The sequence below is a fragment of the Chiloscyllium plagiosum genome, unplaced genomic scaffold (assembly GCF_037043375.1).
Source record: "Chiloscyllium plagiosum isolate Xiang-an unplaced genomic scaffold, Cpla_swu_hap1 HiC_scaffold_46, whole genome shotgun sequence".
In the NCBI taxonomy this organism is placed as follows: domain Eukaryota; kingdom Metazoa; phylum Chordata; class Chondrichthyes; order Orectolobiformes; family Hemiscylliidae; genus Chiloscyllium; species Chiloscyllium plagiosum.
The window spans coordinates 43,981,531-44,125,709 of NW_028270184.1; positions in this window are offsets into that span (position 1 = coordinate 43,981,531).

The following is a 144,179-nucleotide window of genomic DNA, read 5'->3' on the forward strand; positions in this document are numbered from 1 at the left end:
CACATTCTCAATTCACCTCAAAGAACCAGCCCAGACACCATAAACCCAGAGGAGATATCTGTTCACCGTGGAACACTGTGCAGACCAGGCCAGTGTACTGCTCAGTACAGCCCAGCAATCTGTCCAGAGTGGAACATTGCACAGATCATGTCAAGGCACTTATCTTCAAACGCAGACTAGACATCTGTGCACTATGGAAAGCTGGAATAGATGCTGGAATCCAAAGTAAAGAGGCAGGAAGCCGAGAGAACACAGCAAGCCAGGCAGCATCAGGATGTGGAGAAGTCGACGATTCGGGTGTAACCCTTCTGCAAGAGTCCTGAAGGAGGGCTACATCCGAAACATCAAATTCTACACCTCCTGATGCTGCCTGGATTGCTGTGTTCCTCCAGCAAGTATTCAGCATTGGAAGTAGTGCAGACCACAGCTGTGAATTGATCTATAAACCCGGACTAGATATCTGTCCAGCATGGGCAGCTGTACAGAACACAGCAGAGCACTATTGTGTGAACCTGAAACAAATATCCATCCAGGATGGGAGCTGCACAAACTACATCAACCAGATAGTCTGACCAGCACAGCAAACTCTGCAGTGATCACCCATGAATTAAACTGTAAACGAGGGGCAGTTACCCTCCCAAAATGTCGGACTGTGCACACCTCCCCAGTGCATTGATCTGTAAACCAGGAGCAGTTACCCTTCCTACATGGAAGACTGTATACACCACCCTTGTTCATTGATCTGCAAACCAGGTGCAGTTACTCTCCCAGCATGTAGGACTGTGTACAACTCCATGTCTCCATTGTGCCATGACAAGGGCGTGCTGTGGGTGTGAACATCACTGCCAGAGAGAGATGTTGAGGGAATCAGTTTAAATATCACCACATGGGAGCGTTTGGGAAGTTGACAGAGAGGGGGAGACTGAGAGGCAGTGTCATGTCTGGATGCTGAGAGGTGTTAACAGGTTTCAGAATGCTGAAATGTGGACACTTCGATAGCATCCTGTAACATAAGCCAATCTTTCCAGGAAAGATGGGGAAAAAGGGATAATAGTGTGAAGTCAGGTGAGCATTTGTTCTGCAGCTTTGTCACTGGAAGTGGTTTCAACAGAATCTATGACTCATTGGGCAGATTCTGACAATAATTTCTCTCAGTGCCATTTTAATTTAGTACGACAGAGGGTTCATCCGCACGAGGCTGAGCTAGTCTCCCGGTGCTATCTTATCAAACTCACCTCATTAACTAGCCACACCCCCCATGGTGTCTCTCTCATTCAATGCCAGCCCGATTCTCCCACATATCACGGCTGGAGGTACTCACCATGACCCGGATGTTCCTGGATATTCCGTTACATTACATTACATTACAGTGTGGAAACAGGCCCTTCGGCCCAACAAGTCCACACCGCCCCGCCGAAGCGCAACCCACCCATACCTCTACATTTGCCTCTTACCTAAGACTACGGGCAATTTAGCATGGCCAATTCACCTGACCTGCACATCTTTGGACTGTGGGAGGAAACCGGAGCACCCGGAGGAAACCCACGCAGACACGGGGAGAACGTGCAAACTCCAAACAGTCAGTCGCCTGAGTCGGGAATTGAACCCGGTTCTCAGGCGCTGTGAGGCAGCAGTACTAACCACTGTGCCACCGTGCCGCCCTATTCCGTGATCCCTTACACTGGTGTCATCTTTAAAAGGCCAATGGGCACACGGTTGAGCTTTCTTAGTTTGGAGTTGCCCTGCACAGTTTACCCCGAACATGGCAAATGAGGGCCAATTACACCACGGTGCGTCAACGGGGCACGGAGGTCCTGGTGGATAGGTTAGTACAGAGGGTAACCACTCTCTTTCCAGAGTGGGCCTCACCACCAGACACACCAAGCGTGGTCTGACCTCCCCACCCAGCTCAGTGCAGTATCTGAAGAAATGTCCAGCAATACAGGACAAGCACCAATAACCTTCCCGTCTCTGTCAGGATAAGGCTCACTGTATTCTCTCTGCTCCCTCACACTCACTGTATATCTATTATAGCACCGACCACTGAACAAGGCGCATGCATCACCACCCTCACTACTGCATGCAACACCTTCCCCCAATCTCCTCTCTCTCTATCTCTCTCGGCTCCACTTTACCCCTTACACAAATAACTCTGCATGGATACAACATTGTGGACTGACTCCCTCCGGATACTTCACCATTTGCCCCCTCCCCACCTGCACTAACACTGACAGAAAGGACACTGCCTCCCACCCTCCCTTTCTCCCATTCCAGAAGAAACAGCCTGGAATAGGACAGAAAGGGCGAAACCGAGTGGTGGAGTGCCCGATATCCGTTACCTCCCTCCGGCCACGAGGGGAGGACCCTGGTACGAGCCGGAGAGGACCGGGGCGCCTCGTGTGGAAATTCTGAAACATCCACTCCCCAACGACCGAGTAAGGAGCACTGTTCAGTGAAGGGCAATTCTCATTTTAAACCCACTGGCAGCTCCGTTTCCCCCCGGCACAATTTAGAAGGCGTGGCCCTGATGCCATCTCCCTTTTGTGTCGAGCTGGTACAAATGGAATCCCCACGGTCTAAATGGGCAGGAGGGTGGGCTCACAACACATAGGCTCCATCACCTCCCAGAAAAGGAGCACAGAGGCTCCCTCCTACACCACCTCCAGTAAAAGCTCAGATACTGAAAGTAATCTGTGATATTTACTGCTCTCCCCACTTGTCCTGACATCTTCAATAATCTGTGCTCATATACACCCAGCGCTCTCTGTTCCTGCAGCCCCTTTGTAATGGTACAGCCTTTTTTAAACTGATTTTCGATGTCCTTCCTACCAAATTGCATTACCTCACATTGCTCCGCATTGCTCCCTATCTGCACGAAGATTACACCAACGCTTCATTGTCCTGTTAAAGTTCCACCCTGTCTTCCATAGACTTCACATTTCTTCCAGGTTTGGTGCCATTTCCAAGCATTGATATTATCATAGCGTCACAGTCCCCACGAAACAATTGCAATCCTGCCGCATGCACGAGTGTGAGCAAGTGAAATACTGCTATATTCCCACGGACGGAGTCGAATAATGAGATTTTGTCAACAGAGCAACAAAAATCCTAACACACACACAGGGAATGAAAAATGACAAACCATGGAACAAGAGAAATCTGGATAGGCTTTGCTTATCTTCATTGACATCATGGTATTAATGTGATGAAGTTGAAAATGTGTACTGTACATTTAAGAGAGAATGAATGCTGTTCTGAATTCAGAGCTTGCAGGCTCCTGAGTATATGAGAAGATGGCAGATCCAGAGTGTCAAGGACAACTGAACATATGTCACATTTGTCTGTGAAATAGATCCCTGAGTTGGTTGCTGTTTGGACAATTCGAATTTTACCAATCAGCTTAAATTATACCCCAGGATGCCAAAACCAAACCAAGTTTGACTTTATTGTTTTTCAAAAATCGAACCAATGAGATAATCCGATGTTGCAGATATTAAACATGCTGGCACTTTGAAAATTGCAGACAGAGCAAATGCCATCAACACACATCCAAGAGATTAGGAAACACTCTCTATCAAAGTTACCTTTTCACATGAAACATATCCGCAGTAAACAGAAAGAAAATGAACCAGAGAGATCGACAGACAGAAGAAGACACAAAAACAACAGCTGCTATGTGGTTTTTAAATTACATTGATGTGATTTTAATAAAGTGTCTTATTGAAAGCTATATTGTTATAGTTGGAGTCGGGTAATAAGCAATTGTGTTCACAGCACCATCCAAACTGATGTCTTATCCATGTAGTGATCTAAATGTCCGTTAAACATTGTAACTGTCCCTGCTTTCACCACTTCCTCTGGAAGTTCATTCCACACCCAAGCCAGATTCTGTCTAACAGAATTACCTCTCATGACGTTTGTAAATCTTTTTTCCACGCACATTAAAATATCCCTTAGTTTTGAATCCCCAATTCTAGGGAAAAGACATCAGCCCTTCAATTTATCTGCACCCCTCATGATTTTATAAACGTCTGTAAAGTTACCTCTAAGTCTCTTACTCTCCAATGAAAAACGTCCCAGCCTATCCAGCCCCTCCTTATCGCTCAATCCCTCGATTCCCAACAACATCCAGGTTAATCTGTTCTCAATCCTCCCCAGCTGAATAATGTCAAGGTCAATAATATCAAAGTGAATAGTCAAAGTATATTCTAAGGGTATGGGGAAACCAAAACTAGATGGTACAGGTTAAAGGTGAGAGGGGAAAAATTTAAAAGCGACCTAAGGGGCAGCTTTTTCACCCAGAGGGTGGTGTGCCAATGGAATGAGAGGGCAGGGTGACCAGACTGGACACAGTATTCCAGAAGGGGCCTCACCAATGTCCTGTACAAACTCAACATAACGTCCCAATTCCGATACTCAAATGTCTGACCTATGAAGACAAGTGCATTAAACACCTTCTTAACCGCACTATTTATATGAGATGCAAATTTTAAAGAATTATACCTGACAGCATATGTCTCTGTTCTGCAACACTGTCAAAGGCCCTGCTTTTAAGTCTTGTTTGATTTACCAAATCCAATACCTCGCATTAATCCAAGCTAAACTCCATCTGCCACCCCTCAGACCAGTGTGATATTGCCACCTCCACTCTCTCCCCCTTCAAAATATCCTCCCCCTCTCCAGGAGGCATGCACACTTCGGCCTTGATTTTCACAAAGACCCTGAGTTTGGTTTACCTTGTGTGGTTGGGGGGAGGAGGGGCAGATTGCAGACACAGCCAGTAGGGAGGAGACTCTGGTATCATTTCATGGTTTTAGGAAGAGGGCAGCCACACGTGAGAGTTGGGTAATACTGATTGGTGTTTTGGGGCCAGAAATTTTGGGGCGGCACGGTGGCACAGTGGTTAACACTGCTGCGGCACAGTGGTTAATACTGCTCCCTCACAGCGCCTGAGACCCTGGTTCAATTCACGCCTCAGACGACTGACTGTGTGGAGTTTGCACATTTTCCCCGTGTCTGCGTGGGTTTCCTCCGGGTGCTCCGGTTTCCTCCCACAATCCAAAGATGTGCAGGTCAGGTGAGTTGACCATGTTAAATTGCCCGTTGTGTTAGGTGATGGGTAGATGTAGGGGTATTGGGTGGGTTGCGCTTCGGCGGGTCGGTGTGGACTTGTTGGGCCGAAGGGCCTGTTTCCACACTGTAATGTAATGTAATCTAAAAAAAATATGCTTTTTCTTCGTCTGTGGTGTTCAGTGATAATAATCTATAAGAGACCCTTCATTGGGCAGACTGTGACTGCAGGATTTCTTTCCTTAATATTGTAGATTAAAGTTAATAGCGATTAAAGCCGTTCATAGTTAATTTCGATGGCGCAGCACGTGCAGTCAACTTCCTACAGTTGAGACAAATATCTTGCATTTGTTTAACAATACAAAGTGTTGTTTGTAATTCAGTAATGGTAACCTGATTATAATAAATCCACATCGAGCTGAAAGTGGACACTAAAATATGACTCAAAACCTGGGTATGGTAGTGTTGTGGGTAGTGTCCCTGCCTCTGAGCCACAACTCTGGATTTGATTCCAATTCCTGAACTTGTGTGGTAGTGTTCCTAGCTCTGGACTAGTAGGACTGGATTCAAGTCCTGCCTGTTGCAGAGGTATGTCACATCATGTCAGAACAGGCTGATGAACAAACACACAGGAGAATACTGTTACAGATTTATGGGTATTGCTGAGTGATGCTAGTGTCACTACCTCCAGGCACAAAGGTCTAGGTGTAAATCCCACAGAAGTGTCTCATGATACATCTGAACAAACTGATTAAAATGGATTTAGAATTGTGACTTGATAGATCAGGGACAGGTGTCAGTATTGAATTTCAAAATTTAGGACCAGGATGACTGAAAGTACAGCTATTTGTGTTGATTGGAGTCACATGTCGCAGCAGTAGAGGTTTATAAAATCCGAATGGTCATGGATAGGGTGAGTAGTCAGGGTTTTTCCCATGTTAGAGGCGTCCATAACCAGAGGGCTATTGGTTCAACATGAGAGGGGAAAGATTTTCAAGAGGCCTAAAGGGCATCATTTCACACAGATGGTGGTGTGTGTATGTAATGAGCTGACAGAGGAAGTGGTGGAGACTGACACAAATATAGCATGTAAAAGGCATGCTGGGTACTGATAGGCCTGCTGAGAGTTTCCAGCAATTTCTGTATTTCTTTAAAAATGCATTCAGTTTAACACAGGTATTCTGAATAAATTATTTTTTTGTATTTTTTAATGACGCAGGGCCATGTACACATAATTCAAATCGATCGAGACCATTTTCTGCTAAGGGTATGGCTCTGTGTATGACAGCAGCAATGATGCACCTACATGGAACAGGGAATGTGATGGAGACATAGTTTGGACAATGTACAAGGGACCTCACATGGTCCAGTTTGGGAGAGGATGACATTACTGTGTGATTCAGCTCAGAGAGGGAGAAAATGTCATCTACCCGAGAAGGAATGGTTTATTACAGTCTCTCTCCTTCATTGTTCCTCGTCACAGCAATGTGTGCCAGCTAAAAAAAAACTCTACAGTCGTCGTTACCATTCTTATTTTTATAGAATCCCTGCAGTATTGAAACATGCCCTTCGGCCCAACAAGTCCATACTAACTTTCACAAAAACTTGTCTTATATTTATCCCTGTCTAATGCATCTAACCGAGAAATCCCTGAACACTACGACAATTTAGCATCACCAATCCACCTAACCTACACACTTTGAGCTGTAAGAAACTGGTTCACCCATTTAGAAGCTCGCACAGACACGGGGAGAATGTGCAAACTCCACACAGACAGTCACCCAAGGTTGGAACCGAACATAAGCCCCGTGTGCTGTGAGGCAGCAGTGCTTACCACCGTGCTACCCTTTGGGTGATCACTGACCAGAATTCATTGAAATCTACTCACTGCCGAAAGCAAAGGGAATTCAGCCAAATCCAGCGCTCCCAGGATGAAATCCCATTGCTAGCAGCTGTGTGAGTACAATATCTTCAGAAGCAGAACAACGTTTTGGACAATCTCGCAATTTTTCCTTTTGTCATGAGTTCCAATAATATCTGTACAAAATTCTTTCAAGTAAAAATTGCAGAGATTTTGTTTATGTATGTGTGTGTTGTTTTTGAAAGGGAAATATTGATTATATAGTTTGCCATTCATCTTTCCATCATAGTTTGAGGAACATTACTCTGGATCATAAACGTGTTGTTTTAGCAGATTAAAGAAACTAGCCTGAATTGTTCCTAAAACTGACCCTGACCCAGTCTGTGACCGATATCATCGGCCATATCACCGACATGGTTACATTTAACATTTGTTGTGAGCAGTGGAGGAGTGGGACTAGAAAAGGAAACAGTGACCCAAAAAGCCGGGGAACTATAGACCGGTGAGCCTGATGTCAGTGGTGGGTAAGTTGTTGGAGGGCATTCTGAGGGATAGCATTTACATATATTTGGGAAGGTAAGGGCTGCTGGGTGTAGACAACGTGGCTTTCTGCATGGGAAATCATGTCTCATTAATTTGGTTAAGTTTTATGAAGAGGTGACAAAGAAGATTGATGCAGGCAGTTTGGTAGCTATGTGTACTTCAGCAAGGTGTTCATTTAAACAACAAAGAACAAAGAAAATTTACAGCCCAGGAACAGGCCCTTCGCCTTCCAAGCCCGAGCCGATCCAATTGCACTGTCTAAATCTGTCAGTCAATTCCGAAGCATCTGTATCCCTCTGCTCCCCATCTACTCATGCAACTGTCCAGACGCAACTTAAATGAAACTGCCGTGCATGCCTCTACCACCTCTGCTGGCAACGCGTTCCAAATGCCCACCACCCTCTGTGTGAAGTACTTACCGCGTGTCTCCCCGGTAAAACTTCCACCTCTCACTTCGAAAGCACGACCTTTCGTTATTGAATCATTCACCCTGGGAAAAAACTTGTCTCTATCCACCCTGTCTATACCCTTCATGATTTTGCAAGCCTCAATCAGGTTCCTCCCAATCTCCTTTTTCTCGTGAAAATGAGCCTAACCTAGTCAGCCTATCTTCATAGCTAGTATTTCATTCCGATTGGTAGACAGATTAGTCAGTTTCAGACACATGGGATACAGAAGAAGCTAGTCACAATTAGCTTGAAGGAAGAGGGATATATTTCAGTCTGGAGGCTTGTGAGCAGCAGTGTGCTACAAGAATCAGTACTGAGTTCACTGCATTTCATCATTTATGTAAAGGATTCAGATGTGAACATTGGGGCTATAGTTAGTAAGTTTACAGATTACATCAGAAAGGTGGTGTAGTAGATTATCTCAGAGTACAACGAGACCACAATTAGATGGGACAAAGGGTCAAGGAGTGACAGATGAAGTTTAAATTAGATAAATACGAGGTTTTGCATTTTGAGAAGGCAAATCAGGGCAGAAATTATACAGTTAATGGAACAAAGAGACCTCGGGCTGCAGGTATATTGTGCCTTGAAAGTGATGTCGCAGGTAGACAGAGTGGTGCAGAACACATTTAGCACATTTGCCTTAATCAGTCAGAGCATTGAGTATAGGGGTTGTGGTGGCATGTTGTATCTGTGTAGGATGTTGGTGAGGCCACTTTAAGAATACTGCGTACAAGTCAGTTTTCTGCAGAAATGATTTACACGGATGTTCCAGGACTGGAGGTTTGATCTTTAGGGAGAGGTTAATTAGGTTGAGGTGTTACCCCCTGGAGTGTCAGAGGTTGAGGGGTGACATTATAGAGGTTTATAAAATCATCAGGGGCATGGATATTCTGAACAGCCACGCTCTGCTCCCAAAGATAGGGGAGTCCAGAACAAGAGGGCATAGGTTGAAGGCGAGAAGGCGAATGATTGAGAAGGGACCTGAAAGTAAATGTTTCACACAGAGAGTGGTGTGTGTACAGAAAGTGCTGTCAGAGGAAGTGCTGAAGGCGGTTAATATCACATATTTAAGAAGTATCTGAAAGAGGAGTGATATTCGCCAAATGTTGGCAAATGGGACTGGATCAGATTTGATATCTGATCGGAGTGAACAGATTGGACTAACGGGTCTGCTTCCGTTCTGCATGACTCTCTGATTCGACAAGAGGGATGACGAAAAATTCTGAAGGTACCTTTCAAGTCGGAATTCTCTTCACTGGATGTTTTTCGTGACTCTATGTTCACATTGATTGAAAGCTGCATTAGTTAAACATTTGACAGAGAATTGAGTCACGGATAATGGGACACAGGCAGGAAAGTGGGGCTGAGACAACAACCTGATCAGCCACAATTTTAGTGCCTGGTGGAGACGGCTCAAAGTATCTAATTACCCGCTCCTGCTCCTCAGTCCCATGTTCCTGTGTTCCATTCAGCCCCTCAAACCTGCTAGATAGGAACTATTGCAGATCACTTACTCGTATAACCTGGTGCACAGAAATAGAGGAGACCATTCGGCACTTCAAGACTGTCCCACACGCTTTGACGTGATTTGGGAAATGTAATTGGAAAGCCCAGGCTGGGTATGAAAGAGACCCCTCATCTCTCTTTACAGAGCTTCCCCTCTCTGCAACTTGTGCTTCATTTGTTGGTCATGTTGTAGACCCAGATTCACTGTGAATAGAGCCCACATACCTCGCCAAGAAATGGCTCACAAACGCCTCTGGTCTCCTTGACTGCAATATACAATAACAGAACATCCATTAAAATAACACCCACTAACTTTCCAATAACAGAATGTGAGAACATCAGAAACAGGGGCAAGTCTTTCACTCCCCAAGCCTGCCTTACCCTTCACTGAGATCGTGGTTAATCTGCTCTTGGTCTCAAATTTTCTTTCGTAACCAATTCTTCATTGCCCTCAACTCTTTGACAGATCAATATCCATCTACCTCCTCTTCAAATACTTTCAGTCATCTAGCTCCCCGAACACTCTTGAGAAGAGAAATCCTGACATTCAATACCACCTGTTTGAAGAAAACACTTGCTGCTCCTATATCATGGGCTATTGAGATGAACAAAAGAGGTTGGCTCAAGGGTTCAGGTAAAAATGACTGGCCCTGATATCAAGGCAGTGGTTAACTTCTGTTGACATCAAGGAGCTTAACAAAACTGGACTTAATGGGAATCTGAGTAAACTGTCCAGTGTTTTGAGTCAAACATGGCACAAAGGAAGATGTTCATCATCTCAGTCCTGGGTCACCTTTGTGGGAGACCTTCAGGGTAGCTTCCTCTTCAGAAACATCTTCAGCTGCTTCATCAATGTCTCCACGCCCTCACCCTTCCCAACAAAAGACAAGAGTGTGGGGATGGTCACTGAAGATTTCACAATGTTCCGAGCGTTTTGTCCCCCGTCAGCTCCTGAACTGGTTCTGTGTCCATGTGCAGCAAGATCCAGACACACTCAGGTTTGTTCTGTTAAAGTGTTTGTAACATTCATGTAACAGCACTGCCTAACACTGCACATTGCCACAGTGAAACAAGAGTTCATTCAGTACCTCACACTGGTTTAACAGGAATATGAGGAAGTCATTCAGCCCAAAGATATTATTGGAGAAGAACAAGGACAGCCCATTCAGTGCCTCCAGCCTCTCACTCAGGAAGATAAGAAGTCTAGTGTGATGGACCACATTAAAGCCCCTGGAAAATATTTGAAGGAGGTAACCAAAACTCTAATCTGTTTTTTTTTATTTTAAAAGAAATGTAAAGTGTCTATTCCAGATGCAATGTGACAGGTCAAACAGGTCAATGGTGTGAAGCATAACACCATTTACTTAAACACGAAAGATGCAATGAAACCAAAGAAAGGGGAATTTAGAATAACATAATTCTATTGGCCAAGTTAACAGAATAATAGACCTAGGAACTATTACTAATGAACTGTTCCAAAATAGGAAAATCCCATAAACACAGCCCCTGGCAAAAAGGAATATTCAGACACAGATCGTCACTAACATTACTCCAATCCAGGAATTAAAAACAGCATCAAGAGAAAATTCAGCGAGAGTAGCAGCCAGGAGACATCCACTGAAGTTTCCAACTCTGTGTAGACCCCAATAGTTTCTGATGTTACTGAAAAAACAAAGCCCAGAGATCCTAATCTGTGAGAGCTGGCCATACACATTCAGGCTGCATTAAAATAAATCCAAGGCCTCGCTAGCTGTTTACTCAAATGGTCTGAGTAGCCAGCTTTGTAACAATCGTTCAATCTCGATCTTAAAAGAATCCAGGAGAAAATAACTTCTTAAAGCTACAGCATCATCACACTTGTCAGCACATCGAACTGTTAAACAGGAAACAGGGGTAACCCAATCAGGCCCTTGGCCCTGTCCAATTGGACGAGGAAGAAGCCAGTCAGTCCGTTGAGCCACTGACACAGCATGAGGATGAGGCCATTCAGCCCCTTAAGTCACTTCCACAGGAACAAGGGAAGACCATTCAGCCCCTTGAACCACTTATACAAGAACAGTTGGAGGCCATTCCCCCGCAACGCACTTACACAGGGACAGAATGAGATAATTGATGCTGTATTCCTCATAACCAGCTTAAGCCCGAAAGATCAATTCTCCTGCTCCTCGGATACTGCCTGACCTGCTGTGCTTCTCCAGCAATCCATTCTCTACGCTGATCCCCAGAATCGGCAGTTCTCACTGTCTCCTAACTGATGCTCTTACATGATGAACAAGTGGAGCAACGGGTACACAGATTGCTCCACGTTGTTCCTCGTGGCTACGTTGCTCATGACACAGACGTGGTACTTTAACGTGGTTTTCCCGCGGTAAGGAGAGAAGATATATATCTTGTGTGAATTCTCAAGAAGGCATCTTTCATCTCCGAGAAGACAGCCTGCTGTTCTCTGTGTAGGGCAGAAGTTGATGTAAATGGCTACCTGTTTCAGTTGGAAGGTATTGTGGCTGCTGTTGGGGATTTTGAACAACATGGCATTCAGTACGGTCGAGTTACTTAACGCATATAACCTATTAGCAAAGCCTCGTTAGACTGATGAATGGATTCTCTAAGTTCATAAAATGCTGACCTTGTTCATGTTAATCTTGTCTAGTGCACTTACTGTGCAGTGTAACTTGTATGCCTTACTCTGCCCAAGTCTACTTCTACCTTATGATTTGTCTGGCCATGCTTACTATGATCTACCTCCACTGCTTATTAATAAAGATTTTTCCCTGTACTGAGGTACACGTGCCAATAAATCAAACTAATCAATCCTGCGTAAAGTATGGAACTTCTCACCCTGTCAATGTCTCTTTTGGAAATAAATGATCGCTGCCACGCCTCTTGTTTCAGCATCACCATTTCATCATCTCTCACAGATCTACAGATTAAACACTCAGCTTCTTTACTCTATCCTCATGTTACCATCACCCGTGTCTGTGGTAAGTAGATCATTCCTTACAAAGGAGATAAACTCTGTACAGAGTGCCCCTAATGCTCTCTCAGCAAGGCTTTGCAACTGCACGAAGATGGCTTTACTTATGTACTCGAATCATCTTACAATGAAGGACATCATACCATTGTCTGCACCCATTACTTACACAGGGTTTGTTTTGGAGCAGTCAGCATAAAATTGTGAGTGGGAGATCATGCTTCCCTAATTTGTTAGAGTTCTTTGATGAAGTGACCAAGAAGTTTGATGAGGGCAGAGCGGTAGACGTAGTCTCTATGGATTTCAGTAAGGCCTTTGATAAAGTTCCACAAGGCAGGCTTCTCTGGAAGATGACATCGAGTGGAATGCTGGGGGGACTGGCCAATTGGATACACAGTTGGCTTGATGGTAGGAAGCAGAGGGTTTAGTGGAAGGATGCTTGTCAGACTGGGGGCTGGGTCCAATGCTCTTTGTTATCTATGATTTGGTTGAGAATGTACAAGGCATGATTAGTATGTTTGCAGATGACATTAAAATAAGTGGTAGCGTGATCAGTGAGGAAGTTAATCAGAAATTGCAGCAGGACCTTCATCAGGTGGCAAGTAGGCCAGGAAATGGCAAATGGAATTTAATATAGATGTGTGGGGTCTTGCATTTCGGAAACTCAAATCAAGGGATGAGTTTCATGGTGAATGGGAGTGCCTTACAGGGTGTATTGGCCTGGGAGATCTTGGTGTGCAGGTGCACGGTTCTCTGAGAGTGGAATCATAGGTAGACAGGGCAGTGAAGAAGGCTTTTGGCACACTGGCCTTCATCAATCAGGGCATTGAGTAAAGAAATTGGGAAGTTATGTTGCAGTTACACAGGACTTTGGTAAGGCCGCACTTGGAGTATTGTGTTCAGGTTTTGTCACCATAATAGAGAGAGGATGTAATGAAATTAGAAAGAGTGCAGAAGAAATTTACAAGGACGTTGCCAGGACTCAATGGTCTGAGTTATAGTGAGAGGTAGGTCATTTAGCGTGTAGGAGACTGAGGGAGTCCTTATAGAGCTGTATAAGATCATGAGGGGTATGGATAGGGTTAATGCTTTCAATCTTTTTCCAAGGTGTAGAGAATCGAGGACTAGAGGGGATTAGTTTAAGGTTAAAGGGGAAGGAATAAAAAGGGAACCTGAGGGGTCACTTCTTTACACAGAGGGCTGGTACGTGGATGAGCTGCCAGGAGAATATGGTTGAGGTGGTACATTAACAACATTTCAAACGCATTTGGACAAATATGTGGATAGGAAAGGACTGGCAGGATATGGGCCAGCTGCAGGGAAATGCGGATAGCGTGGAAGACATTTACAAGGTGGAGTCGAACCCCTCTGTTAATTAAAACCAAACACCCAGAAAAACTCGCCTCACCTCATAATCTTCGAGCAGAAAGTGAGGACTGCAGATGCTGGAGATCAGAGCTGAAAATGTGTTGCTGGAGAAGCGCAGCAGGTCAGGCAGCATCCAAGGAACAGGACAATCGACGTTTCGGGCAAAACGTCGTTTCGGGACGTTTCGGGAAGAAGGGCTTATGCCCGAAAAATCGCTTCTTCTGTTCCTTGGAAGCTGCCTGACCTGCTGCGCTTCTCCAGCAACACATTTTCAGCTCTGATCTCCAGCATCTGCAGTCCTCACTTTCTGCTCGAAGATTATGAGGTGAGGCGAGTTTTTCTGGGTGTTTGGTTTTAACACATGTTCAGCTCACCTCATAATCTGTTAAAATATGAGTGACACAGATCTCCGAAATTCCACTACTTAAACAAAAATTAACAGGTTAATTTCTTAACTTTAACAGTGAACACTAAACAACAACTATTCACAAATGCAAGCATCTCTTTTCTTAACTACTTACTATCTGACTCCAACTCTGTAAAACTATGCTGTTCCAACAACCCACATAATAAAAATTACAATCTCAAGCCGACACAGTCCCTATCTTCCCCGCTGTGTTCACTCTTCCAGCTGCTGATCTCCCTGGGTCATATTTTGACTACTGCAAGGAGGTTTGACATGAACATGTATCTTTGATTCATTCACGTGAATTCTTACCGTCTGTAGAAGTGAGTCTTTAAACTCCTCCAGCAGAATAGTCTCCCTTCGAGCCTCACAGGAATTATCCATTTTTAAGACCAGCACCCATCTATCAAAATTACTGTGGTTAACTCTTTCAAATGCACCATAAGCCTGACCTGGTTTCCTCTCTATATTTCTGAACCTCTGTCTATATTGTTCTGGTACCAATGCATAACCACACAAAATAGCCAGTTTGACATCTGCATAAGCTCTTGATCCTTCATCTGACAGCGCTGCACATACCTCACTAGCTGTGCCCACCCGCTTAGTCTGAACGAGCATTTCCCACAAGTTCACTGGACACGCCATCTGCCGAGCCACTTTTTCTTTCAAATGAAATAAAAACAGATTTTAACATTTATTCTCACCGAAGTATGGCAATGTATTAACATAGCTGTATACATCCCGACGTTCTCCCTGCATTTCTCTCCTGTTAATTTAACTTTCCTTTCTAATTCCCAACTTCTGAATTTCAAAATTTCTCTCTCTCTTTGCCCTATTTCCCTTTCTCTTTGTTCTCTCTCTGTTTCCGTCCATTTTTTCATCTTCTAACTCCAGTTGCCATATTTGCAATTTAAGTTTTTCTAACTCTACTGCACTTGTCTGTTTCTCTGACACACCAACGTGCTTAACCAACTCCAATACAATTTCAGCTTTCATTTTGTCCCTGGTTAAACCCCATTCCAACCTGTTTGCTAATTCTAAAAATATTCCTTCTTCTGTCTTTATAAACTTCCTTGGCAAACATGGGAACCTCTTTAGTAAAATAAAAAACCATTTCTCTCACTTTTAATTTAACCAACCACAAGTTAACAAAATTAATGAATTTTCCCACCGGTTTTATTTGAGTATTTAGGTCACTAATTGCTGCGTGTTAGAATCTGCTGGGACCTTTTGTACCCCAAATCTGTTCAGGTCTCTCCAAATCCCATACGGCCAGGCCCCAAACTGTAATGACATCAACGTCGAACCCCCAGAAATTAAAACTATACACCCAGAAAAGCTCACCTCACATCAAAATCTGTTAAAACGTGGGTGACAGAGAACTCCTAAATTCCACTAATTAACGAAAAATAACAATTTATATGTATGCAAGTTAGCTCACTGAGCATAAATGTTTGTTTTCAGACGTTTTGTCACCATGACTAGGTGACATCATCAGTGACAATCTCCGCTGAAGCGCTGGTGGTATGTGCCGTCTCTCTATTTATAGGTTTTGGTATCTTAAGGTGGGTGTTGTCATTCCCGGACTTTTGTATTACAAGAGAAGGTAGATAAGATCAAAATTGATGTGTTTATAGATGAACTTCTGGTTAGAATGCCATTCCTCTAAGAACGTCCTTGCGTGGCTTGGTATGTGTGTGTGTTGTTCCAGTCAAAGTAGTGCCCTTCTTTGTCTGTATGTATGGAACATAGTGATAGTGGGTCATGTCTTTTGGTGGTCAGTTGGTTTTCGTGTATCCTGGTAACAGGACAACAGGACCATTTCAATGGCGGAAAAATGATTTTGTATACATTGTTTAATCAATGTGTGTGTGCGGATATTTTTCATATGTGCACAACACATTATAAATGAACAACAGAGACACAGTTATCGAAAAATGATGCACATGATGTATACAATTTATAAAACATTATTTGATGCTCATCTAATGTGCTATGTTCCCCTTTTCTCAATGTTGCCTCCTTTTCTGGAATTCTCTACTCTAATCTCTCATTCTTATAAGGATGTGTATTATAAATTCTTGCTTCTGGTGTCCCAACTTATTTCAGTTAATCCCCTTTCTCCAGGAAATTCAATATATTGGCTTGCTGGGATCTTTCCAAAGCTAGCATCTGTTGGAGATTAAAAGTTTGGTATCAGACCCAGCATTTGAACACATTACTCTGTTGTCCTTACACTGTACAAAGGACCACAGCACACAGGAGTTGCCAAAACATTGAGGGATGTGCATCTACTTCTTTCAATAATCTAGTTTTCTCATTTTTCACATGTCCTCATCTATATCCTCTCATTCATTCTCTCTTTGTATCTCGTTAAGAAATTTGCCAATTATTCTTTATGTCCCATCTCTCAAAACACCCTCTTTCGGTTTATATCTATTGCTCTCTTCTTGATGCAATGTGATTATCATTGAGCAATGTCACTACAAAGATGTGAGGGAGGAGCTGGCCAGACTTAATTGGAAGGGAAGCCGAGCAGGGAAGACCACGGAGCAACAAAGGCAGGAATTTGTGTTGGATAATTCGGAGGATATCAGAAATTCTCCCAAAAAAGATGAAACATACTCATGGGAGGACAAGGCAGCCATGAATGATAAGGCATCAAACCAAAAGAGAAAACATACAATGTGGTGAAGATGATTGGGAATCCAGCAAATTCGTTGGCTCTGAAATTACGTAAGGCTGGCATCACTGACACTATAGTGCTCTTAATCATGGTCGGGGAGTAAAACAGAGGGAAACACATTCTATTTAAACACAGAAGATGGTATTACTCAAGGAAAAACATTCAGATGAAATTACACAATTGAACTAATATCAGTTATTTTTTTATGGAATGTGTCAGATTGGAAGCATGACCTCAGCAGAATGAGAATATGAAAATGAAAGTGCTACCACATCAGAAACCAGAGTAGGTCACTGAGTACAGGGTTGACGGGTGAAAGAGTCTCGATGTGAACTAGGGGACAGACAGCAGAATTGCATTTCAGATAGTGCAGCTGAAAACTGCGTATTCATGTCGTGCTGTACACCACAGCAGCAGGAGAAGCAGAACACCATTCAACCACCACCTGTAACATTTTGACCAGGGATAATCTCCTTAGTCTGCCATTACAATCAACACAATCTATGTTTCAGTAATGACTGTATGTGAACATGTCAGGGTCAGAACCATGTGAACCTAAACCTAATGCTAACCCATTAATGTTACCGCACTTGACCAACAGATTTGAACGAAGCTCTGCAGTCCTGCCACATTCAGTCATAAATGGTGATGGACGATTAAACAAATGACTGGAGGAAAGGGATCCACAACCATCACCATCCTAGATAATAGAACAGACGTACACATCAGTGTAAAAGAAAAGAATGTAGTATCTGCGTGATCCTCAGCCAGAAGTGCTGAGTCGATGATCCAGTTCACTGTCGCCATAGTGCCCACAGAATCACAGATGCCAGTCTTTAATCAATACTATTCGATGCACGTGAGATGAAGAAACAGCTGAACACAGTAGATACGACAAAGGCAATGGGCCCTGACACGATTCCTGCTATAGGACTGAAGACTTGTGCTGCACAACAAGCCGTTTCCCTGGGGAAGCTGTTTCAATGCAGCTCCAACTCTGACATCTCTCTGGCAATGTGGAAAATTATTCAGCTATGTCCGGTCCCTTAAAAGGAGAATAATTACAATCTGACCAATTACCACTCCCCCAGTACAGTCACGATAGTCAAATTGGTGGAGTTATTTTTGACAGAGATGTCACGCAGCACAGAAATAACCTGCTCAGTGTGGCTTCTGATAGGTCTCCATGTGGAGATGGTACTGTTGTGGAGGTGTCACTGGATTACTAATCCAGACTAGACTAATGCTGTGGCAGATTGTGGAAGTTAAAAATAATTTTAAAAATATTAAGATGCAAAATCTGGTGTCAGTAACAGTGACATTAAAGTCAATGTCGATTGTAAAACACCAATTTGCTTTTCCGATGTACTTTCAGGAAGTGAATCTCGTGCTTTCCTGGTCTGGCCTAATAGTGACTCCAGACACACAGACATGTGATAAACTCCTCAATGCTCTCTGAAACGGCCAAGCAAGATAATCAATTGTTTCAAACTGTTCCGAGGTCTTAAAGGATAAAACCAGACAGAACACCCGGCACCAGCTTCGGTATCGGAACGGTAAACAAAATCCTGTCGCCCCTGCAGAGACCTCCTTCCTACCATCTGAGAGTTTGTGACAATTTTCCCACAGACTACACAGAAACACCGGTAAAGAAGGAGGTCATACAACACATTGAGCCTCCCCCATTCTAGTTCATGTTCAAACATCCCCTCAATGCACTTATCGCACAAAATGAATATATCCGTTGATGTGAGTAACCTTGGAAAACTATAAATAGGATTGACAGTAGTCCCTTTGGTCCATCGAGTTTGCAACCAATTCAATGTAATGATGGCTGGCCTTTTATTTCCACACCGTACTCCTGCTCTCCCACCATCCCTTTAGTGCCTCTAAATCCTTATTCATATTCAGGGGATGGGAGGGTGGGTTGTAGGGGGGCATGGACCTGACCAGGTAGTCACGGAGGAAACGGTCTTCGCGGAAGGCGGGAAGAGGTGGGGAGGGAAATATATCCCTGGTGGTGGGGTCATTTTGGAGGTGGCGGAAATGTCAGTGGATGATTTGGTTTATGCGGAGGTTTGTAGGGTGGACGTTGAGCACCAGGGGCGTTCTGTCCTTGTTACGGTTGGAGGGGTGGAGTCTGAGGGCGGAGGTGCGGGACGTGGACGAGATGCGTTGGAGGGCATCTTTAACCACGTGGGAAGGGAAATTGCGGTCTCTAAAGATGGAGGCCATCTAGTGTGTTCTGTGGTGGAACTGGTCCTCCTGGGAGCAGATGCGGCGGAGGCGAAGAAATTGGGAATACGGAATGGCATTTTTGCAAGAGGTAGGTTGGGAAGAGGTGTAATCCAGGTAGCTGTGGGAATCGGTGGGTTTGTAAAAATGTCAGTGTCAAGTTGTGGTCGTTAATAGAGATAGAGAGGTCCAGGAAGGGGAGGAGGTGTCAGAGATGGTCCAGGTAAATTTACGGTCAGGGTGGAATGTGTTGGTACAGTTGATGAATTGCTCAACCTCCTCGTGGGAGCACGAGGTGGCGCCAATGCAGTCATCAATGTAGCGGAGGAAGAGGTGGGGAGTGGTGCCGGTGTAATTACGGAAGATCAACTGCTCTACGTAGCCAACAAAGAGACAGGCATAGCTGGGGCCCATACGTGTGCCCATGGCTACCCCTTTGGTCTGGAGGAAGTGGGAGGATTCGAAGGAGAATTTATTAAGGGTGAGGACCAGTCCGGCCAAACGAATGAGAGTGTCGGTGGAAGGGTAATATTGGGGACGTCTGGACAGGAAAAAACGGAGGGCTTGGAGGCCCTGGTCATGGCGGATGGAGGTGTAGAGGGATTGGATATCCATGGTGAAGATGAGGCGTTGGGGCCGGGGAAACGGAAGTCTTGGAGGAGGTGGAGGGTGTGGGTGGTGTCTCGAACGTATGTGGGGAGTTCCTGGACTCGGGGGAATAGGACAGTGTCGATGTAGGTAGAGACGAATTCATTGGTGCAGGAGCATGTTGAGACAATGGGTCAGCCAGTGTGGTCAGGCTTGTGGATTTTGGGAAGGAGGTAGAATCGGGCAAGGCGGGGTTCCCAGACTATGAGTTTGGAAGCTGTGGGCGGGAGATCCCCTGAGGTGGTGAGGTTCTGTATGGTCTGGGAGATGATGGTTTGGTGATGGGGGTGGGGTCATGGTCAAGGGGGCAGTAGAAAGAGGTGTCCTCGAGTTGGCGTTTGGTTTCAGCGGTGTCGAGGTCAGTGCGCCAGACTACCACTGCGCACCCTTTATCCGCGAGCTTGATGGTGAGGTTGGATTTGGAGCAGAGGGATTGGAGGGCTGCGCGTTGTGAGGGTGAGAGTGGGGGAGGGGGTCGACAGGTTGAGGCGGATAATGTCCCGGCGGCAGTTGGAAATGAAGACGTCGACGGCAGGTCAGAGGCCAGCGCGGGGTGTCCAGATGGATGCAATGTGTTGGAGGTGGACGAAGGAGTCCTCGGAAGGTGGGCGGGAATCCTGATTGTGAAAGTAAGCTCGGAGTTGGAGGCGACTGAAGAATTGTCAAACATAGGCTGCCAATCTCTTGTTCCCACCAAAGGGCAGACCGTCCCCTCTACCCACCTTGCTCTCCATCTGCCACGTGTTTGCCCATTCACTCCACTTGTCTCAGTCACGTTGTAGTTTTTTTACATCCTCCTCACCCACTCACAATTCCACATCCTTGAGTGCTGTCAGCAGGCTGGGAAGTGATTCCCGCAACCAAATGTTTAATTGGTATTGTGAACAGCTGGGGTCTGAGCACCTATCCCTGTGATACCTCAGCAACCTTCCTGTTAATTTTCTTTTACCAATTTATTTATTTCGTGAATCTGGGTGTCACTGGCTGGGCCAGCATTTATTGCTTGTACCTAGTTCCATTTGAGAAAATGGCGATGAGCTGTCTTGTTGAATTACAGCAGTTGACTTGCTGTGGTTGACGCACAATGCCATTAGGGAGGGAATCCCAGGATTCTGACCTAGTAAAAGTGAAGGAACTGTGATATATTTCCAAGTCAGGATGGTGAATGGCTTGGAGGGGAACTTGAAGATGGTGGTGTTCCCATACATCTGCTGGCCTTGTCCGTCTGAAGAGACAAGGTCGTGAGTTGGGAAGATGGTCTCTGAGGGTCTTTGGTGAATCATTTCAGTGCAGCTTGCAGATAGTAAAACACTGCTGCTGCTGCTGAGCGTTGATGGTGGAGTATCGTGGATGAAACGACACTCAAACTGACTGCAATGTCCAGGATAGTATCAAGCTTCGTGTGTTGTTGGAGCTTCAATCATCCAGGAAAATGGGGAGTACTCTATCACACTTCTGACTTATGCACTGTCGATGATGGACAGACTTTTGGAAGTCAGGGTGTGAGTTACTCGACGCAGTATTCCTAGTCTCTGACCTGCTCTTGTCGTTACTGTGTTTATGTGGCGAGTCCAGTGAGTTTCCGAGCAATGATTACCACCCAGGATTTTGATACTGGGGGATTAAGTGGTGGTAACACCATTGAATGCCAAAGGGCAGTGATTAGATTGTATTTTAGTGGTGATGGTCACGGTCTGGCATTTGTGTGGCGTCAATATTTCTTGCCACATGTCAGCCTGGATACTGTCCAGAAATTGTCCCATTTGGATATGGACTGTTTCAGTATCTGAGGAGCCACAAATGTTGCTGAACATTGTGAAAGCATTGGCGAACATCTCCACTTCTAATCGTAGAATAGAAGGAAGGTCATTGATAAAGCAGCCCTGAAAACGTTTGGGCCTAGGCAACTGCCCGAGGGATTCCTACAGACTTGTCCTGGAGCTAAGTTGACGGACCTTCATCAACCATGACCATCTTCCTACGTGTCAGGCATGGTTCTGACCATTTGGGAGTTTGTCACTGATACCCATTGATTCCAGTTTTGATAAGGCGGCTTGATGCCGCACTTGGTCGAAGGCAGTCTTGTTTTAAAGAGCTGTCACTCTCACCCCACCTCTGGAATGCCGCTCTTTTGTCCATTTTTGAACCAAGGTAATGAGGTCAGGAACTGAGTGGCTGGTGGAGTCCAAACTGTCGTCATTGACCAGGCTATTACTGAGCAGGTGCTGCTTGAAAGCACTGACACCTTCCATCACTTTACTGATAATAGAGAGTAGACTGATGGGTTGGTAATTGGCCGGATTGAATTTGTTCTGCTTTTTATGTATAGGAGATACTTGGGTAATTTTCCACTTAATCCGGGAAATGTCGTTGTCATAACGGTATTGGAACAGCTTTGCTAGGGCAATGACAAGCTCTGGAGCAAACGTTTTCAGTACTATTGCCATAATGTTGTCAGCGTGTGTACCCTTTGGAGTATCCAGTGTTTCCAACTGAATCTGGACATCACGTGGAGTGAATCAAATTGGTTGATGACTGATAACTGAATTGCTGAGGACCACTGGAGGAGGCTGAGATGGATCATCCACTCAGCATTTCTGACTGAAGATTGGTGCGAATGCATCAGCCTAACCTTATACACTGAAGTGCTGGGTTCTTCCATCATGGAGGAAGGGGTTATTTGTGGAATCTCTTCCTCCAGTGAATTATTTAATTGCCCCCAGCGTTTCTCGATGAGAAGTGGAAGGACTGCAGAGATTAGATCTGATCCGTTGCTCGTGGGATCACTTAGCTCTGTCTATCACTTACTGCTTCTGCTGTTTGGCACACATGTAGACCTGTTTCGTGCTTCACCAGGCTGACATCTCAATGTCAAGTGAGCCCGGTGCTGCTCCTGCCCTCCTGCACACTCCATTGAACCAAGGTTGATCCTCTGGCTTGATGGTAATTGTTGTGAAGGGGATATACCAGGCCATGACGTTGTGTGGGAGTACAATTCTGCTGATATTGATGACCCACAACACCTTATGGAAACTCAGACTTGAGCTGCTAGATCTGTTCCAAGTCTGACTTATTTAGCACGTGGATAGTACCACTCAAAATGATGGAGATTATTCTCAATGTGAAGTTGTGACTTGTCTCCACAATGACTATGCGGTAGTCACTCTTACCAATATGTATTACCAAAGTACCAAGTATGTATTTTCCTCTACTTGGTTCTTTCATCGCCTGCCACAGACCCAGTTATATCCTTTAGGACCCGGCCAGCTCGATCAGTAATGCTGTAGCTGAGATACTCTTGGAGGTGGACATTGAAATCCCCTAGCAGAGTACATTTTGCGTCCTTTCCAGCGTCAGTGTTTCCTCCAAGTGTTATTCAGCATGGAGGAGTACTGATTCATCAGTTGAGAGAGGCTGGTACATGGTAATCAGCAGGAGGTTTCCTTTCCCATGTCTAAACTAACACCATGAGACTTCATGGGATACAGAGTCACTATTGAGGACTCCCAGATTAATTCCCTTCCAACTGTATCCCACTGTGCCGTCACATCTCCTCTGTCTGTCCTGCTAGTGAGACAGCAGATATCCGGGGAAGGTGATGGGATGTCTGGGACACAATCATACTCACAGAATCATACTTTACAGACAATGTCAGGCTGTTGCTTGACGAGTCTGTTTATTTCTATTCACTGTTTCCTGCCAGCTATCCCATTCTAGAAACATGGCCATATATTAACCCCAATCCACTAAGATTTGATTTTGCAATCTAGGCTTGGCGTTTTACCAAAGTTTTTTTGTGAAAATCTAAATGTATTACATCCATTGTTTCTTTCATTTGTCTCCCAGTCTGTTTCTCAATCATAATTCCAATTTCTTAAATATATGTTAATGTTGTCTATGACCGTTATTTTCAGTCCCAATAATTTCTTCTGAACCATTTACTTACTATGTTCTATGTTCCGTGTACTATGGTATTTTCCCACACCAGACTTGGTTTTCCTAGTATTGTTAGAAAGTTCTGTGAAGACAGAACTGAAGTAGGGACTGCCATTTCCCTGTTTCCCACTGCCCATTCTCTGGTTTCAGATTGTAAGGAAGCTGCACTTACTTTCTCATACCTCTCACATTGACATGATTTAACAAGCTATTACAGTTCACTTTTCAGAAACCGATCAATTCGTGCATTCAGCTGCTCAATAATTGACCTTCCACACCATACACTCACAGTAGTACAGACTATGTGCCATCAGAAATACAGCACGATCTATCTTAGTCCCACTTTCCAACACCAGGCCCATAGCCAGGAATGCTAGGACACTTCCAAGTGCTCGTCCAAGCACGTTTGAACGGTTGTGAGGTTACCAATGATAACTCCCCTCTTAGCAAGTGCACTCCAGACCCCAGCACCCTCTGGGTGAAAAAGAAAATTAAATCATCTCTGTACCTCAAACTCTTCACTGTAAAATTATGCTCCCTTGTTCTTGACCCTCTGACTAAAAGGAACAGCTGTTGTCTATTCACCCTGTCCATGTCCCTCATTATCTTATCCTTCTGAATCACATCCCCCTCAGCCGTCTCTGCTCCAAAGTAAGCAACCCGAGCTATTCCAGCCTCTCTCCATAGCTGATATGCTCCATCCCAGGGAACATCCGGGTGAATCTCCTCTGCACCCCCTCCAATACAATCGCATCCTTCCTGTAATGTGGCTCCCAGAACTCCACACAGTATTCCATCTTGGTCTAACCAAAGTCCTGCATAGCTCTTTTAATCTACACACTGATTAACAAACGCTGTACCCAAGGTCCAATTCTTACTAGCCCATTACTATGTCCCGTCACATTCAGGGATGTGTGGAGGAGCACAGTCTAAGCTTCTCGTGTGCTGCCATTCATTGAGTACTCTCCTGTCTCGTTACTTCTTCCTAAGTGCATCACCTCATATTTATCAGGTTTACATTCCATCTGCCATTGATTCAACCGTCTGACCATTCCTTCTGTATCTTCCTGCAACATAAGGCCTTCCTCCTCACTGCCAACCACCCGGTCAATCATTGTATCAAACGCAAACTTACGTATCACAACTCCCACCTCCTCAACCCACCTCCCTGCACATTCACATCTACACAATTTATGAATACCACAAACAATAAGGGACACAGTACTGATCCCTGTGGTACACCAGGGATCACTAGTCTCCAGTCACATAAGCAGCCTTCTCCCACCACCCTCTGTCTCCTGACGCTAAGACAACTTTTGTTATAACTTGTCATGTTATTTTGATACTGTGAGAATGCTTTATTTTTAAGTTTCCCATGTGGAACTTTGTCAAAGGCCTTGCTGCAAAACTAAATAAGGGACTTCTTCAAACTAATTAAATCAAATTCATTAAATGTGACTTCCCTCTGATAAAGTCATGATGATTATCTCTGATCAAACCTTGCCACACTGATTGGAGTTCAATTTTTTCCTTCCCTGTTGTCTCCAGTAGCTTCCCTAACAATGATCTAACACTCGCTTGTCTATAGTTCCCTGCTCTATCTCTACCACCCTTTCTGTGAAGTGGAATCATATTAGCTTATCTCCAGTCCTCTGGTACCTCCCCTATGGTCGGATTCTAATTAAAATTTTCAGTTAGGGTCTTTCCTCCTTTGACCCTGACAGCAGCCTGTGATACAACTCATCCAGACCGGGGATTGGTCCAATTTTATACCGGACAAAGCCTCAAATTCCTGCTCGTACTTTACGCCAATCTGTCCGACAGCTTTCCAATCCATCAGGGTCAACACGGTTTTACGAAGGATAAACCAAGTATGAATTATTTGCTTGAATTACTTAAGGATGTTAAAAACAAGTTGGATAGTAGGATTCCTGCAGATGGAATGTATCTGGTCTTCCTGAAGGCATCAGATATGTCGCTTCTCCAAAGAGTAAGTGGTAAGATGAGAGAACATGGGTTTAGGAGTAATTTATTAGCTTGGATGGAGGATTGATTAACCAACAAAATGCAGTCAGATGGAATAAATGTGTCATTTTCTTTTGGAAAATACAATTTGTGTTGTACCATACATTTCAGTACTTATGCCTCAACTATTTGTGTTCGATATTATTACTTGGTTGACAAGATAGAAAATATCATTTTCAGATGGCACTAAGTTTGTGAGAAGATTTGTAGCTCGGGTGCTCGTTGTTGTGGTTCTGTTCGCCGAGCTGGGAATTTGGGTTGCTTATGTTTCGTCCTCTGTCGAGGTGACGTCCTCAGTGCTTGGGAGCCTCCTGTGAAGCGCTTCAGTGATGTTTCCTCCGGCATTTATAGGGTTTGTTTCTGCTGCTTCCGGTTGTCAGTTCCAGCTGTCCGCTGCAGTGATCGATATATTGGGTCCAGGTCGATGTGATTAATGATTGAATCTCTGGATGAGTGCCATGCCTCTAATGATTCCCCGGCTGTTCTCTGTTTGGCTTGTCCTATAATAGTAGTGCTGCCCCAGTCGAACACCAACTAGCCACGAAACGACACGACCAGCTATCCTTAATAGCCACACACGCAGATGACAAGCAACATAAGTTCGCTGGGACAAGAGATTCAGTCATTAAGCACATCACAGAAGCGCTTCACAGGGGGCTCCCAAGCACTGAGGATGTCACCTAGACAGGGGACAAAACGTCTGCAACACAAATTCCCAGCTCGGCGAACAGAACCACAACAGAGGACACTAACGTTGGTGGGAAATTACTTCGAAATGAAGACGGAAAAGATATCAAAATAAATATGGATAGGTTGGTTGAATTGGCCATAATTTGGCAATGAAAATTAAATTGGATAAGTATGGGCTATTCAAGTTGGCCAGAATAATAGAAAGGCAAATTATTATCTAAATGTAGAGAAACTTCAAAGTGTTTAGGAGCAGAGGGATATGGTGTCCACTTGCATATCACAGAAAACCTGCATGCGGGTACTGCAAGTAATGAGAAATGCAAGCAAATTGTCAGTGTTTATTTGGAAAATGACAGAGTATAAAGGTAGTGTGTGTTGTTGTAGCTATGCAAGGCATTTGCGAGTCTGCAACTGGAGTACAGTTTAGATGCCCTGTCTTGTGGAATGATCCACTTGCATTGGAGGTAATTCAGAAGAGTTTCATTAGATTGATTCCAGAGATGAAATGGTTGTCTAATGAAGAGAAATTGAGCAGTTAAGGACGATATTCTCAAGTTTATAAGAATGAAAGGAGATCTCGTTGAGATCTGCAAAATGTTAAGAGTAATTGAAAGTGTAGATGTGGAATGGATATTTTTTTTCATGTGGCGCAATCCACAGCAAGAGCCCAGCGTTTTAGGATTGAGAGATGGCAGGAAAGTGGAACAGAGGCCGCAATGACAAAAGCCATGCTTGTATTCAATGGTGGAGCAGAGATGACATCAGCCATGATTGTATTCCATGGTGGAGCAGAGATTACATCAACCATGATTGTATTCAATAGCGGAGCAGGCTCGAGGGGCTGAATAGACGACTGATGCTCCTCGTTCTTATTCAGCCCTTCGAATGTGTTATACAGGAATGGGGGAGGACTGGCTATCAAACAGGAAACAGTCTTAATCAGTTGGACTGGTCGTAAAATGTTGAGTCATATCGCGACCACTGTTGGGTCCTCAACTATTTACAATCCATATCAACGATCAGTGGGATGGAATAGATGTACTGATACTGAGTTTGGTGATGTCGCGGTGATAAGGAAGAGATTACATTATCAAGAGAGGGTGGAGAGTCTGCAAATAGATACAGAGTGGTAAAAGCAATGGATAATCGTTTGGCAGGTGGAATATAACATGATATAACCTGTCATTTCATTTACAGGAATAATGGAAGGCAGTATGTTACTGAAATGGGGAGGGATTGCAGACTTAATGATACTCTGTACTGCGGGGTTCACTCAAATCCGTTCAGACATGGGAGGTTTTGCTCCATCCCTGATCGTCTGCTCCTTGACGCGCTCCAAGTGACGCCATTGCTCTGCGTACACATGGAATATTTTGTTGTGGTTGGTTAGTGGTGGGATGATGTTTTGAAATGTGTATAAAGGGGACGGCCTTTATCCAAGATAAATTCATTCCTTTCTACATGGAGGCGAGAAGACGATGGGAATGGCTGACTGCTTCTGAATGAAGGAACTGTCGCTGCCGGCAGGACATGGGTATTCACCAACATGATGTACTGTGCATGGACACACGGTAACATTAATAGAGAGAGAGCTCCTTCAGTTCCTGTATATCTCCACATTGACATGGGTATTCTGAAGATGCCATGTACAGCATCGGGAATCCCACTATACTGGGAAAATAAGGATACACCCGATAGCTCCCTGCTGTGGGAGAAACAATATATTTACCTCGTCCACCATATACATCCTCTGTCACCGAATGGTGACATTGATATTGAAATACTGGGGAATGATGGATATGTCACCAGCTCATGCCTGGAAAGTTCCGTATCATAGAAGCTGGATGAAACTGTAACCCAAACAGCCACTGGCAGGACTGTCCTCCCCCTGGTATGAAGCTGCAGGTCGTGTTCAAGGAGGTGACACCGCTCTGTGACCAGCTCTTTGTTCAGTCAGGATCCCCTCACACTCTGCTCCTACCATTAATGGAGCTTGGAAAGCTGTTCCTGGAAAACCCGGGGTGGATACAATAGATCCCTTTCACCACATACACTCACTGTGTGGTTTCAGAGCTTCCTCTCTCTGCAGCCTCTGCTTCATTTGTTGTTCATGTTGAAGGCTCAGATGCTGTAGCTACAGTCCCCATGCTCCATCCAGAGTTGGTAACCAAATTCTCAGGTCTCCCTGAATGTCTGAGGTAGCTTACAGCACAACCTCCAGCAAACCATCCCCAGCCCCTCCACTAAATTTTCAATTACAGGAGTCAGTCAGAAACCCCTCGGTACAAGTGTTGTGGACCAGACCAGATCCCCGCAAAATATTTCAAGAAGACTGCTTAGACCCAAACCTTTCCTTATTTTTAATATAGTTGTGAAGTGTGCATTCCAGATGTGTTGTGACTGGTCAAACCACTCGACGTTAAGCAAAATATAATCTATTCAGATACTTTAGTTAAAACACAATCAAAGAAAATTATATTTTGCGATAGCTTATATGTTGGAACACTTTCACAAACAATGGATACCGTACCTTCTTGGTTTACACCGCTTAGCACAAGGATATATTCAAATACAGATCCTTACAGCAGTTTTCCGATCCAGGAGGAAACAACGTCAACAGAGATCTCGGAGAGAAAAGCAGCTGGGGATCATGTATTGAAACTTCCAACCCTTTTGGGATCCCCAGCAGCTTCTGAATGCTGCAGCTAAAAACAAAACGCGGAAACCTGGTCTGGGAGAGCTGGCCACTGCCCTTCCATTGTTACCACCGTTTCAATGAAGCCTAAAGGTTTTCTCAGTTATTTACTTAAACTGTTTTCAGACAGCAGTTCTGCACCTCTGTCTTTAAAACCTCTCTTCAAAAAAAAAACCCAAGAGAAAATAACCTATTTACAGTGATAGTATCCTCACCACTCTACCATTAATAAAATAATCCATCAATATATAAAGGTGTGTTAATTTTAGACCTCCTAATCTTTTGTGGCCTGATATGCATATCTATTACTTTGACTCTGAGCATACAAATGTTCACAACTAGTTTCGATTTCAGTCATTTTACTCCTGCCACAGAATGCTTTGTCTTTCTTCATCCAAGTCTCAACAACGTGTCAAAACGTAGGTTTTCTCGCCCTGTCACCTGTGTAGTTTCAAACTGAATGGCAGCAATAATAAGCTCAAGCGAAACAGACTGGTATTTCTCTCCCTAAACTTCTCCAAAAACTTTAAGGGGTCACAATCAGTGATAAAGATTTGTCTCATGTATGTTATTCGCAATTTCAATGCTGAAATGTTGTAACGCCAACACCAAGCTCAAGGTCTCCTTCCCCATTGTGAAATAAATCTGTTGATGTTTCCACTGGACACTCCAATCTTATGTTACATAATGGAGCACTCCTCATCTCTCCAATAGTCGTTCTGAAAGACCTAGCTCCTCATGTCTCAGCATAAAAGAATTACATACCTCTTAATGCTGTAACCTCTTTACCTGGTACTCCTGGTCTATGCCAGTAAACCTTACTTTCACAGGTATATGTTTTAAGAAAATCTCGCGCATTCTTCTCAATCTCTCACAAAAACCAAACTTTTATTTCTGAACCCAATCATCATCAGCCATTTTAGCTTCGAAGCTTGTCATTGTTACTCTCTGCTCTTCCACACGAGTTCTCATGACTGCAGGAAGTGAATTGTTGAACTTCTCCAAAATAAGAATCTCTCTAAGAGCGCCATAGGTTTGCTCTGTTTTTAATACCCTTACCCACTTCTCAAAATTACTTCGTTTGATTCTTTCAAACCCAATGTGCCTTTAAACCGGGACACTTTTTTAGATTACTGAAATGCTCTCTGTTGGCTTCTGGAACAAGCTCACATGCACTTCAGAATGGCGTTATTCACCTCCTCACACTCCCCAGATACCTCCTGATAGTGATGTAAATACCTACCAGCTTTGTTTGGATCAACTAAATACACATGGTCATTGGCCACTGCATTTGTTTAGCCTCTTTCTCAAATGAAATTCAAAAGGCATCCCCATCCTTCTCATCAAATTTAGATAATGCCTGAATGTATTGAAACAGAATCCCATCAGACTTTTGGCTATTACAGGGTTGATCAAACTCACTATCCTCCTCATTCAGCTGACGGTCAATCTTCATCTCTGCCTTCTATGTCAACTTTCCTCTCTAATTATTAATTTTTGAATTTGAAACTCTCTGCTCATCTTCTCTCATTTTCTTTCTTCTTCATTTCCTTTTCTTTTATTTCTACTTGTCATCATAATTCAAACTGTTTCATTCCTTCTCATATTCAAAGTGTCTAATTTGAAATTGAATTCTAGCCATTTCCAAAGAGTCTGATGGCTGTTCCACCAAATGTAATTGCCGAACTATAGCTGTAATTATCTTTCATTTTCTCATAGACAAACCCAACCCCAACTCCAGCTTGTCTGTCAATTCCTAGAGCTTTGCCTTCATTACCTTTTGTAAAACCCCCAACTTCACTTCTTCCACACCCAGAGAACTCTTAGTGACTGAAAGAATATTTATACACAAAACACTGCTTAAACCAACCGAATTCAACATCCGGAACAAAAGACACTAACAAGTACCATATGCGACCTTTGAACCCAATACTCTCCCAATGCATACTCTCCAGTGTTTGCATGGATTTATTCTGGATGCTCTGGTTTCCTCCCACAATCCAAAGATGTGCATGTCAGGTGAATTGGCCATACTAAATTGTTCATAGTTTTCAAGGATGTGTGGGTTAGGTGCCTTAGTCGGGATAAATGTGTAATAATAGGGTAGAGGAATGGCTCTGGGTAGGTTACTCCTCCGAGAGTTAGTGTGGACTTGTTGGGTCGAATGGCCTCTTCGCACACTGTAGGGATTGTAATTCTAAACCCAATTTGGTATTATCGATTTAGAACCGGACAAGATTCGTCAGTTTGCTATGGACTAACTAGACTGCCTCAAACTATTTTAAGAAGTTAGCTTGGATGCCAACTTTTTATTATGTTAAAGGTAGATGTGAAGTGGGTGTTCTCGATATAATGCTACGAGTCAAAAAATCACCATTAAGCAAAACACAATATATTTAAACAATCTAATGAAAATCCAAACAAAATGAAGAGGAATTTAGAATAACTTAACTATTGGAAACCTTAACCGAATAATGGATACAAACCTTCTGCAAATGAACTGTTCCAATATACTAACATCCCATAAACACACCCCTTGGCAAAAAGGAACATTCTGACATACATTCTTGCATACAGTTCTCCAATCCAGGAGGAAAGAGCATTACGTGAGGTTTCAGAGACAATAGCAGTAAGAGATAATTTACTAAAACTTTCAACCCATCTGGGACACCAAGCACCTGGTGACTGTTACAGCTACAAGGAAAACATTAGAAAGCCTTGTCTGTGCGAGCTGGCCATTATTCCTAATGTTCATTAAGACACCCCAAAACCTCGTAAGTTGTTTACTTGAGCAGTTTTCAGTAGGCAGTGTGGCCTTTCATACATCTTGCTTTTTTTTAAAAAAAGGGAGCAAATAATCATTTTTGGAAAAAAAAAAGTGACAGCATTGTCACACAATTTTGATGCCTGATGCGTTACTCAAGTGGCTTTCTCCTGTTACTGATCGCAAGGTCACCTGAGCGGGGAAAACACAGGTACAGACCAATTTACAAGGATATGTCTCATAACCCCTGTCCATGGACCATCGGATAGGACATACCAGGAAGTGAACAACAGCCTGACGCACACCATTTCATTATTTCTGAGCTACACTCTATACACTAGGGAGCCAAAACCCAAGGCCAGAGAGAGATTTACATTAAAGGTAGAAGCAGATCGTGAATTAACTGAGAAGCTGTTGTCGAAATATGGGGAAAAAGAAAGAGCAATGGAACAAACTGGCTAAGTGAGATCTTCAAGAGTAAAATTACAAGAATGAGAACATTGAATAAAGGTATTGTCAGATCAGCTGAAATGGTTTGTTCCATCAAATTCTCAATCTGCTTCACCGAGCACCACAAACAACATAAACTGGGACAAGATGACAGCCCAGCATGGAGAGCTGTGCAGACCTTGCTAGTGTGTTGCTCAGTAAACTGCACAATCTGCCCAGCATGGCGAGTAATGCAAACTACTATCATATGCTAACTATGCTCGCATCAGATTACTGTCTACAATGGGAAGATTTGTTGTGAATGTGTGACTGAGAGAGACTGAAAGAAAGTGTGTGTGTGTGTGTGTGTGCGCGATAGGCGTGGTTGAATGTGAAACTCATTGATTGAGAAGGAACACACGTGGAGGAAATTATTTTAAATATGTACAACTGACAGGGTTTTTGTGAATCGACAGAGAGAACGAGAGATGTTTCATGGGCAGATGAGATAAAGTGTTTGAGAATGTTAAAATAAAGGGATTGCCAGACACAATAGCAATTTATATCTGCGTGTACATGAATGACAGATGGATGGGAGTTTGGCGTGAGTTCGAATCAGATTTGCTTCAACAGATTTGAAGCTAGGAGTGTCAGCAGCAGATTATTGGCTTCCTTAAGACTGTATTTTATAGCTCAAGATCCAAACAGCAGATGGAATAAGCCAGTGAGATACATTCTGGAGTAGTGAGCATGTCAAGTTAGAAATGGGCAGGGCATGGTATCAGGAATCAGCTCATGGTCAAAGGGATTTCCCACAGTTATGGCCAGGGATGGTTTGGAAACAGTGGAAGGAAGGGGAGTTTGTAACCAGAACAGTAGACAGTGACCTCCATGCTGTCAATATTTAAATAACAAAGGCAATGATACAATACATTGTGGTTCTCCGCTGAAACTGAGTCAGTCAACATAGAGACCCGTTGTAACACTGCCAGAACAGAGAGGGAGACAGTAACCGAACACGTTCATTGATGTAGTGAGTAGTGGTCTGCAGAGTAAATATCTGGGTTCAGACTTTCAACAGGAGCAATAATAGTGGCAAGAAGTGTAGACTATATGAAAGAACAGTAATACAGTCATAACTAGTTTATAGAAAACAAAATCTGGACAGTGACACTTATCAGGAACACCAACGATAGCCAGGAAAGGATAATAAAAGTATTGAATAATGAGAAGGGCATGATAGATCTGCAATTATAAGGACAACCAATGAAATGCAGAAAGATACCAAACATAATTGGATATACCCCTGTCTATTGTTGGGATATTCCAGTCTAATGTTCTCAGATTCTGATCCATTCTTGGAACATTTCATTCTAATATTCTCAGATTCTGATCTCTCCTCTCCCTCTCTCTGGAGCTACTGATCCCTATCAGTGCTGTCGGTGATGCTCCCACTCATGTTATGGGATAACACATTGAACGGCGCCCAATTATCGTTAAAAGATGGAAACCCTCCACTGGGATAATTAGAATCCATGCAGACTGGTATTAATCATAGTCACTGAACAAATAGGCTTAGTAACCAGTTCCATGCATCACTTTTCATAACACTATAAAAGGGAACATTTACTGGTTTTGGATGGCGTGGATGAGGGTTGCTGAGGGATCGACCATAAATCTTTCAATCTTTTTACTCTATTTTTCCTTGTATATGAGGGTATTAAAATAACACTGCAGGGGTCTACATATGTTCCGCTCTGTTTATGAATGGAGGCAGTTATCAAATAACAGATCGTGTGGTAAGTTTCTAGATACCTGAACCCAAAGTACGGGACTTATTGACCAGTATGAGGCTACTGCTGGTTTTAATGTCCTGTTATCAAATCCTTTCATAACCTTGAAACACAGCATTGAGATTGCTGCTCAGCAACAGACCGGAGCAATTCTGTCCCTATGGGCCTCATACAGACTGATAGGAGAAGACCATTCAGCCCATATGAGCTTATTGCTACTTGAAAAGGTGGAAAGCTGAAATATTGGTACATTTTGTCAACAGAATCATTCAGAACAAAGAGATGTGTCGCTGCAGCTGTATGAGGTGTTACTGAGAGGGCACCTGGAGTACATTGTGTTGTTTGTCTTTCTGTAACTAAGAAAGAATATACCTCCATCAGATACAGTTTACCGGCTGCTCGTAATCCACGGGTTGCTATGTCTCGGATCTGTTACACAGGGACAGGAGGAGTCCATGCAGCCTCTCGAGTTTGTTATAGAGGAAATGTAGGAGGCCATTATGCCTCTTGAGTCTATTACAGAGCGAGAGGAGGAGCCCATTCAGCATTTCCAGTGTATTACAGAGGGACAGGACGAGCCTATTCAGCCTCTCGAGCCCGTTACAGAGGGGCAGGAAGTGTGTATTTAACTTTCAAGTCTGTTACGTAAAAAAAATTAGTTTTAAATTAATTATGGAATAGGAAATGATGTCAGCCTTAAAGTTTAACTTCGTATGTGGCCAATTTTGAAAATGTTAGGCGAGCCCTGTGAAATGCTGATTGGGATAAATATTCAAAGATAAAGCGATTGCTGGAAAATTCAAGGCCATCAAAACTTGGATTCAGAGAGTCCTGAGCCAACGTGTTCCTGTTAGTGAGATGGGCAAGGCTGGTGTGGGCAGGGAATGAAGAATGGCTAGATATATTGATGCTCCGGTCGAGCTAATGAAGGAGGCATATGTCAGGTAAACAGAGCTGAGATCAAGTGAATCCAGAGAGGAGTATAAGGGCAGTAAGTGTATAGTCAACGGGGAAATCGGGCCAGAAAAATGTGGACATGAGGTGGCTTCAGAAATAGTGTTAATTAGGCATTGAAGAAATTCTACAAATCCTTTAATAGCAAAAGATTAACTAGGGATAGAATACGGCCCCTTAAAATCAGTAAAGCTACCCATGTGTGGAACCACAGGAGATGTGAGAGATACTAAATAAGTATTTCTCCTCAGTATTTAATGCGGCGGAGGTTACAAGAGCGAGATAATGAAGAAATATATAGTGACACCGGCACCACTTCCCGCCTTTTCCTCCGCTACATTAATGACTGCATTGGCACCACCTCGTGCTCCCACGAGGAGGTCGAGCAATTCATCAACTTAACCAACACTTTCCACCTTGATCTTAAATTTACCTGTACCACCTCTGATACCTCCCTCCCCTTCCTGGACCTCTCCATCTCCATTAATGACGACTGACTTGACACCGACATTTTTTACAAACTCACCGACTCCCACAGCTACCTGGATTAAACCTCTTCACACCTTACCTCCTGCAAAAATGTCACCCCATATTCGCAATTCTTCCGCCTCTGCCGTATCTGCTCCAAGGAGGACCATTCCCACCACAGAACTCACTAGATGGCCTCCTTCTTTAGAGACCGCAATTTCCCTTCCCACGTGGTTAAAGATGCGCTGCAATGCATCTTGCCCACATCCCGCAACTCCGCCCTCAGACCGCACCCTTCCAATTGTAACAAGGACAGAACCCCCCTGGTGCTCACAATCTACTCTACCAACCTTCGCATAACCAAATCATCCACCTGACATTTCCACCACCTCCAAACTAACCCCACCACCAGGGATATATTTCCTTCCCCACCTCTTTCCGCCTTCCGCAAAGACCATTCCCTCCGTGACTACCTGGTCAGGTCGACGCCCCCCTACAACCCACCCTCCCGTCCTGTCACCTTCCCCTGGCACCGCAGGAATTGCAAAACCTGCTTCCACACCTCCTCCCTCACCTCCATCTAGGGCCCGAATGGAGCCTTCCACATCCAAAGTTTTACCTGCACATCCACCAATATAATTTATTGTATCCGTTGCTCCCGATGCCAGTCTCCTCTACATTGCGGAGACTGGACGCCTCCTAGCAGAGCGCTTTAGGGAACATCTCTGGGACACCCACACCAACCAACCACACCGCCCTGTGGCCCAACATTTCAACTCCCCCTCCCACTCTGCCGAGGACATGGAGGTCCTGAGCCTCCTTCACCGCCGCTCCCTCACCACCCGACGCCTGGAAGAAGAACGCCTCATCTTCCGCCTCGGAACACTTCAACCCCAGGGCATCAATGTGGACCTCAACAGTTTGCCCATTTCCCCTTCCCCCACCTCACCCCAGTTCCAAACTTCCAGGCCAGCACTGTCCGCATAACTTGCTCTCCCTGCCTATCTTCTTTTTCACTTATCCACTCCACCCTCCTCCCTGACCTATCACCTTCATCCCCTCCCTCACTCACCTATTGTAGTCTATGCTACTTTCTCTCCACCCCCACCCTCCTCTCACTTATCTCTCCACCCTTCAGGCACTCTGCCGGTATTCCTGATGAAGGGCTTTTGCCGGAAGCGTCGATTTTACTGCTCCTCGGATGTTGCCTGAACAGCTGTGGTCTTCCAGCACCACTGTAATCTAGACTCTGGTTTCCAGCATCTGCAGTAATTGTTTTATCATATATCATGAAAAGTGTCTATATTACAAAGAAGTGTTCGACATTTTAAAACACATAAAGGTGAACAAATCCCTGGAACCTGATCAGTTGTATCCCAGAAGTTTGTTGGAAGCTAGGAAAGAAATTGCTCAGCATTTTCCTGATATATTTGTATCATTGATGTCTACAAGTGAGGTGTCAAAGGACTGGAGGGCTGCTAACATAGTGTCATTATTTAAGAATGTAAGGAAAAACCAGGTAACTACAGACTGTGGAGCCTGACGTCCCTGGTAAATAAATTGTTGGAGGGGATTTTGAGGGAAAGGATGTATATGCATTTGAAAAGATAAGGAACGAAGCGGGCTTTGTACATTGGAGATCACGTCTCACTGACTCTGTGGAATCTTTTGAGGAAGTGATGAAGATGATTGATGAAGGCAGGGCAGTGGATGTTGTCTTTCTGGAATTCAGTAAGAAAACAAAAATGTTCTACATGGTAGACTGGTTAGCAAGGTTAGACTGCCTGGGATCCAGGGAGAGCTCGCCTGTTAGATCCAAAATTTTCTTGAATATTGGAGACAGGGCGTGGCTGTGGACATTTTCTATTGAACCTGGAGACCTGTGACCAGTGCCGTGCCGCAAAGATCAACAGCAGGTCCGCTGCCTATTGTCACTTATACAAATGATTTTCATTTGAATATATGAAGTATCGTCATTTAGTTTGTAGATAATTCCAAATTTGCTGGTGTAATCGACAGTGAAGAATGATCTCTCAGAGTATAATGGGAACTTGAATAGGTGAGCCGTGGAGTGACCGATGGAGGTTAATTGAGATAAATGCGAGGTGTTGCATTTTGGCAAGGCAAATCAGGCCAAGACTTGTACGTAGGGTCCTATCGAACGTCGCCAATCAAAGAGAACTCCATAGACATTGTAGAATCCCTACAGTGAGAAAACAGGCTTTTCCGCCCATCGAATCCACACCGAACCTCTAAATAGTATCCCACTGGACAAACCCCGACCCTATCCCTCTCAGCGTGCATTTCCCATGGCTAATCCACCTCGCCTTCACTTGCCTGGGTACAGTGCGCAATTTAGGATGGCCAATCTACCCATACCTGTATATCTTTATACTGTGGCAGGAAAACATAGCACCCAGAGGAAACCCACGCAGACACGGAGAGAATGTGCAAACTCCACACAACCAGTCATTCAAGGATGGAATTAAACCTGATTCGCTACGGTGTGAGGCAGAAAAGCTAGCCTGGTGGTGCAGGTTCTCCTTTCCTTGAAAGTGCCGTCACTGGTAGGCAGCGCAGTGAAGAAGGCACTTGATGATCTTCCCTTTATTGGTGCGTGCTTTGAGTCTAAGCGTTTACATGACATGTTGCATCTGTACAGGACATTGGTTTGGTCACTTTTGTAATACTGCCTTTAATTCTGGTGCCCCTGCTGTCGGAAAGATGTTGTCAAACTTGAAAGGGTGCAGAAGAGATTTAAAACAACTTTGCAGGTGTTGAAGAGTTTGAGTCACAGGGAGAATTTGAACTGGCTGGACTATTTTCAAGTGGTGAGGCTGAGGGGTGACCTTAAAGAGGTTTATAAAGTCATGAGGGGCAAAGATAAGGTAAACAATCAACGTATTTTCTGCAGGATAGATGAGTCCAAAATTAGAAGACAAAGGTTTAAGGTGAGTGGGGAAAGATTTAAAAAGGGACATGAGGGACAACATTTTCACACAGAGACTGCTGTGTGTATGGATTGAACAGCCAAAAGAGCTGGTGGAGGCAGGTACAGTTACACCATTTAAAAGACATTTGGATGGATACATGCATGGGAAGGGTTTATAGGGAGATGGGCTAACTGCTGTCAAGGAGGACGAGACGAATGTAGGATATTTGTTCGGTATGGAACGACTAGACCGAAGGGTCTTTTTCCATGCTGTACGTTTCTGAGACTCTATTGAATCTTGAGTGTATAGCACAGGAGGAGGAGGAGGCTATTCAGATTCTGAATTCTGTCAGTCAGCTGTTTGCTCATTTACTGAGAGTCAAATACATCATTCAGACTTTGATGATGTTTTACAGAAACAGGAGACAGGCTTTTTGACAAGAGAAACTGTAAGGGATGTGAAAAGGCCATTCAGTTCCACGAATCTATTCCACAGAAGCAGCAGCTGAGCAGAGAGATATTGGAGCCTGTTACTCAAGAGCAGGAGGAGGAAATCTATTTTCACAAAACTCGAATTAGAAGGCAGTCACTCAGCTCTCAAAGCTGGGACACAGTAACAGGAGGCAGTCATTCAACTGCTCGAGACTGGGACACAGGAACAGGAGGAAGTCATTCAACTGCTCGAGACTGGGACACACAAACAGGGGGGAGTCATTCAACTGCTCGAGACTGGGACACAGGAACAGGAAGCAGTTACTCACCTGCTCGAAACTGGAACACAGGAACAGGAGGCAGTCACTCAACTGCTCGAGACAGAGACACAGGAACAGGAGGCAGTCACTCAAATGTTCGAAACTGGGGCACTGGGGAATCTGGAAGTTAGTGAAGCCCCAGAATCCTGTTACGCAGAAACAGGAGGAGGTGACTCACTCCCCACCAGTATGGAACACTGGAAGAGGGGGAAAGTTTGCTTGGAACAAACATAAACATATGAATAATTTGCATTCGTGGTCTATTCAATTCTACCACACCATTCACTAAGACCATGGCTGATCTGATTATGATTCATTCATTTCATTTTACGAAGACTCCCCTCTCTGCAGCCTCTGCTCCATTTGTTGGTCATGTCGCAGACTCAGATGCTCTAACAACAGTCACCATGACTCATCCAGCGGGTCGGGTCGAAGGATGAGTCAGGATTTGAAGGGTCCAATCACAAGAATGAAAACACAAAATAAAGTTGTTGTGGTTCTGTTCGCCGAGCTGGGAATTTGTGTTGCAGACGTTTCGTCCTTTGTCTAGGTGACATCCTCAGTGCTTGGGAGCCTGCTGTGAAGCGCTACTGTGATCCTTCCTCCGGCATTTGTAATGGTTTGAATCTGCCGCTTCCGCTTGTCAGTTCCAGCTGTCCGTTGCAGTGGTCGGTATATTGGGTACAGGTCGATGTGCTTATTGATTGAATCTGTGGATGAGTGCCATGCCTCTAGGAATTCCCTGGCTGTTCTCTGTTTGGCTTGTCCTATAATAGTAGTGTTGTCCCAGTCAAATTCATGTTGCTTGTCATCTGCGTGTGTGGCTACTAAGGATAGCTGGCCGTTTCGTTTCGTGGCTAGTTGGTGTTCATGGATGCGGATCGTTAGCTGTCTTCCTGTTTGTCCTATGTAGTGTTTTGTGCAGTCCTTGCATGGGATTTTGTTTCCAGGTAAAAGGATCCCGGGCAAGTGGGAGGGCTTCAAAAGTGAGATAGCTCGAGTTCACGGTCTACATGTTCCTGTGAGGGTGAAGGGAAAGTGAGGCAGGAAGAGAGAACCCTGGATAACAGGAAATATTGAGGCTCTGACCAGCAAAAATGATGCGTGGCTCAGGTACAGGCAGCTGGAATCAAGGGAATCCCTGGAGGTACACAGAGGATACAAGAGTTTACTGAAGAAGGAAATCAGGAGGGCGAAAGGGGGTATGTGATAGCCTTGGCTGAGAAAATTAGGGTGAATCCAATTTCAGTATAGCAAAGAAAAAAAGAACAACTAGAGAGAGAATGGGACGTCTTAAAATCCAAAATGGGCATACATGTTTAAAACCATAAGAGATGGGTGACGTCCTCAATTTCCCCTCTGTGTTTACCATGAAGAAAGACATGAAGACCTGTAACCTTTGGGAGGTTAATTGTCATATCTTGGTATAGTCCCTATCACAGAAGAGGTGCTGTTGGACATATTAAAATGTAAAAAGTCAGACAAATCTCTTGGTCCTTACCAGATATATCCAAGGGCACTGCAAGAGGCGAGAGAAGACAGTTCAGGGGCCAAGGCCCCGGAAGACTGGCGGTAGCAAATGCCTGGGAAATATAGACCAGTAAGCTTCACATCTGTTTTCGGTAAACCACTTGAGAAGGTTCTGAGATATAAGATGTACATGCATTTGGAAAAACAGAGTTTGATTTGGAGCAGTCAGCATAGCTTTGTTTGTGGCAGATGATGCCTTACAAATTTTGTTCGAGTTTTTTGAGCAAGTGACGAGGAAAGGTGACGAGGGTCGGGTGATGGACATAGTCTATATGGATTTCAGTAAGGCCTTTGATCAGATTCCACATGGAAGGCCAAACTAGCAGGTTAGATCGCATGGACTCCAAGGTAAACTGGCAAATTAGCGACACAATTGGCTTGACATTATGAAGCAAATGGCTATGGTGGAGGTATACTTGTCGGACTGGAGGCCTGTGACTAGTGGAGTGCCTCAGGGGTCGGTACTGGGCCCATTGCTGTTTGTTATCTATATCAATGATTTGGACCAGAGTGCACAACGCAATGTTAGTAAGTTTGCAGATGACACTAAAATAGGAGGCATCGTTTACAGTGAGGAACGCTATCAAAAATTGCAACAGTACGTTGATCAGCTGGGGAAGTGGGCTGAGAAATAGCAAATAGAGTTTAACGTAGATAAGTGTGACGTCTTGCATTTTGGAAATTCAAATCCAGGTAGGAGTTTAATGATGAATGAGAGGGCTTTAAGGAGGGTAGTTGAACAAAAGTATGTTGGAAATCAGGGTGCACGGTTGTCTGAAATTTGAGTCGCAGATACACAGGACAGTGAAGAAGGCTGTTGGCACACTGGCCTTCATCAGCACATTGAGTATAGAAGTTGGGAGATTATGTTGCAGTTGCACAGGATGTTGGTAAGGCTGCAGTTGGAGTATTGTGTTCAGTTTTGTTCACCTTGCTCTAGAAAGGATATTATTGAACAAGAAAGAATGTAGAACAAATTTACAAACATGTGTCCTGGACTAAAGGGTCTGCGTTATAGGGAGAGGTTGGACAGGTTAGAACATATTTCTTTCCAGCGTAGGAAACTGAGGGGGTTCTTTTCGAAGTGTAGCTCTGATCAAATCATGACAGCCATGCATAGGGGTGAATATTTCAAATTTGTTTTGCAAGGTTGGGGAATCAAGGACAAGAGGTCATCTGTTAATGTTTGGAGAGGAAACAAAAATAAAAAGGAACCTGAGGGTCAACTTTTGTACACAGAGTGTGGTATGCATATGGATTGAACTGCCAGTGGAAGTGGTTGAGGTGGGTTCAATAACAACATTGAAAATGCCATTTGGACAAATACATGGATAGGAAAGGATTAGAGGGATACAGAGCGAGGGCAGGGAAATGGGGTGGGTGTGGATGTACATTTTGGTCGGCATGGACTAGCTGGGCAGAAGGGCCTGTTTCCATGCAGTAGAACAGTATGACTGTTAAACCGTGTGTTTTGGCATCGAGACAGAGAGGGAGAGACTGAGAAAAAATGTCATGGAAAGATATGTTCACAGGTTTCAGAATGCTGAAATGAAGACATTTCGATATTATCATGCAACACAGGTCAGTATTATGAAGGATTATGAGTGAATGGAATATTGCTGTGAGTTCAGGCGATGGAGAGCTTTGAATGAGCATTTGTTCTGCAGATTTGTAACTGGGCGTGAGGACAGCAGAGTCTTCAGCTCATTGAGCTGTATCAAACAGTAATATTGTCATTTTGTCTAAGAACAACAAGGGTTCTCTTTGTATGAGAGGGTTCAATATCTAACCGTATTGACGCTGAGTCCTCAGCGGCCCAAGCACTAATGTAGGATAAAAAGAGCTTAGTTGATAACTTTTAATCTGGGAGACCTACTCCCCACAATCTGTGGGGTAGTTGAAATTTGGTTAGTGTGATAAAGAGTTGCTTATGCTGCCAAATAAAAGAGCTAAACCAGCCATTACGTCTCCTAAATTTGTGCCTTTGAAACATCAAAGGAAGCCTTCACAAACGGGTTTGGCAAATGAGGAAGAACTTTCGTTTAATAAGAGCTATCCGACCTAGCCAGGATATTGGAAGTGCCTTCCATCTTTGAAGATCTTGTTTAATTTTGTCAAACACATGGACATAGTTCACCTTAAATGAAATATCAAAGGCGGATGCAATGAATATACCAAAATAGAGAAACCACACTCACGTCCCACCCCGTGACCATTTAAAAGGAAACCAGGATTTGCCCTCAACATCAGGTAGTTTCCTAAGTCCGCCCATTGGCATGGCCTCCAATGTTGTAAAATTAATCTTATAGCCCGAAAAGGCGACAATGGAATTAATGCATTACATCACGTGAGCTGCCGAAATTGTGGGATTTGACAAAAACATAAGACACTCATCTGTATCCAACGTAATCTTATGAGACATCTACCCCACTTCTGGGCCAGGTATGTTGTGGTAATATTCCCAATTGTGCAGGATTCCACTGAATCTAAGAATGTTGCAGGGATGGGGAAGAGATCAACCCTCGTGTGGCAGTTCTGTGGGTTAAAGAAGAAAATAAAATTCCTACTTGTGAGGTAGATTTGCCTCCAGACATCTAGTTCTGCACACAAATCCACTAATTGTTTACATTATAACGAGGGTATTGAGGGACCTTTGGACATTCTGCCCACTGTGGGGTCCATAGGACAGTTGCAATCTCCTTCTACAACAATGTGCCACGATGCATGATAACTTAATTTGGAAAATGCATCAGCCAGGATTTTAATAGGGTGTGCTGGGAGGAAATAAACATTCAAAATACTGTATACTTTCCCATATTTCAAGGCTTTGGGGATTATGATCCTCCCGTGAGTGTCTAATACAATCTCGTAATTTAAATGGAAGATTCTTCCTGTCCATTATGGCTTCTCCCCTACTCCTAGCATTTAAAGATGAGAAATAAAAACGATCAAACCCGCCCTGCTGTAACGTCAGATGTTCCTTGTCATCAAGGTGTATCTCCTGCAATAGGACACCACTCACACTCTCCGTTTTAATACTAAACAGTATATTTTTCCTCTTGACTGGCAGATGGCTCCCCTTAATGTTCCAGGTACACCATTTAAGCACATCATTATCTATAACATACTGTAGCAACATTTCAACTCTAAAGTTCCACATCGAATTACACATCGCTGATCATTAATGAAAAAAGACTCATAGAGCCTAAAAACTATACAAACTAAAACTACTACACATAACCAGCTCTCAAAACTTTCCAAAGCTAAACACATAATAAAACAAAGAACGAAACAAAGTCCAAAGTGCCAATGACACTTGGTAGGGTAATTTACCCCCACACCACCACCCCCTCCCCAACTGGGGACGCTTACATATCACAAACCTTTATCTTCTGCCCGCTGAATCCTTATATTATATTGAGGCTGGCATCGTCTGGTTGTCTGCAGACAGGTGAATCAGGGATAATGGTATATGGAGATAAAAGTGCAGCTGGGACCACAATGAGATGAACCACGAAATTATTTAGTGTGGAGAAAACAAATCACTGCGGATGCTGGAATCCGAAACCAAAAGAGAACATGCTGGAAAATCTGAACAGGTCTGGAAGCATCTGCAAGGAGAGAAAAGAGATGACGTTTCGAGTCTAACTGACCCTTTGTCAAAGCTAAAAAAAGGGAGAAATTGGGAGGTATTTATATGAGAAAACGTACCTCCACATTTCTCCACCTTTTTTAGCATTGACAAAGGTTCAGTTAGACTCAAAATGTAAGATCTTTTCTCTCCTTACAGATGCTGCCAGATCTGCTGAGATTTTCCAGCATTTGCTCCTTTATTTACTAGTGGAGTAGTTTCAAAGGGCCGAATGGACCACTCGTGTCCCTCAGCCCTATGTTCTGCTGTTCCATTCAGCCCTACGGACCTGCTATATAGGGACAGATCGAGGCCACTCCGATGGTGAGGTGTAGTTTTGGAAATGTATTTGGAAAATGCAGGCTGGGTCAGGAAGCGACCCCACCCCCAATCCCTGTTTCCAAATGTGGGTCACGTTACAGACCCAGATGCGCTGAGAATACAGCCCCCATACCCCACCACGGGTTAACTCAAACAAATCCTCTGCTCTCCCTGAATGCAAACATTGTATATCACAACTTCCAGGAAAATAATCCGTTACTTTCCAAAAGCATAACATGTCAAATGAATAAATAGGATAAAGTGTAGGCTATTTAGCCTTCAGGTCTGCCCTGTCATTTATAAGAACATAGCTGATCTACTCCACGGCTCAACTCCACTTTCTTGCCGACTCCGTGTATCGATTCATACCTCTCTGGGTTATGGAATTCCGGACATTCAATACCTTATGAGAGACGATATCACTTTGTGTCTCAGATTGGAATCAATGTTCCATATTCGGTATCTATATCCTCGAGTTTGAGACTCCACCCAGGAGTGGAAACAATTTGTCAATACCTACCTTCTCAAGCCCTTTCTGTGTCTTGTATTTTTCAGCAGTATCACTCTTCATTTATTTAAACCCCAAGGAATAATCGATTCACCATCTTAGAGGTTCTCAATAACTCAACCCTTTCAGACCAGGAAGCTTCCTCATGAACCAACCTGGTTACTTGCTGCATCAGCATGCTGCCGTTATGTTTCATACACAGGAACACTCCAAACCCTTTGTACTGTTCCTTTTCGACAAGTCCCCTTCGTTAAATAACAGCCTGCCTTTTGATTCTCAGAGTCATCCACAATCTGTATTGTACTTAAGCTCCCGCCGTCAGGCTATCAGCATAGAATGTAAATAACTGATGCCATTGGACTGATATTTGTGGTACTCCAGCAGATACACCTTGATCATGACGATCCATTAATCTTGACTCTCCGATTTCTATGTGTTAACCAATCATTATCCCATGTTACCACATTAGCCGTCATTCAACGAACTTTTGTCTTGTGTAAAACTTTTATTTTGTAATACCTTGTGGACGATCTCTGGAAAGCCTTGTGTCTACCAGATCCCCTTTATCAAGTCTGCTTGTTACAATCTCAGGCATCTCCAGAAATACTTTTCATGATTTTGCAGGGAAAAATATAATTTGCCTTTCACCATGGCAGGCACGGTGGCACAGTGGTTTGTACTGCTGCCTCATAGAGCCAGAGACCCAGGTTCAATTCTCGCCTCAGCGAGATTGTCTGTGTGGGTTTGCACATTCTCCCCCTGTCTGCTTGGGTTGCCTCTGGAGGTTCCAGTTTCCTCCCACAGTCCAAAAATGTACAGGTTAGGTGAATTGGCCATGCTAAATTGCCCGTGGTGGGTCGGTGTGAACATGTTGGGCCGGTTTCCACGCTGCAAGTAATCTCATCTAAAAAGATACCACACTGATTCTGTATGACGCTTTTCTAAGTATCCATGCTGGCCAGGATTTCCAAAGGAAGCTAGTCCTATCTGCTTTCATTTGGCCCATATTCCTCAAAATGTTTCCCATTCATATGTTAGTCCAAAAGACTTTTAAATGTTGTAGCTGTACACTCACTCTTCCTCTGGCAGCTCATTCCATACCCACATCACCCATTGTGTAAAACTGTTGCTCCTTCGTTCCTTATAAATGTTCCCTCTTTCACCTTAAAACTATGTCTTCTATGTTTGAACTGCCTATCCCGTGGAAAACACCCTATCCATGCCTCTCATGATTTTATAAACTTGTATAATGTCACCACTCAACCTTTTACACTCCATCTGATACTAACTTCAAGAACAAGCAGTTAAAGATAAACACTGCAAGTTTGAAACTATATTAAACATGACAGTAAAACAATACTCAGCCCAAACTTCATACTGTCATTTGTTTTCTTCTCCATTTTACAATACTAAGACAGCATGAAACGTTTACCAGTGCCACTAAGAAGCCAAGCATCTGAATTCCTTTGCCTTATGGCGGTGAGGATCTCTACAGTGAAAATGTATCTCTGGCCAGATCTATATAATACCCCATGTTCAACATTCTCCCTCGTGGCCTCCCTATGACCTTATGTGGTTGTGTCTTCTTTATCTTGCACTCAATAGAGAGAAACCCTTTCCCCCAGTCACGTCTTAATTTAAACCCGTTCTTTATCATCTTCTTGTTCACCACTGTTAAAAGCCTGTTTATCTTTGCCACACCCTCTTTTCCCTGTCACCTGTCCCCCACCTCTGGCAAGGGATTAAAAATCCCAGTTTCCAATCCTTTTCAGTTCTGAAGAAGTGTCACACTGGGCTTGAAACACTAACTCTGTTTCTCTGCCTCTGCAGATACAGACAGACCTGCTGAGTTTCTCCAGAAATGAATAGGCACAGAACAAAATTTCAATTACACAAACAACTATGGATACTGCAAATAAAAATACAAAAATTGCTGGAAAAACTGGGAGCTTTGCAGCGGGTCACAAACCTGAAAGTTGCACTTTGCATTCACTCCAGAAGATGCTACAACATCGTCTGCAGTTTCTTCAGCAATTTCTGTTTTTCAACAATTTCCAAAGAAGTATGCCAAAGATGCTCAAACATCCCATCCAACCTGGAACGCTGTACACTGGGGGCTGAACGATAATGCATGGTGACAAGTTCCTTGATTCTGAAACTGCATAAGACTTGCATCACTGATACTACGGACCTCTTAATCATGGTCAGGGAGAAAAACAGAGGGAGACACATTCACTTCGAACACAGAAGATGGCATTGCAGATGAAACATTGTTGAGTGGATGAAACACCTCACCCAAATCATAATATCACAGAATCACAGATGCCAGTTTTCAATCAATTCGATTCGCTGCACGTGACATGAAGAAATAGCTGAACACAGTAGAAACGGCAAAGGAAATGAGCCCTGACTCCATTCCTGCAATAGGACTGAAGACTTGTGCTACACAACAAGCCGTGTCCCTGAGGAAACTGTTTCATTCCAGCTCCAACTCTGACATTTCCCTGGCAATATGGAAAATTACTCAACTATGTCCAATCCCCTAAGAGTGGAATAAGTACAATCCGACCATTTACCACCTCTTCGGTCCCATCACGACAGCCAAATTGGTGGGAATTATTTTTGACAGAGCTGTCAAGCAGCACAAAACTAACTTGGCCAGTGTGGTTTCTGATAGGTCCCCAAGTGGAGATGGTGCTGTTGTGGAAATGTCACTGGATTACTAATCCAGACCAGACTAATGCTCTGGCAGCTGATGGAAGTTAAATGTAATTAACAAAATATCGAGAACGAAAATCTGGTGTCAGTAATATTGATCTTGCATACAATGTTGATTGTAAACATTGATCTCCTTTACCAATATACGTCCAGGAATGATTTGGCGATGCCGGTGTTAGACTAGATTTTAACCCGGTGTTAAAAATCGCACAACACCAGGTTATAGTCCAACAGGTTTAATTGGAAGCACACCAGCTTTCGGAGCGATGCTCCTTCATCAGGCGATAGTAGAGTGCTCAATCGTAACTTGGTGTCAAATTGGTCCCCACGGGAGGGCCGCTGCCCTGGGCTTGACATGTATGCTGAAACCGTGAGGAACTATATAAATGTCAGATTCATCAGCCGAACCCACAAGGTAGAGCAAAACATCACCCGTTCACAGCGCAATGCCATCCAGGCTCTCAACATCAATCACAACATTGTCATCAAACCAGCAGATAAAGGAGGAGCTGTTGTCATTCAGAATAGAACAGATTACTGCAAGGAAGTGTACCGACAACTGAACAACCAGGAACACCACAGACAACTACCAGCAGATCCGACCAAAGAACACTCCCAAGAATTAAACACACTGATCAGAACTTTGGATCCAGTCTTTCAGAGTTCCCTACACGCCTTCATCCCACGGTACTTCTCGTGTAGGCGACGTCTACTGCCTTCCAAAGGTACAAAAAGCCAACAAACCGGGACGTCCCATCGTGTCGGGCAATGGGACCCTCTGTGAGAATCTCTCCGTCTATGTGGAAGACATCTTGAAACCTATTGTACAGGTGATCTCAAGCTTCTGTCGCGACACTACGGATTTCTTACAGAAACTCAGCACCCACGGACCAGTCGAACTGGGAACATTCCTCATCACAATGGACGTTTCCGTACTCTACACCAGCATCCCCCACAATGATGGCATCGCGGCAACAGCGTGAGTACTCAGCACCAACAACTGCCAATCTCCAAACACCATCCTACAACTCATCTGCTTTATCCTTGATCACAAAATCTTCACCTTTGACAACCAGTTCTTCATCCAGACACACGGAACAGTCATGGGGACCAAATGTGCACCCGAATATGTCAACATTTTTATGCACAGGTTCGAACAAGACTTCTTCTCTATGCAGGACCTCCAACCAACATTGTACTCCAGGTACATTGATGACATTTTCTTCCTCTTGACCCATGGCGAGGAGTCACTGATAAAACGACAAAGTGACATCAACAAGTTTCATCCCACCATCAAACTAACCATGGACTACTCTCGACTATCTGTCTCATTCTTGGACACATGCATCTCAATCAAGGATGGGCACCTCAGCGCCACACTCTACCGCAAACCCACAGACAATCTCACAATGCTACACTTCTCCAGTTTCCACCCAAAACATATTACAACAGCCGTCCTCTATGGACAAGCCCAATGCATACACCGGATCTGCTCAGATGAGGAAGAACATGACGGACACCTGGAAGTACTCAAGGATGCCCTCACAAGAACGGGGTACAATGCTCAACTCATCGCCCGCCAGTTCCGACGTGCCACAGCAAGGAACAGTAATGATCTCCTCAGAAGACAGACACGTGCTGCAACTGACAGGGTACACTTCTTTGTTCAGTACTTCCCAGGAGCTGAAAAATTACGTCATGTTCTTCGTGACCTGCAACACATTATCAATGAGGATGAGCACCTCACCAAGACCTTCCCCACACCTCCACTACTTGCCTTTAAACAACCGCCAAACTTCAAACAGATCATTGTTTGGAGCAAGCTGCCCGGCTCTCAGGACAACTCCATACAATCCTGTCACGGTGAACGCTGCAAGACGTGTCAGAATGTGGACATAGATACCACCATTACGCGTGGGGACACCTCATACCTTGTACATGGCAGGTACTCATGTGACTCAGCCAACGTTGTCTATCATATACGTTGCAGGCAAGGATGCCCGGGGCCATGGTACATTGGGAAAACCGAGCAAAGGCTATGACAACGGATGAATGGGCACCGCACAACAATCAACAGACAGGAGGGTTCCCTCCCCCTTGGGGAACACTTCAGTGGTCCAGGACATTCAGCCTCGGACCTTCAGGTGACCATCCTCCAAGGTAGACTTCGGGACAAGCAGCAGAGAAAAGTGGCCGAGCAGAGGCTGATAGCTAAGTTCGGTACCCTTAGGGAGGGCCTCAACCGCTACCTCGGGTTCATGTGACATTACAGGTGACCACCATTGCACTATACACACACACAGATACTCCTACACACACACAATCTCATATACACACGGACACACGTACACAGAAGCGCAAACAGACACCCACACACACCCTTACAGACACACACTCCCACACTCACACATGCACCCCCTCACAGTCTTCAGACGCTCTGCACTCACTACACACACACACATACACTTTCTCACACTCACAACCCCCAAACCAGACAGACACACACACAAACAGACAGACAAAGACCCACATGCACACATATATTTTGTGGGGTGAATTTGTACTTGCAGGGTTACATTGTACTTTGCTCAAAAACTGCATACATTCATGTAGAATTCTGAGCTCAAAAACTGCATGAGTTTATGTAAAACTCCGTTATCTCACTTTTTAGATTAGAACCAATCTAAGCACTATGGCATAGACAGGGAACACAGGGGGCCAAAACCTTCAACATATTGTCTAGCTATCAGTATTGCTAATAGCTAATCCGAGAATGCAACTTTTTTTTAAAAAAAAGGTTTTGTGATTTACACATGAAAGATGTGAAACTATCACTGTACCTAACTGATGAAAGGCTTAACAGACAATCAATTTTTCAATGTATAATTTCAGTTACATCATACTGCAAATTTTTGCTATAAATTCTGTGGTAGGATTGAACCCTCCACTATCACCTGATAAAGGAGCGTCGCTCCGAAAGTTAGTGTGCTTCCAATCAAACCTGTTGGACTATAACCTGGTGTTGTATGATTTTTAACGTATTACATTCAGGAAATGAATCTCCTGTGCTTTCCTGGTCTGGCCGAAAAACGACTCGAGACACAATGGCATGTGATAAACTCTTCAATGGTCTCTGAAACCGCCAGGCAAGACACTGAATTGTATCAAACTGCTCAGAGGTCCTAAAGGATAAAACCAGACAGAACACCCGGCCCCAGCCTCAGTATCGGAAAAGGGAATGGGAAACACAGTCCTGTAGACCCTGCAGAGGCCTCCTTCCTAACATCTGAGAAATATGACAACATTTACAGAGCTTTTCCACAGACTACACAGAAACATCTGGAAAGGAGGAGATCATTCAACACTTTGAGCTTTCCCCACGGTAATTCATGGCCGAACGTCTCCTCAATGCAGATTTCCCCATACAGTGTTCATTTCTCTGAATCTGATTGGACATTGTGAAATATTAAATAGGAACTGATGTAATCCCTTCGTTCCATCAATTTTGCTCCTCCATTCAATATACAGGCAGCTCTCCAATAACACGTATTTATTAGATACGATGTGGCTGTGGTCCCTTGTTTTAGGCACCCGAGCCCGGGGAATTATCATCCATTCTTCCAATTTGTCTCGCCCTGTCAGAGCTTTATGTATTTCAATGAGATCGTCACTCGTTTTCCTAAATCCCATGGAATACAGGCTCAGTTGCCCCAAACTCTGCTCCCACAACAAGCCTGTCATCCCAGAGATCAGTCTGGTCATCCTTCACTGCACTCCCCCAACGTCAGGTTTGTCCTTTATTAGATACGGAGACCAAAACTGCACACAATACTGCACAATGTTCGAGATGGGGTCTCAACAAGGCCCAGTACAGCTGCAGTAAATGACCCTTACACCTGTATTCAAATCTCCCTGAAATGAATGTCAATACACTATTTATCTTCCTAACTGCTTACTGCTCCTGCAATATTGCTTTCAGTGACTGGTGTACAGGGAGATCCAGATTCTTTTCAATGTTACAGCTCCCCACTTGTTGAGTCTATATACACTAGTCAGCGTGCCAATGACATACCCAGTATTGACTTCTGTGTTCAGAACTCACTGCCCTACATGGGCTTAGAGGGCTGCACAGAAATAAACAAAGATGCAGCTAAAGTTCCTTTATAGAGCAACATTTTTCAACCAATCTCTTTTCAAATGATAGGCTGCCATTCTATTGTGCCCATCAACGTACACAATATCACATCTCTCCCGTTGCTCTCCATCTGCCAGGTATATGCCGAGTCATTCCACTTGTCTCAATCACCTTGGAGCCTTTTTTACATCCTCCTCACCCACTCACAAGTTGACATCGTTTGGTGTTGTCAGCAGACTTGGGAATATTGCAATTGAGCTCCTCAACCAAAAATATGAAGTGTATTGGGAACAGCTGGATCCCAAATTCCGATCCTTGTTATCTCTTCCAAGCCTTCCATTCAAAAATTATAGTTTTGTTCCTACACAGTGTTTCCTGCCAGCTCTGCCCTTCGAAAACCAGGGCCATATATAAGCCACAGTCCCATACGATTCGAATTTGCACAAAACGCCTGGGGCTTTATCAAAAGTCTTTCTGAGATTTCAATCGTACTGCATTGATACCTTCTCCATAATTTCTCAAATATGATTCCTATTTCATAAATGTCTGTTCACTTTGTCTATGCCCATTACTTTCAATTCAATACTTTCTCTAAAATTGTTAGTTGCTAATTTCATTCTATTCCCTTTATCTCACCAGACAAAAGTTCCCTGGTATTTCTAGGAAGTTTTCATTTTTGTTTTGCTTTCTTCTGTGAAGGCATAACTGAAGTATTTGCTCCAGAGTTCTGCTATTTCCCTGTCCCCAGTTATCTGGTAACAGCCTTTAAGAAAGCTGCACATTTTCTCTTAATTTTCCATTGATATATTTTCAGAAGATATTAGAAGTTTACTCGCTTACGTTTTGATAAGATATTCTTCGGAAACCCATCAATTCCTAGCTTAAGCTACTCAATGATTGACCTTCCACAGCCATACAATCACAGAAGCACAGAGTCTGTACCATCAGAAATACAGCACGGTCTACATTAGCCCCACTTTCCGACACAAGGCCTGTAGCCGTGATTCTTATGGCATTTCAAGTGCACAACTCTGTATTGTCTAATGGTTGTGAGGTTACCATAACAACTCCCGTCTCAAGAAGTGCATTCCAGATTCCGACGCACTCTGGGTGAAAAACAGGCCCCAAATACTCACGAAACCTCAAAACCTTCACTTTAATATTGTGGCCTTTTGACTAAAAGGAACAGCTGCTGGCTATCCACCCTGTCCATGACCCTCGTAATCTTATCCTTCTGAATCGAGTGCAATCACATCCTTCCTGTAATGTGGTTTCCGAACTACACACAGTATTACATCTCGTCCTTACCGAATTCCGCATAGCTCTTATAATCTATGCTTCGATGAATAAAGTCTATGTTAACGGTACTGAAAATGTGTTGCTGGAAAAGCGCAGCAGGTCAGGCAGCATCCAAGGAACAGGATGCTGCCTGACCTGCTGCGCTTTTCCAGCAACACATTTTCAGCTCTGATCTCCAGCATCTGCAGTCCTCACTTTCTCCTATGTTAACGGTACCCTATGCTTTCTCAAATTGTATATTAACTTGTCCGGTCACATTCAGGAATGTGTGGAGAAGCACCCTCTGACATTCCCAGTGTTCTGCCATTCATTGAGTACTCCCCTGTCTGGTTCCTTCTTCCAAAGTGCATCACCTTATATTTATCAGGGTTACATTCCATCTGCCATTGATCCACCCATCTGACCATTCCATCTGTCTCTTCCTGAAACATAAGACTTTCCTCCTCACTGCCAACCACCAGGACAATCATTGTATCAAACACAAACTTACTTATCACCCCTCGTCCATATTCACAGCTGCATCATATATGAATACCCCAAGTAATAAGGTTAAAAATCACACAACATCAGCTTATAGACTAACAGGTTTATTCAGAAGCACGAGCATTCGAAGCGCTGCTTCTTCATCAAGTGCTGTGCATTTTGATGAAGAAGCAGCGCTTCGAATGGTCGTGCCTCTGAATAAATCTGTAAGACTGTAAGCTGGTATTATGCGATGTGTAACTTTGTCCACCCCAGTCCAACACCAGCACTCCCGAATCACAAATAATAAGGGGCACAGCACTGATCCCCAAGGTACTCCAATGGACACTGGCCTTCATTCACACAAACAGCCTTGTACTACTACCTCCTGTCTCCGACCACTAAAGTTGATTTGGATGCAACTTGGCAAGTCACGAATGAGTCCTAACTTTTCCCTTGATATTCTGTTCTGCTTGACACACTTGTAGGTAATCTGGGGATTCTCCCTAATCTTGCCCTGCCAGGAGGTTTCCATGCCCCTGTGTTAGTTAGTCCCCTCCAAGGGTTGAATTTCCTCCTTATTGCAGTCTTAACTCTTCTGTCCCAGATCATGCCATTATTTTCCTTGAATGTGGATTAGACAGCCAGGGAAGCACTCTGTTAATTTCCAACTTGTCATATGTTTTGTGAATTTTCTAAATTTCAACTCTCATTCTTTGAAGCGCTAGAGAACATAGGCCGAGTTTCCTCATCAGGTAATCTCACTATCTGAGGGATTAATCTGGAGAATGTCCATTGCACATCCTCTGTTGTCAACATATTCCTTCTGAGATTCGGTCACCAAAACTGTACACAATACTCCAGGTACAGTCCCACCAACACGCTGTGAAACTGCTTCAGCTTGTCTTTACTAAACTGTTCTGATTATCTTAAATGAAGGCGAACCACACTTTAAATTTCCACTTACATATATTCCTCCGAATATCCTTCATATTCATTGCATTTACGAACTTATTATTTGAGTTCTTTTAGAAACCCTTCCGAAAATCCAACATATGCCACTTCTAGTGGTTCCTCATTATCTATGCTGTAAGAAACAGTTTCATACAATTCCGAAGTTTATCAAGTATGATTTCTCTATTTGAAATGCATGCCGATTCTCACCATTGTTGCTGTTAATTTCGAAATATCAAAAATCTCATCCTGTGTAATAGATTTCAAACGTTTCCCAACAGATATCATGTTAATTGCTCTGCAGTTCTCCACACTATGTCTTCTTCCCTTTGTAGCTGTTTGGATCCCTTCCATTCATCTAATGGATCACGTTTACTAACCTCCATTTATCCATAATAGCTTCCGGTCTGTGCAGAACGTACAGGAAAATAAAACAGTCATCGATAGTTCAATTAATACTACTGTTGGTGATTTATTTTTGACATTTTGATAGGAAGTACATCTGCTTCGTAAGACTCAGCAATGCTCAATCTCGCTCCATGTTCAAGTACTGATATGAACTGACTTTATGTCTTTAGCGGCAGAAGGCCGATATGATCACATGGTATTACTTGGTAATTTTCTGAATCTTCCTCCATGAAGACAGATGCAAAGTAACTGGTTATTTTCTTGGCCATTTCCCTGTTCTCCACAATGACCTCTCCTCTCCCTATTACAAATTTCCACATTTGACCTTGCTTTTATTTTGTTTCCTTTGAAATATAGATCGTAGACTGGTGCATTCTTTGTGTTCCTGTTTGTTAGCATGCTTGTTCTGTTTTTGATTTCCTTTTCAGTTTCATGACCATCCTTTTCTGGATCGTTATTTCTGAGAATTCTCAGGTTTGCACAATAACTGGAATTCTTCTGAAGTCACTTACTATGATTAACATATTTTCTAATTTGTTATGTTAGCCATCATTGAGTCACTTTCTCACTCTTTCGTGTTTGTACCTGAAATAAATAGACGTATTTTTCAGTCTTTGCAGTATTTCTAAAAACTCCTGGTCCTGATCAGATACATTCAGGAACACTGCAGGAGGATATGAGGACAGAGAAGATATTACGGGAGCCCTGCTTGGCTCTTTTCCATCATTGCTGGCCAACAAGTGAGATACTGGATGACTGGAGGATAGAGTATGCTGAATCCATATTCAAGAAAGGCTGCAAAGATAAACCTGGGAACTAAAATTTAGTGGGTAGGTTACTTGAGAAGATTCAGAGAGATTGGATATATCTGCATTTGGAAAGACAGGGTGTGATTCGGAGTAAGATTAGAATAGTTCTGGAAAAGCAGAGCAGTTCATGCAGCATCAGAGGAGCAGGAAAATCGATGTTTCCGGCAAAAGCACTTCATCAAATTCGGCACGGCTTTGTGCATGGGAGATCAGGACTCGTAAATGTGTTGGAGCTCTTTGATGAAGTGACCAGCAACGCTGAGAAGAGAAGGGTGTTATACATCGTCTATATGGACTCCAGTAATGCCTTCATTTAGGTTCCACATGTTACGCTGTTCTGGAAGGTTAGATCACATGGAATTGAGGGGGACTTGGCAAATTAGGTACACAATTGGCTTAATGGTGGGAAGCAGAGGGTAATACTGGAAGAATGCTAGTCAGACTGGAGGCCTGTGACTAGTGGAATGCCTCAGCGGTTGATGCTGGTACCACTGGAAATTATACATATCTGTGACTTGGATAAGAATGTACAGGCATTGTTTGTAAGTTTGAAGATGACACTAAAATAGGCGGCATCATGGAGAGTGAGGAAGATTATCATAAATTTCAGAAATTACAGCAGTACTTTGATCAGCTGGGGAAGTGGGCTGAGAAATGGCAAATGGATTTTAATATTGATCAGTGTCCGTTCTTGCATTTTACAAAGTCAAATCAAGGTTGGAGTTTCATGGTGAATGGTTGGGTCCTAAGGAGTGTAGTGGAACAGAGGGACCTTGGATTTCAGGTGCATGGTTCTCTGGAAGCTGATTCAGAGGTAGACAGTGCAGTGAAGAAAGCTTTTGGCCCTCTGGCCTTAATTAGTCTATTTCACTGAGTATCGAAATTAGGGAGTTATATTGCAGTTATACAGTACGCTGCTGAGGCTATATTGGGAGCGTTATGTTCAGTTTTGATCACTTTGCTATAGGAAGGATTTTATTAAACTGGAAACAATGCAGAAAAAATTGTAAGGATGATGCCAAGGACTCAATTGACTGAGTTATAGGGAGAGGTTGGACAAACTAGGACTTCTTACATTTGTATATGTGAGACTGAGGGAGGATCATATTGAAGTCTGTAAGATCATGACAGGAATGGATAGAGAGAATGTGCCTAGTCTTTTTTTTCCCCAGGGGTCGGCAATCACAAACTAGAGAGTATAAGTTTAAAGTCTGAGGGGAAAGAATAAAAGGGAACCTGAGGAACAACCTTTTTCCACACAGGGGTTGGTACGCATATGGAATGAGCTGCCAGGGGAAATGATTGAGGCGGGTACATTCACAACCTTTTAAAGGCATTTGGACAAATACATGGATAGGAAAGGATTAGAAGGATACGGGGCAACGGCAGGGAAATGGGGTTAGCGTAGATGGACATTTTGGTCGGAATGAACAGTTTGGGCTGAAGGGCCTATCTCCATGCTGTCACACTCTATGACTCTAACAACTATTGCTTGTCTCCCACTAAAACTTTTTTGTACTTTCCCAATTCACTGGAGCCAACTTGACCCTCTAGCCTCCAGTTTTCCATGATGTTTAACTAGAAAGTTCAAGCATTCTGCATTGTATGCTGTGTAAAATGCACCTTATTAATGTCATTATTCCTTAAAATCTGCTTCAGTACAAGGTTATTAATTCGTCATTCTGACCATACGAAACCAAATCCAAAATAACCTGCTCTCAAGTTTGCTTCACAACATACTTTTCAACCCACCTCATATACACTTACGGAATTTATTTTTCACAACATGAGCAGTCACTTAGTTAACGCAGTTTAGATGCAACTTGAGACCATCCAATAAGATTGCAGTATTCACAATATTTGCAGATCTAATTTCCAGAGCATATGATGCCGAGATTTTCTGCTAGCGTTTTGGTTTCGATATGTAACACACCAATATTTGCTTCTCCTTGCTATCTGTAAGCTCTACCTAAACGGATTCTGTGGAAGCTGAGGGACAGGTCTGTGTGCTATTAGTGATAGAACTGGACAAGACATTCAGGGAGACTCACCTCGACGCTGAGATGATCTGAAGAAATGTCCTGCAATACAGGATAAGCATCGATATCCTCCCCGCTCTGACAGTATATTCTCTACTCGGTCACACTCACTGTATATCTGTTATAACACCTACCCTCGAATAAGGTTCACGGTCTCTTTCCAGATAAGGCTCAGGCACTACCACTCTATTGAATTTAGTAGCTTTCTTTGTCACTTTCTCTCTCAACTACGCAATACCCCACGCACTAATAATACTATATGGATTCAAAACTGCCGACTGACTCATTCCAGACACCTCACAATTCCCAACAACTATACAAGCACTAACAGCAGGGTCAACCATTCCCACTGTCCCTCCCAACCTCCCTTTCTCCCATTCCAGGAGGAAGAGCCTGGAATAGGACAAAGAGGCAAAGCCGGGTGGTGGAGTGCCCGACATCCATTCCCTCAGCCCCTACCCTTGCCAAGTGTTTTGGACACTGGCACAGCCACAGCGGACTGTGACGCCTCGTGTGGAGATTCTGAAATATCCACGTCCCACCGACCGATTAAAATGCAATGTTCAATGGAAGACAATTCTCTCTTTAAACCCACTGGCAGTTCCAACAATAGTCCTTTCACTTTCAAAAAAAACAGATACCTCACTGCACAGAGACGCAGACACAGAAGTACACAGAAGTATGGGTAAACACCCCAATATACGAACATACACAATACTTACAAGAGGATAGGCATACACACAGGTCGAAACAAACAGAGACTTAGGAGAAGGTGAGGACTGCAGATGCTGGAGATCAGAGTTGAAAAATGTATTGCTGGAAAAGCTCAGCAGATCAAGCAGCATCCAAGGAATGAAGAAGGGCTTATGCCCGAAACGTCGATTCTCCTGCTCCTTGGATGCTGCCTGACCTGCTGCGCTTTTCCAGCAACATACACACAGAGACATATACAGTCACATACAAATAGGCACAAACACAGAGAGAAACACACCGGCTGATACGCAGACAGGCAGACATGGACACACAAACACACAGATTACAAGCACATGAACACATATATATATATGGACACACACACAGAGGCACATACACACACATACAGACGCACACACACAAACATACACAGTCACAGAGGAACAGAAACTAGTGTCATTAAGACGCAAATCAAAATGCTTTGGATTTGTAAGGGGATCAAGAATTCTAGGGGGAAGACAGAAGAATGAGGTTGAGGTACATATAAGAAATTATTGAACGGAATTTTAGACTCGATAGGCCGAATAGCCTCATTCTGCTTCTTGTTTTCATGTTCTTGTGGTGTTATGCTATCGGGTATTCTCTATCTGAGACAGCAGCAGAGGCTGGGTTTGATACATATTTGATTGGAAAGGGTCAGCTGGAATGTGGGACAGGTTTGAAGTCCAGAATGCTTTTATGTTTATTCCTAATTATTGTGTCCTTATGTCTGAAAAGTAGTGGTGATTTGATGTTAGGCTAACAAGGTTGACAATAAAGGGGTCCACAATGAAATAATTGAGAGAAAGTGAGGGCTGCAGATGCTGGAGATCAGAGCTGAAAATGTGTTGCTGGAAAAGCGCAGCAGGTCAGGCAGCATCCTGTTCCTTGGATGCTGTCTGACCTGCTGCGCATTTCCAGCAACACATTTTCAACCCACAATGAAATAAGGCCGTCCCTTTCACTTTAGTGTTGTGCTATCTGTGGTGTCCTCATCCTTAGGGAGCAGTGAAGACTCGGTTATTGAAGATATTCAACGCTGAGCTTTATTGATCTTTGCTGGACAGGAGAGTCAATGTTTATTGGATCAGACAGGAGACGAACGGTCTGACACAATCGGATTAGTTGTGAGCCTTCTGAAGGGTGCAGCCAAAAGGCCAACTGCTGCCCCTGCCCCATGCGCTGTGCCATTAATCCACCCTCGAGGCTGTTACAGAGATGTACTGATGGCCCTACCCCATGTGTTGTTCCCTCAATCCACCCCTCAAGGCTATCACGAAGATATACTGCTGCCCCGACCCCATGTGTTGTTCCCTGAATCCTGCCTCGAGGCTGTTACACAGATATACTGCTGCACCTATCCATGTATTTTCGCTCAATCCATCCCTCAATGCTGTTGCAAGCTCTCGGACCACCCCTTTCGGACAGGCAGGATCGTTACAATGAGACGGGAGGAGACCATTCTGCCCCTCGAAGGAGATGAAAAATGTGGTGCTGGAAAAACACAGCAGGCCAGGCAACATCCGAGGAGCAGGAGAATCGACCTTTGGGGCATAAGCCCTTCTTCAGGAAATAGAGAGTACAGATAAATGTTTATTTTCAGGTTGCAAAGCTGTAACTAGTGTAGTGCTGTAGAGATTACTGTGGGATCATCAATGACAAATAATCTGCATCAAATATCTGGAGGAAGGGAACTGAATGGCGCGATGCTCACGAGTGCATCAGCAAGATGATTGTTCAAGATGTCATCAAATGGAGATAAAGAGTCAGCAATGTGATACATACAGGGAAGGTTAGTGAACAAATCTTCAGCAGAAAGAACATACGGTGAGTTGTCTATTGTGGCAGGAAGGATAAAACAATGGCGAATGATTTAAATGGAGAGGGATTGCAGAACTCTGTGATACAGGCCGTTTCCATGTTCCTGGGACATGAATCATATGAAGTCTTTCTGCAGATGCAGCACGTGATTTGGAAGGTAAATGGAATAATGCTGTTTCTGGCAAAGTTTATCACGTTTAATGAGGAACGTTTTCCTGAACGGGGCGTTACTGAGACCACATCGCACATACTGTGTGCAGTTTTGATCGCCTAAACTTAAAAAAAAATATATATATTTTCAGGAGTACTTCATAGATGTTTGCTTTCACACATTCCTGGAAGGAATGTCTTTTGTCGTGGGGGATTATCAGTTTTGATCTGAGATAAGAAATTTTCTTGAACCATACATGATTTGCTGAAAGGTGTTTCAGCTGAATGCATGTTTCCTCTTGTTAAGGAGTTCAAAGCTAGAGAATAAATTTAAGAATAAGATTGATGTCAACACACGCATTACATAGACATTGGTCGATATTTAAAAATTACACAGACGCATATAAACATGTCATCAAATGAAAGGCACTGTGAACAACAACAGCGATGATGCACCTTCATATCGTCCATTATCATCCAATCCAGAGAATGCTCCAGGAGAGCACACATGGCCCAGTTTGATGTTCAGTTGATATTATTGTATGGTTTAACACAGAGAGGGAGAAAAATGTCCCCTGCCTGAGAAGCAGCAGCTGATTGATCCCTCTCTCTTACTTTGTCCACCCGATAGCAAAATGTGAGACCATTACATCCCTGAGTTATCTTTACCACTCGTGATGGATTCCTGGTGAGGACTCATTGGAATCTCTCCACTGCCGGAAGCAAAGGCAGTTCAGCCAAATCCAACTGTTCCACAAATAAATCCCATGACAATCAGCTTGTGTGAGTCGAATAATTTCAAAGTCAGAAGAACATTTGGGACACTCTATCATTTTACTATCAGCTGTGAGTTCAACTTCCTGCATCTCACATTTTTCTCAAACATTACCCAGCCTGAGTCCTATACAATTGTTCATATCACTAAACTGGCTACATTTAAAATTTGTTCTTACCAGTGGAGGAGTGGGACTGGAAAAGGACACAGTGACCCTCCAACGTTTGTCGGAACACGATTGAGAAATTCTTATTGGACTGTTCAAGTCGGAATGATCTTTACCAAACGTTTGTGGTGCCTGGATGTTTTCATTTGTTCAAAGTTGTGCTGTATTCAAACATTTGACAGACAAGAGCATGTAGGAAAAAGGTATACAGAGAGAAAAGTGCTGCTGAGACGACAATCAGATCAGCTACGATCTTAGTGCCTTGTGGAGCAGTGACAACGTGTCTAATGACCCACTCCTGCTCCTCAGTCCTATGCTCCTATGTTCAGGTCAGCCCCTCTAACCCCCTGCACTAGTACTGGCGGAGGCAAGTTACTCCAAATACCTGGTTCACAGTAACACAGGATCTCAGTAATTCCCTCCAGGCTGTCACACATAGTTTGGTCTGCGTTGGAAAATGTTATTTCAAAACCTAGGCTGGGTTTGAAAGACAACTCTGGTCTCTTTAGAGAGTGTCTCCTCTCTGCAACTTGTGCTTTATTTGTTGGTCATGATATAGACCCAGATTCACTGTGTATTCAGCTGCCAGACCTCACTAAGAGATGACTCAAAAGTACTTTACTCTCTCTGATTGCAACGTTCAATAACAGAACGTGCAGGAAAGTTAACACCATTAACTTTGTAATTACAGAATATGAGAATAGAAGGAACAGGATCAGGTAATTCGGATAATCAAGCCATTGTATACGATCATGGCCGATCTACTGTTCGTATTAACTCATTTTTAATGTCCAATTCTTTACTCCCCCTCAGCTCTCTGACAGGTCAAAACTCCATCGACCTTCTTTTTTAATACTTTCGGTGATGTAGCTCCCCTAGCTCTCGAGACAAGATAATTCCTGACATTCACTACCCTCTGTGAGAGTAAAACACTCCCCACACAGACACTGTCACCTATTGATATGAGCAGGAGGGGAACACAGGGGCTCAGCAAAAAGTGAATAGCCTTGATATCAAGGCAGTATTTGACTGAGAATGTCATCGGAAGCGCTATCTTATTTGAGCTTAATGGGAGTCAGGTGTCCCCTCCCCACTGGCTAGGGATTTTCAGAGCACAAAGGAAGATGCCTGTGGGTAGGGACCGAAAATCTTCTCAGTCCCGACGCATCTCATCAGGAGATTATCAGGGTAGCTTCCTTAGCACAAACATCTTCAGCTGCTTCATCAAGGTATTTCCTCATCATAAGACCGGAGGTGGGGATGGTCACTGAGAGTTACACAATGTTCAGAACATTTTGTCTCCCATCAGCTCCTGATGCAGTCTGTGCCCGTGCTCAGTGAGACCCGGACAGCATTCAGGCTTATGCTGTTAAAGTGTCGGTAACATTCATGTAATAGTGCTGCCAGACACAATTAAAAGAGGAGCTCATTTAACATCTCAAGCTGGTTACATACAGAAATGTGGAAGCCATTCAGCCTATCGAAACTACTGAACATAAGAGGGACAGCACATTCAATACTCCTGCTTGTTCCACAGGAAGAGAAGGGGTCTGCTCAGTACATCGAACTGTTTAACAGGATCAGGCACAGCCCAATCAGACCCTTGAAACTGTTCCATGGGACCTGGAGAAGGCCATTCAGCCCCATGAGATAGTTATACATGAACAGGTGGGTGTCATTGATGCTCTAATATGACAACCCAATGGAGCAGAGACTGCACTCATGGATGGCTCTACGAGGTTCCTCGTGGGTCCATTGCTGGTGGAACGTCTGCTACTTTGAAGTGGTTTGTTTGCAGTGAGGAGGGAAGCCAAATGTTTTGTATCAAGTCTCAAAGAGGCATATTCCATCTCTGAGTAGACAGACCCATGTTCTCCATGGAGGTCAGAAGATGATGGGAATAGTTAACTGTTTTAGAATGAAGGCATTGTGGCTGCTGTCACGATTTTAGATAACGTGATATTCAGTGTAGGATCACACAGCAAATGCAATATATTCAAAGTCTGACTCTCTTCCCTCTCTATATCTCTCTCTCTATCGATATAGGGAGTGGGGGTGGGGTGAAGGGAACTTCCTCAGAAGCTTTTGTAACCCTAATAAAAACAAGCCATGGATGTTATCACCGTATCAATGTCTGTTTAGAACATCATGAGAGACTGTCCATTCCCCTTAAGTTTCTATGCAATCATCTTTTATTCTCTCACAGCAGTAAAGATTAATCTTCATTCACCCCTCATTTTACCACCATCCCAGAGATTAGTGTGGTGAAAAGTCTTTTCACCCTCTCTGTGACAGGGCGATTATTTCTTATAAAAGAAAGAAAATCTGTCCACAATGTCCCAAAGACTGCCTCAACAACACTCTCAGATTTCCTCACTGAGACATCTCCGTTTCTTTCCTTCTCGCTACAAGGCCACTGACCTGGAATGTAAAAGCTCCTTCCATCTACATGTGAGCATCAACAAAGCCAACACCAGAGGTGCTACGGCAGATGAACATCACACTCCGGAAAAGACTAAGAAAGAATGAACTTGAAATAAGGAATGGTCACCCACCTGAATGGAAATGAGCTGTAAGAATATGGGAAACAGGCAGAGGAAGAGAAATATCTTTTCTTTTGTTCTTCCCTCATAGGTCAGGGCAGCATGTTATGCCCATCTTGAACTGAGTGGCTGGTTCAGCTGTTCCACTGGACAGTAAAGAGTAAAAATCATTGTTGTGGGTTTGCAGTCACACAGAGACATGATCAGGGAAAGATGAACCATGGCCTTCACTAAAGGACATGAGGCAAGTAGGTGGGCTTTTTATACTTAATGATGATGGTTTCACTTCAATGCCAACAATTTCCTTCATATTAACAGATTATTATTCTGTGGCTCCAAATCATGAGTTAATGACTTGAGCACGGTGCATTATCTTCCCGTCAAACAGTTTCTCTGCAGAGAACAGTTAAACATTTCAAGTGCAATTATTTTGTGATTGACATGCGGTTAGAAGGGGCTTGAAACAGGTGATTCCGGATTTAACAGAGGCTCAAATGATGGTTTACTCAGAACGTGCACTGCGGCTGAGGAGGAGACGGGGATATCAAGATGGTGGCATTGGACAGAATTAGCGAATGGGAAGGATATGGAGATATAGATCTGTGCAGGGCTAGAAGGCTTATGGAGTTTTACAGTTTCTCCTCGCATGTTGGTGAGTCATTTGAAAGTAGTAATTTGCTCATTATAATTTCTAAGGAATGGAATTTTTCATTGGAGCTGAAAACGATAGCTTCCACTTTTCCTAATGTTAATAACATGAACAATTCAGTTTAACCTGCTTTAATAGACAGTTAGAATGACTTACCAGGAACACCAACTCTCGCGAGGATGGGATAGTAACCAGCTTGAATAACAATCAGTACATCATAGGTCCCCCATACTAATGATACCCAAGGTTGGGAAAGCCAGTAAAGACTGGTGGATAAACTCCTGTCCATTGTTGGATCATTCCAGTCTAATGTTCTCAGATTCTGATATCTCCTCCCTGTCCCTCTGGCGCTGCTGATCCCTGTTAGTACGATGCTCCCACTCATACTATGGGATAACACATTGAACGGAATCCTGAATTAATAGAAGAGGCAAGGCCTCCAGTGACACATTTAGGATCCACGGAGACTGACATTGATCACAGTCACTAAACAAATAGCTACAGCCAACGTGTTTCAATTCAATACTGTTTCATTAAAATTCAAAATAATGATTAACATTTACATAGTCTGGATTGGATATGCGAGGGTGACTGAGGTAACGAATGTTGAGTCTGGTAGATTGAATGTGTGCAACCATTCAGTCTGCATTGGATATGGAAGAAATTCCCAGGGTTTATCGGAACACCAACATGCTTCTCTGCTTATAAATGGAATCATAGACACTGTAACTAATGCTGAGGCATGACAATATCAGTAAGAGATCGAGTGAACTTTTATAGGCCATGATCTGGAGACAATATGTACCTAAGACAGCGTGGGATTATAACAGAGAGACATCGTTGCTATGTTAACTGAGAATTGTACCTAAGAGACAATGGGGACTCCAGATGTTGGAGAATTCTGTGTCGATAAAGCATGATAGTGGAGAAGGCACATTAGGTTAGGCAACATCCGAGGAGCAAGAGAGTTAACATTCCAGGCAGGACCCTTGTTCAGAACTGCGACGGGTAAAGGGGCTGACAAATAAACGGGTGGTGGGGGTGAAGCTGGAGGAAAGGTTGGTGATAGGTGGGCGAAGCTAGGAGGTGATAGTGATAGATCGTTGGGGAGTTGGAGCGGATCGGTGGGAAGGAAGATGGACAGGTAGATTCTCACGAGAGGGCGGATCTGAGTCGGAGTGTTGGATTTGGGATCTGTGTCGGCGAGTTGAGATTTGCAAATTAGCGAGTCCAATGTTCATGCCGTGTGTTTTTCCGCACCCAAGGCAGAAGGAGAGATGTTCCTGGCGACTTCCTGGTATATCTCTTCTGAATCCTCTTCAGCTTAATAATCTCATTCCAATAGCAGAACTGCACACAGTACTGCAGTCAAGGCTTCATCAATGTCCTGTGCAATCTCAGCTTCTAACCTCAAAAGTCTGAGCAGTGAAGTAACCTTAAAAACCTTGTCTATAAGTGCCACAAACTTCCGTTAATTCGATCTGCACCTGTGGGTCCCTCTTTTCTACAACATTACCAATGCATACTATTAATTGTATAAGCCCCCACCGCTTTTTTATTTTACCAAATGCAATACCTCGCATTTATCCAAGTTAAACTCGAACTGCCACACCTCAGCCCAGTTAATGATATTGCTGCCTCCTCACCCTCCTGCTTCAGGTTTAAACGACCCTCCCCTCTCCAGCAGGCCGAGAAACAAAGGTCTTTAGTTTCCCAAAGACCAAGAACCTAATTTGCTTTATGCAAGCAGAGCGAGGAGAGGCTAAGGAGAGACTGGAAAGTAAACCGATGCCTTGTAACACTTAATAATTATAAGAAGAGAGAAGCCACATGTGAAAGGTTGGAAATAGTGGCCAATGATTTTTGGCCAGAAATTGTACTCTTTCCGCATATCTGGTGTTCAGTATTGATATCTATTCGAGATCCCTCAAAGTGCAGAGTGTTTCTGCAAGATTTCTTGCCCTAATATTGCAGATTACAGATAATAGCCATTTAAGCTGGAAATCATAGCCAAGCAATTAAAGAAGTTAATTGTTCATCTCGATGGCAGAGCACATGCACTCATCATCCTATAGTTGAGGTTACTACCTTTTATTTGTTTAACAATGAGAACTATTGTCTGTGTTTTTCAGTAATGTTAATCAGAATTTAATAAATCCATATAGAGCTGACACTGACACTTAAAACATAACTCAAATACTGGGCATGGTTTAATTCTTGTGTAGTAGGAAGCACTCCTGCCCCTGGTCAGAGCTCTGGATTCGATTCCCTTCCATGAACTTGCGGTAGTGTCACTTTCTCTGGAACAGATGATCTCGATTCTGTTGTGGGGGTGTGTAACAGTATGTTCAAAGAAAGCTGATGAACAAACACACAGGAGAATCATGTTGCAGATTTAGGGGCTATTGTTGAGAGGTGGTAGTGCCCCGACCTCTGAGCCTAAAGGTTCACATCCCACAGAGACGTTTCATTATATGGCTGAGCACGTGGATTAAAATGATTTTTGAAATGTGACTTGATGGAGAAGGAGGAGGCGTCCGGATTGCATGTCAGAATTTAGCTCGGGATGACTGAAAGAACAGCCATTCGCGTTGATTGGAGTCACATTTGCACCTTCTAGAGGTTTATAAAATCATGGGTAGGGTGAATAGTCACGGTCTATTTCCCAGGGTTCGGAAAACAAAAACTAAAGGGCATAGGTTTAAGGTGGGAAGAGGAAGATTAAGAGTGACCTAAAGGGTAACGTTTTCACGCAGAGGGTAATGCATGTATGGAATGAACTACCAGAGGAAATGGTGAAGGCTGGTACAATTACAACATTTAAAAGGCATTGTTATATGAATTGGATGGGTTTAGAGGGACATGGGACTAATGCTTGCAAATGTGACTTGATTCATTCAGGATATCTGGTCGGCTTGGATGATTTGAAGGGTCTGATTACCTGTATTATATCTCTATGGTTCACTTATTCAATTGATCACTATCTGTCCGAAATCATAGACTGTAAAACATTACACAAACCCTATCCACGTTATAAGCAATCTTGACGTCATCCGCAAATGTGATAATCATGTCCTCTATAATTCTGATCTAAGTCATTTATATAATGGGAGGTCACAGGCATCTAGTTCGAAAAACACTACCCCACCACCACCGCCACACTGTCTCATGCCATTAAACAGACATACACAGGAACACACACACAAACCTCCATCACCACACTGCCTCCTGTCATTAAACAGACATACACAAAAACACACACAAACCTCCAAGACCACCCTGTGTCCTGCCATTGAATAGATATACATAGAAATACAAACCCACCACCGTCCACCACCAAACTGTCTCCTGCAATTAAACAGATATACTGAAACAAACACAAACTTCCCTCCACCACCACCCTGTCTCCATCCATAAACAGAAAAACGCGCACACACAACCCTTCACCAACACACTGCCTCCAGGCATTAATCAGATAAACACAGAAATACACAAACACAACCCTCCACCACCATGCTGTCTCCTGCCATTAAACAAATACATACAGAAACACCCACACATTCTTCCACTACCACCCTGTCTCCTGCAATTAAACAGATTTACATAGAAACATACACACATATCTCTAGCAGCACTCTGTCTCCTGTCATTAAACCGATATGTACAGAAACACACACACAACCCTCCACCATCACCCCGTCTCCTGCAATTAAACAGATATACACAGAAGCACACACACATTACCCTCCATCAAGTGCCATGTCATCTGTCATTAAACAGATATACACAGAAACACACACATACAACCCTCCACCAAAACCCTGTCTGCTGTCATTAAACAGATATACTCAGAAACACACACTGATAACTTTCACCATCACCTTGTCTCCTGCTCGGAAGCAAATATACACAGAAACACAGAGATACTACCCGGCAACACCATCCTGTCTCCTGCCCATTAGACATTTATACACAGTAACACACACACAAAACATTCCACGATCACCCTGCCTCCTGTCATTCAGCAAATATACGTAGAAACACACAAACAACCCTCCAAGACCACCCTGTGTTCTGCCATTGAACAGATATACACAGAAACATACACACAATTTACCACTACCACCCTGTCTCCTACTATTAAAACAGAAATATACAGCATTACACACACACACAACCCTTCACCAACACTCTCTCTCCTGCAATTCAATAGATATATACAGAAACACACATATACACAACACTCCACTTCACCTTGTCTCCTGCAATTCAACAGATATAGTCAGAAATACACACACAACCTTCCACTACCATCCTGTATCTTGCTATTAAACAGGGATACACAGAAACACACATACACACAATACTACACCACCAAGTTATTTTCTGCCATTGATCAGATGTACACAGAAACACACACACAACTCTCCACTACTGCCCTGTCTCCTGCAATTCAATAGATATATACAGAAACACACACACAACCCTCTATCTACACCCTGTCTCCTGCCAGTAAACAGATAGCCACAGAAAACACACACAATCCTCGACCACCACCCTGTCTGCTGACATTAAACAGACATAGACAGAAACACACACAGACACACAACCCTCGACCACCACTCTATCTGCTGACATTAAACAGATATATACAGAAACACACATATACACAACACTCCACTTCACCTTGTCTCCTGCAATTCAACAGATATAGTCAGAAATACACACACAACCTTCCACTACCATCCTGTATCTTGCTATTAAACAGGGATACACAGAAACACACATACACACAATACTACACCACCAAGTTATTTTCTGCCATTGATCAGATGTACACAGAAACACACACACAACTCTCCACTACTGCCCTGTCTCCTGCAATTCAATAGATATATACAGAAACACACACACAACCCTCTATCTACACCCTGTCTCCTGCCAGTAAACAGATAGCCACAGAAAACACACACAATCCTCGACCACCACCCTGTCTGCTGACATTAAACAGACATAGACAGAAACACACACAGACACACAACCCTCGACCACCACTCTATCTGCTGACATTAAACAGATATATACAGAAACATACACACACAACCCTCGACCACCACCCTGCCTGCTGACATTTAATAGATATATACATAAACACACACACAACCCTCGACCACCACACTATCTGCTGACATTAACTAGATATATACAGAAGCAAACACACACACAACCCTCGACCATCATCCTGTCTAATGCCATTAAACAGATATACACATAAACGCACGCACACCACCTCGCACAACATCCTGTGTCCTGCAATTAAACAGATAGACACAGAATTACATGTGTGGGCGGCACGGTGGCAGTGGTGAGCACTGCTGCCTCACAGCGCTAGAGACCCGGGTTCAATTCCTGCGTGGAGTTTGCACATTCTCCCCGTGTCTGCGTGGGTTTCCTCCGGGTGCTCTGGTTTCCTCCCGCAATCCAAAATGTGCAGGTTAGGGGAATTGCCCGTAGTCTTAGGTGATTGGGTAAATGTAGGGGAATGGGTCTGGGTGGGTTGCTCTTCGGCGGGTTTGTGTGGACTTGTTGGGCCAAAAGGCCTGTTTTCACACAGTAAGTAATCTAATATCTCCAGCACCATCCTGTCCCCTGTCATTAAACAGATATACGCTGAAACACACACATTACCCTCCACCAAGAGCCATGTCATCTGTAATTAAACAGATATATACACATACCTCTCCACCACCACCCTGACACCCACCATTAAACAGATATATGCAGTAACACACAGGCAAAACTCCACCACCACGTTGTTTCCTGTCATTAAGCAGGTATGCACACTACACTTCATTACCACCCTGTCTCCTGCCAGCAAACAGATATACACAGAAACACACACACACAACCCTCCACCATCACCCTGTCTTCTGCCCTTAATGAGGTATATATTCAGAAACGCAAAAACACAATCTTCAATGTCTACCCTGTCTCCTGACCTTCAAAAGATATACACAGAAACACACACACACCCCTCCGCGACCACCACCCTGTCTCCTGCCCTTGAGCAGATATACACGAAAACATACCCAAACACACAACTCTCCACCACCACCCTGTCAACTGCTAATAAGCAGATATACACAGAAACACAGACTCAATTTTCCATCACCACTCTGTCTCCTGCGAGAAAGCAGATATACACAGAAGCACAGGAACACTAGCCTACACCACCATCTTGTCTCCTGCCATTAACATTTATGCACAAAAACACACACACAAGACTCCATGACCCCGTCTCCTGTAATGAAGCAAACCTACGTAAAAACACACACAACCCTCCAAGACCACCCTGTGTCCTGATATTGAACAGATATACCTAGAAACACACACACACCACCCTCCACCACCACACTGTCGCCTGCAATTAAGCAGATATATACTGAAACAAACACAAACAGCCCTCCACCATCACCCTGTCACCTGCCATTGATCAGATAAACACAGAAATACGCATACAACCTTCCATTACCACCATTTCTTCTGCCACTAAACAGAAATACACAACAATATACACACACAACCCTCCACCAACACCCTGTCTCCTGCAATACAACAGATATATACGGAAACACACACACAGGCAACCATCCATCGCCATCCTGTCACATGCTATTAAACAGATTATACAGAGAATCACACAGATACAACCCTCCACCTCCTGCCAGTATACAGTTGTACACAGAAACACACACACACAACCCTATACCAGCAAGTTGTTTCTTGCTATTGATCAGATATACACAGAAACAAACACACACAATTCCCCTCTACCACCACCATGTCTCCTGCCATTAAACAGAAATACACAGTAATGCACACACAACCCTCTACTAACACCCTGCCTACGGTCAATAAACAGATATACACAGAAAAACACAGAAAACTCTAAACCACCTACCTGTGTCCTGCCATTAAACAGACATACACAGAAACACACACACAACCTTTCACCACCACATTGTTTTCTTCCATTAAACAGATATACACAGAAACACACACACACAAACACACGTACACACAACCCTTGACACCAAATTTGTTTCCTGAAATTAAACAGATATACACAGAAACACACACATACAAAACTCCAACGCCACCCTGTCTCCCGCCATTAAACAGGGATGTGCAGAAACACGTGCACACCAACCTTCACCAATGCCTCTCTCCTGTTATTAAACAGGTATAGACAGAAACACAAGCACACAACCTTCCACCACCACGCTGTCTCCTGTCATTAACCAAATATATGCAGAGACACACACACAACCCTCCACCATCTCGCTGTCACCTTCCATTAAACAGATATACACAGAAACACACACAAAACTAAACCACCTCCGTCTTCTGCCAATAAACAGATATACACAGAAACACGCACACACCAGCCTCCACGAACATCGTGTTGCCTGCCATTACACAGATATACAAAGAAACACACATACAATCTTCCACGAACACCATGCCTACTGCCCTTAAACAGATATACACAGAAACGCTCATACATACACAACCCTCTACCATCAACCTATCTCCTGCAAGTAAGCACATAGACACAGAAACACAGACACTCTACATTCCAGCACCACACTGTCTCTTACCATTAAATAGATATAGGCAGAAGTACGCACACACACTACCCTCCTCCAGCACCGTGTCCTGCAATTAAACCGAGATATACAGAAACATACACATATATTTCCAGCACGACCATGTCTCCTGTCATTAAACAGTTATACACAGAAACACGCACACACGCTACCCTCCACCACCACCCTGTCTCCAAACCTTAAATAGATGTATACAGACGCACACGCACACAATACTCCACGAACACCCTGTATCCTGCTATTAAACAGGAACACACAGAACTACACACACAATCCTCCATCACCACCCTGTCTCCTTCCATTAAACAGGTACACACAGAAATACACACACAATCCTCCATCACCACCCTGTCTGCTGTCATTAAACAAAAATGCACTGAAACACACACACACATCCCTCCACCATCACCGTGTTTCCTGCCGTTAATCAGATATATACAGGAATTCACACTCAAGATCCTCCACCACCACCATGTCTCCAGCCCTTAAATAGATATTAACAGAAACACACACTCACTCAACCCTTCACGACCACCCTGTCTACTGCTATTAAGCAGATATATACAGAAAGCACACATAAAATCCTCCATCACCATCCTGTCTCCTGTCGTTGAGCAGATATACACAGAAACAAACACACACAACTCTCGACACCACCCTGTCTGTTGCCATTAAACAGATATACACAGAAACACACATACTACCTTCCATGCACATCCTGCCTACTGCCCTTAAACAGATATAAACAGAAATGCTCAGACACACACAATCCTCCAGCACCAACCTGTCTCCTGCTAGTAAGTACATAGACACAGAAACACAGACGTTCTATCCTCCACCAACACTCTGTCTCCTGCCATTAAGCAGATATACGCTGAAACACACACGCACCACCATGTCTCATGCCATTAAGCACATATACACAACCCTGCATGACCACCATCTCTCCTGCCATTGAACAGGTATACACAGAAACACACACGCACCACCATGTCTCCTGCCATTAAGCACATATACACAGAAATACACACACAACCCTACACCACCAACATGCCACCTGCCATTAAACAGTTATACACAGAAACACACATAGCACTCTCCACCACACCCTGTCTCCAGCCCTTAAATAGATATACACAGTAACACACGCAAACAACTCTCCACGACCTCCCTGTCTCCTGCCATTAAGCAGATAGACACAAAAACGCACATACACGCATCACTCGACCACCACCCCGTTTTCTGCCGTTAATCAGAAACACACATGCACAATCCTGCACCACCACCCTGTCTGCAGCCCTTAAATAAATATACACAGAAACACACACACACATAACCCACCATAACCACCCTGTCTCCTGCCATTGAACAGGTATACCCAGAAACACAAACACGCCACCATGTCACCTGCCATTAATCACATATACATAGAAACACACACGCATGTAAAACTCCACCACCACCCTGTCTCCTGCAGTTAAACATATATACACTGAAACACACACAAACCATACTCCTCCAACATGCTGTTTCCTGAAAATAAACAGATATACACAGATACATACACACATATCTTCAGCACCACTCTGTCTCAAGTCATTAAACAGTTATACACAGAAACACACACACAACCCTCCAACACCACCCTGTTCTCCTGCCATTGAGCAGATGTAAACAGAAATACATGCACACAACCCTCGACCTCCACCCTGTTTCATACCTTTAAATAGATATACACCGAAACACTGTCATATACAGAAAATCCCATCACCACCCGGTTGCCTGCATTAATCAGATATACACAGAAACACACACACTCATCACACCACGAACACCAGTCTGTCTCCTGTCATTAAGCAGATATACACAGAAAAACTCACACAAAACTGCACACCATTCTATCAACTACCATTAAACAGACATGCACAGAAAACAAAACACACAACCAACCCTCCAACAACAGTCCGTCTCCTGGCATTAAACAGATATACACAGAAACACACACACACACAACCCTCCACCACCATCTGTCCTTGCGCCATTGAGCAGATATATACAGAAATACACAGACACAACCCTCGACCACCACCCTGTCTCCTGCATTGAAACAGATGTACACAGAAACATACACACATACAGAACCCTCCACTACCGCCCTATTTGCTGCCATTAATCATATATACACATAAACACACACACACACACCTCTTAAACAGAAATCTGTTTCCAGTCATTAAGCAATTAACAGATATTTACAGAAACATACAGACAACTTTCCACCACCACCTAGTCTCCAGTCATTAAACAGAAACACGAACACCCATTCCTCCAACACCAAACTGTATTCTGCAATTAAACATTTATACACACAAACACACACACACCATCCTCCTCCACCACTCTGTTTCCTGCAAATAAACAGATATATACTGAAACATAAACACATATCTTCAGCACCACCCTGTCTCCTGCCATTAAACAGACATACACAAAAACACACACACACACAACCATTGACCAGCAATTTGTTTCCTGTCATTATGTCGATATATACAGAAACACACACACAACCCTCCAGAACCACCCTGATTACATTCATTAAACAGTTATACACAGAAACACAGACTCACCAACCTCTAAAACCACTCTGTCTCCTGCAATTAAACAGATATTTACATAAACGTCCAGGCAAGCCTCCACCACCACCCGGTCACCTGACATTAAACAGATAAACGCAAAAAAAACACGCACACCACCACGACCACCCTCTCGCCTATCATTAAACAGATATACGCAGAAACACACACATCACCCTCCACCACAAACCTGTCTCCTGCCATTAAACAGATATACATAGAAAAACACAAACACACAACCGTACACAACCACATTGTTTTTCTGCCATTAAGCAGATATACACACATACACACGCACAACCATCAACCGCCACCATGTCTCCTGCCATGAAACAGATATACTCAGAAACAAACTCATACCACCCTCCACCACAAACCTTTCTCCTGCAATTAAACAGATATACACAGAAAAACACACATATACAGAACCCCCCATCACCACCCTTTTTGCTGCCATTCCTGTCTCCTGCCATTAAACAGGGATATACAGAAACACACATACACACACAACCCTCCACTACTGCCCTGTCTCCTGCAATCCAATAGATTAGATTGCATTACAGTGTGGAAACAGGCCCTTCGGCCCAACAAGTCCACACCGACCCGCCATCCACCCATACCCCTACATTTACCCCTTCCCTTACACTGCGGGCAATTTAGCATGGCTAATTCACCTGACCTGCGCATCTTTGAACTGTGGGAGGAAACCCACGCAGACACGGGGAGAATGTGCAAACTCCACGCTGTCAGTTGCCTGAGGCGGGAATTGAACCCGGGTCTCCGGCGCTGTGAGGCCGCAGTGCTAACCACTGTGCCACCGTGCCGTATATACAGAAACATACACACAATCCTCCATCAACACCCTGTCTCCTGCCATTAAACAGGGATACACAGAAACACACACAGGCCACTACACCACCAAGTTGTTTTCTGCCATTGATCAGATGTACACAAAAACACACACACAACACTCCACTACCACCTTGTCTCCTGCAATTCAACAGATATAAACAGAAACACACACACAACCCTCCACTACCAACCTGTCACCCGCCATTAAAAAGATAAATGCAGAAACACATACACACAACCCTCCGCCACCACCTTATTTCCTGCCGTTAAGTAGATATACAGACAAATAGGCATACTACACTCCACCACCACCCTGTCTCCTTCCACTAAACAGACATACACACAAACACGCACACACAACCCTCCACCGTCACACACACTCTCCGGCGATTGAACAGATATAAACAGAAACACAAAAACATGTAGACACCATCACCCTGTCTCCTGCCATTAAACAGACATGCACAGAAACACATACACACACAACCCTCCACTACAATCCTGTCCCCTGCTATTAAACAGATATACATAGAAATACACAAACACACACAAAACCCCGACAAAAAACTTGTTGTCTGACATTAAGCAGATATACACATACAACCTTCTATGAAAACCTTGCCTACTGCCCTTATACAGATATACAGATGTACACAGAAGCACACATACATACACAACCCTCCAGCACCACTCTGTCTCCAGCCAGTAAGCACATAGACAAAGAAACACAGACACTCTACCCTCCAACACCACCCTGTCTCCTACCATTGAATATATATACGCAGAAACACACAGTTACACTACTATCATAGGGCAAGCCAGACAGAGAACAGCCAGGGAATTCCTAGAGGCATGGCATTCATCCACAAACTTCATCAACAAACACATCGACCTGGACCCAATAAACCAACCACTACAGTGGACAGCTGAAACTGACAACCGGAAGCAGCAGGGACAGACCACGAAAAACACCGGAGGAAACATCAAAGAAGCGCTTCGCAGGAGGCTCCCAAGCACTGGTGATGTCTCCTGGCCAGGGGACGAAACGTTTGCAACAAAAACTTCCAGCTCGGCGAACAGAACTACAACAACGAGCACCCGAGCTACAAATCTTCGCACAAACTTTGAACATATACACAGAAACACACACATAAACCTCCACCACCAACATGCCACCTGCCATTAAACAGTTATTCACAGAAACACACACACAGCACCCTCAATCTCCACCCTATCTCTCGTCCTTAAATAGATATACATAGAAACAAACACGCACACAACCCACCATGACCATGCTGCCTCCAGACATTAAACAGATAGACACAGAACCCAACACACAACACCCCACCACCACCCTGTTTCCTGCCATTAAGCAGATATACACACAAGCACACACACATCCCTCGACCACTACCCTGTTTCCTGCCGTTAATCAGATAAATACAGAAACACACACACAACCCTCCACGACCACCCTGTCTCCTGCTGTTAAACAGAAATACACAGAAACACACGCACAACCCCCCACCGCTGCTCTGTTTCCTGCAATTAATCGAATATACACAGAAACACACACAGATACAACCCTCCACAACTACCAGTCTGTCTCATGTCGTTAAGCAGATATATACCGAAAAACACACACAGCCCTGCACCAGCAGCTATCACCTACCATTAAACAGACATACACAGAAAATAAAACACAGACACAGACAACCCCCCACCACCAACACTCTGTCTCCTGGCATTAAACAGATATACACAGAAAAACACACACACACACACACACACACACACACACACACACACACACACACACACACACACACACACACACACACACACACACACACACACACACACACACACACACACACACACACACACACACAACACTTCATGAACCCCCTGCCTCCTGCCATTGGACAGATATACACAAAAATGCACACGGACCAAACTATCTCGTGCCATTAACCAAATATACACAGAAAAATACTCACACACGCACTCACTCACTCAAACCTCCTTGACCACCCTGTCTCCTGTCATGAAACAGTTATACACGGAAATGCACACAGACAACTTTCCACGAAATTTACAGCTGGGGCAACGGCAATAACGATGCGATTTGGCAAGATTTAGGAAGCATAGGATGGGGAAGGAACCTGCAGGGGATGGGCACATTAGAAATGTGGAGGTTAGTCAAGGAAAAGCTCCTGAGTGTCCGAGATAAGCATGTACCTGTCAGGCAGGTAGGAAGCTGTAGAGTGCAGGAGACGTGATTTACGAAGGAAGTGGAATCTCTGGTCAAGAGGAAAAGGGAGGCGTACGTTAGGATGAGATGTGACGGCTCAGTTTGGGTGCTTAAGGGATACAAGGTGACAAGGAAAGACCGAAAGAGAGAGCTCAGAAGAGCCAGGAGGAGACATGAGAAGTTGTTGGCGGATAGGATCAGGGTAAACCCGAAGGCTTTCTATAGGTATTTAAGGAATATAAGAATGACAAGAATAAGATTAGACCCAATCAAGGATATTAATGGGAAGTTGTGTGTGGAGTCAGAGGAGATAGAGGAAGCACTAAGTGAATATTTTTCGACAGTAATCACTCCAGAAAAGGACAATGTTGTCCAGGAGAATACTGAGGTAAGGCTACTAGACTAGGTGGGATTGAGGTTCACAAGGAAGAGGTATTAGAAATCCTGCAGAGTGTGAAAATAGATAGGTCCCCTGGGCCAGATGGATTTATCCTGGGATCCTCTGGGAAGCCAGGGAGAAGACTGCTTAGCCTTTGGCATTGATCTTTAAATCGTTATTGTCTATAGGAGTAGTGCCAGAAGACTGGAGGATAGCAAATGTGGTTCAAGAAGGGGAGTAGAGACAACCCTGGTAATTATAGACCAGTGAGCCTTACTTCAGTTGTTTGTAATGTGTTGGAAACGAGTATAAGAGATAGGATTTATAATTATCTAGAAAAGATTAATTTGATTATGGATAGTCAGCACGGTTTTGTGAAGGTTAGGTCGTGCCTCACAAATCATATTGAGTTCTTTGAGAAGGTGACCGAACAGGTAGATGAGAGTAAACCGGTTGATGCGGTGTATATGGATTCCAGAAAGGCGTTCGATAAGGTTCCCCACAGTAGGCTATGGTACAAAATGCGAAGGAATGGGATTGTGGGAGATATAGCTGTTTGGATCAGTAATTGGCTTGCTGAAAGAAGACAGAGGGTAGTAGTTGATGGGAAATGTTCATCCTGGAGTCCAGTTACTAGTGGTGTGCCGCAAGGGTCGGTGTTGGGTCCACTGATGTTCGTCATTTTTATAAACGACCTGGATGAGGGCGTAGAATGGTGGGACAGTAAATTTGCAGACGACACTAACGTCGGTGGAGTTGTGCATAGTGACGAAAGATGTTGTAGATTACAGAGAAACATAAATAATCTGCAGAGCTGGGCTGTGAAGTGGCAAATGGAGTTTAATGTGGACAAGTGTGAGGTGATTCACTTTGGTCGGAGTAACCGGAATGCAAAGTGCTGGGCTAATGTTAAGATTCTTGGTAGTGTAGATGAGCAGAGAGATCTCGGTGTCCAGGTACACAAATCCTTGAAAGTTGCTACCCAGGTTGACTGTGTTGTTAAGAATGCATACAGTGTTTTAGCTTTTATTAATAGAGGGATCGAGTTCCGGAACCATGAGGATATGCTACAGCTGTACAAAACTCTGGTGCGGCCGCACTTGGAGTATTGTGGACAGTTCTGGTCACCGCATTATAAGAAGGATGTGGAAGCTTTGGAAAGGGTGCAGAGGAGAGGTCTTCCGAGGAAAATCTGAGGGACTTGAGGCTGTTTTCGTTGGAGAGAAGAAGGCTGAGAGGTGATTTAATAGAGAAATATAAGCTAATCAGAGGGTTAGATAGGGTGGACAGGGAGAGCCTTTTTCCAAGTATGGCGACGGCGAGCACGAGGGGGCATAGCTTTAAATTGAGGGGTGATAGGTATAGGACAGATGTCAGAGGTAGTTCCTTTACTCAGAGAGTAGTAAGGGTATGGAATGCATTGCCTGCAACGGTAGTCGATTCGCCAACTTGAAGTACATTTAAGACGTCATTGGACAAGCATAAGAACGAACATGGAATAGTGTAGGTTAGATGGGCTTCAGATTGATATGACAGAACAACATTGAGGACCGAAGGGCCTGTACTTCGCAGTAATGATCTATGTTCTATGTTCTATGAACACCCTGCCTACTGACCGTAAACAGATATACACAGAAACGCACATGCATACACAACACTCCACCACCACCCTGTCTCCTGCCAGTAAGCAGATATATAAACAAACACACACACGCGCCTCGACGACGACCGTGCTTCCTGCCGTTAATCAGATATGCACAGAAACACAAACGCACAACCCTCCACCACTAAACTGTCTCCAGCCCTTAAAACAGATATTCACAGAAACACACACACAATCCTCTACCACCACCCAGTCTCCTGCCCTTAAATAGGTATACACAGAAACACACATACATACAGAAAGCTCCACCGCCACCCTGTTTCCTGCATTAATCAGTTATACACAGAAACAGATACACACACAACCCTCCACCACGACCAGTCTGTCTCCTGCCATTTAGCAGATACGTACAGAAAAACATACAGATCCCCGCACCACCACCCTAACACCAGCATTAAACAGACAGACACATGAAAAAAAAAACACACAGACAACCCTCTACCAACACTCTGTCTGCTGGCATTAAACAAATATACACAGAAACACACACACAACCCTCTACCACCACCACCCTGTCTGCTGCCATTTAACAGATAGACACAGAAACACACACACACAACCCTCCAGCACCACCCTTTCTCCTACCAGTAAGCTTTTAAAACAGAAACACAGACATCTACCGTCCACCACCATCATGTCTCCTGCCATTAAAAGGATATATGCAGAAACACCCACACACACAACATTCCATGAACACCCTGCCTCCTGCCATTGGATAGGTATATACAATAACATTCACACACCAAACTGTCTCGTGACATGAAGCACATATACACAGAAACACACATGCACACTCACTCAAACCTCCTTCACCACCCTGTCTCCTGTCATCAAACAGTTATACACAGAAATACGCACACGCAACGTTCCACCACCACCACCCTGTATTCTGCCATTTAACAGATTTATGCAGAAACACACACACACACAACCCTGCATGACTACTCTGTCTCCTGCCATTGAACAGATATACACAGAAACACACACGCCACTACCCTGTCTCCTGCCATTAAGCACATATACACAGAAGCACACACAAACCTCCACAACCACCCTGTCGCCTGTCATCTAACAAATATACGCAGAAATACACAGTCACAACCCTCTACCACCACCCTGTCTCCAGCCCTTAAATAGACATACACAGATTCACAGACACCCCTCCACGACAACCCTATCTCCTGCCATTAAACAGATACACACAAAAGCACACACATACACACAACCCTCCACCGTCTCCCTGTTCTCCTTCCATTGAGCAGATATACAAAGAAAAACACACGCACAACCTTCGATCATCACCAGTCTCTCTCCTATCATTAAGCAGATGTATACAGAAAAACACACACAACCCTGCACCACCACCCTATCACCGACCATTAGTCAGACATACACAGACAACCCTCCATCGACACTCTGTTTCCAGGCATTAAAGAGTAATACACAGAATTGGCTGACTGACAGAAAGCAGAGAGTGGCTGTAGATGGAAATCATTCTGCCTGGACGACAGTGTTGAGTCGGGTCTCGCAGGGCTCTGTACTTGGGCCTCTGCTCTTCGTAGTTTTTGTAAATGACTTGGATGAGAAGGTTGAGGGGAGGGTTAGTACATTTGCAGATGACACAAGGTTTGGAAGTGTCGTCGATAGTATAGAGGGTTACTTCAGGCTGCAGCCCGACATAAACAGAATTCAGAACTGGGCTGGGAAATGACAGATTGAGTTCAAACTGGATAAATGCGAAGTGATGCATTTTGGAATGTGGAACTCATATGCTGAAAAAGGATTAAAGACAGGATTATTGGCAGAGTGGAGGATCAGAGGGATCTGGGTGTGCAAGTACATAGATCCCTCAAAGTTGCCACACAAGTGGATAGGGTTGTTAAGAAAGCATATGGTGTTTTGGCTTTCATCAACAGGGGGACATCGTTTAAGAGCCGTGAGGTTTTGCTGCAGCTCTACAAGTCCCTGGTGAGGCAATACTTGGAATAATGTATCCAGGTCTGGTTGCCCTACTGTATGAAAGATACAGAGGCTTGGGAGAGTGTGCAAAGAAGGATGCTGCTTGGACTGGAGGGCTAGCCAGATGAAGAAAGGTTGAATAGGCTCGGACTTTTCTCTCTGAAGAGAAGGAGGGAAAGAGGAGACCTAAGCGAGGTGTACAAAATAATGCGAGGAATAGATAGAGTCAGTAGCCAGAGAACTTTCCTCAGGACAGGATTGAGTGTTACGAGAACTCATAGTTTGAAGATATTAGGAGGAAGGTATAAAGAAAATGTTCGAGGTAGTTTTTTTTTACACAGCGTTGAGAATGCATAGAATGCATTACCAGTGGTAGTGGTGGAAGCAAAGTCATTGGGACATTTAAGCGACTGCCGGTTCTGTGTGTACTTCCAATGTTCTATGTTCTCTGACAAGGGTGCGACGACCTCTGGCAAACTAATACCTGCTTTGGTATTTGATTTTGTCTACCTTCTCACAATGCCCCCTCACCCCCATTTTATTGGAGATATTAATGAGAAATTATGCTCTCATTTTGGGATCCACCACAAACTTCATTGTGCATATTGCCCACAGGCTGCAGGGCTCGTGGAGTATGGTGACCAGAATCTGACAAGTAAACTTACCAAATGGACTTCTGAGACAGGTCTTTCCTGGGTGAGGGTGGTGCCTCTGGTATTGTTCCGCCTACAATGAACTCCTGTGGGGAAAACTCGCTTGTCCCCAGCCCCAGCTGAAATCATCCAGGATCGAGCTGTCATCTCACCTTGGAATGATGCCTCCTCCCATATTCCTTTTAAACACATGACTGAGAATATGTCCTCCTGCGTTCCTTCTTTGACCAAATTTTTGTGAGATCTTCACTCCAAGGTCTGTGCTGCTCATGAGAAATTCCCCTCCCTCAACAATATCCCAACTGTTGAATCAGGCTATTTTATTCTCATCATGATTTGGACAAGCCACATCCTCCGATTTCAATGGCAAGGGCCCTTCCAGGGTCTCCTCACCACCCCGACTGCTGTTAAGGTCGTCGGACATCCCGCCTGGGTTCACCTTCATCATTCCAAGGTCATTAGATGAGCCCCTTCTGGGGTGGCGGGGGGGTGTTGGTGAATGTGGTGGTGGTGATGATGGAGATGGAGACGATGGGGAACTGGAAGACGAACCGGAATCAGTTGGTAACAAGTCTGACTACTATGATATAGCTGCATGTATCGAATCGTAATTCTTCTTCTGTTTTACATACCCTAATCCTTAATACAGAACGACCATAATGATGAAGATCGAACTTACCCTATTATATGGACTCGTTGTCGCTGGCATTAGTGCTGAAGAGGGGCTGCTTACCCGTGTGATCCTGAGCAACCAGAAACGTGTACTGTTTAAGCTGAAAATATGTTCTTATGTGCCACGAGAAACTGAGTCCTTCGATGCATGGAATATTACCAACAATGACTGCCACAATGGTCAACTGCACCAAGAAGATCGGACAGTTCATTTACAGAACAAGTCTCAATGATCTTAACCCAGTCAAGGTATTTTGTGCCAGTGTGATTTCAGTTGTGCTTTCTGTGTTCCTGGTAAGCATTGCCTCTTCTCAAAGAGGCCTAATTCGGCACATCGCAAAAGAGAAAGGGGGGGATGTCGTCCTTCACTAACAATTTGATTTTCCAAAGTCATCCTAAAATATGCAGCCAGCATAAAGTGGTGTGTTACGCCCTCACATCAGCAAAGGACTCTTTGACCCCTTTCCCGCTCCTGAATCCCAACTACAGAGTATGGAATACCTGTTAGTCAGTTACCGGATGTTTCCTTTGATTATTGCTTATCCCCACCTGCTAGCCTGTGGAATTCCTCTAATAAGTCCGGGGAAGCCTATCCAATTTGTACAACTGTACATGATGGGGATGCACTTACATGAATGTGACTAAGTTTATTACATGTGCCTTGGTCCAATGTACCAACCGCTACTGCTTCCTTGTTGCGCCTCGCATCGCACGCAAATGCCTACTGGAGGAGTGTGACTCTGTTATTGTGGATATTCAGGCTCTTTGTGGCATTGGTAATGGCACACACCTTGCTACGAGGCGCCTAATAGCACCTCCATCTTCTCAATTGTGGAATGGAAGGAACTACTCTGAGACAATAATCACATCTCTTACTTTATTGAACAGCTTTCACCCTAACTCCCCAGTGCGACCATATTTTGCAGCTATGGACTACCCATACTTTCAGGGTAGTCACAAAGACAGACCTGTTTATTTATTGGGAAGCCCCCTCCATTATCTAAACTAAATCCGGGTATTATTTTTTTCAGCCAAGACAAAGCGACTAACTTCTTTGTTCTTAATGAAATAGGTAATCCCTGTGCTGTAGCTGTAGGGGCAGTTTTCATAACTACTGTTCCCTGCCCAACTACCTGGGAATGGGGCTGGGGTTTCCCTACCAAACATTCAGTTTCACCTGTATTCTGTGTGCATTGGAGGGGTGGAAAGGCTTTGGGTAACAGTAAAGCCCAGTTTCTGGCTTACACATTTCTCAGTACCTTTTCCTGAGGAGGATCTGCAGGAATTATTAGCCATCAAATTTGAAACTATCTTATTTGTGGTTTAACCTGCTTGGGCAAGGGGACCACTTGGACTTACCAGGAGATAAGGACATGCTCTCAGAATTACGTCTCTTTTCCCAGCAAAAGCGGTATGCCCTCAACTACCGACATGGCAAAGAGGGTCGGGTTTGTTCCATAGTAAAGGGTAAGTGTATGATGGGGATTACTGACCTCATAGAGAACATTTCCCAGCAGGTAGTTAACATCTGCACCTTCGACAATCAAATGATAGAAGTCACTGCATGGCGAGATGGTGTGGGCTGCTGTATCCACGAGTATCCCCCTGAGAGCAATATGGTGTGGGATGGTATAGCACAGAGTTTTCCCTTGACAGTGACATGGTGTGGGCTGGTGTAGCCCAGAGTGTCCCCCTGACAGTGACACGGTGTGAGCTGATGTAGTCCAGAGCACCCCCCGCCCCCTGATAGTGACGTGGTGTGGCCTGGTGTAAGCCGGAGTGTCACTGTGTCACTGAATTAAATGAAGTGTCATTGAGTCATAAGAGTGATTGAGCATGGGAACTGGCACTTCGGCCCAAACTGCTCCGTTCTGACCATGTTGCCCACTCAACTAATTCCAATTGCCCACATTTAAACCATATCGCTCTCAATCTTTCCCATCTATGCATCAATTCATTTTTTACATGTTGCTATTGCACCTGCCTCAACCATTTTTTTTCTTTCAACTCATTCCATTTCAAAAACATTCTCTGCATAATGAAGTTGCCCCTCAGGTCAAACTTAAATCTTTAGCCTCTCACGTTAAACCTATGCTTTGTAGTTTTCAGTCCCTCATTCTGGGAAAATGACTATGCATTTATCCTATCTATGGCCCTCATGATATTATACATCTCCATTAGGCTAGCCCAGCCCCTCATTCTCCTACATTCCAAGGGATGATATCCGAACCTGGCCCGCCCCTCCCTATAACTCTGGCCTAATAGTCTTGACAACATTCTTGTTAAACTTCTGTGCACTCTTTTCAGGTTAACAGGGTGACCAAAACTGTACACAATACTCCAAGTGTGGCCTCATCAACGACTAAAAGAATGGGAGCATTATGTCCCAACTCCTACATTCAATGCTTTAAACGATGAAGACCAGCATGCTAAATGCCTTCCTTACTGCCCTAACTACCGGTGATTCCTCTTCCAGTGAAATATGGACTTGTGGCCCGAGGTCCCTCTGTACCACGACACTTCTCAGAACCTAACCATTTACTCTATTAGCCCTATCTTTTTTTTACTCACTCACTTCCCCATCAGATTAACATCCCTCTATCATTTCTGATAACGTTCATCACTATTAACGATACCTCCAAATTTTGCATCATCCATAAATGTAGTAACCTTCTTGGGAGTACTTGCAGTATGTTGCGCGGTTTTGGGCCCCTTATCTCAGAACAGATGGACTGGCCTTGGAACGCGTTCAGAGGAGTTTCACGAGAATGATCCCACGAATGAAAAGCTTAACATATGAGGAACCCTTGAGGACTCTGGATCTTCACTCAATGGATTTTAGAAGGATGAGGGGAGATATAATCGAAATATACCGAATACTGAATAGTCTGGACAGAATAGATGTTGTGAAGATGTTTCCATTGGTAGAATAGACTAGGACCCGAGGGCACAGTCTTAGAGTAAAAGGAACAGCTTTTAGAATGGAGATAAAGAGAAACTTCTTCAGCCAAAGAGTGGGGAATCCATGGAATTCAATGCCACAGAAGGTTTTGGAGGCCAGGTTTCTGAGTATATTTAAGACTGAGATGGACAGGTTCTTGATTGTCAAGGGGATGAAGGCTTATGGCGAGAATGCAAAAGAATGGGGTTTAGAAATTTACCAGCCATGACTGAATAGTGGAGCAGACACGATGGGCTGAATATTTCAATTTCCGCTGCTGTGTCTTATGGCCATCATCATGCCTTGTATATGCAAATCCAGGTCATTTATATAATTAACAAACAACAAAGGTCTCAGCAGCGACACCTGTGGCACACCATTAGTTATTTCCAGTCTGAGAAATAATCTTCAACCATCACCCACTGCTTCTTACCATGGAGCCAATTTTGAATCCAATTAGCTAGCTCTCTCTGTATCCCATGTCACCTAACCTCACTGGCTAACCTGCCGCATGGGACCTTGTCAATAGTCTTACTAAAGTCCGTATACAGATCATCCATTGTCCTACCCTTATCTATTCACGCGGTTACCTCTTTGAAACAATAATAAAGATTTGTCAGACATGATTTCCCACACACAAATCCATGCTGACTATTTCTAACCGAACTTGGATTTCCAAATGTTGGTTCATCCTGGCTCTCATTATCATCTCCAACAACTTGCCTGACAATGATGCTACGCTCACTGACTAAGAGTTCCCTGCCTTGTCTTTGCTACATTTGTTAAACAATAGAACCACTCCAGTGGCAAACGATGAAGCAAAAGTCTGTGCAAGGGCCATGCAATTTCTTCCTTAGCCTCCCATAATATCCGAGGATGGACATGTTCTTGCCCAGGGGATTTATTCACCTTAATGTGCTTTAAGGTAGCAAATACCTCCACTCTGGTAATATGCATGCAGTCCGAAACATTCCCACTTTTTCACTTATTTCGTTAGTATGCATGATTTGGTCCTCAGTAAACATGGAGGAGAAATATCCATTAAACAACTCCCACCACCTCCTGATGATTCCACACAAGGACGGCCATGCTGATAGTTAAGGGAACCTATTCTCTCCCAAACACGTTTCAACACTTAATATAGTTAGAGTACCTCTTGGGATTATCTTGAACCTTTTCTGATTCGCCTCTTAATAGTGCTTCTACACTTTGTATCGTCATGTAAGGACAGACATGAGCCCAATAGCTTAAATCCAATGTATGCCTTCTTTGTTTTTCCTTACTAGAACCTCAATATCCCGCGCTATCCAGGGATCATGTTCTCCCCGCCCACTCCCCTCACCCACTGTCTTTCTAATGAAATGTATTCAAAATTATTCAATCACTCTTCATGGCTGTCACCCTCCATACAAGGCAACATCCTGGTGAACCTCCTTTGCACCCTCTCCAAAGCATCCACATCATTTTGCTAATGTGGCGATCAGACTGCATGCAGTATTCCAAATGTGGCTGAACTAACGTCTTATACAACTGTAACATGACCTGCCTACTCTTGTATTCAATATACCGTCCATGCTATATGCTTTCTTGACCACTCTACTGATCATCCTTGCCATTTTCGGGGAATAATGGACCAGAACACCTCGATGTCTCTGTATATCAATCTTCCCCAGGACTATTCAATTTAGTGTATAGATTAGATTAGATTAGATTACTTTACAGTGTAGAAACAGGCCCTTCGGCCCAACAAGTCCACACCGACCCGCCGAAACGCAACCCACCCATACCCCTACATTTACCCCTTACCTAACACTACGGGCAATTTAGCATGGCCAATTCACCTGACCTGCACATCTTTGTACTGTGGGAGGAAACCGGAGCACCCGGAGGAAACACACGCAGACACGGGGAGAACGTGCAAACTCCACACAGTCAGTCGCCTGCGACGGGAATTGAACCCGGGTCTCTGGCGCTGTGAGGCAGCAGTGCTAACCACTGTGCCACCGCGCCGCCCTATAGTTCGCTCTTGAATTGGATCTTCCAAAATTCTTTTGTCCAGATTGAACTCCATCTGTCATTTCGCTACCCATCTCTCCAATCTATCTATATTCTGTTGTGTTCTCGGACAGTCCCCTTCACTGTTACTCCACCAATCTTACTGTTACCTGCAAATTGCTAATGAAACAACTTACACCTTCCTGCACATCATTTATGTATGTCACTAAAAACGATTGTCCCAGCATGGGTCTGTGTGGGGCACCACTGGTCACAGATCTGCATTTTGAGAAGCTCTCTTCCATTATTACTCTCTGTCTCCTGTTGCCTAACCTGTTCTCTATCAATCTAGCTAGAACACCCTCGCGACTTCAACGTTCTTCATCAGCCTGCCATGGGGCTATTTATCAAACGCCTTACTGAAGTCCATCTATATGACATCTACATCCCTTCCCTCATCAATCAACTTTGACACCTCTTCAAAGAATTCTATTAAGTTTGTAAGCCATGACCTTCCCTGCACAATACCATGCTACCTAACACTGAGAAGCCCTTTTCTTCCACATGGGTATACATCCTATCCCTCAGTATCTTCTCCAGTAGCTTCCTTACCACTGAAGTCAGGCTCACAGGTCTGTAATTACCTGGATTATTCCTTAAACAAGGAGACACCATGAGCAATTCTCCATTCCCCTGGGTCCTTCCCCGTCTTCAAGGACGCTGCAAAGATATCTGTTAAAGCCCCAGCTATTTCCTCTCTCGCTTCCCTCAATAATCTTGGGTAGATCCAATTCAGACCTGGTGTCTTGTCCTTCTTAATGCATCCCTCCCTCCTTATGCCGACTTGACCTAGAGTAATCGAAGATCTATCCTTAACCTCAAAATCCACCATGTCCCTCTCCTTGGTGAATACCAATGTGAAGTATTCATTCAGAATCTCACCTATTGTCTCTGCCTCCAAGCATATTGTTCCTGTTTTATCCTTGAGAGGGTCAACGCTTTCTCTAGTTACGCTCTTGCTCGTTATGTATGAACAAAAAACGTTGAGATTTTGATGATGGACATGACATTTACTCCTGCTCAGAAAGTTCTAGAATCAAAACAGTTCATTGTAACTGTCACTTCCTGGTCTCTGACAGCATAGCCCTCTCCCTCGTCCGAGGTTCCAGGTTATGCTGTAATAGGTGACACAAAGCTGTGACCACCTCATTTTAGAATCAAACTGACTTCATATTTTGCACCCGGCATAGGTCCAGGACGAGGTAAGAAAACGTTTGCGATCAAACTATGTGTAACGAGAAGAGTTGCCAGAAGAGAATTGTAACTGGAAAGGTATGGATGACGGATTATTCAGAAACAGCGTTGAGGCAAAAGTGAAGACTGGGGATATTGTGAAGGTGGGAGTGGACACGTTTTGTGGTAGACGGAATATTGAGATAAAAATCAGCTCAGGGCAAAATAGGGTAATCGTGATTATGGACATTTTTTTTTTCTCCTTGGATGTTTGTAAGCGAAGGATATGAAATTCATGGAATAGAAATGGAGTATGTGATTGAAAGCAAAGACAATAATTTGGATCTTTGCCAAATATGCATGTCAGAGAAAACGATGACATTGACAACGGGTTAGAGGATTAGTAAATGGGCAGAGGTAAACTCACCAGGAACACTAACAATAGCGAGGATAGGATAGTAACCTGCCTGAATAATCATCAGTACACAGAGACAATCGAGAAGATTTTAAACACACTGAAGTCTCCTCCACCACAACAACTTCCAATATAAAAACTATCTATGGGCATAACTGCCCTGAACATATACAGGACATACGGATTTCGCTGGATTTTACTCTCATATCTCTTATCAGTTAATTATAGTTTACACAATGTAATTCAATAATTTGTGATAAAGTTGCAAACATCTTCTTGCACAGTTTGTACGCTTGTTTTTAGATTTGTTGCAGCATTAGCCCAAAATTAAATGTTCTGTTTACTGAACAGCCTTGGGCAATTGTATGTGTGACGTTTTCACATTCTTCCCGTGTCAGCGTGGGATTCCTCCTGGTGCTCCGGTTTTCTCGCACAATCCAAATATGTGCATATTAGGTGAGTTGACCACGCTAAATTGCCTGTAGTGTTATGTGCAGGGATAAATGTAGGGAAATGGGTATGGGTGGGTGCACTTCGGAGGGTCAGTGTGGACTTGTTGGGCCCAAGGGCCTGTTTCCACACTGTAAGTAATCCAAAAAGCAAGAGAGACGTGGTTTACAAAAATGACGCATGCGATGTACAAAACTTATAAAACATTAATATGTTATTTAATCTTCAGCTGATATGTTATGTTCCCCTTCTCTCAACGTACCCTCTGCCTCCTGCCTCTTTCTTGCATTCCCAGACCTCATCTCCAATTCTTATCAGAATGTATGTCATAAATTTCTGCTTCTGGTGTTCGAATTTATTTCAGTTAATCCACTTTCTACCGGGAAACATATACATTGGCCTGCTGGGTCCTGTCAACAGCTGATGCTCGTCATATTAATGAAGATAAAAGTTCTGGCATCAAACCCAGCATTTCATCATTTTAATCTGTTGCACATACACCGTTCAAAGTACCACAGCGCACAGGAATTGTCAAACCAATACAGAAATACATCTAGTTCTATCAATCATGTAGACTTCTCTATTTTTACATCTCCACGTGCATATTCTCTCTCTCACTCTGTCTATCTCGCGCTCTCTTTTGATCTAGTTAATAAATCCTCTAATCGTTCTTTGTGTCCCATGTCTCAAACGTCTCTCCTTCAGGTTACGTCTATTGCTCACTTTTGGATGAAATGCATTATATTTGAGTAATATAACTAACAAACATGATTAGATTAGATTATTTATATTGCATTAGAGTGTGAAAACAGGCCTTTCGGCCCAACAAGTCCACACCGACCCGCCGAAGCGCAACCCACCCATACCCCTAAATTTACCCCTTACCTAACACTACGGACAATTTAGCATGGCCAATTCACCTAACCTGCACATCTTTGGACTGTGGGAGGAAACCGGAGCAAACCCACACAGACGCGGGGAGAACGTGCAAACTCCACACAGTCGCCTGAGGAGGGAATTGAACCTGGGTCTCTGGTGCTGTGAGGCAGCAGTGCTAACCACTGTGCCACCGTGCCGCCCAACATGAGGAGTTGGCCGAGTTCGCTGGAAGGGGAGCTGAGCACGCGAAGATGGTGAAGCAGCAAGATAGGGGTTTCTGGAGATGCTTCAGCAGCACATCCAAAATTCATCCCAAATGAGAAGAAATATATTCGGCAGAAGACGAACTCAGGGCCAGCATGAAAACAAAAGAAAATGCGCACAATGTGGTGAAGATTATTGGGAATAGGGTGTAGGTCTGCTCGCGTAGCTGTAGGTTTGATATCAAGACGTTTCATTACTTGGCTGTGTAAAATCATCAGTGGCGACCTCCAAGTGAAGCGAAACTGTTGTCTCCTGCTTTCTATTTATGTTTGTCCTGGATGGGGTTCCTGGGGTTTGTGGTGATGTCATTTCCTGTTCGTTTTCTGAAGGGTTGATAGATGGTATTTAGATGTATGTGTTTGTATATGGCGTTGTGGTTAGAGTGCCAAGCCTCCAGGAATTCTCTGGCATGTCTTTGCTTAGCCTGTCCCAGGATAGATGTGTTGTCCCAATCGAAATGCTGGATTTTTGTCCTCCGTGTGTAGGACTACGAGGGAGAGAGGGTCGTGTCTTTTTGTGGCTAGCTGGTGTTCGTATATCCTGGTGGTTAACTTTCTTCCTGTTTGTCCTAGATAGTGTTTGTGGTAGTCCGTGCATGGAACTTTGTAGATGAGTTCGGTGAGTATAGTGACCACCAGTAAGGAAAAGGTGCGGGGGAAGGTGAAGTTGGAACTATCACCGAGACCATTTGGTCTACATTTCGTAGTCCTAAATAGACATCGAAGGTGATTGTGGAGCCATTGCTGGTGATTTTTCAGGAAACTTTGGAGTGAGGGAGGACTGGTAAATGTGGGCCAAAGTTGGCACACCAGTCTCATTCCTGAAGAAGGGCTTATGCCCGAAACGTCGATTCTCCTGCTCCTCGAATGCTGCCTGGCCTGCTGCGCTTTTCGAGCAACACATTTTTCAACTCTATTCCCAGCAACAGCCTGGTAAATCTTTTCTGAACCCTCTCCAATTTAATAATATCCTCATTGTAACTGGGTGACCATAATTACACAGTACTCCAGGAGAAACGTCACGAATACCCAGCACAGTCTGAAGATAATGTTTCAGCTCCTGTACTCAAAGGTCTGAGTAATGAAGGCCTGCAAGCCAAACGCCTTCATAACCACCCTGACGATACATGATGTAAACTTCAAAGAAATATATCAGAACCCCTAGATCTCTCTGTTTTACAACGCTACCAATGGCTTGACATTGAATTGCGTATATCCTCTCCTTGCTTGTTTAACCAAATTGCGATACTTTGTATTTATTGAAATTAAACTCCATCTGCCTCTTCTCAGCCCAGTGAGTGATCGTACTGGGGAAGAAAGGTTGGACATAATCAGCTGCCTTGGATTCCTTAGTGGTTTTAAGAAGAGGGCAGTCACATGTTAGAGGCGGGAAAGAGTGGTTGTTGTTTTTGATCCAAAACGTTTGCTCTTTCTTCGTCTCTGGTGTTCAGTAATAACTCTCTGTTCCAGATCCTTTCTAGTGCAGAGTGTATCTGCAGGATGTCTTTCCCTCATATTTCAGATGTCAGTTAATAGCCAATTAAGATGGAAATCATAGCCAAACAATTAAAGATCTTCATTTCGAAGGCAAAACATATAAACTGAACATCCTATAGTTGAGTTGAGTACCTTTAATCTTTTGTACTTTTGTTGATTCTTTCAACTGTGAAATTCAGTAAAGATAACCAAATTTGAATGAATCCACGCCGAGCTGAAAGCTGACATTTAAAATGTGACCCAAAATCTGAGAATGCTTGAAGTCTTGTGTAGTGGGTAACGCCCATGCCTCTGAGCCAGAGATCTGGGTTAGATTCCAATACCTTAACTTGCATGGTAGTGTCTCTCACTCTGGATCAGAAGGTCTGGATTCAAGTCCTGCCTATCAAAAAGGTATGTCACAGTATTTCAAAACAGGCTGATGAACAAACACACAGGAGTAAAATATTGCAGCTTTTGGGATTATTGCCAAGTGGTGGTAGCGACCCTACCTCTGAGCCCAAAAGTCTAGATAAAAAATCCCACGGGATGTTTCATAATGTGGCTGAACACGTTGGTAAAATGATTTTAGAATTGCGATGTGATTAAGGAGGAAGAGGAGTCAGTATTGAATTTCAGAGTTTAGTCCAGGTTTACTGAAAACACAGCCATTCGTTTTGATTGGAGTCACCATTGCACCTTCTAGAGTTTTATAAAATGATGAAGACCATGGATAGGGTGATTAGTCCGGGTCTTTACCCCAGGGTAGGGAAGCCCAAAACTAGTGGACATAGAATTAAGGTGAGATGGACAACATATAAAGGGGAACGAAGGGGACCATTTCCACACAGAGGGTGGTATGTGTATGCAACGAGCTGCCAGACGAAGTAGTGAAGAATGCAACAAATTACAACATGTAAAACGCATCTAGATGGGGACATGAATTGGAATGGTTTAGAGGGATATGGGTAAAATGCTGGAAAATGAAACTAAGTTAATTTATGTCATCTGGTTGGCAAGAATGAGTTTGACCAAAGCATCCGTTTCTGTGCTGTACATTTCTATGATTCATTTATCCAATTAAAAATTATCCCTTTGCAATCATATGTAACCTTCTTCACCTTCCACTATATAACTAAACTTGGTGGCATTTGTAAACTTGCTCACCATACGTTGCATAATTCTCATGTAAGTCACTGATATAAGTGACAACCAAAAGTGGATCCAGCACCAATACCTGAGGAACGCCACTGGTAACAGGCCTCCAGTCCAAAAGACAACTTTCCTCCACCACCCTCTGCCTCCTGCCAATAAGGTGAAACACGCATATGCATACAGACATCGAGACACGGACACAGTCCGTCTTTAAGTAAGCGATTGATATATTTTGATGGATAAGGGGGTTAAGTTTACAGTGAGAAGGCAGGAAAATTTTGTTGTGAAACATGTCAGCCATGATTGATCTGCAGATCAGACTTGATAGACAAAACAGTCTAGTTCTGCACCAATTTCATACACCCTATGGTTTACGCTATCAGAAATGTCTACCCAAGAGAAGAGTGGAGGCTGAATTTGATAAATACTTTATTGAACAGAATCAATGGGAATGTAGGATAGGTTTGAGGAGCTGAATGGACTATATCTTTCCTATTGGTTGTGTCCTCATTTTTAAAATGGAAAGCTGATTTGCTGTGCGGTTCATGCAGCTTTGAATTTAGAGGTTTCCCCGATTATGATTGAGATTAGGGTTGTGCAGTCTGTGGTATTCTCATCCCCGGGGAACAGTGAAGACTGGGCCATAGAGTCATAGAGTCCTAGAGATGTGCAGTACGGAAACAGACCTTTTGATCCAACTCACCCATGCTGACCGCATATCTCAACTCAATCTAGTCCACCAGCCATATCCCTCCAAAACCTCTCCTATTCGTATACCCAAGCAGATGCCTTTTAAATGTTGCAATTGTACCAGCCTCCAACTCTTCCTCTGACTGCTCATTCCATACACGTACCACCCTCTGCATGAAAAGGTTGCCTGTTAGGTCACTTTTATATCATTCTGCACTCACCCGAAACTGATGCCCTCTAGTTCTGGACTCTCTTACCCCAGGGAACATACCTTGCCTATTTATCCTATCCATGCCCCTCCTGATATTATAAACTTCGATAAGGTCATCACTCAAAGACAATCGCGTATTTTGAAGTGTAGTGACTGCAGCAATTTTTCAACACAACAGTCCAAAATGAAATTAATGATGAAGATTATTGGTTGTGTTGTTAAGCGGACGTATGCTCATCAGGCTAATAGGAACTCTCCCCACTCCTCAGTGTCTGAACGTCAAAATTGAGCACATGACTGATATTGCAGATGGTTCTATCATTGCAATAGAAAGACAGCATTTTTGATCGAGTAGCGATCCCCCCAAATGTCAGTCTATATTCTGTGCTCATCTTTTAAACTCTCAGAGATCAGGATCATGAACAGTACGAACTCCACCTGATCATCTGACAAAGAATGGACCGAATGGAGGATCGCTGAGATCAGAAGCAAATCGACAATCAGCTACACAGTATAGCAGGAGGCCATGCAAACTTTCTAGGCTGTTAAACAGGAATAGAAGAGCCCTTGTCCGTTACCAGGAAGTACAGAGTCGAGATAATTACTTACTTGCAGGTTAGAAAGCTATAACTAGTGGAATTCCTCAGGAATCATTGTGAAGTCATCAACAGTTTGCAATCCAGATTAATGATTTGGAAGAAGGGGCTGAATGAATTGGAGCTCAGTCTGTCATACACACAGATAGTCATTCAATAATGTTTCAAGTGGAGGCAGAGTATCTGCAATGGGGTACAGACAGGGGAGGGCAGTGTATAAAGCTTCGCCAAAAAAAAAAAAAACTGTACAGTGTGGGTGATGGGAAGTCTGTCTTTTGGAGGACGCATAAAACAACCATAAATTATATAACTGGAGGCAGATTGAAGAACTCCGTGTTACAAATGGGTTCATGTGTCCTGGGACATAAATCACATCAAGTTAGTCTGTACATGCAGCACGTGATTTGAAAATTAAATGAAATTATACTTTTTCTTGCAAAGAGTATTCGGTCTGATCTTAAGGATGATTTACTGTATCTATACATGCCGTTGTTCAGACCATATCTGATGTACTGTGCATGGCTGTAATTCCACTGAAGTGAAAAAACAAATTCCTTTTGAAAATTATCAAAGATCTTTCTCTTTACTTACTCTTACGATGAAGGCATTATGTTTAGAACTATTCGAGGTTTAGGCCTGAGAATGAGAAATGTTTTTATTGACCATATAAGATTTTGAGCTATTGAATACCTGATGAACATTTTATCTTCTCTGGGGGAATAAGACTGGGGAGCTAATTTAAGAATAAGCTGCATTCATTGATGTACAGATATTGTGAAGATATTACAAGTTGTATTTTAAAAGTATACGGGAACATATAAACACATCTTCAAATCTAGTGGCCCTATTTGTTCTGAAAGAAGTGGCTAGGTGTCCAACAGCAGCAATGATGTATCTACATGGAGCAGGGAATGTGATGGTGTCGTACAGTTCAGACACTGTTCAAAGAGACCTCATTTGGTCCAGTTTGGGGCCGGATAACGTTATTGTGTGATTCAACTAAGAGAGGGAGAAATTGTAATCTTCCTGAGAAGGAATAGTCTGTTGCTCCCTCTCTCTCCGTGTTCCTCCTCCCAGCAATGTGTGTGATTTGAAAACTCCTCAGTCGTTTTTACCACTGCTGGAGGATTCCTGTCGCGGATTCACTGGAATCGCTCCAATGCCTGAAGTAAAGGGAATTCAGCTAAATCCACCTGTTCCTGGAAGTAATCCCATTACCAGCAGCATGTAAGAGCAGAATAGCTCCAAAACCTGAATGATGTTTGGTACAATCAGGCGTGTTTCCTTTTGTTACGAGTACAATTAATTTAGGGTGTAGGTTTGCTCTCTGAGCTGCAGGTTTGATACCCAGATGTTTCATTACCTGGCTCGGTGACATCATCAGTGGGGACCTCCAAGTGAAGCGAAGCTGTTGTCTCCTGCTTCTTTTTATAAGTTTGTCCTGGATGGGGTTCCTGGGGTTTGTGGTGATGTCATTTCCTGTTCGTTTTCTGAGGGGTTGATAGATGTTATTTCCATATATGTGCTTGTTTATGGCGTTGTGGTTGGAATGCCAGGCCTGTAGGAATTCTCTGAAATGTCTTTGCTTAGCCTGTCCCAGGATAGCTGTGTTGTCCCAATCGAAATGCTGTTTCTTTACATCCGTCTGTAGGGCTACGAGGGAGAGAGGGTCGTGTCTTTTTGTGGCTTGCTGGTGTTCGTGTATACTGGTGGTTAACTATCTTCCTGCTTGTTCGACGTAGTGTTTGTGGCATCCTTGCATGGAATCTTGTCCGCAGGTTATACTGGTTCCTTTAAGTTTTTTAGTTTTTGTTTGAGAGTGTTGGTGGGTTTGTGTGCTCCTAGGATTCCGAGGGGCCTTAGTAGTCTGGCTGCCATTTCTGAAACTTCTTTGATGTATGGTAAGGTGGTTATGGTTTCTGGCTGTGTTTGGTCTGCTTGTCGTGGTTTGTTGTTGAGGAATCTGCCCACTGTACTTTTTGAGTATCCATTCATCTTGAATACGTTGTATAGATGGTTCTCCTCTGTTTTCCGAATTTCGTCTGTGCTGCAGTGTGTGGTGGCTCGTTGGAATAGTGTTCTGATGCAGCTTCGTTTGTGTGTGTTCGGATGGTTGCTGGTGTAGTTAAGCATTTGGTCAGTGTTTGTTGGTTTTCTTTATACACAGGTTTGTAGTTCGCCGTTGTCCTTTCTTTCGACTATGACGTCCAGGAATGCGAGTTTGTTGTCGGTTTTTTCCTCCTCCTTGATGAACTTTCTGCCTGTGAGGATGTTGTTGATGATGTTAAATGTCTCTTCTATCTTGTTTCCTTTTGTGATGACAAAGGTGTCGTCTACGTAGCGGACCCAGATTTTTGGTTTGATGGTTTGTAGAGCTGTTTGTTCTCGTATTTGCTTACTGCTTCTGTTATGAATTCAAATAGTGGTGATCCCATGGGTGTGCCGTTGGTTTGTTCAATTAATATTTGGGGAATGTTCTTTAAAGTTAACTCTCGGCAGAGGTTTTATTTTTCAGTTTGTCATCAAATGTGTGCATGTGTCAGTATTTTTCGAAAGGGAAACACTGGTGTACAGATTTGCAATATCCAAACTATCTGTCATTTATCTTTCCATCGTAGGTTGAGCAACATTGTCTTTGGTCATAAACTTGCTAATTTTAACAGATTAAAGAACCTGCCTGACTTGTTCCTTACCCTGACCCAGTCTGAGACCTATATTATTGATCATATCATCAACTTGGTTACATTAACATTTGCAGTGAGCAGCGGAAGCATGGGATGAGGAAAGGGAATAGTGTCCTGAACTTTCGACCAGAGAGGCTGACGTCATTGATGGCCATGTTGTTGGACAGCATTGAGAGGCGCAGGATTTACATGTGTTTTCAAAAGTAACAACTGATGATGGATAGTCAACATGGCTTTGTGTATGGGAAGTCGGTTCTAACAAAGTTCACTGCGTTTTGTGAAGAGATGACAAAGAAGGTTGGTGATGGCAATGTTATAGACGCTGTCCACATAGCTTTCAGCAAGGCATTCGACAGGATTCCGCATAGCAGACAAGTTAGTAAGGTTAGGTCATAAATAGATCCAAGATAAGCTAGCCAAATGACTACAAACTTACAGTGAAGATAGGAGACTGAGGGTGGTAGAGGACTGCTTTTCACACTGGAGGCCTATGACCAGTGCTGTGCCACGAGGAGCAGTGCTGAATCCACTGCTTTTCATTATTTATTTCAATGATTTGAATGTGAATATTTGCCCGTTTATTATGTTTTCAGATAACATTAAAATTGGAGGTGCATTGGCCAGCAAGGTTTACCTCAGAGTTCAATGGGACGTCGATCAGTTGGGCCAATGGGCCAAGGGGTGACGGGTGGAGTTAAATTTTGATAAATGAGAAGTGTTGCATTTTGGTAAGGTAAATTATGGCAGAACATGCACAATTAATGGTAGGGCCCTGCGGAGTATTGTTGAACAAAACTGTGCAGGCTCAAAGGTCCTTAAACGTGGAGTCGCAGGTAGACAGGGTGGTGAAGAAGGGGTTTAGTATGCCTGCCTTTATTGGTCAGTGCATTGAGCATGCGAGTTGGGAGATCATGTTGGAACTGGGCAGGATGTTAGTGAGGCCAGATGTAGAATAACGTGTTTAATTCAGTTCGCTCAGCTCCCGGAAGGATGTTGCTAAACTTCAAAGGGTGCAGAAAAGATTTAAAAGGTTATTGCCGGGAGTGGAGGGTTTGAGGTATGGGGGAGGCTGGACAGACTGGGACTTGTTCACTCTGGAGCATCGGAGGCCGAGGCGTGACATCATGGACGTTTGTAAAATTATGAGAATCATGGAGAGTCTGAATAGCTAAGGTCTTTTTCCGAGGATCGGGGAGTCCAAAACTATAGGACAAAGGCTGAAGGTGAGGAGAGCAAGATAGTAAAGGGAGAACATTTTCATCCAGATTGTGGATTTCACTTTAATTTATTTCATCCAAAGTTTCATCAAATGTTTAAAAGGCATCTGGCTATGCATATTAATAGGAAGGATTTACAGGGATATGGGCCTAATGCTGACAATGGGTTGAGATCAGATTGGGATGTCTGCTTTAGTGGGCAGGATTCCCTTCTGTATGACACTGTAAGAGAGATGAGGATAAATGCTAAAAGGGCCAAATGAGTGGGAATTCTCTTCCCTAGAGGTATGTGGTGCCTCTTTGTTCACATTTATTCAAACTAAGTTCATTAATATTTGAGACAGATTGAGTCATGGATAATGGAATACAGACAGGAAAGTGGGACTCAGACCACAACCTGTTATTCCACAGTCTTAGTGCCTGGTGGTGCAGTTTCATAGTGTCGAACGACCTTAGCCTGCTCCTGAGTGCTATGCTGCATTGTTCGATTCAGCGCCTCGAAACTGCTCGATAGGAACAGTTGGAGATTATTTCCTGTATCACTTGGTGCACAGAAACAGGAAAGACCATTCGGAGATCATTCAGTGAACTAGCTCCCATGACTCTCTCGAATATAGAATTCCTGACATTCGCTACGCTCTGTTTGAAGAACCCATTGCTGTGCTTATACACCATGACCTATTGATATGAGTGAGAGATGTGAATACAAGGGCTTAGGTATGAGCGACTGGCCCTGATATCAGGGTAGTAATTAACTGAGGACCCTCAGCAAAATCGCACTTCGCCAGAACCCATTGCAAACTCTCTGCTGTTTGGAGTCATTCACAGCACAAGGGAAGATATTTATCATCACTGGGCATCAATCATCACAGCTGTGGGACATCACTGCAGGAGATTCCCAGGATAGCTACCTCAGCCCAGGCATCTCCAGTTTGTCAGCGGGGAATCCCTGCAGTATGGAAGCAGGCAACTCAGCCCGTTGAGTTCACACCGATCAGAAGTGGGGATATTCACTGTAGGTTGCACAATATTCAAAACACTTCGCCCTCCCTCAGGTCCTAAATCAGTCTCTGTCCATGCGCAAAAAGACCTGTACAGCATTCCAGCCTGTGCTGTTAAACTGCCGTTAACAGTAATGGAACAGCGCCGCCAGACACTGCACATTTCGACAGTAAACGAAGGAGTCCACTCTACACCTCAATCTGGCGTCAGAAGAATGTGGGAAAGTCATTCAGCCCATCAAAACTATTCTGCAAAAAGAGAGACAGCCCATTCAATCCCTCTTGACTGTTACACAGGAAGACAAGCTCTCTATCCAACACTCCACGTCACTTACACAGGATCAGAAAGAGACAATTTCACACTCGGAGTCATTTACAAAGGAACAGGAAGAGGTCATTCAGTTTCTCAAGTCACTAACCCAGGAACAGGAAGGTGTCAGAGATGGTCCAAGATCACAAACAAATGGAACAGGGACTGAACAGTTAGCCTGCTCCACTTTGTTCCTCGTGGCTTTATTATTCATAGTACACATGTGTTACTTTAACATGGCCTCCTGGGAGTAGGAATGACGACAATTTTTAACCAGTTTCGAAGTCATCTTCCATCACTGATAGAGCAGACCCATGTAGAAGTCAGAAGCTGGGGAGGAATGGCTAACTGTTGAACAATTAAGGTATTATGGCTTCTGACATGACTGTGTAAAACGTAGCGTTGATTGCAGAGTCACACAGTAACTGTGCATGAAAGTATTCATAATTCATTCAGAGCCTGTACCTCACTGTCAATAGAAATGATGTCTTTGCACAGGCACGTAATCTATCAGGAATCGACCATCCTATAGAAAGTATGGAATTTCTTACTTTATCAGTGGCTGATTGAGACATAATGAGGGTCCATCCATAACCATCAAGTTTCAAGATTTTATTCCCTTACACCGCTGCAGATTAAACACATAGTTAATACATTCTCTCCTTATTGTAACATCATGCCAGGGTTCAGTCTGGTGAAACTTCTTTGCACTGTCTCGGTGACATGGAGATCATTATATATAAAGCAGACACAGCCTGTACACATTACCCTAAATACTGGCTCAACAAAACATAGCCATTGAGTACGATACATTTATTTTGGGACTTCAATGATTTTCCATGACGGACCACAAATCCTTTACAGTTATAATTACTTCCTGTCCCGTAAGAATTCTCTTAGTGACTTATGAACAAAGACATCCAGGTCCTTTTCAATAACAGCCCTTCCCAACCTCTCACAATTTAATAAAGTATAAATGTCAATGATGGTATTTGTTGTTAACATCTGAATCATTTTTATACCTTGTGCACAGCTACAGCACAAGAATTGACCCTTCTGAGACCCCACAAGCCTTCCATCCAGAGAAAAAAACGCTATTCTGTTCATTTTGTCCATTATCCAATTTTTAATACATATGGTGTACATTCCACCCTTATCTATCCATGGACCCTAACATTCTCCACAAACCTGCATTCAACAATGTCAAACTTCGTCTAAAAATTCAATTACTACACTCTGCCTCGTTCTCAATTTTCAAAGACACAACTGACAGAGTCCACAAACTCCAGCATGTTTAGCAAAGATCATTTCCCTTTACGGAATCTCGGCCAAATCTACCAAGTTATATCATTTTTCTCCAAGTGTCAAGCCGCTACATGCTTATAAAAGGTTCCAAAGTTTTCTCGCAGCTGACATCAAGTTATTTAGTTTTCTGTTTGTCCTCCCCGTCCTATTTTAAACATTTAGGTTTACAATAGCTGCTTTCCAGTCTGCAGGATCCTTTCTCATATGTAACCATCTTAAAAGAATAATCAGTAATTCTTTCATTAGCTCTATTGCCAACTCCTCGATATTCTGGGATGTAGCTCAGCAGAAGCAGCACCTTACGAATCTTCAATTCGATTAGATTTTCAAAAACATACTCTTCATTAATTCTAGTTTCGTGCAGTTTCTCATTTTCGCCAGTCCCGCAGTTTCCTCGTATCTCTGGGAGTTTGCTTCTGTACCTTCCTCATGGACATAGACTCAATATATTCCTCTCAGCTGGCATATGGCTTCTGAGAGCCAGTAAATATTTCAGAGGACTGCATTTTGGAGATGATGAATATGTTAACAACTCCTGCCTGGAAATTCCAGAATTAATCCAGTTCACTTCATGGTGAGTACTAGCACAGTTCTGTACTTGGTGTGAGGCTAGAGGTTAGACTGATGGAGGGGACACAGCTCAGTGACCACATCATTTTTGAAAGGTTCACATTTTATGTTTGGAATTGTTTCAGCGTCGAAAAATATTTCTGGAAATCCCAGGGATGGTAATACAATGCCCAGCCCCTCACCGTGTACAGAGATTTCCTTCTGTGTAGTCTCGGCTCCATTTGTTCCCATGGAACGAAACACTCTATAAATGCAGTGTCCAGAGTGGGGTTCCCAGACGCTTGGTCTCTCTGAGTAGATGCAGCAACTGATAATACACACCCGAGAAAAGCATCCACAGAACCTGCCTTTACTGTCTAATGAGAGATGCAAGTCAAATCCGCACACACACAGTGCATCCATTCCGTGTTGAAAATGTTTCTCTTTATGGCTGAGAAAGCCGTTACATCTCTGGCAGACACACAGTAAAATTTCCTTTCTCAAAAGAAGCAGTTGACAATGTAACATTACGTTTCTCTGTATCTCAGCAACAATAACGGCAGTATCAGGATTACCGATGTAGTTGACCACCACACGTAGCGAAGAGCGATAGAGGGAATATAACTCAGGTCAAACATGGACATTTCTAGATTGACATGATATTCAGGAATATGGGAAAAGGGGATATGTTAGAAGAAATTCCCTTTTTATTTTCCTTCTACTTTATTTTCAGCTGTCTCTTTGTTTGCTTTTTATTTCTCTCTCCCTCTCTTGCTGGACATTTCTCCATCCATTCAACTAATCTCCCCCTCAATCATCTAGCCTGATATAAATATTATTATTTCTCGGTTGCTTTCAGTGTTGCTGTAGGGTAACTAGACTTGAAACTTTATCTGTTCTTCTCGTGACAGAGCTGCCATACTTGCTGAGATTCTCCAACATCTTCAGACACTGGAGAATTTTGTTTCAAATCTCGAGCATCCACATATCATTGGATTGTTTCACCGTTAATGCTGCTGTTTCACGGGATGTCAGCATCACTGGCAAGGGCAGCATTTGTTGTCCATCACTGTTGACAGTCAGGTCATTTGTCAAGATGATATGGAGCCACCCATGTGGTCGTGATTCTGATGTCACACTTAATTTATTTGCCAAAGGCTATAAGTGAAATAATGAAAGAAATCCTGATGGTTTATGGTTGCCGTTAGTAAAATGAGATTTCATTCCAATTTTTGTCATTCAAACTTAAGTTCTGTCATTAGCCGTGATAGGATTTGAAACAATGCCTTTAAAGTTAAAACCTGTGCCTCTCAATGACCCGGCCACTGTGATTATTACTCTGATATGGGGTCCCTATTATGAAACAGCCGGAGAGGCAAGAACAAGTATGTGTTCAAAATAGCACTGCTATCTCACAGCGCCAGAGACCCTGGTTCATTTCCCGCCTCAGGCGACAGACTGTGTGAAGTTTGCACGTTCTCCCCGTGTCTGCGTGGGTTTCCTCCGGACGCTCCGGTTTCCTCCCATAGTCCAAAATGCGCAGTTTAGGTGAATTGGCCATGCTAAATTGCCCGTAGTGTTACGTGAAGGGGTAAATGTAAGGGAATGGGTCTGGGTGGGGTGCGCTTCAGCGGGTTAATGTGGACTTGTTGAGCCGAAGGGCCTGTTTCCACACTGTAAGTAATCTAATCTAATCTAATATTTGCAATTGGAGGAGAGATCAGAAGAGAAATGGAGCCTTAAAAGCTGAAGTTAACAAAGGGACAGATGATGCCTAATTCAGCAACAGCACTGAGGCAGAGGTGGAGACTGGGGATATTATGGAGGTGGGTGTGGACAAGTTTGATGGCAGAGAAAATATAGAGAAACAGTTCAGGGTAAAAGAAGACTCAAGAATCTGAAAACGTTGCTTCCTTCTTAGATATTTATGAGTGAGGAGTCTGAAGTTAATGGAAATGAAGTGGAGTTTGTGACTGAAACTGAATATAACAGTTTATGCATATGCGAAATATAATTAACTGAAATAGTAATAACGTTCATCATCGATTATGGAATGGACAGAGATAGGCTTACCAGGAACACAAAAAATAGCGAAGATGGGATAATACCCAACTTGAATAATCATCAGTACGAATTGTATCCGCAACTCTAACCATGTCCAATCCTGCGAAAGCCAGTAAAGACCATTGGGTAAACCCCTGTCCATTGTTGGAACATTCTAGTCTAAACCATTCAGATTCTGATCCATTGTTGGAACATTCCCGTCCATTGTTCTAAGATTGACTTCCTCTCCCTTTATCTGTAGCTGCTGATCCCAATCATCTTGAGGATGACGCTTTCGCTGATACGATGCGATAACAGGTTGAAGGAAGCCACTTATTAATAGAAGAGGAACACCTCCAGTGGCACAATTAGTATCCATGGAGGCTGACATCAATCACAGTCACCGAACAAATAGCTTCAGTTAACCCCTTTCACAACAAACCTGACATAACTTAGTGTGGGTTGGATGTTGACATCGCTGACTATTGGTTGAATGGCACATCTCCATTTGTAAAGTTAGATGTGAGGGAGAGAGATGATACTTTCTCTTCACAAGCTCGATGTTTCTAATGTGTTTTGGCACAATAGGAGTTGTCGGGCTCCCTAGGTCATCTGTGTCTGATGACCAGGCCTGCTGCATCCTTTGGCTTTAATTATTAATATTTAACTTTGACATTTATCTTACCAAATTTGCGGGGATTAGGTGGGGTTAGGCACTTTTGAGACGCTACTATTGTGGCATAGATAATATAGATACAGTCCATTCCTTATGGTCCTTGCAGCCACGGCTTGGTCCTGTAGAGTGATGGTGAAAACCTCAGAGATCCAGGATTCTTAGTGTTACCTTTCGACAGTTATTGCTGGGGTCTCAGCATGGTGGGAAGTCAGTAAATCTCTCCCAGCTGCAACGCTCTCTCCCTGAGATTTCTCGCAGAATTGTGTCTTGATGTTCGTTCCTCCTGGATTGTAGAACTGCATGTAGGACAATATGTTTCCTGAATTTGTTTGTTTTGCAAGTGTGTGGTTCCAGGATGTTACAATATTGTAGCAGTTACTGTTTAATAATAAATAAATAATTAATCTGCTAAATTTCCAATAAATTAAGTTTTTCCAAGTTCCTCTTGTTTTTGATGTATTTTGTCTACAATTAATTGTGTTTTGGTTAATGTCGAATATTTTGACCAAACGAATTGCACCTGAAACACAGCACCGCACAATTACCTTCAAAATAAGAAAATGTTCAGGTCGACTACCTTCTTCATATATTGTGAAAGGCGGCTGTTGGGGCCATGACATGAAGGGCAGATATTCATGTTTTAATTCGATAATTACTAATGGACAATAAGTTTCAGAAACACGTGGTTTGGCAGCGGAATGCGTCGAGCTGGAGGAGTGACAATTCTATATTAATTGTATCAGATACACAATCCACCTCACAGATCCAGCCCAGACTCTATAAGATCGGATGAGATATCGGCTCAGCACGGAGCACTGTGCAGAACAGTCTCAGTACAACCCAGCAATCTATCCAAGATGGAAGACTGTGCAGCTCTGACTAATCCATTAGCTATCGGTCCAACATGGGGAGCAGTACAGACCACACCAGCGTATTGATTCAGAAATCTGGACAAAACGGTTAGTCCAGCATGGGGTAATGTGCAGCGCAAACACGTTGGCTTGTTTATTAACGTGGATAAGGTATCTTGTTCAGTATCGGAGGCTGTACAGTGAATAGCAGTGCCTTGATCTGTAAACCAGGCACAGTTACTCTCCCAGCATGTAGAGCTGTGTACCCCACCCCAGTACATTGTTTAGCAACACTTTATTAGATCCCTGCCCAGTGTGGGAAAACTTGCAGCCCATACTGGAAGTGACAGGATGTGCAGCTCCCATTCATTTACAGCTCCATATCTCAATTGTGCCATGACAAAGCGGTGATCTGGGTGTGAAAATCCCGGCCAGAGAGAGATTGTAGGGAAATCAGTTTAAACACCAAAATAAAAAGGACTTTGGAAAAACGAGAAAGGGAAATTGAGAAACAATTTCATGGAAGATCACAGGTTTCAGAATCTTGAAGTGAAGATGTTTCAACAGCATCTTGCAACGTTAGCCAGTATTCCCAGGAATGATGGGTAAACGGGATGTCGCTGCGAATTCAGATGGTGGAGTTTTGGATGAGCATTTGTTCTGCAGCTTTGCAACTGGGAGTGGGCTCAGCAGAGTCTTCAACTCATTGGGCTGAATCTAACCATAATTTATCTCAGTGCCATTTTCACTGAATGTGACAGAGGGATCATCAGCACGAGGACGAACTAGTTTCCTGGTGCTATCTTATAAAACTCACCTCATTAACTACCCTCACCACCCCATGGTGTCCCTCACATTCAATGCCAGTCCTATTCTCACACCCATCATGGTTGGAGGTACTCAACATCGCCAGGATGCCCCTGGATATTCCGGAAACACTGGCACTGGTGCCATCTTTAAAAGGCCAATGGGCACACAGTTGAGCTTTCTTTGTTTGGAAATGCCCTGCACAGTTTACTCAGAGCATGCCAGATAAGGGGTAATTACACCACGGTTTGTCGACAGGGGCAGGTGGATGAGGTAGTAAAGCAGAGGATTATTCTCTTCCAAGAGGAGCCCACAAAACCAGTTTCACCAAATATGGTCTGAGTTCACCACTCAGTTCAGTGCAATATCTGCGGTCTGATGAAATTTCCAGCAATACGGGACAAGCATCAATAACCTTCCCTGCTCTGTCAGGATAAGGCTCATTGTATTCTCTCTGCTCCCACACACTCATTGTATATCTGTTATAGCAGGTACCCCAAACAAGGCTCATGCTCCAAAACTCTCACTATCTCGCTCTCCAGCCTTTTCAATACCCCCTCATGGCGATTGAATATTCTGGAGAATGCTGTTTATGGAATGTTTGGGATAATGTTCCAAATAATTCCATTTATCAGGAAAATGTCAGTGCCTCAGTATGTAACGCATCATGGGAAAGAGTAGAGATGTACGTTTTTTTAAATCACATACATTTCAAATCCATCATGAGGTCATTCAGCCCTTAACATGTGTTCTACCATTCAACAAGATCGCAGCTGATCTGATGGTTTTCTCATCTCCATGTTAGAGGAATTTTCAGTCATTCAACCCGCTGGGTTCCTGTCACTGACCAGACAGCACTCAGGCACTTTTACCCGGGTATCTTCAAGCGCCTGTTCAAGGACATTTCCAATGGGAATGCACTCTCCAAACAATATATTCCATCAGCTTTTTAATTCTACGTAATGATAAGCACATTTTCCATAGACCAAACAGAAATACACATTTATTTATGGTTAACGATATCAAATTACAATTAATAATCCTGGATAATTCACTTGCCTCACTTTATTGTATTCAGCCAGAGACAGCTTCTTAACAATTGTCCCGTTATAGAATTCAATTTCTGGCAGAGAGCGTTTTTATCCTCAACTGTTATCTTTACCGTTATCTGAATTGTACCTTTTTCGTTGTTATGAAAGTTTCTCTTACCCTTTGTCTGTGACTGTTTCTGTGTGTAACAGTTACACTGTCTCCCACTCAGTTGGCTGGACGGCTGGTTTTTGATGCACATGGAGGCCACCAGCGCAGGTTCAATTCCCCCACACTGACAGAGGTTACCATCATGGGGACACTCTCTCAACCTCACCCCATCACCCGAGATGTGGTGACCTCAGAGTAAACAACCACGAGTGGTCTCTCTCTAATGAGAGAGCAGCCCCATGGTCCTTTGGAACTGTATTCTGTCACTGTTGCATTTTAAATGTTAATCTATGTTATAATTTTGTTTTGCATTATATTTCTGGATGTTTTGAATAAGTGTCATTTGGTAACCCTGTCAGCATTTCCCCCACACTGCACATTTCTGTCTAATAATCCTTCCCTCGTTGTTATGTATGAACCTCCGTCTGTGCCTGAAAAAAATTCAATAGCTCTGCCTCAAATACTCTTTGGGGAAGAGATTTACAAAGACTCACAACTCTGAGAAAACAAGTATAAAAATAATCTGAGATTACTTTCTGTCTCCTTATCTGAGTAACGATATAATGGCATTGGAAGCAGTTCAGATAAGATTCGCTTCTGATATTTCTGTTTTTCAGTGGCAACAGCAACTCGAAGGGCGGGAGCTTGCACCAGGTGTCTACCCGGAGTGCTGAGTCACTGATTTGAACCTTTAAAAACTGCGGGAGTCCTCCATTTAACCCTTTCATCCCAGGAGCCCGTCTAATGAACCAACCTAGTTACTTGCTGCAACAGCATGCTGACGTTATGTTTCATACAAAGGAACACGCCATTCCTTTTGTACTGCTCTTTAATTTGGGCTTCCTCTTCATTAAGTAAATTCCTGCGTTTTAGTTCTCAGTGTCATCCACAAATTCAGATGAATATTGTGCTCAGCTCCCACCATCAGGCTATCAGTATTGATTTAAATAACTGAAGCCGTCAGACTGATATTTGTACTCCAGTAGATACGTCTTTATCATAAAGATCGATGAATCCTGACTCTCCAATGTCTATGTGTTAACCAATCGCCATTCCATGCAAATGTCATCTGCCTTGTGTAAGAACCTTTTTATTGTGACGTCTTGTGGAAAATCTCTGGAATGTCTCGTTTCTGCCAGTCCTCCTTTATCAATCCGCCCATTACATTCTCTGGGATCACCAGAAAACTTGATTTTACAGGCAAAACGTCGATTCCCTTGTGTGAAACTTTACTAAATGCCCTGCAATTCCTTCCTTAATAATAGACTCTAGCAGATACCCAGCAATAATAGTGAGGCTAAATGGTTCCTACTTTCTGTCTCGCTCCTTTCTTGAAGATAGGCGCCACATTGGAGGGTCTCCAGTTTTGCTGGAACACTCCTGTAATCCAGAGATTTATGGAAGATTTCACACAGTGCCGCCAGTCTCTCTGTCAACACATCTTTTAAAACCATGAATTACTGCTGACCTGTCTACTCTTCGTCTTATCTGTTTGTTAAAAATCTTGTTTCTTTTGATAGATACAGTTCATGACCTTCCCTCCTAGTACAATTTTGATTATGTCATTGAAATACTTACAGTCCCTTCCCTGTGAGGAACAATGTCAAATACTGGTGTAAAATATCTGCCTGTTCCCTCGAGCCAATTCTGTAATCACACCCTCCAAATATCCTCAATATACTTTCCTGACTTCATTTCTGTCTAAGGTCACACACTCATCTTGAACTTTCTTTTTCATATGCATGGAAAAGCCCGTGACGCTTGTGTTTATTTTTATTTCCAATTTGCTTACATCATATCTTTTCTTCCTTTTCCCTCGCTTTCTCGATTCATCCAGTCATATTGTGCACAAACAGATCCTTTGGTCCAACTTGTCCACGCTGACCAAGTTTTCCAAACTAAACTAGTCTAATCTGGTTGCAGTTGAACCATATACCTCAAAACATTTCCCATTCATACGTTTGTTCAAATGCAGATCTTGCAATTAGTGGCTGGGTCAGCTGTTCCAGAGACCAGTGAAGAGTAAAAGACATTGCTGTGAATTTGCATTCACGCACAGACCTGCCCAGTGCAGGATGATCCATTGCCTTGTCTGAAGGACATGAGGCAAGCAGATAGGTTTCTGTTTATTTCAAATGATGATAGTTTCATTTAAATTCCATCAACTTGCTTCATGAGACATCAGCAGGTTATTATTCGGTGCCTCTAGATTAAGAGTCAATGACTTGAGCACCATGCACTATCTTCATGTCTGACAGATTCTATGGAGAGAACAAGTTAACCATCTCAACTGCAATTATTTTGTAATATACATGTGGTTAGAAGGGACCTGAAACAGAGGAATCCAGACTTCACAAGGGTCCAACTTCTGAAGTTTATTCAGAAGTTGCACTGAAGCTGATGAGTAGACCAGCACATCATAATGGTGGTATTGGGCAGGGTTTGTGAGTGGGAAGCTTATGGAAATGTAGACCTGTGCAGGACTAGAAGGATTATGGAGTTTGAGTACAGTCAAGTTCCTTCTTGCATATCAATTAGTAATTTATAAATAGTAATTTATTTTATAGAATCTATCAGGAAAGGACTTTTAGTTGGCAGTGAAGACGCTGACTTCCCCTTTTCCAAAATTAAGCTCTCATGAGCAGAAACACAGTTCAACTCGGTTTAATAGACACAGAGAATGACTTACTAGGAACACCAAGTATAGCGAGGATGGGATAATAACCACCTTGTGTAATCCAAAGGATATCTTCGATCCATGATGCTAATGATATCCAAGGCTGAGAAAGATAGTAAAGACCCAAGAATAAACTCCTGTTTATTGTTGGAACATTCCACTCTATTGTTCTCAGATTTTGATCCATTCTTGGAACATTCCAGTCTAACGTTCTCAGATTCTTATCCATTGTTGGAACATTCCGGTCAAATGTTATCAGTTTTTGATCCAATGTCGGAACATTCCAGTCTAATGTGGTCAGATTCTGGTCTCTCCTCCTTCTCCGTCTGCAGCTGCTGATCCCTGTCAGTGCTCATACTATGGGATACTGTGGGATAACACATTGAACCGAGTCCTTATTTAAAGAAGAATCTAATCCTCCAGTGAGACCTTTACAATCCACGGAGACGGACATTATTCACGTTCACTGAGTACATAGCTCTAGTTAACCCTTTTCAATGAAATACTGTTATTATTACATTTGAAAATAGCTTTTAAAATTTACACATTCTGAATGGGATATATGAGGGTGACTGAAGAAAGGAATGGTGGAGATGGTAGATTGATTGTGTGTTAATATTCAATCTGATTTGGATATGGGAGTAATGACAGGGGATTGTCAGAACATAAACGAGTTTCTCTGTTTAGAATTGGAAATATACAGCCTGCCACTCGTGATCAGTCATTACAATGTCAATAAAACGATGAAAGAACTGTGATAGTCGATAATCTGAGAGGAAACTGCGTTTAAGGCAACATGGGGTTATAACAGGCAAACGGCATGGATATCTTAACAGACAATTGTCCCTGACAAATGCAATTCAGATTGTTATTCCAGGATTAGAGAGTGCAGGTGAGGGTCATGCTGTTGATCTTATTGATGTCAATCAACTGTGATGAAGTATCACTTACAGGACTTCAATTAAAGTAGGATTATGGCATTGGGGAGGAGACAGAAAACAGACAGAATTGGGGGGGCATGGCTGATGAGACGAGGGTGAGCGAACATGTTATTGTCCAGTCATCCGTATTGGAACGTTCCTCTTTATAAATCATATGAAGATCAGATTCAAATATAAATCTACAATGAGGACTGAGGATAGACAATATTAGTAGACAACATACGATCAGAAGACATATGATATAAACCGGGCCATTCAGACATTCGAATCTGCTCCAACATTCAAACAAAGCAGATAAACTTCTCAACCCCATTGTCCCCTTAATCCTTGATCCCCTTTACAATCGAGAACCTATCCTACACTGGCTTAAATATACTCAATGACCTGGCATCCATAGCCTCCGTGGCAGTGGATTTCATAGACACACAATGCTCTGGCTGAAGCAGCTTCTCCCGATATCTGTTCTAAAAAAGGTCTTCCCTGTAATTGGTGGCTGTGCCTCGGATCCCGAGCAAAGCACAAATTTTCCCAAAATCCACTCTGTCCAGGTCATTCAGTATTCTGTAAGTTTCAATTAGATTCCTTCTCATCCTTCTAAACTCCATCGAGTATAAATCCAGAATCCTCAAGCATTCGTCACATGTTAAGCTTTTCATTCCTATGACCATTCTGGTGAACCTCCTCTGAACAGGCGCCAGGGCCAGTACATCCTTGTTGAGATATAGCGCCCAAAACCTCACACAATAATCCAAATGTGGTCTGACCAGAGCCTTAGAAGTTCCTTCGAAGTTCATCCCTGCTTTTATATTCAATTCCTGTCGAAATAAATCCCTTCATTGTATTTGCCTTCCTAAGTATTAACTCAACAAGTCTCTTTGCACTTCAGACTTCTGAATTTTCTCCCAGTTTAGAAAATATTCCATGCCTCTATCCTTATTACCAAAGTGCATGACCAGTCGTGCATATTTTACTCCATCTGCCACAACGTTTGCCATGTCCTTAACCGTCCAACTCCTTCTGCAGCTTGTCTGCCTCCTCAGTGCTACCTGTCTCTCTACATAGCTTTGTAATGTCTGCTGACTTAGCCAGAATGCCCTCTAGATCATTAACATACAGAGTGAAAAGTTGTCCCAACACTGAGTCTTCTGGAACACATTTTGTCACCTGCTGCATTCCTGAGAAGGACAATGTTATCCCCACTATCTGCTTTTTGCCAACAGTCAACGTCTATCCATGCTAGCAGCTTGCCTCTAACACCATGGGCCCTTATCTTAATCAATAGTTTCCTGTGTGGAACGTGCCAAAGGCCTTCTCGAGGTCCGAGTAGATAACATGCATTGGCTCTCTTTGGTCTAAGCTCCTCGTTACTTCCTCAAAGAATTCTAACAGATGTGTCAGGGATGAACTCCCCTTGATGAAACCATGCAGCGTTTGCCCGATATTACGTTACACCTCCAAATATTCCGAAATCCCAGGCTTCCTGGTCGATTTCAGGCTCTTACACCCGACTGAGATTAGACTAATTGGTCTGTACTTTTCTGTCTTCTGACTTATTCCTTTTTACGTTAGTCCTTTTCCAGTCCTCTGGGCTGGTCCCTCATTCTAATGATTCCTGAAAGATCATCACTAACGCCTCTAGTACCGCTTAGCTTTCTCCCTTAGAACTCTGTGGTATAGTTCTTCTGGTCCAGGTGATTTACCCACCTTCAGCCCATTCAGTGTTTTTCTACCACGTTTGCCTTGGCGATGGGTGACATACTCAGCTCTGCCCCTTCACACGTTTGAATTTTTGGGAAATTATTCGTGTCCTCGGCTATTTCTTTGTTTCCCGCTACTGTCTTTCCTGTACCATTTTCCATCAGCCCAATGTCCACTTTGTCTCGACTTTGTCCATTACGTATCTAAAGAAAATCTTGCAATTTTCCTTTATTTTACTGGCAAGTTTACCCTCATGCGTAATCTCCTCCCTCCATATTTATTATTGTGATGCCCTCCATTGGTCTATCTGAGCTTCCAGATCGTCTGGTTTTCCACTCCCCTTCGTGACATTATATGCTTACTCTTTTGCTTTTATGCTGTCCCCGCCTTCTCCAGTCAGCCATGGTTGCTTCATCCTCACTGTAGCATGCTTCTTTTTTTCTCGGGAAGAATCTCTGTTGTGTCGCTTGAATTACTCCCAGAATCCGCTGCCATTGCTGTTCCCCTGTTTTTCCTGCCAGGTCCCTCTCCCAGTCAATCCTACCCAGCTCCTCCCTCATGCCTCTGTAGTTGCCATTATTCAGCTGTAATACCGTTCCCTCTGATTCTATCTTCTCCCTCTCAAATTGCAGAATAAATTCAGTCATATTATGATCACTGCTTCCTACATGTTCATTCACCTTAAGATCTCTTAAATAGTCTGCCTCATTGCACGACACTAATTCCAATATTGCCTGTTCCCAAGTGGACTCTACAACAAGCTATTCCAAAAATCCCTATCGTAGATATTCCACAAATTACTTTTCTTGTGAACCACAACCAAACTGATTTTCCCAGTCTGCCTGCATATTGAAATCTCCCACGAGAACTGAACTTCGCCTTTTCGATTAAACTTTTCTATCTCCTGGGTTATATTGTGCCCCCAGCTCCTGACTACTCCTTGGAAGCCTGTACATAACACTAACTATGTTTCTTTTTTCCACCTTCGTGGATTCTCAATTCTGCCCACACAGATTTTGTGCCATCTGATCCTTCTTCATGCCATACAGTCAGAGAGTCATAGAGTCATTGAGAGTTACAGCATGGAAACGGAATCCTCAGTTCAACTCGTCCATGCCGGCCAGATATCCCAACTTAATATATTCCCATTTGCCAGCACTTGGTCTATATCCTTCCTACTCATCCTACTTATATACCCATCTAGACGTCTTTTAAAATTTGGAATAGGACCAGCGTCCATCAATTCCTCTCACACCTATTTCCAAACACGCAATAAACTCTGCATGAGAAAATTTGCCCCTTAGGTTCCTTTTAAATCTTTCCCCTCTCACCCTAAACCTATGTCTTCTCGTTCTCCCCCACTCCAGGGAAAATACACTGTCTAATTATCCCATGCATGCCCCTCGTGATTTACTTAACAGCTATCGGGTCATCCCTCAGCCTCTGCCGCTCCAGGGAAATCAGCCCCAGCCGATTCAGCTTCTCCCTGTAGCTCAAATAGTCCAATCCTGGTAACATCATTATAAATCTTTTCTGCATCCTTCACGTTTGACAACATCTTTCCGATAGCAAGGAGACCAGAATTCTTACGATTGATTTATTTTCATTCTTACTAATCAGGCAATCGCTTCCCCCAAACCGCATCTATCATTGAGATAGGATGTACATCATTGAATATTCAGCTGTCAATCCTGTTCCCCTTGTCGTCACGTCTCTGTGATGCCTACCGCGTCATAACTGCCAATTTCAATCTGCGCCACAAACCCATTTACAAGTTTGTGTGAAGATTTGTAGCTCGGGTGCTCGTTTTTGTGGTTCTGTTCGCCGAGCTGGGAATTTCTGGTGCAGACGTTTCGTCCCCTGTCTCGGTGACATCCTCAGTGCTTGAGAGCCTCCTGTGAAGCGCTTCTGTGATCTTTCCTCCGGCATTTGTACTGGTTTGTATCTGCCGCTTCCGGTTGTCAGTTCCAGCTGTCCGCTGCAGTGGTCGGTATATAAGGTCCAGGTCAATGTGCTTATTGATTGAATCTGTCGATGAGTGCCAAGCCTCTAGGAATTCCCTGGCTGTTCTCTGTTTGGCTTGGCCTATAATAGTAGTATTGTCCCAGTCGAACTCATGTTGCTTGTCCTCTGCGTGTGTGGATACTAAGGATATCCCAGAAATTCCCAGCTCGGCAAACAGAACCACAACATACCCATTTACTTTATTCCTTTAATGGCATGCATTCAGATGTTGCTCTTACAGTCCTGTATTAAGTGTTCCTCCTCTCAGTGTCATTTGTTTGTCCAGTGTGCTTTAAGTTTGATTGTTTACACTTTCAATACACTCTGTCCTATTTGTGTCTGTGCTGGCGATTTTAATAACCTCTCCTGAGTTCTGCACTCTTACCTCCTCTTTTAATTCGAGTTTTCTAATTTTCACTAAAAATGAAACCTCACCCCAAATCTGAAATGTTCTTGAAATATCTGTCCACGGCCGTAGTTATATGACGAGGATCGTTCAGATGAAGACCATTCCATCAGAAGATGTCCCTTCTTCCCCAGTATTAAAATGTGCTCATTAAACACAAAATACAGGGACAAAATGACTTTTTGCAAATTCCGAAATATGGAGAGTACAAAGTGATAAGATTTTTAAAATACATTCAGACATGGAGCTATATAAATTGAAATGTGAATTATAAAACCATGGAAGGGGTGTGCAAACTTTATCAATCATTATTTGACCCACAGCTGAGATCGTGATTTCCCCTCTGTCAGTGATCTCCCTCACTGAGATTCTCTGGTCCAATCTCTCACACAGTGTCTCGTGGGTTCATCAGTTCCTACTCCTGTTGGTACAGTCTATTTCAATTAATCCACCTTCTCCCTGGAACCAATCTATTGGTCTATTTAATTCTGTTTAACTGTAAGCTCATCATCTCTGTGATGTTGTTGGAGATAAATGATCTGGGATGACAGCCAGTATCACCGCAGTGCTCACAGGGTAAGGCACCAGGCAAAGGGCTTGCATTCCAAGGGAATTTCTAAATAAAATTTCCATCTTCTGTCTATTTTCCTCATGCTGTCTCCTGATCTATCCAACTTCACTCTCGTCTAACACCCGTTCCTCTCACTCTGACAATCGCTCCGCTTTCTATCCATACTGCTCATCTCCCTTCACATTCTTTCTTTCTGTTTCGTTTTCTCACTCTGTCTCTCAGTCTATCTCCAGACACTCTCTCCTTTCAGATAGTGCAGTTGGAGAGTTTGTGGATGTACGATAAGCTGAATGGCCTCAATCTGTGCTGTATTATTTGTGACAATTAAAGTCTTCAGGTGCCTGGAGAGACACACTGTTCCTGCGAAGGATACAGTGCACAATCATCCTTTATCTCTTCCGGGTTTCTGATATGCAGTGTCCTCGAAATATCGGTTCAAATTCAAGCAGTTGGGAGGACATTCTCCAGATGAGCTTGCAATCAGGATTTAATAAACAGTTCCCCCATGCAAGATATGGATTTGCCTGACAGCAGCTCCTCCCAATTAACACTCCCTCACTTCAGCTGGATGCTGATGTAATTTGCCTTCCACCAATTTCGTAACTTCCACAAGGTCCTGATTATTCCATGTTGGGAGTTATCTTAATACTGAAGGAGATTTGATCACTGTTTCCAAAATGCTGTCCCACTGAAAGGTCAGTCACCTGGACAGGCTCACTATCTAATACGAGGTCCAGTATGGCCCCTCCTGTAGTTAGACTATCCACATACCGCTGCAAGTAACTCCATTGGACGCACTTAACAAATTCTACCCGGTCTAAGCCTCTTGCTCTAAGGACTCGCAGTCATTATTGGGGATGTTAAAGTCATTCACCATGGCAACTCTGTTTTTAATGCACGTTTCCATAATCGGCCGCCGTATTTGTTCCTCAGTCTCTCCGTAGCTGTTGGAGGGACTACAGTATAATCCTAACACAGTGCTTGCATCCATCTTATTTTTGAGCTCTACTCATGTTGCCTCAGTAGATGGGCCCTCCAGTACGCCCTCTCTAAGTGCAGATGTAACATTCTCCCTGATTAGTAATGCAACTTCTCCTCCTCTTTTAGCTTCCCCTCTATCTCATCTAAAACAACAAAACCCTGGAAAGTTGAGCAACCAGTCCTGTCCCTTTCTCAACTAAGTCCCTATAATGTTTGCAACGTCGTAGTCCCATGTACGGATTCAGGCTCTAAATACATCTGTTTACCCATAATAATCATTGCATTTAATTAAATACACTTCAGCCCAAAGCATCAGGTCATGACCTGATGTTTGCCTTGAATTTCCCTGATGTAAATTCTCCACATCTATTTTCCGGTGACAGGCGTTTACAAAAGACAAAAGTAAAGTAGAAGATATTGTAAACAGACAATTTCAGTTTCCTCCTTTGTCTCTTGAATCTATACATTGCATCACACCACACAATATCCGATTCCGATAATGTGCTGTATAATTATTTTACTTTAAACAACTTTCTCCAGCCACTCACTGCATATTCGGCCATTATTTCTGGATCCACTGGATTGACTGCTCTCTTGCCCCTCACTCACAAAATCTTTGTAAATTTTACATTGTAGTTATATGCACTCATCCAATCTCCAAGTACTTACATGCCAGATTCCTCACATTAAACTCATAACACTTCAGGTTGCCAGTCCCATTGTGTTTAGTACGCCTCTGCTTCTTTGTTGTTGGTCTTAGCTGCGCTGGTTTTAGTCTCCAATTCCTTCTCAGTCACTGTATTGTGGACATACTCCCCAGTGACACACTAGTTTAAACCCTCCTAAATGACAACAGCAAAAAATACCTGCCAGGAGATTGCTGCCAGTTCAGGTCCATCCCGAACATTCTTGTGTATATCCTACCGACTCGTGAATCCCAATGATCCACTTATCGGAGATTGCTCCCAGTTCAGGTCCATCCCATCCTTCTTGTGTAGATCCTACCGAACCGGGAATAACAATGATCTAAGTATCGGAGATTGCTGCCAGATCAGATCCATCCCGTCCTTCTTGGGTATATCCTATCAAATCGGGAATCCCAATGATCCATATATCGGAGTTTGCTGCCTTCCCTGCCAGTTGTTTGACCGTGTTTAACTGTAATACCTTCCTATTCCTAACCTAACTGGCACGTGACATGGTTAAGATCCTGGAATCCATTGTGGAAAATGAGATATCTGAATACTTGAAAGTGTTTGATAAAAAAGGACAAAGTCAACCTGGTTTCATGAAGGGAAGGTTATGCCTGACAGGTCTGTTGGAATTCTTTGAAGAGAAAAGGAGCAGGCTCGACCACGCACAGCCAATGGATGTTATCTACGTGGACATCAAGAAGGCCTTTGACAAGGTGTCACACAGGAGATTACTGAGCGTGATAAGGATCCATGGTGTTAGAGGCAAGTTAGTGGCATGAATACAACTTGTCTGTCTGGCAGAAAACAGAGTGGGGATAAAATGACCCTTCTCAGGATGGCAGCTGGTGACAAATGGTGTTCGCGAAGTGTCAGTGTTGGAATCGGAACATTTTACTTGCTAAGTTAAAGATCTAGATAAGGGAATTGAGGGCACTTTGGCTAGGTTTGCATACGATGCAAAGATAGGCAGATGGACAGGTTCTATTGAGGAGGCAGAGAGGTTGAAGAAGGATTTGGACAGGTAAAGAGATCGGCAGATGCATTCCAGCGTGGGAAAGTCTGAGGTCATGCACTTTGGCAAGAAGAATAGAGGCATGATCTATTTTCTAAATGGGGAGAACATTCTGGAATCTGAAGTGCAAAGGGGCTTGGGTGTTCTCGTGCAGTGTTCCCTCAATTGTTTTAGGATGAAGGTATTTTGTCTGCTTTCGGGGTGGTGGATAATATGACATTCAGTGGAGGAACACACACCAACTGCACTGTATTAATGTGGGGTGAGTTTATTCAAAACTTGAACCTCTCCATCTCGCTCATTGCCGTGGAGAATAGGGGTTGGGGTAGGTGGGCATAACGTCCTACCAAGTACTTAAACAATCCAGAATCATGCATCCTGAGTGAAACAGCAGTCATGGAATTTATCACCTTCTCATTGTCTGTTTAGAATATAAGGAGTGATCGTCCATCCCACTCAGGGTTCAATGCAATCACCTCGCATGCTCTCACAGCGCGACAGATCGACATTCACTCACTCCTCATGGTGCCGTCATTCCAGGGATTAATCTGGTTGAACTCCATTGCACGCACTCTCTGGTAAGGAGGTCACTCCTTATAAAGGAGAGACAATCAGTCCACAATACCACAAATACTGCCTCAATACCCCTCTCAGGTGTGATCACAATAATTCCTTTCCCCTACTTTGCTGGCTCCATTTCTTTTGTGTGACATCGGAAAGCATTCATTTACAATGCACTGCCACTGATGTGGAATTTAAAATATCCTTACGTCTATAGGTCAGCATCAATAAAGCCAGCACCAGAGGTGCCTATCGAGATGGACATCACTCTTTGGAGTGACCCAATCACAAATAATGCACCTAAATCAGTGAATGGTCATATACCTGAATGGAAATCAGCTGCAGGAATATGCGATACAGGCAGAGGAGGGAAGTTATTTTCCTTTTAATCGTTCCTCACGGGATGTGTGCAGCCTTGGTCAGGCCAGCATGTTAAGCTGATCGTGAACTGAGTGTTGGTTCTGCTGTTCTACATGACAGTATATAGCAAAACAAACTGCCGTGGGTTTGCAGTTACACAGAGAACTTACTGGGAAAGGATGACTCATTGCCTCCTCTTATGGGCATCAGGCAAGCCAATAGCAACATATTATTATTCTGTGGATCTAGATGACGAGCAAATGACATGACTATCATACGCTGTCTTACATCTTTCAGATTCTGTGCAGAGAACAAGTCAAACATCTCAAGTGCAATTACTTTGCAATGGAAACGTGGTAAGAAGGGACTTGAAACAGGTGTATCCAGAATTAACAAAGGCACAAACAATGGTTTATTCATGACTTGCACTGAGGCTGAGGAAGAGACTGGGACATCTTAATGGTGGTACTGGACAGCATTGGTATGTGGGGAGGATATGGAGATGTAAACTTTGAAGGAGAAAATTAATCAAGGAGGTTGAGAACAATGTGTTTCATCCTCGCATACTGTTGAGTAACTTGTAAATAATAATTTGCTAATTATAATTTCTAAGGAACGGAATCTTTGAGTAGAACTGAAACCGTTGACTTGCAACATTCCAAAATTTACAAATCATGAGCATCAATTCAGTTCACACTGTTTCACTAGACAGACAGAGTGACTAACCAGGAACACCAACTATAGCAAGAATAGGATAATAACCAGCTTGAATAACCATCAGTACATTTTCAATCCACGATGCTAATGATATCCAAGGTAGGGAAAGCCAGTAAAGGGCAACGGATAAACTTCTGTCCATTGTTGGAATATTCCAGTCTAATGTTCTCAGATTCTGATCCATTGCTGGAAAATTCCAGTGTAATGTTCCCCGTTTCTGATCTCTCCTCACGCTCTCCCTGAAGCTGCGGATCCCTGTTACTGCTGGTGGTTATGCTCCCGCTCATACTATGGAATAAAACACAGAAAGCATTCCCTTATTGATAGAAGAGAGAAACTCTCAAGGGACGCATAGGATCTATGGAGACTGACATAACCATAATCGCTGAATAAATAGCTCTAGTTAACCCTTTTCAATTCAATACTACTTTGTTAAAATTCAAAATAACTTTGAACATTTATGCATTCTGGATGTGATATCTGAGTGTGACTGAAGAAAGGAATGTTGAAGATGGCAGACTGAGTATGTGTCATCATTCAATCTGCCTTAGATATAGAAGTAATGCCAGAGGTTTAACGGAACATAAATATGCTTCTTTGCACAGAATTAGAGAAATAAATCCTGTAGCTACAGATCAGTCATTGCAATATCAGTAAAACTTTCAGAGAACATCTATCATCCATGATCTGGTAGCAAAACGTGCCTAAGAAAACATGAGTTATAGCAAAGTAAAGGCATAGATATGTTAACAGAGAATTGTACGTGACAAGCACAATTCAGATTGTTATTCCAGGATCAGACAGGGCAGGTGTGGGTCATGTTGTTGATGTTCTCGATGTTAACGAACTGTGATGAAGTGTCATTTAATGGACTTCAATTGCATTGTGGTTTTGACATTGGGGAAAAGACAGACGATGGAAAAGACTGTGGAACATGGCTTTTTAGACTGGGCGGAGGGACGATGATGTTCCCCAGTCACTAATATTTTAAAACTCTGCTTTCTCTGTGGAACCACTCTATTGGCCTAATCGGTTCTGTTTAGCTGTCAGTAAACAACTCTGTGATGCTATTGGAAATAAATAATCTGGGATGACAACGAGTATCAACACAGTGCTCACAAGGTATGGTACCCAGACAAAGGGGTTGCAGTCCAGAGGAAATTCTAAATAAAACTTCTAACTTCTGTCTGTCCCTATTTATATACCCTCATGCTATCTTCTGACCTATCCAACTTCACACTTATCTCAGAGCTCTTCCCCTCCCACTCAGTCAGTCACTCCCCTTTCTCAACTCTCTCTGTTTATCTCCCTTCACTTTCATTCTCTCTGTTTATTTCTCTCTCACAGTCTAACTCCACGCATTCTCTCTATCTCTAATTGTGTAGTTGGAGAGCTCGTGACCCCACGATGGGATGACCGACCTCCATCTGTGCTACAACAATTCTGAGGTTCTCTGACCCACAATAAATACTTTAGGTGTCTGGGCAGACCCGTTGGTACGGTGACAGGTACAGTGCACAATCACCAGTAACATCTTCCTGCTATTTTCTGAAGTCCACCTGACTTGAAATGTCTGTTAAAACAAAACAGACTGAATGAAATTAGAGCAGTCGAGAGGACATTCATCACCGTGTAGTTCAATCAGGATTTACTGAAGGATGAGATTCCAGGATAATACAAGCAATGAAAATGAACAGGACAACACCAGAAATGGCAGCTGAGTGCAACATTGTTTCCAAGTAGGGCCTCATGGTATTATTGCTTGATTATAAATACAGAAAATCAACTCCTGTTCTTGGACCCACGTTCGAAACCTGCCATTGCAGATGGTGGAAATTCAATTCAATAATTCCAAGGTATCCCTTCAATTAAGAATCTTCTAATGAGAATGAAATCAAAGCTGATTGTCAGAAAACCCATCTGATTCACTGATATCTTTCAATGAAGGACTCTTCCATCCTCATCTGGTCTGGCCGACATGTGACACCAGACCCAAAGCAATGTCATTGACTCTCAAGCGCCCTCTGAAATGGTCAAGCGAATCATTCAGTTGCGACAATCGTTACAAAGTCTCAAAGAAGTGAAACCGACTGGAACCAGCTGGCATCAAACTGTGCACCGGAAAAGTAAACATGAGAAACATCTCTGCTGAAACTGTAAAGTCCTCCTTACTAACATCTGAGGGCTAGTGCCAACATTCGGAAAACTGCCTTACAGACAAGTCAAGCAACAGCCTGACATAGGCATAATCATGGAATCATACCTTGCAGAAATAACCCGGACACCATCATCACCATCCTTCTGTACCAAAGGCAGTACCGATCCAGCAGAGGGGGCAGCTCAGTGTGATCCAGACGGGACATGACTTCAGGTTAAACATGGCCAAAGAAGCCTTTACTGATTACTACGTAACATCGTTCCTCAGCTGAACCAGTACTCCTTCATGTTAAACCACTGACTGTGGAAAGGTCACAAAAGGTATTCTGTCTGGGGATTTCAAAGTAGACCACCAAGAGTAGTTTGGCAGCAGTACGACTGATCACGTTGGTTGGGCCCTGAAGGACATAGCTACTAGATGTTGTCTGCAGCAGGTGGTGAGGGAATGAACGACGGGGAAAAAAAAATACCTGACTTCATTATTTCCAATCGACCAACTGCAGTTGTACCTGTCCATGACAGTATCTGTAAAAGTGACCACCACTCTACCGTTGTGTTTATTATCCTTAATAATAAACTCTTCGGTGTTGTGTGGCATTATCACCATGCGAAATGGCACAGACTTCGAACAGATCTAGCAATTCAAGACTGAACATCCATATGACACTGTGGACAATCAATAGCAGCAGAACTGTACTCCAGCACAATCTGTAATGTCACGGCCCAACATATCCCCCACTCAACCATAACTATCAACCAGAGAATCAAACCTGTTTCAATGGAGAGTGCAGGAGGGCACGCCAGGAGCTGAACTAGGTATTTATATATATATATATATATATATATATATATATATATACACACACACACACACATATATAATGTTACTGTGCTTAAGATTCCAAGCAGAACTACTTGCGTGCCAAAAAGAGCAAGATACAGACAGAGCAAAGCGATCCAACAAAAAATGCTCTGCAGTCCTTCCAATCGGGAATTACTCACCGGAGTAGGAGTCTCCAGAAATATCCCTATTTTCAACGACGGAAGAGCCCAGAACATCAGTGCAAAAGATAAGGCTGAAGCTATCGCAGCACTCTTCAGTCAGAAGTTTCGAGTGGATGACTCATTTCGGCCTCCTCCGGTGGTCCCCATCATTACAGCCAGCAGTCCTCAGCCAATTCGATTGAATGATATCTAGAAACGATTGAAGACACTGGATACTCCGAAGGCTCTGGGCCCTGATAACATGCAGGAAATAGTCATGAAGACTTGTGCTCCAGAAATTCCCGTTCCCCTAGCCAAGCTGTTCCAGTATGTTTACAAACCGACAATGGGGGGAAAAAAACTGCTCAAGTATGTTCTGTACATAACAAGCAGAACAAATTCAATGCGGTCAAATACCGCATCATCAGTCTGCTCTCCATCATCAGTAAAATGATGGGAGGGATCACCAACAGTGTTATCAAGTAGCTACTGCTCAGCAATAACTTTCTCAGTGACGCACAGTTTGGATTCTATCAGGGTTACTCAGCTCCTGACCTCATCACAGCCGTGGTTCAAACATTGTAAAAGGAACTGAATTCCAGCGCTTGACATCAAGGCTGCTTTCTGTGGCATCAAGGAGCCCAAGGGAAAAGGGTATCGCGGCTGAAAATGTGTTGCTGAAAAAGCGCAGCAGGTCAGGCAGCATCCAGGGAACAGGAGAATCGACGTTTCGGGCATAAGCCCTTCTTCAGGAAGGGCTTATGCCCGAAACGTCGATTCTCCTGTTCCCTGGATGCTGCCTGACCTGCTGCGCTTTTCCAGCAACACATTTTCAGCTCTGATCTCCAGCATCTGCAGACCTCACTTTCTCCTAAAAGGGTATCGCGGGCAAGCACTCCCTTATTGGAGTCGTACCTGACAGATAGGAAGATGGTCATGGATTGTGGAGGTCAGTCATGTCAGATCCAGAACATTTCTTCAGTAGTCCATCAGGATAATGTCATCGGTCCAAACATTTTCATTGCTTCATCAATGACCTTCCCTCCATCATAAAGTGAGAAGTGGAGATATTCGACGATGACTGCACTGTGTTCAGCACCATTCGCAAATGCTCAGATACTGAAGTAGTACATGCCGAAATGCAACAAGATCTGGACCATATCCAGCTTGGGCTGACAAATGGCAAATAACATTCGCGCCACACAGATGCCAGACAATGAGCATTACCAATAAGAAACAATATAACTACTTGGTATTCAGCAGCATTATCATAACTAAATTCCTCCACGGTCAATATCCTGGGAATGATCATTGACCAGAAACTCACCTGGACTCACCACATGAATATAAGAGCAGATCGGAGGCTAGGAATATTGCACGAGTGACTCACCTCCTGAAAATCCAAAGCCTGTCCAACATCTACAAGGCATAAGTCAGGAATGAGATGGAATATTCCCCAGTTGCCTGAATGAGTGCAGACCCGAAAGAAGCTTGTCACTATCCTAGCCAAAGCAGCCTATTTGATTGGCACCACATCTATAAGCATTTAATCCCTCCACCATCAGTAGCAGTAGTGTGTGCAATCGACAAAACGCACTGCAGAAATTTCCCAAAGAGCCTCAGACAGCACCTTACAATCCCACGAACACTTCTATCGAGATTTACAAGTGTAGCAGATTTTTGGAAACACCATCACCTTCAAACTCCCCTCCAAAGCAGTCACCATCCTGATTTGGAAATGTATCGCCCTTCCTTCACTGTTGCTGGGTAAAAACCCTGGACTTCCCTCCCCAATAGCATTGTGGGTCAACGCACAACAGGTGGACTGCAGTGGTTCAAGAAGGCAGTTCAGCGACATCTTCTCAAGAGGGCAATTAGGGACGGGCAAGAAATGGGGGGGGGGGGGCATCCTGCGACGTCCACATCCACATAAGATCCTTAAAAAGTAGTTCCAAGTTGAGATCTCTATGGGATGGGTTGTCGGATTTGAATGCGAACAGAAAAGCAATGTTTCTGATACTGAACATTTTCGACCTTTCTGCTATTAGAAGGGTGCTCAGTATTCGATGACTCATTTTTCCTGAGTGCTGTGATAACTTGCTCCTGTTTTGTTAAATTCAACACTGGCGCCAAAGGATCGATCCTTCGAAAATACCAGACTGAAAATGACAATCATTGTAGAGACGATGTACTATCATCAAATGAGACTCACAGACAGCAGCTCTTATTCAAAATATTAATGGATTACTGACCGATACTGAATCGTCCCACCATCCATATCACAGGGGTTACCATTGACCAGAACGTGATGTCAAAACAACATAAAAATACAAGGGTTACAAGAGCAGGTCAGAGGCTTTCAATTCTGCACTAAATAACAGACCCTATGACCATAAGGGCATGAGCTGGACCAGTAAGTTGAGCCTTTCAGCCCATTTGTTCACTCTGAAACTGTGCTACATTGTCATAGTCTCTATGACTTGTGGAAATATCTTCTGCACGCTTACTGTATCAATCTTTGAAGTAATCGATCAGTTTCAATCAGCCACCGCTGCCCCCATCCTTCGAAATTCCATTGACTACGGACACAGAGCCCTCAACTACTGCTCATATGACGAGACGTCATTCCCAGGTGGATCACCTCCAACACCAGCAGATCACTCCCCAAAACAGCTCCCAATTTTCCAAATGCCATCTGACAATAGCCCATTGCATTCTCAGCAGTATGTCTCCTCTCTTGTATTCTTGTTCTCTTGAAATGAATGCTAACATTGCATTTGCTTTCCGAACTGCCAACTGAACCTGCACATTAACCATAAGAGAGGACAACTGCTTCAACATCCCTTCGTGCTTCAGATTTCTTGGGATCCTACTAGAACATAGTGTCTGCCTCTATTCCGCCGACGAAAGTGCATAATACCACACGTTCCCATATTGTGTTCAATCAGCCACGTGTTTTCCCACAGTCCGAAACTGTTCAGGACTTTCAGTAGCCTTTCCACTTCCTCAAAATCATCATTGTATCATCTGTAAACTTCGAAAAACTTCGATCGGTTGGTTTATGTGTATGGCTCTTCCTGACTCCCTGAGGAATGTCCACCATCTGAAAGGCACAACACTTAAGGTGCTTGACTCCATTTAAGTTAAAACAGTGGCTTGATTGGAATTATATTTGTATGGTCTTCACTCCCTGCAACACTGACAGTTCGAGCACACTGTGCGCCCTATTTGTTGTGAACTTACCCATTATGGTGACACAAAACTTGATGGTGCACAATCCCATCTATTGATGTCACTCTGTCTCAACATGAAATGTGTAGTGCTCACACCAACCAATGTCACTGTGTGTTGATGATGACGAAGGGAGGTGGGGGAGGGGATGTCTATAATGGATGACTGCGTCTGCCAGGCTGAAACCTGCCCCGACAGCCTCAGATGTACCTGTGCCCACTGTCACCGCTGCAGACATAATCAGTCTTCCTGGGATTCAACTCAAGGAAAGCAACGAGCCTGGAAGTTGTTCTCGGCTGTGCACTCAGATCCTGTGTGGACCAACTGGCAAAGGTATTCACAAACACCTTCAGCTTCTCCCTTCTACACGCCAAAGTCCCAACCAGCTTCAGGAAGACCAACATCATCCTTGTACGTTAGAAAACCCATGGAACGTGCCTTAATGACTACCGCCCAGTGGTTCAGACGCCAATAAACATTAGCAAAACCAACGTAGTGTACAAAATCCCATGCAAGGACTGCACAAAACACTACATAGGACAAACAGGAAGACAGCTAACGATCCGTGTCCATGAACACCAACTAGCCACGAAACGACACGACCAGCTATCCTTAGTAGCCACACATGCAGATGACAAGCAACATGAATTCGACTGGGAAAACACCACTATTATAGGAGAGAGAACAGAGAACAGCCAGGGAATTCCGAGAGGCATGGCACTCAGCCACAGATTCTATCGACAAACACATCGACCTGGACCCAACATACCGGCCACTGCAGCGGACAGCTGGAACTGACAATCGGAAGCAGCAGACACAAACCACCATAAATGCCGGAGGAAACATCAAAGAAGCGCTTCACAGGCGGCTCCCAAGCACTGAGGATTTCACCTAGACAGGGGACAAAATGTCTGCAACACAAATTCCCAGGTCGGTGAACAGAACCACAACAAACATGAAGTGCTTCGAGAGGCTGGTTCTGGCCTTGTTCACCTCCAATCTCCCAGCTTGCCCTGATCCACTATAATTTACCTACTGATGTTACGGTTTCACAAATGATGCCATATCCCGAGACTTGCATTCATTCCTGGAAAATCTGTACAACAAGAACACCTATACCAGACTCCTGCTCATTGAATACATCTCCAAATTCAACAACACGATCCCCTGCAGACTGATCTTAAAACTCCGTAACCTTGAACACAGCTCCATCCTCTGAAACTGGCTCCCCAGGTTCCTGACCAACAGACCGCAATCAGTGAAGACAGGTATCTGCCCCTTCAACACAATACCACTCAACACCGGAGCTCCTGGAGGATGTGTTCTCAGACCTCTACTGTACTCACTGTACAACCACGGCTGTGTCCTTAGCCCTCTGCTGTACTCCCCATACACACACGGCTGTATCCACAGCCCCCAACTGTATTCCCTTTACACATACGGCTGTGACCTCAGTACCCTACCATATTCCCTTTACACCCATGGCTGTGTCCTCTGCCTCCTACGGTGCTCCTTGTCCACCCCGGCTGTGACCTTAGCCCCATACTGTACACGCTGTACACCCACAGCTGTGCCCTCAGCCCCCTACTGACTCCCTGTACACTCCAGCAGTACACCCAAGGCTGTGGCCTCAGCCCCTACTGTACTCCCCGTCCACCTACGACTGTGCCCTCGGGCCCTATTGTACTCCCTGTACACCCACGGCTGTGCTCTCAGCCCCTACTTTACTTTCTGTACTCCGACGGCTGTGTCCTCAGCCTACTACTGTACTCCCTGTACATGAGTGGATGTGGCCTCAGCCCCCTACTGTACTACATGTAAACCCAGGGCTGTGTCCTCAGCCACCTACTGCACTCCCTGTAAACCCAAGACTGTGCATTTTGCTCCCTAGTGTACTCCGTGCGCTCCAACGGCTGTGTCTTCAGCCCCTACTGTGCTCCCTGGACACGAGTGGCTGTGCCCTCAAACACCTACTGAACTACATGTAAACCCACAGCTGTGTCCTCAGCCACCTACTGCACTCCCAGTACACACACGGCTGGGCCCTCAGCCCCCTACTGCACTCCCAGTACACCTGGCTGTGCCCTCAGCCCCCTACTGTACTCCCTGTCCACTCAAGGCTTTGTCCTCAGCATCCTACTGTACTTCCTGTACACCCACACCTGTGTCCTCAGCCTCCTACTGTACTCCCTGTACACCCACGGCTGTGTCCTCAGCCCACTTCTGTGCTCCCCGTACAGCCATGACTGTTCCCTCAGCCATCTACTGTACTGACTGTACTCCGTGGCTGTACCCTCAGCCCCCTATTGTACCCCCTTTATATGCACGGCTGTGTCCTCAGCCACCAACTGCACTCCTTGTACACCCTCAGCTATGCCCTATGCCCTCTACTGACCCCCTGTACACCCACGGCTGTCTCCTCAGCCACCTACTGTACTCCCAGTACCCACACGGCTGGGTCTTCAGACCTCAACGTTCACCTGTACACTCACAGCTGTGCCCTCAGCCTTCGACTGTACTTGCAGTACACCCTGCCTGTGCCCTCAGCACCCTACTGTGCTCCCTGTACACCCATGTCTGTGTTCTCAGCCTACTGCTGTACTCCCTGTACACCCAATGCTGTGCCCATAGCCCCCTATTATACTCCCTGTACACCCACGGTTGTGTCCTCAGCCTCCCACTGTACACACGGTACAACGATGGCAGTGCCCTCAGCCCACTACTGTACTCCCTGTACACCACAGATGATTCTTCAGCCCACTACTGTACTCCCTCTCCACCCCAGCTGTGCCCTCAGCCCCACACTGTACTCTCTGTACACCCATGGCTATGCCTTCAGCCCGCGACTCTACCCCCGTACAGTCCGGATGTGCACTCAGTCTCCTACTGAACTCCCTGTAGACCCTTTGCTGCGCCCTCAGTCCCCTACTGTACTCCCTGTACACCCCGGCTGTGCACTCAGCACCCTTCTGTACTCTCTGTACACCATGACAGTGCCCTCAGCCCCATACCATAACCCCTGTACACACACAGTTGTGCACTCAGTCCCCGACTGCACTCCCGGTACACCCTCCGCTGTGCACTCAGCTGCATGCTGTACTCCCTGTACCCCACTTCTGTGTCATCAGCCCCCTACTGAACCACCTGTACACCCCGGCTGTGACCTGAGTCAACTACTGTACTCCATGTACACCCCGGTTGTGCCCTCAGCCCCCTATTTTTCTCCCTCTACACTCCGGCTGTGCCCTCAGCCGCCGACTGTACTCCATGTACACCCATGGCTGTGTCCTTAGCCACTTACTGTACTTATCATGCACACACAGCTGTGTCCTCTGCCCCCTACTGTACTCCCTGTACACGCATGGCTGTGTCCTCAGTCCCCTGCTGTAACCTGTGTACACCCACAGCTGTGCCCTCAGCCCCCTACTGTCCTCCCCATACATGCACAACTGTGGCCTCATCCCCTACTTTACTCCCTGTAAACACACAGCTGTGTTTTCAGTCCCCTACTGTGCTACCAGTACGGCCACTGCTGTGCCCTCAACCCTGGACTGTAGATTAGATTACGTTAGATTACATTACAGTGTGGAAACAGACCCTTCGGCCCAACAAGTCCACACCGACCCGCCGAAGCGGAACCCACCAATACATTTACCCCTTACCTAACACTACGGGCAATTTAGCATGGCCAATTCACCTGGCCTGTACATATTTTGGACTGTGGGAGGAAACCGGAGCACCCGGAGGAAACCCACGCAGACACGGGGAGAACGTGCAAACTCCACACAGTCAGTCGCCTTCGGCGGGAATTGAACCCGGATCTCTGGCGCTGTGAGGCAGCAGTGCTAACCACTGTGCCACCGTGCCGCCCACCGTGTACTCCCTCTACACCACAACTCTGCCCTCAGCCCCGTTATGTACTCCATGTATACCCAAGCTGTGCCCTCAGCCCCCTACTGTGCTCCCTCTACACCCCGGCTGTGGCCTCAGCCCTCTACTGTACTCCCCATACATGCACAGCTGTGCCCTCAGCCCCATGCTGTAACACTTGTCCATCCACGGTTATGCCCTTAGCACCCTACTGTACCCGCTATGCAACCACGGCTGTGTCGATATCCCCATACGGTTCTCCCCGTACACTTACGGCTGTGTCCTTAGCCCCCCACTGTACCCGCAGTACAAGGATGGCTGTGCCCACAGCCCCTTACTGTCCTCCCACTACAACCCGGTTCAGTCCACTACTGTACTCCATGTACACCCCGGCTGTGCCCTCAGCCCCCTACTGTACTCCCACTACACCCTGGCTGTGCCCTCAGCCCCGTACGTGCTCCATGTACACCCCAACTGTGCACTCAGCCGGCTATTCTACATCCTGTGCACCCATGGCTGTATTCCGAGCCCCTGCATTTAAGAATGAGTTGGGTCGAGCTCTCAATGATTGTGGAATCAAGGGTTATGGAGATAAGCCAGGAACAGGATACTGTTTCAGGATGATCAGCCATGATCACATTGAATGGTGGTGCAGGCTCGAAGGGCAGAATGGCCTACTCCTGCACCTATTGTCTATTGTCTATGTATATTGCCTTACATGACACCCTGTACACCCATGGCTGTGTCCTCAGCCCCCTTACTGTACTTAGTGTAAACGCACAGCTGCGTCCTCAGCCCCCTAATATACTTCCTGTACACCCAGGGCTGTGCCCTCAGCCCCCTACTGTACTCCCTCTACACATCGGCTGTGCCCTCAGCCCCCTACTGTACTACCCATGCATGCACAACTGTGCCCTTACCCACTGCTGTGCTCCCTGTACACACACAGCTGTGTCCTCAGCCCACTACTGTACTACCAGTATGGCTACTGCTGTGTCCTCAGCCCCATACTGTATTCCCTGTATACCAACTGCTGCGTCCTCATCACCTTACTGTACCCCCGTAAAACCACGGCTGTGTCCACAGCCCCTTACTGTACACCCCGTAAACTCATGGTCGTGTTCTCACCCCCCCCCCCCCCCCACTGTACCCGCTGTACAACGATGGCAGTGCCCACAACCCCCTACTGTAGTCCCTGCACAACAAGGATGAGCCCTCAGTCCCCTACTGTTCTCCATGTCCACCCCGGCTAGACCAGAGGCACCGTACTGCACTCCCTGTACACCCCAGCTGTGCCCTTAACCCCCATACTGTACTCCTTGTACACCCACAGCTGTGTCCTCAGCCTCCTACTGTACTGCCTGTACACCCACGGCTGTGTCCTGAGCTCACTTCTGTGCTGCCCGTACAGCCACGACTGTGCCCTTAGCCCACTACTGTACTGACTGTACACCGCAGCTGTACCCTCAGCGCCCTATTGTACCCCCTGTATACCCACGGTTGTGTCCTCAGCCACCAACTGCACTCCTTGTACACCCACGGCTATGCCGTCTGCCCTCTACTAACCCCCTGTACACCCACGGCTGTGTAATAAGCCACCTAATGCACTCCCAGTACACACACGGCTGGGCCCTCAGCCCCCATTGTTCACCTGTACACCCAAAACTGTGCCCTCAGCCCCCTACTGTACTCCCAGTACACCCGGCTGTGCCCTCAGCTCCCTACTGTACTCCCTGTACACCCAAGACTTTGTTCTTAGCCTCCTACTGTACTTCCTGTACACCCACACCTGTGCCCTCAGCCTCCTACTTTACTCCCTGTACACCCACGGCTGTGTCCTCAGCCCCCTACTGTGCACCCTGTATAGCCACGTCTGTGCCCTCAGCCCCCTACTGTACTGACTGTACACCCACGGCTATGCCCTCTGCCGTCTACTGTACCCCCTGTACACCTACGGCTGTGTCCTCAGCCATCCACTGCACTCCCATTACACACACGACTGTGCCCTCAGACCACAATGTTCACCTGTACACCCACAGCTGTGCCCTCAGCCCCCTACTGTCCTCCCAGTACATTCCGGCTGTGCCCTCAGCCCACTACTGTACGCCCTGTACACGCACGTCTGTGTTCTCAGCCCACTGCTGTACTCCCTGAACACCCAAGGCTGTGCCCTTAGCCCACTACTGTACTCCCTGTACACCCACGGCTGTGTCCTCAGCCTCCTACTGTACCCTGTGTACACCCAAGGCTGTGTCCTCAACCCCCTTCTGAACTCCCCGTACAGCCACGACTGTGCCCTCAGCCCCCTACTGTATTGAATGTACATCATGCCTGTGCCCTCAGCCCACTATTGCATCACCTGTATATCCATGGCTGTGTCCTCAGCCACTAACTGCATTGCTTGTACATGTATGGCTAAGCCATCTGCTCCCTACTTTACCCCCTGTACACCCACGGCTGTGTCCTCAGCCCTCTACTGTACTGACTGTACAACGTGGCTGTACCCTCAGCCACCATTGTACCGCTGTATATCCACTGCTGTGTCCTCAGCCCTATACTGTACTCACTGTACACCTACAGCAGTGCTCTCAGCCTTCTACTGTGCACCCTGTACAAACACGGTTGTGCCCTCAGCCCCCTACTGTACTCCCTGTACCCCCATGGCTGTGCCCTCAGCCCCGTTCTGTAGTCCATGTACACCCCAGCTGTGCCCTCAGACCCCAACAGTACTCCCTATACACCAACGGCTATACCCTCAGCCACCTACCGTACTCCCTGTAACCCCACTGATGTGCCCTTAGCCCCCTACTGGACCCCCGTACACCCCGACAGTGCCCTCAGCCCTCAACTGCACTACCTGTGCACATTCGGCTATGCCCTCAGCCCTGTAATGTACACCCTTTTCACTCTGAATGTGCCCTCAGTTCCCTACTCTACTCCCTGTATACCCATGGCTATACCCTTAGCCCCCTACTCTCCCATGTACACTCCTGATGTGCCCTCAATCCCCTACTGTACTCGCTGTACACCCTTTGCTGTGTCCTCAGTCCCCTACTGTACTTCCTATACACCCTCAGCTGTGCCCTCAGCCACCTGCTGCACTTCCAATACCCCCACTGATGTGTCGTCAGCCCACTACAGTATTCCCTGTACACCCACGGCTATGCCCTCAGCCCCCTACTCTATACCCTGTACACTCCGGATGAGCCCTCACTCCTCTACTTTACCCCCTGTACACCCACGGCTGTGTCCTCAGCCCTCTACTGTACTGACTGTACAACGTGGCTGTACCCTCAGCCACCATTGTACCGCTGTATATACACGGCTGTGTCCTCAGCCCTCTACTGTACTCACTGTACACCCACAGCAATGCTCTCAGCCTTCTACTGTGCACCCTGTACAAACACGGATGTGCCCTCAGCCCCCTACTCTCCTCCCTGTACACTTCGAATGTGCCCTCACTCCTCTACTGTACTCGCTGTACACCCTTTGCTGTGCCATCAGTCCCCTACTGTACCCCCTGTACACCCTCCACTGTGCACTCAGCCGCCAGCTGTACACCTTGTACCCCCACTGATGTGCACTCAGCCCCCAACTGTACTTGCTGTACGCCCACGGCTATTCCCTCAGTCCCTTACTGTACACCCTGTAAACTCTTTCCTATGTCCTCAGCCTCCTTCTGTACCCTACTGTACTCCCTGTGCAACCTGTCTGTGACCTGAGTCCCCTACTGTTCTCCATTTACACACCAGCTATGCCCTCAACCCCCTACTACATTCCCTGTGCACCCATGGTTGTGTCCTCAGCCCCCTACTGTACTCCCTGTACACACATGGCTGTGACCTCAGCCCCGTACTGTACTCCATGTACACCCCAGCTGTGCCCTCAGCCAACTACTGTACTCCCTGTACACCCATGGCTGTGTCCTCAGCCCTTTAATGTACTTCCCATACACGCACAGCGGTGTCCTCAGCCATCTGCTGTCACCCGTGTACACCCACGGCTGTGCCCTCAGCCCACTATTGCATCACCTGTATTTCCATGGCTGTGTCCTCAGCCACTAACTGCATTCCTTGTACATCTACGGCTATGCCACCTGCTCCCTACATTACCCCCTGTACACCCACGGCTGTGTCCTCAGCCCTCTACTGTGCACCCTGTACAAACACGGCTGTGCCCTCAGCCCCCTTCTCTACTCCCTGTACCCCCACGGCTGTGCCCTCAGCCCCGTACTGTACTCCATGTACACCCCAGCTGTGCCCTCAGACCCTAACAGTACTCCCTGTACACCCACGGCTATACCCTCAGCCACCTACTGTACTCCCTGTAACCCCACTGATGTGCCCTTAGCCCCCTACTGCATCCCCGTACATCCCAACAGTGCCCTCAGCCCCCAACTGCACTACCTGTGCACCTTCGGCTATGTCCTCAGCCCTGTACTACATTCCCTGTGCCCTGTACTGTACACCCTTTTCACTCTGAATGTGCCCTCAGTCCCCTACTCTACTCCCTGTTAGCCCATGGCTATACCCTCAGCCCCCTACTCTCCCATGTACAATGCTGATGTGCCCTCAGTCCCCTACTGTACTCGCTGTACACCCTTTGCTGTGCCCTCAGCCCCCTACTGTATTTCGTGTACCCTCCGCTGTGCCCTCAGCCACCTGCTGCACTCCCTGTACCCCCACTGATGTGTCCTCAGCCCACTACTATGTACCCTGTACACTCCGGATGTGCCCTCAGTCCCCTACTGTACCCCCTGTACACCCTCCGCTGTGCACTCAGCCGCCAGCTGTACACCTTGTACCCCCACTGATGTGCACTCAGCCCCCAACTGTACTTGCTGTACGCCCACGGCTATGCCCTCAGTCCCCTACTGTACACCCTGTAAACTCTTTGCTATGTCCTCAGCCTCCTGCTGTACCCTACTGTACTCCCTGTGCAACCTGTCTGTGACCTCATTCCCCTACTGTTCTCCATGTACACACCAGCTGTGCCCTCAGCCCCCTACTACACACCCTGTACACCCATGGTTGTGTCCTCAGCCCCCTACTGTACTCCCTGTACACACATGGCTGTGACCTCAGCCCCGTAATGTACTCCATGTACACCCCAGCTGTGCCCTCAGCCCACTACTGTACTCCCTGTACACCCATGGCTGTGTCCTCAGCCCCCTACTGTACTCCCCATACACGCACAGCGGTGTCCTCAGCCCCCTACTGTAACCCGTGTACACCCACGGCTGTGCCCGCAGCCCCCTATTATACTCCATGTCCACACATGGCTGTGTCCTCAGCCCCTTACTGTACTCCCCATACATGTACAGCTGTGTCTTCAGCCCCCTACTGTACTCCCTGTACACACACGGTTGTGCCCTCAGCCCTGTACTGTACTCCATGTACACCCCAGCTGTGCCCTCAGCCCCGTACTGTACTCCCTCTACACCCCAGCTGTGCCCTCAGCCCCGTACTGTGCTCCATGTACACCCCAGCTGTGCCCTCAGCCACCTACTGTACTCCCTTGACAAGCCGGCTGTGCACTCAGCCCCCTATTATACTCCCTGTCCACCCCGGCTGTGTCCTCAACCCCCAACTGTGCACCACATACACACACAGCTGTGTCCTCAGTCCCCTACTGTACTCCCTGTATACCCACTGCTGCGTCCTCAGCACCCTACTGTACCCACCCCCCATACAACCACGGCTGTGTCCACAGCCGCCTACTATACTCCCTGTACACTCATGGCTGTGTCCTCAGCCTCCCACTATAGCCACTGTACAACGATAACTGTGCCCTCAGTCCCCTACTGTACTCCATGTACACCCCGGCTGTGCCCTCAGCCCCCTACTGTACTCCTTCTACAGCCTGACTGTGCTCTCTGCACTGTACTGTACTCCATGTACACCCCAGCTGTGCCCTCAGCCCCCTACTGTACTCCTTGTACATATATGGCTGTATCTTCAGCCCCTTACTGAACTTATCATACACGCACAACTGTGTCCTCTGCTCCCTACTGTACTCCCTTTACACGCATGGCTGTTCCCTCAGCCCCCTACTGTCCTCCCTCTACACCTCGGCTGTGCCCTCAGCCCCGTTCTGTACTACATGTACACCCCAGCTGTGCCCTAAGCCCCCTACTGTACACCCTCTACACACACTACTGTGCCCTTAGCCGCCTACTGTACGCCATGCACACTCCAGTTGTGCCCTCAGTCACTTACTCACTCCCTCGACATGCCGGCTGTGCCCTCATCCCCATATTATACTCCTATACAACCAAGTCTCTGTCCACAGCCCCATACTGTGCTCGTTGTGCACCCACTGCTGCATCTTTAACCCCTACTATTCTACCAGGACGGCCACTGCTGTGTCCTCAGTCCCCTATATACTCCCTGTAAAACCAACGTTGCGTCCTCAGTACCATACTCTATCCCCTATGCAACCACGGCTGTGTCCACAGCCCCCTACTCTACTCCCTGGACACTCATGGCTGTGTCCTCAGTCTCCCACTATGCCCACTGTACAACGATGACATTGCCCTCAGCCCACTATTGTACTCCCTCTCCACCCTGGCTGTGCCCTCAGCCCCATTCTGTACTCTCTATACACCCATGGCTCTACCCTCAGCCCCCTACTGTACTCCCTGTACACCCTCTGCTGTGCCGTCAGCCGCCTATAGTACTCCCTATACAACCACGGCTGTGTCCTCAGCCCCATATGTACTCCCCATGCACCTCCGGCTGTGCCCTCAGTCCCCATTCTGTACTACCTGCACACCCATGGCTGTGTCCTCAGCCACTTACTGTACTCCCCATACATGCACAGCTATGTTCTCCGTCCCATATTGTACTCCCTGTACACTCATGGCTATACCCTCAGCCACCCACTCTACACCCTGTACACTCCGGATGTGCCTTCAGCCGTTATTGTACTCAAAGTACACCCTGGCTGCGCCCTCAGCCCCCTTCTGTATGCTCTGTACACCATGACTGTGCCCTCAGCCCCCTACTATACTCCATCAACGCACACGCCTGTGCCCTCAGCCCCCTACTGTACTCCCTATACTCCCATGGCTGTGGCCTCAGCCCTTTGCTGTACTCCCCATACACGCACAGCTGTTTCCTCAGCCCCCGGCTGTCCCCTGTGTAGGTCCACAGCTGTGCCCTCTGCCCCCTACTGTACTCCCTGTACACACACAGCTGTGTCCTCAACCCACTACTGGACTACCATTACGGCCACTGCAGTGTCCTCGGCCGCCTACTGTACTCCCTGTATACCCACTGCCGCGTCCTCATCACCCGACTGTATCCCCTATAAAACCTCAGCTGTGTCCACAGCCCCTTACTGTGTTCCCCGTACACTCACGGATGTGTTCTCAGCTCCCCACTGTACCCGTTGTACAATGACGGCTGTGCCCACAGCTCCCTACTGTACTCTCTATACACCCCGGATGAGCCCTCAGTCCCCTACTGTACCCTATATCCACCCCAGCTGTGCCCTCAGCTTCCTACTGTACTCCCTGAACACCTAGGCTGTGTCCTCAGCGCGTTACTATACTCCCCATATATGCACAGCTGTGTCCTCAGCCCCCTAACGTAACCCCTGTACACCCATTGCTCTGCCCTCAGCCCCTTACTGTAACCCCTGTGCACACACAGCTGTGCCCTCAGCCCCCTACTGTACTCCCTGCACACCCCGGCTGTGCACTCAACACCCTTCTGTACACTCTGCATGCCATGACTGTGCCCTAAGCCCCATACTGTAGCCCCTGTACACACACAGTTATGCACTCAGTCCCCTACTGCACTCCTGGTACAGCCTCCGCTGTGTACTCAGCTGCCTGCTGTATTCCCTGTACCCCACAGCTGTGTTATCAGCCCCCTACTGGACCACCTGTACAACCCGGCTGTGCCCAAGTCCTCTACTGTACTCCTTCTACACGCTCCGCTGTACCCTTAGCCACCTACTGTACTCCTATACAATCACGGCTGTGTCCACAGCCCCATACTGTACACGCCGTACACCCACCGCTACATCCTCAGCCCCTACTGTTCCATCAGGATGGCCACTACTGTGTCCTCAGCCCCCGACGTACTCCCTGTATAACCACTTTTGCATCCTCAGCACCCTTCTCTATCCCCAATGCAACTACAGCTGTGTCCAAAGCCCCCTACTGTACTCCCCGGACACTCATGGCTGTGTCCTCAGCCTCCCACTGTACCCACCTGTACAACGATGGCAGTGCCCTCAGCCCACTACTGCACTCCTTGTACACCCCGGATGAGCCCGCAGCCCACTACTGTACTCCCTCTCCACCCCGGCTGTGCCCTCAGCCTCTTACTGTACTCTCTGTACACCCATGGCTATGCCTTCAGCCCGCGACTCTACCCCCTGTACACTCCGGATGTGCCCTCAGTCTCCTAAAGTACTCCCTGTAGACCCTTTGCTGTGCGCTTAGTCCCCTACTGTACTCCCTGTACACCCAGGATGAGCCCTCATCCCCTACTGTACTCCATATCCACCCCAGCTGTGCCCTCAGCCCCCTACTCTTCTCTCGTACACACACGCTGGGCCTCAGCCCCTACTGTACTCCCTGAACACCCCGGCTCTGTCCTCAGCCCGTTACTGTACTCCCCATTCCTGCACAGCTGTGCCCTCAGCCCCCAAATGTAACCCCTGTACAAACATGGCTCTGCCCTCAGCCACTTACTGTACTCCCTGTACAGCCCGGCTGTGCACTCAGCACCCTTCTGTATTCTCTGTACACCATGACTGTGCCCTCAGCTCCATACTGTAACCGCTGTACACTCCGGATGTGCCCTCAGTCACCTACTGTACTCCCTGTACACTCTTTGCTGTGCCCTCAGTCCCCTACTGTACTCCCTGTACACCCTCTGCTGTGCCCTCAGCCACCTGCTGCACCTCCTGTATCCCCACTGATGCGTCCTGAGCTCCCTACTGGACCCCCTCTGCACACCGGCTGTTCACTCAGCCCCCAACTGTTCTCCATGTACGCCCACGGCTACGCCCTCAGCACTCTACTGTACCCCCGTACAAACACGGCTTGTTCCTAGCGCCATACTGTTCTCCCCGTATACTCACGGCTGTGTCCTCAGCCCCCCACTGTACCCGCTGTACAACGATGGCTGTACCCACAGCCCCCTACTGTACTCCCTGTACACACCGGTTGTGACCTCAGTCCACTACTGTACTCCATGTACACCCCGGCTGTGCCCTCAGCCCCCTACTATACTCCCTCTATACCTTGGCTGTGCCCTCAGCCCCATACTGTACTCCCTGTACACCCATGGCTGTGTCCTCAGCCCCTTACTGTACTCCCTGTACACCCTGGCTGTGCACTCAGCCCCCAACTGTCCTCCCTGTATGCCCACGGCTATGCCCTCAGCACCCTACTGTACCCGCTATGCAACCGTGGCTGTGTCCATATCCCCATACTGTTCTCCCGGACACTCCTGGCTGTGTCCTCAGCACCCCCACTGTACCCGCTGTACAACGATGGCTGTGCCCACAGCCCCTTACTGTACTCCCTCTACACCCTACTGTACTCCATGTACAGAGCTGAAAATGTGTTGTTGGAAAAGCGCAGCAGGTCAGGCAGCATCCAAGGAACAGGAGAATTGACGTTTTGGGCATAGGCCCTTCTTCAGGAATGATCCATGTACACCTCGACTGTGCCCTCAGCCACCTACTGTACTCCCACTACACCCTGGCTGTGCCCTCAGCCCTGTACTGTGCTCCATGTACACCCCAGCTGTGCCCTCAGACCCCACTCTACACCTTGTGTACCCATGGCTATGTCCTCAGCCCCTTACACTACACCCTGTACACCCATGGCTGTGTCCTCAGTCCCCTTACTGTAATTAGCATAAACGCACAGCTGTGTCCTCAGCCCCCTAATGTACTCCCTGTACTACCAATGGCTGTGCCCTCAGCCCCCTACTGTACTCCCTCTACACCTCGGCCGTGCCCTCAGCCCCGTACTGTACTCCATGCAGACCCCAGCTGTGCCTTCAGCCCCCTACTGTACTACCCATGCATCCACAACTGTGCCCTTATCCACTGCTGTTCTCCATGTCCACCCCGGCAGTGCCCTAGGCACCGTATTGTACTCTCTGTACACACACAGCTGTGCCCTCAGCCCCCTACTGTTCTCCCCGTACACCCCGGTTGTGCCCTTAGCCCTGTACTGTACTCCCTGTACATCCACGGCTGTGTCCTCAGCCTCCTACTGTACTCCCTGTACACCCACGGCTGTGTTCTAAGCCCTCTACTGTGCTCCCCGTACAGCCACGACTGTGCCCTCACCCCACGACTGTACTGATTGTACACCGCGGCTGTACCCTCAGCCACGTACTCCATACCCTGTATGCCCATGGGTGTGTCCTCAGCCCCCTACTGTACTTCCAATGCACACACAGCTATGCCCTCAGCCCCCTATTGTACTCCCTGTACACCCCGGCAGTGCAGTCAATCCCCTGCTGTACTCCATGCCGATCACAGCTGCCCTGAGCCCCCTACTGTGCTCTCTGTACGCACACAACAGTGCCCTCCACCCCTACTGTACTCCGTATGTACCCTGGCTGTGGCCTCAGCCCCTACTGCACTCCCCATACGCGCACAGCCATGTCCTCAGCCCCCTACTGTAACACTTGTACACCCATGGCTGTGTCCACAGCCCCCTACTGTGCTCCCTGTTCACCTCGGCTGTACATTCAGTCCCCTGCTGTACTCCACGTTGACCCCAGCTGTGCCCTCAGCCCCCTACTGTACTCTCTGTACGCACACAGCTGAGCCCTCAACCCCTACTGTACTCCCCATGCACGCACAGCTGTGTCCTCAACCCCCTACTGGAACCCCTGTACACCCATGGCTGTGCCCTCAGCCCGCTACTGTACTCCCTATGCACACACAGCTGTGTCCTCTGCCCCTTGCTGTACTTCCTGTACATCCCTGCTGTGCACTCAGTCCCCTGCCAAACCCCCCTAAACACCCCAGTTGTGCCCTCAGACCCCTACAGTACTCTTTGTACGCACACAGCTGTGTCCTCAGCCCCTACTGTACTCCCTGTACATCCTGGTTATGTCCTCAGCCCGTTACTGTACTCCCCATACACGCACAGCTGTGCCCTCAGCCCCCTACTGTACTCGCTGTGCACACACAACTGTGCCCTCAGCCCCCTACTGTACTCCCCATACACGCACAGCTGTGCCCTCAGCCCCCTACTGTACTCCCTGTGCACCACACGGCTGTGCCCTCAGCCCCATACTGCACTCCCTGTACACCCCGGCTGTGCACTCAGCCCCCTTCTGTACTCTCTGTACCCAATGACTGTGCCTTCACCTCCCAACAGTAACACCTGTACTCACACGGCTGTGCCCTCAGTCCCATAATGTACTGCCAGTACACCCTCCGCTGTGCACTCAGCTGCCTGCTGTCCTCCCTGTACACCATGGCTGTGCCGTCAGTCGCTTACTGTAATCCTTCTACACATCCGCTGTGCCCTCAGCCGCATACTGTATCCCCTGTACACACAGAGCTGTGTCCCCTGTACACACAGAGCTGTGTCCCCAGCCCCCTCCTGTATTCTCTTGATACACACGATTTGTCCTCAGCCCCCTACGGTACTCCCTGTACACACACAGCTGTGCCCTCAGCCCCCTCCTGTAATCTCTATATACACACGGTTCTGTCCTTAGCCCCCTACTGTACTCCATGTGCACACACAGCTTTGCCCTCAGCCCCCTACTGTACTCCCTCTACACCCCGGCTGTGCACTCACCCCCTACTGCAATCCTTGTACACCCCGGTTGTGCACTCAGTCCCCTGCTGCACTCCATGTCCACCCCAGCTGTGCCCTCAGCGCCCTACTGTACTCTCTGTACACACACAGCTGTGCCTTCAGCCCCTAATGTACTCCCTGTACACCCTGGCTGTGTCAGCCCGTTACTGTACTCCCCATACATGCACAGCTGTGTCCTCAGCCCCCTACTGTAACCCCTATACACCCATGGCTGCGCCATCAGCCCCCTACTGTACTCCCTGTGCACATACAGCTGTGCCCTCAGCCCCCTACTGTACTCCCTGTACACCCCAGCTGTGCACTCAGACCCCTTCTGTACTCTCTGTACACCATGACTGTTCCCTCAGCCCCTACTGTAACCCCTATACACACATGGCTGTGCCCTCAGTCCCCTACTGTACCCCCAGTACACCCTCGCTGTGCACTCAGCTGCCTGCCGTACTCCCTGTACACCACGGTGTGTCCTCAGTCGCCTACTGTACTCCCTCTACACTGGCCGCAGTGCCCAAAGCGTCCTACTGTACTCTCTGTACCACACGGTTGTGTCCACATCCCCGTATTGTACTCGCAGTACACCCACTGCTGCATCGTCAGCCTCTACTGTTCCACCAGGACGGCCACTGCTGTGTCCTCACCCCTTATGTACTCCCTGTATACCCACTATTGCATCCTCAGCACCCTGCTGTATCCCCTATGCAACCACGGCTGTATCCACAGTCCCCTACTCTACTCCACGGACACTCATGGCTGTGTCCTCAGCCTCCCACTGTACCCACTGTACAACGATGGCAGTGACCTCAGCCCACTTCTGTACTCCCTGTGCACCCCAGATGAGCCTTCCGCTCACTACTGTACTCCCTGTACACCCTAGCTGTGCCCTCTTTCCCCTACTGTGCTCCTAATACACACACAGCTGTGCCCTCAGTCCCCTACTGTACTCCCTGTACAGACACAGATGCGTCATCAGCCACCTACTG